This window comes from Anopheles coluzzii, chromosome X (assembly GCF_943734685.1).
Source record: "Anopheles coluzzii chromosome X, AcolN3, whole genome shotgun sequence".
Taxonomy (NCBI): domain Eukaryota; kingdom Metazoa; phylum Arthropoda; class Insecta; order Diptera; family Culicidae; genus Anopheles; species Anopheles coluzzii.
In genome coordinates, this window is record NC_064669.1 from 17,103,282 (window position 1) to 17,217,344 (window position 114,063).

Sequence of the window (114,063 nt, forward strand, 5' to 3'; positions counted from 1 at the left end):
GCCGATTCCGGGGCCGATTCCGGAGTCGATTCCGGAGTCGATTCCGGAGCCGATTCCGGAGCCGATTCCGGAGCCGATTCCGGAGCCAATTCTGGAGCCAATTCCGGAGAAGATTCTGGAGCCGATTCCGGAGCCGATACCGAAGTTGGCTCCAGAGCCGATTCCGGAGTTGGCTCCGGAGCCGATTCCGGTGCTGACTCCGGAGCGAAATCAGTCCGGGAATCTCCATGAGAATGGATCTTTTACAAGTAAATTTGGATTTTTGCGGTTATCAATAAGTAGTATGATTGGACCCAAACGCCTTTTTTTATGGCGATGCCGAAACTGACTCCATTTGGTAGCCGATTCTAATTTATGAGCCATTTCCGATTCGAGAGCCGACTTCGATTTCGAAACCGATTCCGGAGTCGATTCCGGAGTCGATTCCGGAACCGACTCCGATTCCGGAGTCGATTCCGGAACCGATTCCTATTCCGGAGCCGATTCCGAAGTTGATTCCGGAACCGATTCCTTTTCCGGAGCCGATTCCGGAGTCGATTCCGGAACCAATTCCGGAATCATCTCTGGAACCGATTCCGGAGTCGATTCCGATTCCGGAGTCGATTCCGGAATCGATTCCGGAAACTGATTCCGGACCTACTATCCGGAATCGATTCCAGAAAACTGCGGAGCTAGCCGGAATCGATTCCGACAAAAACTTCATTTTTCCCATCACTAGTGCTGATGTAGCGGAGGGATAAACCACAGCGCTCGAGGAAGAGCTTTCTGCGGACAACAACATCACCACGATACCCCTCGCAATCCACTGGTGTATGGTGGAACGAACTATCATCACGGCAGCCAAACAGAAGATCGGCCCACCTAGAGAGAAAAATGATTATTTTGTTTATTATTATAGAGACTTTGAGCCGATTGGCCTCATTCACCTCTTCAGAAAAAAGACTGGTGTGACGAAGAGTACAGACGAGCACTATCCGAAAAGAATGCAGCATTGTGGTACGAACCACCCTACATTACTGCAGTTAGCTAATAAGTACATGATAATATTAGTGTTAGGATTTAGTACAGGATAGGTCATAAAAATTTAGCGCACGCCCACCACAGCTGACCCGAACCACAAACAACGCCAAATAAAGACTTGTGAAACATAACAGCATGAAACCCGTCTGCTACGGTATGAAACGCGTATGCACGTCGAGAACTATAGACTGAGGAAACAGCAAACCCTGCTCTACCAGACCAAGCAGCGACGTTTTGAAGAGTCAGATGAACAGCTGCTGGAGCAGCTCTCCCAGTCGGAGGACACCTGCTTGCTTCACACGAGACTGAACAAAGCAAGGAGCGGGTTTGCTCCTAAAACTGCAATGTGCCGGGATACGGAAGGAAATATCCTGACAGACGAGCGGGAGGTGATTGAAAGTTGGAAGTGCTACTTCGAAGGACACCTGAATTGAACCTAGAAGAGAGAGGCTGGTGCAATTGCAAGAACCACCGGGCAACCACCACAGCAGCAGCACAGCAGTAATGATGCAGATGACGAGGTGCCCCCGCCATCTCTGGATGAGATTCCCAGTGCCATCAAGGAGCTTAAGAGCAATAAGTCTGCTGCCAGTCTGCTGGCGGTCCCAAGTAGAGCCATGAAGATCAATCATCAGCGTATCAGCGAAATATTGCCACAATACTGCCACCAGAACTATCATGAGAAGATATTGCATCAGTATCTCGCCAGTTCTTGTGGCAGCAACGTGATCTAGCAAATCGTTACCTCCGTTTAAAATATAACGGAATAATCCAACAGCGACGATGCTTTTGTGGTCGGTGACTATCTTGCTGAGCTTCAAAAGCCCCTAACGCTGTTTGAACTGCATTGACCCTTTATTTGCTCATTAGAAATGAGCCCATTTTTGCCTAAAGACTCTGCCGTTATTTTGATATACACACAATATAAGCTAAAACATCAATTTTGGCACGCATAATATCGCTGGTTGGATTCGCCTTTTGCAGTAGATAAACAACCTCAAGGCTTTATCATATGGGACAAATATTTTTCGATTTTGGAAACTGCCAGGGGTTGACAGATGCCAGTTAGAAAATCGAAATTTGGCTTACTCATTTTCGATTTGATACCACCAAGTGCAACAGATTAAACTTAAATACAGGAAAATAAAATATCCATAGAAAAAACAATGAAAGCTCCTTTGCTTTTATGGTACAGGCGGTCCCCGAGATACACGGTACCTCTTAAACGCGGATTCGGAGATATGCGGTTTTCTAAATTTGACAATTCTTTGAGCAAATTGTACTGATTTGACACATCAATTGCAAATTGCCAAATAATTTCCGTTTTGATCGAATGTTAAAAACTATGTAAAAAGGTTAAAAACAGTTATATTCAGTCATAATAATATCAAATAATTCATAAAGTGACTAAAACCACCCCTTACTTGCAAAATTACACGAAAATTAGTGATATTTTAACTAGAAATCACGAGATTCGACTTACGCGGAAATTCGAGATACGCGGTATTTTGCGGCCGTTTTCGGTCCCCATTAACCGTGTATCTCGGGGACCGCCTGTATATTATTATAATTATTATTATTATTATTATTATTATTATTATTATTATTATTATTATTATTATTATTATTATTATTATTATTATTATTATTATTATTATTATTATTATTATTATTATTATTATTATTATTATTATTATTATTATTATTATTATTATTATTATTATTATTATTATTATTATTATTATTATTATTATTATTATTATTATTATTATTATTATTATTATTATTATTATTATTATTATTATTATTATTATTATTACTATTATTATTTTTAATACAAATAAAGATTGCTCAATAGATGACGTCATAGCTCATAATTGTATAGTGGTCCTTTTACATGATATTTTTCTTTGCACCGTTTACTAAACGAAGTCTTTTTATATTCCTTTTCGGTTGAGAGCTTGAGCTGTTCATAACCCGTTTATTGCTCGTTTAGTGGATTTGTAGCACTTGTGCCAAGTACAATTTTTCTGTCCAAGTAGATAGAGCGAATTAAAATAATTGTTCATGATTGATGATATCAACAAAAATGATAAACGATGAATAATTGTATCAGATAAAACTGAAAAGACAATAAATTACATGATACAGTAGAACGTCGATTATCCGGGGGCGGATTAACCGGCGGGCGGCTTAAGCGTGCGCATAAATTTGACAGCTGTTCCAACGTACAGCGAACATTTGATACGATAGTCAAGTGGGCAACCAGATTTTTGTGCAGCTCTGAGGTGTCTAATGGTATTTTCGAAATTCATTTTTGTTCATGAACAGTTGTTAAACCTATAGTTATTAATTAAAATAATATTTTACTAATGATTAATCGATTTATTCAAGTTGGATTAATCATAAAACTAATAAAAAACTAGAACAGTCTGTTCCCGAGTTACACGGTTCTCGACTTACGCGGATTCGAAGATACGCGGATTTCTAAATTTGACAGATCACATGTCAAATCAGTACAATTTGCTTCAAGTTCGGTATTCATTGCATTTTTGCTAACAAATTGAAACCGCTTAAAAGCCAGAAATATTATAATTTTCTGCACGAATCATATCAAATAAATGATAAAGTGTATAAAACTACTTAATTAAATCAAAAACTCAGAGTAATCAATAGTATTTCAGTCAAAAACGTGAAATTCGACTTACGCGGATATTCGAGTTACGCGGATTCGTTGGGAACGCAGAAACCGCGTAACTCGGGAACAGACTGTTATAAAATAATTTTTATATGAAAATGGCATTTCTTGGACCATTATCCGTGCAAATCGATTAACCGGCAACCGTCCGGTCCCAAGCTGCCCGGATAATCGACGTTCTACTGTATATGTGAAAAGTGAAAGAACAATGCTCTCGCCACTCTACGCGTACGAGAGGTGATTTTGTGCCGATGCTTAATTTTGAAAGTAGCCTAAAGTATTTCCTCGATCCTCCGTGTTAAGGTATTAATGGTTAACGGTTTTCAAAATGACGTAAGGCTTCTGAAAAATGATAATCCTCTTCCCACACTCTCCAAAGGCCTTTTCCAACCACCTAGTCTTCTTAATACACCTTGGTTTCGTGTGATGGGTGTTTTACGAATACGCTGTGACGTACACACACTGCTACGAAACGGCAACCAGAGATGGCAAACCAATTAGAAAAGGTTAAATTATGGTGAACGTTAGCAGCTGGACAATAGAAATTAGATGAAAAAAAAATGCTAGTTGATTCAAGGGTAAAGTAAAGTTAGACTCCCTCATTAAAAAAAATCATACAATTATCGGAAAATAAAATCCGAAACATTATTTTATTGCAGTCCATTCACCACACGGACCGGGGTTTGCCATCTCTGATCTTTATGTTCCCAGCGATGACAGTCGGCACGTCGAGCCCGAGCTGCGTCCCCGAGAGTTCGATCCAACCGTCCGGGCCGTTCGAGTGTACACTCGCCTAAGTCGCGCTGCCGTGTGTGTTCGGGGAGTTTTTGTTTATTTGTATGTTGCTTCTGCCTGCCGTTCTGTGCGCGGAACTCTTGCCCTGTCCCATCGTAAAAGTGCATAGACGTGAGTGCGTGTAATTGTGTGCATGTGTGTGAGTCTAGTGAGACGGGATCTTCGATCAAACGATACAACACCGCTTCCAACCGGAGAAACACTGCACACAGCAGCAACTGTCATATCCCGGCCTGCAATCAACAACAGAATCGGACCTTCTGCTCTTGCTGCCCTTGCTGACATCCCGGCCAACGAACGAGCAAAAGCATCAAAGCGGTACGTAGCAAAAAGAAGTAAGGCTCATGATCAATGGAAATATCGCTCTCCAGTGCATTTGGAAGATGCAATCGAATGGTGGCACAATGGTTGCTTATAGCTCGTAAAAAAACTACAACTCAGAACCAAACTCATCGTTGACGACCAGCAGCAGCAGAAGTTGGCGAGTTTTGAAGAAAGAGATACACAGGGTATAGATACGAGGGTATAGATGCGAGCAGGGAAAGCGCGGCTGAAGCTGAAGATTAACTCTGGTGAAGGAATGCTTTCCAATGGGACGGAAGACGGGAGGTTTGATGTTTGCTTTACCCTAAGTCTCCCGGGGCAATCCACCGGGAAAAAGGACGGCCCAAGCTCCTCGTGCACTCCAAAACCGAACCGATGTCTTGTAATGTGGTGAATCTACATCAAATCTCCCCCACTCCCGAAACAGACTTTATCCATTCCTATGCGACACGGCGACGGATGTTACAAACGAGCGAGAGTCCCCGAGAATCGCATTTGCTAAACGGCACAGCTGGAATTGCCATCAGTAACGGAACTGCACCCGTCTACCTCCGCCCCTCCCCTCCAGCCAATGGCTTTAACGACGCATTGACATACACACCAAAGCGCTAACCGCCAAATTTAGGCCGGGGACTGTTAGGGTGCTTGACCTCCATTGGGAGACGTCACGCCGTCCGCTAATTGATCTTCCTCGGGTGCGAAAGGTTCTGAGCGCTTGTGGACTACCAGTTCGCTCCTCCGTACCACCAGTTTCTTCCACCAGTTTAGTAGTTGTTTTTTTTTTGTTTACCCCTTATCGCACCAGCATGGCAATTCTTGGGGGGCCTGTGTAACAAAGAAGCGTACGGCGCGCCAACGTCAGCAGCAGCAGCAGCAGCTAGAGTCGTCTGCCAGCCAGATCTCCTGCGCGGCGAGAGTTACTGTCATGTTTGTGTAAGAAACTCCTCTGGCAAGAAATAAGACAAGTACCTAAGCAACTCTATGTGTATGTGTGTGTGTGTGTGTGGGTCGTCAAAAAATGCAGAAGGGATTATAATACAAAAGATTATTCAAACGATTGGCTATTTACAGACATATAAGACATATTTACATTGCATTACGGTACCCTGTTCTGGTAAGCCCCAAGATGCCACAAAATGGCTTTCTCCTTTTACTTTGTTTTTGGATATCATTTAATCCTTAACACAAAGGTCTTATAGACGCTTCCTAATGAATTGTCAACCGTCGCGATTACTAACTGCGGCCTTCCGCCGGACCCCGGGGTCAATCGATCCAACTCGGATCTCGGATAGTGATACTGCCTACGCTGGGCCCTGTTTGCGAAATAAAACTTGGCAGCGTTTGTTTGTTTGTTTGCTTTCCCAACCGTCCAACCCGCCAGATTGTAGTGGTTGGGTCCGGCTGCGAACTACTCATGGCTTCATTTATGCGGTCTGCCCTCTGCAAGGTGGCAGTTCGAAAAAAAATGAACACACACACACACACAAGCGAAACGATGTGGGTGGCATTGACGGACATTGTGTTGAATGCGCCTGCGCTTCCGCTGGCCGATCCGCCAGCCTGCCCGTTGCCCTTGCATGGGTAAAGTATGCATAAAACCCGGCAGTCAACATAAACATAAGGGATGCTGATGTAGTTGTGATGAAGGGTGGGCAGGGGGGGGGGGGTCGTTGTGTTCGGGGAGCTGAAATTTCTCCCCGGTTACATATGCCCGCCCGAGCGTTGTGGCTGTGTGCACGATTTGCACGCTTTGTTTTCTACTTGCAAAATTCTGCTTCGATCGATTCACCCCCCCCCCCCCCCTGCCCCCTCCTCACACAGCTGTGCACGAACCGACACCGGATCCATTCATCATCTGCTTACACTGGCGCCCGTATTACACCACCTGCCTCGTTTGGAACGAAATTCGCGGAAATGAAGCTTAAGCACTGGCTGGCACCAAAACTTGCTAGCTATATGGGGACACGGAGCTAGATGGACATGCGTAAGAAGCGTTGCGTAGAAGAGCCAAAACGTTGTCACTAAATTGTGTCTCTTACTTGCCTACTTTTGTCTCTAGTGCATACATTTTTGAATGTAAGTCAATCGCTTTATTAACAAAATTTAATGTAATGCCTGAAACTGTTTGTTCCAAAATTATTGAATTTAAGTTAAGTAGTTAATAATTTCATTGATAGAATTTTCAATATCACCATTTTTATGCCAATGGGGGCTTTTCCGATATCAGCCAACTGTTTTGTATGGAGTTTGACAATTGGCGTCTGAAATAGTGTAAACACTCCATACAAAATCACGCGCAAAACAAGCCTCAGATTTTCAGCCTAGTTTATTCCATCCTGAAAACTATGGAAACAAACGCCGATTCGTCGCAGGCTCCATCAGGCTAGCTCATGAAGGAATGGATTATGGTTGGGTAAATCTGATTCAGATTCATGAATCTGAATGAATCTTTACAATGATGAAATGAATTTGAATCTCGATTGGAAAGATTCATGAATCTCGAAAGAATCTTGAATCTTGAAAGATTATCGTATCTCTTGGGATTCATGAATCTCTAGGGATGATTCATGCTTCTCAAGGGATTCATAAATCTATAAAAAAAATCATAAAGCTTGACCTTTTTATTTTTCATCTTCTTGGCGTAACAACCTACGTGTTCATGCCAGCCTATACAGGCTATCGAGACTTCTTATAAAGTACCACGTAGCCGGATAGTTTGTTTTGCTACGGGGAGGCGGTCCATGCGAGGCAAGAACCCACAACTGGCAAGTTGGAGGTGGGATTGGGCAAATTCAAAATTTTGGAAATCATACATCTCTAAAGATTCATGAATCCCTGGAGATATATGTATTTTAATGGACGTATGAAGCTTTTAGATTCATGAATCCTTGGATATTCATGAATATTTAGAGATTAATCAATCCTTGACGATTCGTGAATCTGTAGAGATTCGTGATTCTTTGAAGATTCATGAAACTTTAGAGAATTTCTCATCGCTGAAGATTCATATGAATGAATCTCAACAAAAGTTGGATTGAAAAAGAAAAGGCCTGAATGGATATTTTAATAAAGTGAAAAAAGATTGGCATTTATTTCTAGGTGTAAACAATGGCTTTAAAATTCAATAGATTTCCTTTTTTGTTTTAACAAAAATCAATGACACGGTTTTTGTGTTGAATTTGTGATATCAAATTACAGTTGTCAGAAATCTTCTCAAATACTTAGTAATTTTATCATAGTTCCTACAAGAGTAAAAAATTATTGACAAAGTTAGAGACATAATTCGGCACGTTAGAGTAAAAAATGTATGTCTTAGAGCCAAAATTTGGCGGCAACGACTGAAAAATATTTGTAAATTAAAGCTCAAGATTCGAATCGCAATTGGATCAGATATTTTCATCGAAAAGTCGCAGGAAATCATCTTGTTTAAACACATTGATAAACACTTCCCATGCCTATGCGAACACTTCCCTGTTAGAACCCGTCAAGTTGGGGATATTATACTTGATCACCGCACGTTCGAATAGTGCACCAAATTATTGCTCCGATCTGCTTTTTTTTTACTAATGAAGAGGGGCGCAAATTCTTCGCACGCTCAATTATGCAGTTCCAATTAATCGAGCAGCATTACAACGATTGATGAGGTCGGTGTGACTAAAAATAGCCGGGGATAATAAGCTTATTAAATTCGGCGCCTACCAAGAGATGTGCGTACTCCACAGAATTGTTTTCCTAGACTTTCTATCTTTCGGCACTCTTCGCCGTGCTCTACTGCATTGATCGATGCTTCAAAGCGAAACGAAAACAGAGATCGTCTCCGTCTCAATCTCGCACAACCACACCACCACATGTGTGTGTGTGTCTTGCGTACGGTGCTATATATTAGGCAAAAAAAACTGCAGAAGAAAATCCACAGCCTGACAATTCGTTGTGTTAATTTTAGAACCATCGCGTTGTTTTAGCTTCACTTGCCGCCTTCCTCTTCTCCTGTGTGCCATTTTGAAAATTAACAAACTTACCAGATGTAGCAGGTTTTTTTTGGCTCTGCTCCCCCCGCGAGGAGGACCTCGCTACCAGCGGAGGTCACATCTGAGGGGGGGGGAGCGTCTGCCAATGGTACTCGTTAAAGCTGTCTAGTTTTGATCGTTGCAGCGTAAATCTGCGCATCGCTCGACATCCGACGGTCGCTTGCATCTGCCGTTACGCACCGGCGGCTAGTCGCTGGGATGCCATGTCACCAGTTTGTTGGATGTAACAGCGCCCAGGCGCAATGAAGCGACACTTCGGCAAGCTTTGCTTACACAGCTGGACGGAAACAGACAGCGACGACGGCCGATCTAAGAATCACGCGGCGGGAGAATGCGCGCGTGTAATCCGAGCCAGGAAAACCCGTTAACGCGGCCGATCCGACACGCGGACCGCATTTGACGGTTAACGGATCTTTTTTTTTTTTTGTTTTCGGATACTTACTTGTACACACGCCCTCCTCTTTTCTGTCTGTTTGGGTATGTGCGTGTGGCTTTGAAGAAGTACATAGAACCGTTAAAAGTTGGCCTGTTCCCAACCATTATTTTGCGCCATTATCGTTCAAATCATCACGAACGCTGTTTGTGTTTGTGTGGATGTGTGTGTGTGAATCATAGGTCCGAAATTTTCCATTTTGAAGAAGGAATGCACCAACAGAATTGCATCGCGTGATGCACTTTTTCATGTCATTAGACAAACCAAAACACAAAACGGACGAAAGCTTGCTGCCGGAAGGAACTGATACATCGGAACTTTGTCTGATATATCGGCAAAACGCAACATGCCGGCTGGTTTGGTTTGATGTCTTTTTCCTTTCCTTTTCCTTTTACATTTCCTTTTTCTAGTGTACTGAGCAGCAATCTACACATTCCAGCAACACGATAACACAGTACTGCTCAATCAAAAATCTAATCTACATCTCTAGTATCACGAGAAACAGTTGTTTTTGTTTTTGCGCTCAAGTGTGCGATATGATGCATGATGGTGCGATAAGTGTGTGTCTGTGTGTAATTACGCTTTCTTCGCCGAATGCTGCGCACAGAGCGCTCATTTTAGAACATCTTCGCCGTAACCCGGAATTGATCAAAATGATACCAAAAGCAAGCGTCACGCTGTCCCTCGCTGGTTTGATCGAAGATGGGATCCTGCTTGCCGTATCCTGCCCGTTGCTGCAAAATGAACCAGCGCTGTACTGGTGGCACGTAAAAACTTAATTACATCCCGTCCGTCTGCTGATTATTGATTTGTCAATGTCTCACCCTCAACCATTAATCCCTTGCCTTGGATGGATGTAAATTACAAAACCTGCTCATCAATACAACAAACACATACACACATACCAAGTGTCTAGGAGGCTGCTGTGTGGCGGTACGGGAAGGAAATGCAATAGTTAATAACTCTCGGCTCAATGGTACGCCGCCAACGGCACGAGGCGTTTAAAACGATAGTTTGCCTGCCGAGAAAGACTGTGTGTGTGTGGGGTAGTGTTGGGTTTCATGAATCTTTCGTTGAGATTCATGCTTATCAATCTTCGGCGATGAGTGGTTCGAATCTCGAATCGAATCTCCAAAGAATGATGAATCTCCCTTGTCTGAGGATTTTTGTATCTGCGCAATCCCATGGTACAGTGGTTACATTGCACAACTTTACAACATGGCCGTCGTGGGTTCAAGCCTCGCATGCATCGTTGTTCCGTAGTAAAACAAACTTGTAGAAACAACAAGATTGTTACGCCAACAAGATGATTAATAAGAAGCTCACGGTCTATGAATCTTTGTAGGTTATGAACGCCCGTCGTGGGTTGAAGTCTCGCAGTGACCGTTGTCCCGTAGCAAAACAAACTTGTAGAAACAACAATACTGTTACACCAATAAGATGAATAATAAGAAATTCAAATTCTATGAATTTTTGGAGATATTCCTGAGAGATTCCTTAGAGAGCTTAGAGATTCCTGAATCTTTGTAATTCATGAATCTTGCTAATCGAGATTCAGATTCATTGGATCATTTTAAAGCTTCATTCAGATTCATGAATCTGAATCAGATTTACCCCACACTAGTGTGGAATTCATGAATCTGAATCAGATGTACCCAACACTAGTGTGGGATATGGGAGGGTGAGTTTAAGCCAAAACCGCGAAACTGTTTCCATGGGGATCTGCACCATCAATCCGAGGCGAAGTTGTTGGCAGTTGGTCGCGCACAAAGCACGGTTAATTTGTAACAGTTTATTACCTTCTCGTTTGCCATTGATTGAGTGCTGACCGGCGAGTGATGTTTTGAAGGTTTAGGTGATCATCCATAGATTTCGTAACGGTGTTATGAGTACATCTATTTATTTATTTAATTTTTTTGTATTTATTTAATTCATCGGATTTGTGAGCTACATGAATACTTAATTAATACTTATACGGACATACTGAGTCGATCCACACAAAGTGAGACAGAACGCGAAAAACATTAGATTTCAGGGAACGAATGAGAAGTTAATAAATAACATAAATATAAATAACGAAATCACAAACAAATTTTCAAGAATTTGGGGACTGCTGTTGCCTGAGTCTTTCTCTGATCGCCTCTTGGGAGTTAAATTTGAATTGATCGTAGTTTTATGTTGAATACGCGGCACATGGAGGTTAAAGGCTCTATTTCACTTTGGCACGGTAAAAGACTATGGAGAGTGCATCGCTCATTATCGCTACAATAAACAGGGGGAAGATGTAAAACCAATATCCTTGTCACGTTTCGTTATTTATGGATGATTCCTCAAGCAATATTGAGCAATTCCTCTATTAAAACCAAGAATTAAAACACGCTATTAGCTTTATTTCTGCAAGCAGCACTAGACCCCGGTTGATAACGATCGGTACAAACAATGTTCCAGTAGTAATAGTTATAACACAACACAGCGAAAACAACAAGATGTTGTAACGATTAATTGCCCTGCCACATTGGCGCTGGCTGACAGTCTGGCGAGAGGCAGGGTTCTAAAACGTGTTCTTAATTGTGTTTTGGAGCGCGCGCGCGCGCAAGCAACTTGCGGCGAGCGCCGCCTGGGGAATCGTTTTGTATTTGTTATGGTAAAACATGGCGAGTGGAATATTGAATTAGCTACGCAGCACCATTGAAATGTAAACTCAATTTTCTCAAGCAAAAATGTTTGCAAGATTATGCTGGGTACACGCTGTGCAAGACAAGGCTGCAGGTCATTATCAGGAGGTTGTTTTTTTTAATGCACAAAACAAGTCCAATTGGGGTACAGGTAGTGTGTGGTTGGGTCGATTTTTTAACCGCGACCAAATGGACCAAAAAGTCCCTTGTTTACCGGAAACATCCGGCCGGACATTTAAAACGCCATCAACTGTTCAACAGACGAGCTTCACGATCGGGAATCGTGTTCCAATTGGAACGACGATCCGATGTAATCAACAGAAATCGTTTACTTCTATTACCGCCCATTATCCATCCTTTCAGCCATAACCTCCCCCCGAAAATAAAGGTGCCATTTTCGTAATGCATTTTAAATTCCCATTCCCTGTGCCACGTGTTTTGAATGTTTTTGAATATTTTTTTTTAGGTTGAGTTGCGTTCGGGTGGGCTAATTTAATTCCAAAGCGAAACAGTAAACAAATGAGCGAAATCGAATTGGTAAAAATGTGTATGTGTGTGTGTGTGTGTTAGAAAAATTATTTTCCACTTTGGCACTTCATACACGCCCGCGTACTTTTCTCCATTCCTCCTCACGGCCCTTTGCTGTACGTTTCAGAAAACATAATTCCATTATTACCCTGACTGGCCCGGCTCCCCTCCTGTTTCACTGTTTCCGCTAGCCACCGGCAAAAAAGGGAACTTATCATTCATTCGTCGCGCCCTTCGATCCTCTCCATCACCACCAATAAAGCTCCCCAAGAAGAAGAGGAGAAAAAAAAATCATTATTATGCGTCAACCGTGTCCCTTAATCAAACGCGTTCGTCGCCAGGCCAGCGTGCACCCGACCGTGGCTGTCCCTTTCGCGTTAGTGTTGTTTCTCTAGTCAGACGACCCAGTCGGATCTGAGGGTCGGAGGGTTTCGAGCACGCATTTGCGTTGTATCCGGGTTTGCCTGTGGGCGCCACTCACACTGCGTTTGCTGATAGACAGTTTATCTTTCTGCAACTTGCAAGTGCAGCAAATCGGAAGTGTGGGTGTTCTTTGTACACAGATAAGAAAGCAGGGCAACGAGCGGGAAGGGGGAGTCTGCGTGCGATGCGTCAACACGGTGTTGTGCACCGAAGCGTAAGTGTGGTGACGGCATGCTAATAGTGCGTCACCATTAGTGATGGGAAAAATTAAGTTTTTGTCGGAATCGGTCGATATTGGTTCCAGAATTGGAATCGGCCCAGGAATCGGAATCGGCTTAGGAATCGGAATTGGCCCAGGAATCGTAATCGGCTCCGGAATTGGTTCCGGAATCGGAATCGGCTCCGAAATCAGAACCGGCTCCGGTATAGGAATTGGCTCCGAAATCAGAATCGGCTTCGAAACGGAATCGGTTTTAGCATCTCCATAAGAATAGACGTTTGGGTCCGTATTGATAGCCGCAAAAAATCCAATTTTATTTGTAAACGATCAATTCTCATGGAGATTCCCGGACTGATTTCGTCTGTGAAATTTCTTGTTTCAATTCAAGAACTGATTCTCATTCCGGTGCAAATTCTATTTCTGGAGTCAATCCTGATTCCGTTACCGGGGCAAATTGCGATTCCCAGGTCAATTCCGATTGCGAAGCCGATTCTGATCACGGCTACGGGGTCAACTCCGGAGTCAACTCCGGAATCGGAATTGACCTGGGAAACAAAATCGGTTGGGCCCGATTCCAAGCTCCCACCACTAGTCACCATAAACGCAAACGGGACGCGAGAGAGAGAAGGACCTTGGTAGGTGCCGTTTAAGGGAGAAGGAATAGAAGACCATACAGACCCATATGCTGCCAGTGCAAAGTGTAGCCACTTTGCCTCCGCAACAGATGGGCGCATGTTGGACGCAAACAGAAGTAACGTGAACCCCTCTGGTCACATTGTCCCCCGGGTTCGGGCTTGTATTGAGTGTCTTCCCGGTTTTGGAATGCAATAGCCGTCAACAGTGAGGGCTGCCAAGTGGTCTACACGTTTTAGAGCAGCATCTTCCCAGTTCCAAACGCAATGCTAACACATTTCGTCGTGTGTGTTTTTTTCTTCTTTTGCCCGTCTTTTCAATTCACAGCCACAGCGTAACCAGCATTCTCCAAACCACCCGGAAGGAGCATCGGCCGACGCGGGGCAGGCAACACCTGGCTGGTGGCAAGCGCTAGATACGCGGATTGCTGATTGATTGTACCAGCAGCTCGTCACGTTCGTCGCGCGCTTGATGAAATCGCGCACCGTTACACGCGGAACGATAAGCGTTACATGCTGACGCGGCGAGACCCATTTCGGATGAGCTGCGGATGCACGGCCGGGTTCTAGCGAGCTACTGCATCGGTTCCCTATTGCTCAGACGTGTCACATTCTTTTCCGTTGGCTCGTTGGAAAAAAAGAAAATAACGCGCTCGAACGCAACCCGTCACCGTGTGGTCACACGCCCGATTGGAGGGGTAGAAAGTTAGCACCCCTTAGCAGCGCAGTAGTAATTGATTGCGGTAACGGTAGAATGCGGTCACCGGTGGGGTGGTGCTAAACGGCGGAACAAACTCGCCAGACGACCCCCGTGCAACCCCTGCGAGAACCGATCGAGCCCCACAAGCACCAAGCAAACACAGACGAGCGGAGCGCTAGTTTTGCATGGTAGACACGTTCTACCGGGAGCAGGGGAACCGATGCCCGTGATAGCTAGTGACCGTAGCAATGGGCTCGGCACCTGACCCCGGGGGCCGACGGGACGACGGCGCACACCATTAGACTTCCCCATCCAGCGTCAACTTCTGCTGCTGTGCCCGGTTGTGCATTGTATCGCCTTTCCAGACCGAGAGCAACCATCAGCAACATCTCGCGAGCGAACCATATCGACGCTTTACCTCCTTCCCCCTTTTCTTCCTTCTCTTCTCTCCCTTCTACTCCCGCGGTCGCCAACGGAGCGCCGGCTACGTCAATTTTGCCAATATATCTTCCAACGCGCGGCGCTCATCACTGGAGCGCTCTGCACGTGCCGGGCGGACCGGGGGAACCGATACAGGCCGAATTAATTGCACAAACGCGTTCGTTCCTTTAGCTTTAACCTTTTAACTATCTTAACTAACAGCGCTGAACTGAAACAAACAAAAAACTGAAGAGAAAAAAAAACATATCGCCTGCGATCGCTTCCGGGACAAAAGCACGCTAAGGAAATATTCCGCAAGCAGTTGAAGAACGGTGAGTGATCATTCGTGCATTTACTGCCCTAGCATAGCATTTTATTAAAGCAAACATTCGTCTCATTTTAGCGGTCACAAAGAAAAGCGACTAATTAACGCCAAAACCCCGTTCGTTCGTTTGTTGACCGGGTAAGTGGCTAATCTTTTAAAGCTGATAAGCGCCAGAACGCCGCCGCTGTCACTATTGTTTCGGACGCTGGTCCGGGTGCACGTTGACGAAATCGGAACCCGCCGCTTGTCTACACACAAGCCCCGCGCACATACGCGAGAACGGCGTGTTGAATCTTAGCCTCCTAGGAGAAATCGAAGCAACCGAAGCGTACTAGAGAAGGTAGACATCATGCGGTTAGTGTTGCGCAACCGCAAGCTCCCGTTGGCCGCCGTCGGCTGCCTGGTCGGGCTGGTGTTGCTCTGGAAATGGGCGGACGTGCGATCGATGTGCTGGGGCGGCAGCAGCAGCAGTGCCCACAGTGCCGGTGTCATGGTGCGAGATGAACAGGTACAGGTTTCACTCCCCGCGGACAGTTGTCTATTGGGGCGACATGACCTATTAATTTTATGTTTTATTCGTTGTTCTCTTTCTCAGACGGCGGAAGGTGGAGGCAACTATCGGTACCATCGGAACATGCCGCTAATATTTATCGGCGGTGTGCCCCGTTCCGGTACCACGCTGATGCGCGCCATGCTAGATGCCCATCCGGAAGTACGGTAAGCGAGCCTGTTAGTGCGATAGAGTTGAGGCCGATCAGTTTAATCTAGTGCTGGACTTGTGGGTTTAATCTAGTGCTGGGAGCTCGGATCCGATGCTGGAATCGATTCCAATTCCGGAGCCGATGCCGGAGTTGATTCCGGAGTCGGAATTGGCTCCAAAATCGGATTCGGCTCCGGAATCGAAATCTGCTCCCGAACCAGGATCGGCACCGCGATCGGAATCGATCTAGGAATCGCAATTTGCTCCGATAACAGAATTAGAATTGACTCCATAATTGGAATCAGCTCCGGAATAAGAATCAGTTCTTGAATTGAAATAAGAAGTTTCAGAAGCGAAATCAGTCCCGGAATCTCCATGAGCATGAATCGTTTACAAGTAATTTTGGATTCTTTGCGGCTATCAATACATAGCATCATTGGACCCAAACGCCTATTCTTAAGGACATGCCGAAACCGACTCCGATTTCGAAGCCGATTCTGATTTTGGAGCCAATTCTGATTTCGGATTCAAATCCGATTCCAGTACCGATTTCGATTCCGGAGCCGATTCCGGAGCCGATTCTGGAGTCGGTTCCGCAAACAATTCCGGAGCCGATTCTGGAGTAGACTCCAAATCCATAATCGATTTCGAAATCGATCTGGGATTCGCAATGTGCTCCGGTAATGGAACAAGAATTTGACTCCAGAATTGGAATTAGCTCCGGAATGTGAATCAGTTATTTAATTGAAACAAGAAGTTTCAGAAGCGAAATCAGTCCGGTAATCTCCATGAGAATGGATCGTTTACAAATAATTTTGGATTCTTTGCGGCTATCAATACGTAGCATCATTGGACCCAAACGCTTATTCTTAGAAGATGAAGATACTGAAACCGACTCCGATTTCGAAGCCGATTCTGATTCTGGAGCCGATTTCGATTCCGATTATGATTTGATAGCCGATTTCGTTGCTGGAACCGATTCCGATTCCGGAGTCGATTCTGGATTCGATTCTGGAACCAATTCCGGAGCCGATTCTGGAGCAGACTCAAAATCCAGAGTCGATTCCGAAATCAGAATCGACATCGGAATCGATTCCAGAAAACTTCACAGCTAGCCGGCATCGATTCCGACGAAAACATCATTTTCCCACCACTAAGTTTAATCTGCTAATGTGCTGTTTTGTGTTTATTTCCACCAGCTGCGGTCAGGAAACGCGCGTCATACCACGCATCCTGCAGCTGCGCTCCCACTGGATGAAGTCGGAGAAGGAATCGGTCCGGCTGGTGGAGGCCGGCATCACGAAGGAGGTGCTGAACGGGGCGATCGCCCAGTTCTGTCTCGAGATCATTGCCAAGCACGGCGATCCGGCCCCGCGGCTCTGCAACAAGGATCCGCTCACGCTCAAGATGGGCTCGTACGTGATCGAGCTGTTCCCGGCGGCCAAGTTTCTGTTCATGGTGCGGGACGGGCGGGCCACCGTGCACTCGATCATCTCGCGCAAGGTTACGATCACCGGGTTCGATCTGACCAGCTACCGGCAGTGCCTGACCAAGTGGAACCAGGCGATCCAGACGATGCACGAGCAGTGCAAGGAGATTGGCAGCGACCGGTGCATGATGGTGTACTACGAGCAGCTGGTACTGCACCCGGAAGAGTGGATGCGCAAGATACTGCACTTTCTCGACATTCCCTGGAACGACTCCGTGCTGCACCACGAGGAGTTCATCAACAAGGAGAACGGGGTTGCACTGTCGAAGTAAGTTGCAACTGCGGTGCGCCGCCTCCAAATCTTTAGCACTCCTTTCACGCACCGGTTGTTGTCGTTTCGTTTCGCAGGGTGGAACGGTCCTCCGATCAGGTCATTAAGCCCGTCAATCTGGAGGCACTGTCCAAGTGGGTCGGCAAGATACCGAGCGACGTGATACGGGACATGGCAGACATTGCCCCGATGCTGTCCGTGCTGGGCTACGACCCGTACTCCAACCCACCCGACTACGGGAAGCCCGATTCGTACGTCCAGGAGAATACTTACAAGGTAGGCACTCTGCACACTCTGCTGCGCATCAGCCGACTGTGGCGGTGAGCTTTCCCGTTGAACTAATGTAATTCGTGCCGCTTGGTCTTCCACCAGGTCCGGTCCAATCCACAGATGTGGGAGCACCGGGCAAAGGAGTTGCTGAACCGGGACCCGCTCGCCGACAACGTGCCACCGAAGGCGAAGGATACCGACGAGGACGACTACGGCGCTGGCAGCAAGGATCGGAAATCGTGATGAAATCGCTGTCGATGCTGCTGCGATAGCAAGTGAACCGTTTTTAACCGATGTGCGGCGGCTCGAGTCGCTGCTAGCCGCTAAAACTCGGCCACAACAACAACAAAAACAGTGCAATAGCGCCGATGCGATCTACACAAAAAGACTTTGGTGGTTTATGTTTATAGTTTTAGTTGACTGTGGGTGTAAGCACTGCAATGTATCTATATTTTGCAGCTTTAACTAATTAGGGCCATAGCAATACAATGGAAAAACTGATAAAGCTGGCAACAGCAACACAAAATTCCCCCGCAAAATGATGCATTAGAAAACGCAACACCGACACGACTGTCGTTATACGGCGGCTTGCTAGACCTCTTTTTTGTTTCTTTATCCCACAACTGCGACCGTGCTCGATCGCGCTAGTATAATAGATACGTCCTGTGGAAGCCGGAGAGCCTACATCCAGTGCAGATTTGTATGCGTGGTTTGTTATGCATGAGGATGGACGTAAAGAAATAGTGTCGATCTAACCAGGGGAGTCATCGCGCGTCGTGCAATCGCAGGTGAAACCTTTTATAGTCAAAAAAATATCCCTCCGCCCACGCCCGTGAGCAATGGAAGTGACTGGTAGCGTAGCATAGAGCTCTGGGAGATGGGACAGCAACAACGAGTGTACTTGCGTACAGTAGTGTAGTTAATGTAAACAGGATTGACGGCATAGCCCGGCGGCCCAGCACGGCGTGCTCTGCTGTGAGCGGGCCAAAGAAGAAGGGAGGGAATTTATTATGATATGAAATATAGCTGTGCTCGTGGGGCGGTTTTGTAACAACTGCGAACACGTCGCAGTTTATCAACTAACTTTTAATAGCAAGCCAAGAACTGTAATAATGCTAGACAAGCTGATTTACTGCAGCACATTAGCCACGTAAGGTTAAGGGTAATTGGGACGATAGGACGAGGTATGTGAAAATTACAAGAGTAGCAAATATCGACGAATGCACTATGAATGGATGCATGAGTTCGTTTACCTAAAAAAAAAACAAACAAACAAACCCAGTTCCTTGTAAGACTCGGACGCTTCATCACAGAACACAGCGAGACAGCTTTTTCTCTGCCACCTTTTCCCCACCTCCCCCGGAAGTAAAAAAACACGCAATCGCAATATGCAAACGTACAACGCAAAACAATAACGATAACTACAGTTAGTAAATACGCACAAACACAACTTATATATCTTACTGAATATATACATCGTTCATGTACAAACTGCATGTAAAAAAATAGACATATACACATACATAACGCAGGAGAGACAAAAATTATGCGTACGGCGGTTGATCTTTGAGATGGGGCAGCCGATAGGTTTAAAGTAACACATACACATATATAAGATTTTTAGCGTACATCCCACAAACCAGGGACGGGGAGAGCCAATTCAACGCAACACATCAGAACATGCAATAGAAACTAGGGTAAATGCGACGGTATTAGTACGGTGCAGGTCGTTCAGGCCAGCTTCGGCCACAATCGGCTCCTAGCTGTAAGGACACCTTAATGTGCGCACATCCCTTACGGTACCGGGGGGAATAACGGATGCTGGGCGAATAGAAATCATTACAGCGCGACCCTCATAAACACAAACAAGCAAACAGAAAATGCTGTATGCGCAATCTTAATTACTGAACAGACATACAACAGAAAAGGAAGAAGAAGAAGAAAAAACGCTTAACGCCTTGGATGCGGCTAGACACTACTTTGTACATTACTACGTCTGTGTATGTGTGTATTTGTTAAATATTCTTTTAAACCCTCGATGTCAACCATGCGGCCATGGCGTTATGATCCATGGCCGTTGGCTAATGCAAACACAACAAACAAATAATAATACATTTTGAAAAGAAAAAAAAACACATGAAGTGTAACTATTTATTTGTGCAGTTTCTTTGCGGAAGTGTTATGGAACAGGATGAAACTTACTTTCAAAAAGATTTTGGTGCTTCGATTCTTCGACATTATCTAGAGAGCCAACAAAGCGATTCGTATGCAGTCACGTGCAGAATCCGTTTGAGAGCGTTTTGAGAGCTTTGTTTTGTTATGTTTCAGCTTCAATTAAGTCTATGAGTTACAAAGTAAAGAAGACCATTTAGTGATCGAGTAGAGGTGAATATTAATGTTTTAGTTCCTACTTATCATCCACATATTTTTTATCAAATTGTGGCGTCGTTCTATACATCAAAAGTAAGAATGCTGCATTTCTCAATTATTTATACTAACATCACATTTAATATCTATTTTGATGGGGAATGAATATGCTCAAAGTAAAATTTTGTAGAAACGTAACATAGGTCTCAAATGTATACGCGCGCGTACTAGAGGACAATCGGAATTTACTGTCTGCACATGGTTTGGGAAGTCACATCAGGATTTAATCATTGATGATTGTAAGTAGCCAATAAAGATAAATTAGGTTCACTTGCTTCGGAAGGCACTGTCCTGGAGCCAGGCGATGGTACCATTCATTAGTTAGTTCCTGGCGAGCTACGTAAAGCAGCAGTCGGCAAAGTCCGGCCCGCTGCAACATTAGATCTGGCCCGCGAAAGGATTTGCCTGATTTTTAACGATGGGAAAAAAACTACTCGTATACAAAATTACTGAGCATGAAATTTCATTCCGTCGTACTTGTCCATCGATTATCGTAAAATGGTCTAAAAGACTAATCATTACTGGGGTTTTCAGATGCTCTGATAATTTTGGGACACTTTCTTGACTCTTTCTTACGGGAATTGAACTTTATGCACCGAGAAGTGGACCTATGCCTTACTTTTTGGACAGGGTCATTTAAGATACAATAAATTATCGATCCAATGTTTTTTTTTTCTCTAGAAAAATATTGTATATAGTGACAATGTAAAATGATGCACTTTTTTATCTCATAAAAATCAAACCAAATTTTATGTGTCTGCGGAATCGATGTCTACAACATCTTTTAAAAGTAAAATTACATCGATCTTGACCGTCCGTAACAGCTTTTCAAAGTCATTGCAAGCCGCACGCACAACTTTGTTAAAACCTTATGGATTGGAGCTGAATCCTGTTGGAAGGAAAAACTGCCTTTTCCCAAAAGTATTTTAGCGCATGGCTTTAAATGGCTGTTGACAATGAAAAACAATGGCAATTCCTCTTTGGCCGATATACTTCCCCAAATCAACTCAGGTAATGAATTTTGATATCATTCGACTGCTTGTATATCATGAAGCCGATAAATGTTGGAACCTCAAGTTATGCTCCATAAATACGATAATTTTACTTGTTCAAAGCTACCTCCATAGCAATTATTTTTTTTATCCAAAAAAACAATGTTGTGACCAGCATGCGCTTTAAGTAGCAACTGATACTATTACAATTAGTTTTAATAATAGGAATTACCTATCTTTAACCATGTTTGGATGATATTATTATATAAAAACAACAATATCACCAATCTTATTGCTTGATATTATTATCAGGCAATACCATTGAATTCGATGGAGTATGACCCGATTTTTCATGATGAAACCATGTTGGTCGTCTTGGGCGTGTGTATGACTCGGTGAATTCAGCTGAGCATGTTCCGATGCCATTACTTACTTGTACAATTTATTTCACTATTTCTATAAGAGTAATATTATCTTAAAGATACGTACGTCCTTCTAAAGCCTGTGTCAGGGTAAGAGCGGGGACTTGTCATCATCATCTTTATATATAGTTTGAGGAATAGGATATCCTTTCATTTGGTTGTGCTTCATACTTTGATGAAAATATGGAGCGTTATCATCAAGTAAACCATGTTTCACGTTCATTTTCATTCGGATATCCATCGGCCAGCATATGTGAAGTACAGTGGAACCAAGCATTACGAGTTTAATCCGTTGCAGCTACTCACTAGTGATACGAAAAACGTTATGTTTTCCTTGCACATAACGGAGGCTCATTTCCTTATGTGTAATGCGGAAGGCAGCACCGAAAAAGTGCTGGTGTAATAGTATATATGCATCAAAAATATGAAAAATGTCTTCATAACAGTAATGTTTGGGAAGAAATTTGCAGCTCACTATTTCTTTGACGTGATTATTGATTTAATTGTAATCGTGGCCGAATGTTTTATTCCCTTTAATATTTCCCAAAACTGAATCCGAATTGTTTTGTACAACTAACATGCTTGTAGAGCCTCAGATTCGCCCAGTTGATGCTTACGGAAAGAAATGATAACAATTTATCAATTTTAAACGATATTTTATTGGGTTGTGTCTAGGTAGAGATTGTTGCTCAGCTGGTAGACATTTGTTTGTAGACTTTTTTAATACCAATTTAGAACTTGTGGTTAATATTTTTTAGCTCGATTAAAATTTTCAACGTTTACGATGAATTCATTACCATCAACTTTGAAACGGTGAATTCATTACTTGTACATCACTTATCCTGGCAATAGTTGTATATAAAACAATTCTTAATATCGAAACTCTAATTTGCATGTTTTTCTGCTTTAGGAGCAGAAGTACTCTACAACAGTGTTCTCCAACCTATAGTCTGTAGCGCGAATAGATGTGGTCCGCATAAGATTTTTTTTTAAAGAAATGCTTATTACAACACATATCGTTAGATGATTTTTCCACAATCAAGATTACATTTTCAACAGGCATGTCTAGAACAATATTAAACATTTTTTATGAAAACCATTAAAAATACAAAACTCATTTTTATTCAAGTAAAATTTTGCGGAACGAGCAACAAAATTTCAATTATTAATACATGATAATCTTATGGTTTGGCATGGTATAAGGCAGCGGTCGGCAAAATTTGCGACCGAAAGAGCAAAATTATACAAAAATCTTAAACCATGAGCAAAAATGTGTGAAAGTTCTTTGGAATATATGAACGGTTAAGACATTGTAATGTTGTAGGTATGAAACATAGAGTAGAAAAAGAGAATGATGGTGCGACAGATTTGATGTTTAGACTCGATTCTTCCGTGGCGACCGGCCGTAGAAATGCCGTGTGGTATTGTGCTGTTTTAGCATTGTTTTGGCTCTTGATTCTATTGTTTTACATTATATTATATGGAACATTGCATTTCGCCTAACGAGTTTTTCGAGTAACGAGTCAGTCACTGTAACGAATTAATCTTGACTTGAACGTTTGCATTCAAGGTTCGCATACAATACTAAATCCAAAAATCACGAAAAATATGGCATTCCATTTCAGATGCATTCTCATTACTGGCATTTGTCATTTTCAGCTGCAAGGAATCTTTCTTTCCATATCCAACGGGAAACGGATACGCTCCGGCAACGGTTTTATATATATACTTTTATTTGATTTATATTTTCGACAATCCTTGAAACGCGGGCGGGCTAAATATGTTGCAATCAAGGCGCGAACCAACAGGTATGATGATAAAGAGATAAAGGATAAAGCAGCAGACACGCTGCTGCTGCTCTCCATATGTATGTGCTAAGAGCTGTTTCACTCGGGTGCGCGAGCTCTGGATGGTGCTAAGCGATGAGAAATGTATGGCCATAGGTGCTGTGGCGCTTGCTGTCTCTGAGACCTGTGGGCAGTGTTTTCTGTTTTTTTTTTTTGTTTTTATGTTTTTCATGTTGAGATTTACCCCGTTATGGCTATGTGATGTTGTTTCCTGGACTGTTCATGAGTGCGAGTTTGGTCGTAGGTCATAGTGCTACGAGGGCAGTCGCTTGTGCCTCTGGGTTTTGTAATGGAAAGCAAACATAAAAAAAAACTGTGAACTTTACGATAAAACAATGCATTTGCTGATGAACAAGCACATCCCCGCGCGCGAGAATCGGAACGACCGCATTAAGGTTCTACACAGTTTAAATTTTCACTTTTACTTTCCTGCCAGGCGGCACTATGCAAAAATTATTGTCTTAGAGTTTCCCAATTGTGTTTTGCGTAAAATTTTGCTCGACAGTTTAATCTTTGCGTTTGTCTGTGTGTGTTATTAAATTTGGCCCTACCGTGTCTCACACACACACGGTTCGTTCGTTAAGACACTTGGCTAACTCTGCTTAACCCCGCAACGGGCAACTGCCAGCGACCCTTCCGCTTGTAAGCACCAGTGAACTCGACTAAAACGAGGAAAGCGTGTGCGTGTACGAGAAACCACCCCCAAAAACACCGAAACGCAACGCCGCAAAGCGTGAACATAATTTTCTTTATCATACTTTTCCAATTAGTTCTAGTAATGGCTTGTGCCAACGTCAGATGTGTTTTTATGCGCTCATCATTGCAATCTGGGAGTGTGCTACACTATTTTAAGTTTCGAATAAGTTTTTGCGCTTTTTTGCGCTTGTTTTTTTGATTAAACTTATTAGCATCACAAATTGTTTTTTTTCTTTTGTTTTGAATAATTTTCTCTATTTTTTTCGCTGCGTCCGGTTGTACCGGAAGCGAAATGTAATGTAAGGGAATTGGAAACACAGAACATTAAATGTTCTTACTTCCTTAACGCTTCAACAATCCAAAACACATCGTACACATTACCGCCTAACAATGCTGTGCTTATTATTTTTTTTGTTTTTGTAATACCTGTGTGTGTGCAGTGTCGATAGAGCAAACATTCTAACAAAGCTTAAACGTTATTGTTTCAACTTGGTGCGAATCAGAAGATATAACTGAGTGTTCCATGTGTATGCTGAACTGGTTACACTTTGTGGGGCTGGCATTACAAACACAAACGTGCATGGGTCACAGGGTTTTTTTTAAAGAGATAAAACGTTACGCGAGGACACAAGAACGTCGTACGAACAGGCTAAAAGAAAATTACATTAAAAAGCAAGAACAAATCGAGGAGTTTTTGTTATTTCGTGTAAGATCATTTCTTTATCGCTGCGTGAAATCCGTTTTGCCTGGGTGCTGGTGTTGCATCCACTGTTCGCTCTATCACCTACGGCTGTAAAGGTTTACCCTTTATTTGCATTGCACCCCAGTGCCGTTATTTTTCTAGAAGAAATTGCAATTAAATTGCTTCGTCTACACATAAGCGGTCTCCATTTTACTGCCTACTCGCTCGATCGATCTCTGCTCAATCGCTGCCGGCACGATATGTTTGCCCAATTCTTCCCCGATGCTGCTTAGCGACCAATGTGTGGCTGTGTGTGTGTGTGATGTGTGCCGGTCCTGCACGATCGCTCTTCTCGCTCTCCTTCTCCTACCTACTAAATATTGTGATCTGCTTTCTTCCGGCCTTCTCACAACCCACTTGGCGCTCGCGCTCATACAGCTTACTTGTACTTCTGCAGGAACTTCTCGTGGAAGGACTTGAACAGGCCGAGCATTTCCTTCAGCTTTTCCGGCTGGGGCAGGATGGTGGTGCGGAAATGGTAGGTACCGGGGCGCTGCCCGAAGCCGGAACCGGGCACGATGCAGATACCTGTTGCGGAAGAGATTGTCAAAAGGTCGCGTGTTAGTAGGCGTGAATGAACCTCCGGAGCGCGAATGCGAGAGCAGTGCTTACCTGTCTCCTCGAGCAGCTGGAATGCGTAGAATGTGTCCGCCGGCTTGCCATCCTTCTTGGCCGCCTCGAGCGCCTTCGCCGGCAGCCGGATCTGCGGGAATGCGTACATCGCCCCCTGCACCGGGTTGCACGAGAAGCCCTCGATCGAGTTGAACGTGCGCGCGACCAGCTCGGCCCGCTCGCGCAGCGACTCCAGCACGGACGCCTTCTCCTTCTCGAACTGCTCGTAGGACGGTTCGCCCTTGCGCGGCGGATTGACCACACAGTCCAGCACGGCCTGGCCGGCCGTGGTCGGGCAGAGCTGGGCGGAAATGCACTTCAGCAGCATCGTGCGCACGTCCGGGCAGAGGTTGACGATCTCGGCGTACCCGCCCCGGATGCCGCACTCGCCCATGTACCCCTTCGAGCAGGACATGAAGCTGCACAGCTCCATCTTGCTGTACGGTTCGCCCATCTCCATCATCACCTTCTTGAACGAGTGGAACTGCGAGCCGCTCTCGTACACGTTGTCCTGGTACACCTCGTCCGCGAACAGCACCAACCGCTCGCGCTGCGCAAACTTGATGATGTCCTCGATGTTCGACCGGGACAGCACCTGGCCGGTCGGGTTGCCCGGGTTGATCACGACGAGGATGCGCGGTGCCGACGTCTTGCGCGCCTCCTTCAGCGACCGCTCCAGCTCGGCAATGTCCAGGCCCCACTTGTTCGCCTCGTCCAGGTAGTAGCCGATCTGCTCCATGTCGAACTCGGCGATCGTCGCGGAGTACAGCGGGTACTGCGGGATCGGTATCATCACGCCCGGCTTCTTGCCGTCGATCGGGCAGCGCAGCAGCGCCATCAGCACCTTGATGCCGCCGGACGCGCCGGCGGACAGGATGATGTTTTGCCAGTCGGCCGGGATGCCGCCGTCGCGCCGCTGAATGTACTCGGCCGCATGCCGCCGGATCACCTCGATGCCGGCCGAGTCCGAGTACGAGCCGACCGAGCCGCCCTTGCAGCCGTCGAGGATGGCGCGGGCGCGCTGCTTCGCGTCCGTCGGGATCGACGGGTCGTTAAACAGCGGCGGGTACGACACGAGCCCCAGCACCTGAGCCAAGGGAAAACAGGGAGTACATATTAATAGACAGGCAACACACGGCAAGGGAACTGTCCGATAAGACGCTCTCTATTGACGCTAGCGGCTGGATGATAGTGAAGCTGTGATAAGAGGATGTCTCATGGCGCTTCTGTTACTGGCTTTGGGTAATTTACAACATGTCATTGTATGTGATAGTGTTTATCGTTGAATGTCTTGTCGGGCAGGCGCTGCTCGCTGCTGTCGCCATCGGCCATCGGCAGCAAACTACAGTGATACGGGCACATGTCTTATCGCAGAAGAAATAGATTTGAGCTGGTATGGTGCTTCCCCCATTCGGTCTAAGAATATCGGCTGCTGGACAGATAGATGCAACAGCAGGGAACATCTTTCGTATCATACAAAGCAGCATTTTCCAACAAAGAAGTACGTTTGGGGCAGTTCTGTAAAATGTCACTATCAATGTCATAAAAAATCTGACTGAAACAAAATCCATGTCAGCGTCACGTACTCAATTTTGATAATCAGAGGCGATGCTTAAAACAATTGGTGTGACCAATGCATGCTTCGTGGCATTTTTGCGACCAACGCTTGGTCAGTCACTATGTCATGACATTTTTTCATTGTGATCAGTTCTTCAAAATGTCACTGACATAGTCATGACAAATTCCGGCTGAAACAAAATAATGTTAGCTCTACTATGATGATCAGAGGTGAGACTCAAAGAGTTGGTGTGACCGTCACATGCTTGGTGACATTTTGTGCAAACATCTCTTTGCCAGTCACTTGGTCGTGACATTTTCTGTCGATGATAATCTCGATAGTCATAGGAGATAACAGTGCTTGCGAGTGGTTCCAAGAAACAAAATGAGCATGGTTTCTCGCTCTGTTTGACCCGGCAGACCATCAAGGCAGACAGAGCGAGAATGAATGCTCATTTTGTACTTGGGACCACATGCCAAATATATTCCAAGAATATCATGATTATCACCGACAGAAAATGTCGTGACCAAATGAGTGACCAAGAGTTGGGTGCTAAACAAAATGTCCCCAAGCATGTGATTGATCCACCAACTGTTTCAGTCTCACCTCTGATCATCTCAGTTGTGTACGTGAACTGATTTGAGCTTCGTTTCAGTTATTAGTGTTCAGTTAGTGTTGGTGACTGTAACAGTGGCATTGTTAAGTAGCAGTAGCACTGTTAACAGCCAGAAAAAATCATGATTATACTTGCGCCGACATTAAGCTCAGCTTGACAGTTCGTGTTTCGTGTTTGACTCAAGTGCTAGCATGTCATGTCATGACGCTCTTTCATTGAGTATCAGCAATGAGCATCAAGCTACCACGGATATGTTCATTATTTTCGTTGGTCATTTGCTTGTTGCATTGCATGTGTACGTTTGCTTCCGAGAATCTCATGACGCACTGATTGACAAATGTGTGGTTGGAATGGGTACAATTGTAATTAAAAATCATCAACATCAAGACCCCAAAAAACCCGAATGGGAAGGAAATGAGTCGACGACGGAAAGAAGATCAAAACAACAACAAAAAAAAAACAATTAAATGACGCCAATCGGAATCAACCACCTGCAGTATCACCCCAAACACCCTTTGCTGTATAAATAGTATGTTTGCAGCAGGGTTGCAAAAATTGCAAAACAAAAAATCAAAACAAAACAAACATCCGATGGAAGGAAGGCATTTGCTCCCCGCTGAACTGTGAATTTTCGAGATCTGTCGAGCGCGCGCACATTAAAAGAGCACACGCGTGAATGTGTATATATTCGCGCAATTCTTTGTACAACATCGTGCGTGGTATGGTAGTGTTTGCTTACAAAAATTAGCCGTGTGCTTGAGACAAAAGTTCGCCACCGGAGACGCAACAATGCTGCTAGTTCGGCTTGTTTGACCGATTATTTAGCGAGAGTGCACGCGCGTCAGAAACGGGGACCTGGCATCGATTTGTTGTGTGCGCTTAACCCGTCTCTGTTAGGTATCAAGTGACCGACAATGAGATCGTAGCCGACCGGTTTGAAAAAGAACGGTTTATTGGTCACACGACTTCACCAAACACCACACCACAGGCTTAGTGGGTCTTTGGGGGTGATATAAGAGGACGTTTAATTACTCGTCGCGAAACTACAACCGATCGGGTGGGGCGGATGTTTGTAAATAATACTTTTTTTATATAAACTTCTCTCCCTTTGCGTCAACGCTATTATGGAAGGGGGAGAGAACAAAGAAAGCAAGAACAGTTGAAGACGATTCTTCATCAGCAAATGATAGGCAAACAAAAGTCGTCCTTGCTGCTACTGCTACCAGAGTACAACAACGGTTCAGGTTGGGAATCGGACTTCCGGGATCTACAAAGAGCCGGCGCGTAACCATCCGAGCGCTCTAGCAAGCGTACAGCAATAGAGCTATTTAAAGCATGCAACGACGGACGATAATAAAATTGTAACCCAATAGCGTCCAGGTCAATCACTCCAATCAGTGCAAAAGGATGCCCTTAATATGAAGTTTAGAGTAAACAAAAAAAAGCCAACACAAAAGATTCTCACAAGAGAGCATCATGGCTGTTGCCTCGGTTGCGCAATCATGTGCAAATACGTGATACGGTTCCCACTATGGCACTTTGGGTGTGTTGTGGGGGGTAGGGAATAAGTGTGACATTGACGCCCCGTAGCCATGTCACCCCCGTCCTCCTCCGCAAGTGCGCTGTGAATCGATCGCAAACATTGGAGCGTGAGCCTGTCAATTCTAACCAACTCGGCGCTCTGACACCATAAATTGATTGAAGGTGCCGTTCGGCGGCGGTTTAGTTATCACGCAGATGCTGCTGCTGATGGCAACAGCCAATACAAAAAAAAGGTTTATCATTTCGCTTTCTGTTAACAGTTTGTTTGCTTTTTTTTTGCTTCTCTTCGTTTCAATCTGCAAATGCCAATTAAACCTTACGCGGCCGCAGAATCTATTGTCCCAATTGTTGCTAATCAAAAGCGTTTAGACACACACATGCACACCCAAACATAAATATATACCCCATTAGTTTGCTTTTTTTGGTTTGGGTGTTTTGCAAACGTATCACGCAAGGTTTGTTGGCAGGCACAAAGTTTGAAAAGAACCACCGGCATAGCGACGGGGCGATTTTTGAAGCACGACACGCGGCTGATGGTGTCATAATATGCTAATTTGACCAGAAACTGGTTCTAACGCGATCGCCAGAAAGCCGGGCACGTTATATGGTTGAAACTTCTTTTTTTAATGTTTTTCGGCAAAACCCCACGAAGAGAGACGTTTTTGCAGCGCTTTTCGCGCGGCAGCAGCCGCGGTCCGCTTGTAAACCGGTTGTGTTTTATAATCTTTTGCCTAATGCCACATTTTCCAGCGTGTGCAAGCAATAAAGAGCCATGGGCAGAAAAACTACATCGTTCATTACATGGAGTGTAGCTGATGTTTTCCAGCGATTTATTGTTTACATCGGCTGACGGGAGCTGGAGAATGACGCCTCGATGAAGCACACTCTGCACAGCAGGAAGTAATCAATTTCTAGCTGCAAGAGCAAAACTAGAGCCAGAGAGAGAGAGAGAGAGAGAAAGAGAACGAGAGTCACCGCTACACACCGGAAGCGCTGCTCGAGAGCCCTTTCCGTCGGAAAAGGGCGGCGTTATGTAACGCCGCGCGGCTCGTTAATATCAACAAACCACGCCGGCACGCATTTCGCAACCGCCGCCCGCACGCCGTGTGCTCCTTAATTTGGCTCGCTGGCTTACCTTTCGCTCGTGGCGGTGTATGAATATTTAATCTCCTTTGCGCGTGCCTACTTGCATCCCCCATTACCTACTGTTTGGAAACTGCCACGCCAGTATTGGTACGCGATAAGGTTCGGTTTCGCACACAACGGCGCAAGCCCTGTTCTGTTCGATAATGTTGGGCGCGCGTACCCATTACAGCGTGGACACTCCATCTCGTCCTCCCTGGATAGGGCACCCCATCGCCACAAACTACACACTTACCTGTCGAATGAAGGTAATCGGCGGCTGGCCCATCGCATGGCAATCGCCAATGTTGGCGCGGATCACTTCCTTGAAGGGTTTTTTCGCACCCTGTTTCGGTGGGGTCAGCGAGCGCCAGCGGCAATGGGTCGTCGTCCAGGGGAATGCCGGAGCAAGTGGGAGAACAAAACAAAAAATGCGCACCGCAAGGTGAGTAAATATTTACGACGCAACGTCGTCGTCGTCGTCGTCGTCTACGTACCTCCTCCAGCTCCTTCTCGATGACACCGGCGCGGATGACCAGCGGGCCGCGGACCGCGTACTCCATGCTTTTGATTGCCGGGTTGATGTTGTCGACGGACACGCATCGCTGCTGCTGCTGTACGCACGCCATCGTGAGGAACGTGCGGCTCTGCTGCTGGTTGATTGGCGACTCTGCTGCTACTGCTGCTGCTGCTGCTGGACCGTGCTGCTGCTGCTCTGGCACTGGGGCGGCCGCTAGTCGTACGTGCACACTGCCCGGGCGCAATAGCAGGCCTCGAGAGCTTACGGCGGCACTCCGCTGGCAGAGCGTTAGCATATGACTGAGCGCCATGGCTGCGGTGTGTATGTGTGTGCGCGCGCGTTAGCTTCACCTCTCCCTCCCTTTAGTTACACCACCCCGTTCGCGGTCACACCGAGCAAACACAAACACACACAGACGTACGAACGGATCGCGGTCTCTCGATTCCTTCCGGAAAGGCTGCCGCGAGAGCGATACAGTGCTGCGAATCAGCGCTGGTGTAATGCCGCCCCTCGCCTTCAAGGGTTTGCCCTCTGCAAAACACTGATAACTTTTCTCGCTCAAACTCTCTCCGTCTGTTCGGCTCTCTCGCAGGCGTGGGTTCTGTTCCCGCGTCGTTTCTCGCCGCGTGTGCACCACCAGCTGCCGCCAGATGGGAATGTGTGTATGGGGGGGGGGGGGATATGTAGCACATATTGGACCGGTTCGGAGTCGCGAAATGGTTCATGTTTAGAAAAAAAGAGAGGAGAAAAAACATTGATTTTTTTTTAAAACGGATCGTCACGGTTTGTGTGTGTGCGGAGTAATAAAAGCGACGGAATTAAGAGGCCCTCTCGTATCGCAAAAAAGTAACACACACACACATACAATCAGGCCTACATAGAACGGCGGTACACCACCGCTTAATGTAGTGCACAAAACACAATGGGCGGTTCTCATCGGAAAATAATAAATTCTTCCATGTTTTAACTATGATTTATTTATAATTATGAAAATTATTAAATTAAAAGAAGATGATTCAAAATGCGTGTCTTAAAAACGAGAAAAAATATATAATAAGCTCATGGTTTAATAATCCGGCATAATCTATTCTTATACTCTCGATTGCTTTTTAGAATATGCTTGTTAAAAATCTCCTAGGGAAAATAAATTGAGGCGAACAGTCGAAAAAATAGCTTCTTCTTCTTCTTCTTTGGCTCAACAACCGATGTCGGTCAAGGCCTGCCTGTACCCACTTGTGGGCTTGGCTTTCAGTGACTAATTGATTCTCCCCCATAGCAGGATAGTCAGTCCTACCTATGGTGGCGTGGTCTATTTGGGGATTGAACCCATGACGGGCATGTTGTTAAGTCGTACGAGTTGACAACTGTACTACGAGACCGGCTAAGCCGATATAGCAGTAGGCGTCAAATTGCCTGACAAACTGCCGGAGATGTTTTGAAAATATTCTTACAAAAATGGGAACTGAAGCAAAAAGATAAGAAATTCCCGAAAAGTTAATCAAAATAAACTTTTCTTACAGGGTTTAACAGGGGTTTACATACTTGTCGGACATTTCCTTGACTCTTTCTGATTGGAAGTGAACTGCATATGTTGGAAATTAGACTCTATGGTACGCTTTTTGGACAGGCTCCTTTTTTATATTGGTCCATTACATTTGGTTTTACAGGGTTTCCCACGATGTATTGGTCAGTTCCCATAATTTTTTGGTCTCGTCTCACGAATTATTCATCGTATCCCACTGATTTTTGGTTTGTTCCCATAATTTATTGGTATTTCCGATTGGATATCAATACAATTAGACCAAAAAATTCTGGGAAACGACCAAAAAATCGTGGGAACGCACCAAAAAAATATGGGAATCCACCAAAAATTTATGGGAACCAACCAATAAATCGTGAGAAACCCTTTATCAGCACTTAAATGATTTTCTGTGATTAATCTTAAAATATACCAGTACTTCATTTTTCTTCGAAGATAACTGCACACTGCCAAAATATCGCTTTCGATATTCAATTCCCTCTAGGTTTTTGATGTCGAGAACTGACTGGTTAGAATCGACTTTAGAATCGAAAGACACGTAGACGCTTACATGTACTACTTTGACACATTTCTATGGCAACCTCGAATCCGCTATTAAATGCGGTTCAAGTTTGGATAGTTTAGATTCAAAGTAAACCGTTATTCATTAACAAAAATTCAGCTCGACGTCGAAACATCTCGATTGCAAGAATAGAATAAGCCTAAATATACATCAAATAAATAAGTCGGGGATTTTTCGATTGCAATGCAGAAGTAATTTGTAAGAGGAAGTAGAGAGATGGATGGATTATTATTAACATTCCATTACTGGAGTTTAAGAGAGCAATATTAGTAGATTATTATTATATTAATCAATCCAAAAACAAAAGCCACAACCAACTCTTTCATACATACTCGCTTATTTGTGACATTTATTTTTACATCCTCATTAATTCTACCCCACATTTATGGCAAATCTTTCAACTGGTTTACTTGAAATTTCCTTAAGAAGTACTTTGCACTATTTTTTTTAGACTTGCGTCTACTATTTGTGGTACCCTTATGGCCTTGGGTCTAGGGGCTTGGGTTATTCGGTTCATTTTGATGAACGTGAACGTACTAGTTCTTTCATTAAGATGAACTGAACGTGAATCGCGATTCACTTTGTCCTTTTCATTTAAAGAAAATATGGTACAGTTCTGGTTCTTAGGGCACACCTCTATTTGGTTCCTTGTTTACTATACCATATTTGTTTGATTTTTTTTGTTCTAAGCTAAAAAGGTCCTCACATTCTTCAGAATTATAGTTTTCCATTTTTTCAATGACTTTGTACAAAATATCACATGGAGCAAAACCTTTGTTTCTAAAGTCACAAACGGAATGGTTTTTAATCGGGCACAATTACAATCTTTTTGGACTACATATTTTACACTACCTCTTAACTGCCTGTGTAGACAAATTCTGTGCTATATTTTAATCTGATTCTTTTAACATCTATTCATACGTGGATCAAATCTGCTTACGCCACTGACAACAGATTGGAGCTGCTGGCCTGTCGGACAATAGCACCGGTCTGGTTAAATTCTCCATACCTGGCACGTCTTCCCATAACAACAGAAAATCCCACATTAAGCGTATTATAACGAACATCTAATACCGCCCGGAAGAAAAGCATGTTCAGCGAAAAAAGGCGCTAATTGCAGTGCCAAACATACATGTGTGAAATGGTTTCTTTTTTGTGTCCTTTACCAGCATCAAAAGCTTCGCCATCCCAAAAGAATTTATTTATTTTCTTACTCATTGTACATGCTTCTTAACACAGCAAGTTTTAATGGAGGGCTTTCCATCCTACAAAGCTACACCGTGTCATTGCTGTGGGACGTCCACGAAAAGGATGAAAAAACAAGCATTACACTCACTCGCGTTATCTGCGTGCGCGCTCGCTTCAAACCCCCTGTTCAAACCGTTTATGATTGATTTAATCAATTCAAGTGGGGGCTCAGGGCGGAACACTGTGTCTTAAGGCGAGATAAGGCGTGGTGCGAGTTGAGAGCAAATACCGCACACGCCTTTCCAGGCCACACGATCCCTCCCCCAACCGGAACCAGCGTAAAAACGGTAACATTCCGGATCGGCGGTGCAAATCTGCTTGCATCGGCAGGCAAAACCTCGAGCGCCAACATTTTGCAAAAACAATGTCAAACGAAGGTGGCGTGGACGTTGCCGTACGCGCGCTGCAAACTGGATGAATTCAAAATAAAGCGCTACACAGCTTCCTGCGGGGCGGGCAGCGTTATCACCGTCCCACCGGGCGATAAGCATCATTCGCCCGGTACAATGTTCACCGCACTGCACACATTCACGGCATTATGCAAGAACTATCTTCCGAGTGTGTGTGTGTGTGCGGTATTGTGTCCCTAAGGTTAGAGTACCAACCCACAGGCAACCCTTTCTAGGGCAGGCTCAGAAACAAAACGTTGAAGCTTGGTTCGCCACGTCAACAGGCCGTCAAAACCGATCTCGCCAAGGAGCCAAGGACTGTCCGCCGCCTGTGCTCTTATTATCAATCTCGACCGGCTCATGCCATTTTGTAGTGCAATATTTCTGGTAGTGCTGGTCAGCGCGAGATAAGACGGTAACATCGTGTGTCCCTCCCGCGGTCGTGCTTCTAGTGTGTGTTCGTGTCTAATCGGCCAATTATCAACCTCGCAAACAATCATCGTCTTAGATATTCCAAATAAATGGTACACAATTGTGCGCAGAGGATACGATTTGGATCGAAGTACACGAATACATGAAACGGATGTTGTTCTGGTGCGCTGGTCTTAGCTTCCTAAACGTGTTGTTGACGCGCTCAGCCGGCGTGTTGTTTGTACATCTAAATTCTGGGTTGCGTGAAAATTAACACTTCTTATCGGGCACAGCGCAGACCAATCTTCCACCAGCTTAGCTTGGTGTTCGGTAGATCAAAACACAGCAAACATGCGTAGATGTGACAGAACCGATCAGCTGGCTGGCGATCGCGAACCGGAGACCGGCTGCTTTGGCGCTCGGTGCCGCTGGTTTTGCTGTCGAGCGCGAATAATTCCCGCGACGCTCTTACCATCTGGGCGGGCGGGCCGTCACTCACCGGGCCATGATCGGGCCCATCGGTTGAGGTACTATTTTTAGCACTGTCCCTTGCACGCGCGTGCTCGCGTGTGTTTGCTGTAGGACACGGCTAGCTCCAATGCTCCGCACCGCTGCGCCAAACCGTTCCAAGCCGTTCCAAGCAGGCGCAGTGGGACAGGATCGGGGGGACAGGTGCTTATCCGTCTCAAAAAGCGTATCCACCCACCCACCCGTTAAGGTGCGATTCACGATTTACGGGCTAAAATTAAACAAAAAGCCATATCATCTAAAATAAAAGACATTACTTTAGACGCGATCGAAGATGGCAGCGTGTGACAGATTGTGTACACATTGTGTGTGTCCTCCGATTTGATGTTTGTGGTTCGGTGGGTTGGTCCTCCCTTTCGGCCACTTTGGCAACCGTGCCCTTCAACATGCATTCATTTGGCGATGACCGAACACTGCCTGTCACCCCCTCGTGTGTGTGTGTGTGCAATTCTCACCCACAAATTGCATTCACGGCAATGACACGGTTGTTATGCAATGGTTGCAGCTCTAGTCGCCCCCTGTGAGATCGCTACGATTTGCCTATGCCGGAGGAGAAGGAGGCGGGGGATTACAACCCTTTTTCATTGTAGGGATACAAGTTCGTGTTACACAAGAAGTGCTTTTGCTTTCCCGTGCAAGTCCAAAAGGGCAAAAAAAACGGAGACTTTAAATTAAAATTAAAATTTGTTAATAAGCGATACTGACTAGGCGCTGCGGTGAAGCTTCTTAAGGACATGATCAATCCGGCTGCCTGGGCTCCGGGACTGCTGTCGGTTGCTTATCTTGATCTCATTCCAATCTTGGCCAGCAGCACTTTAGCACACTTTGCAAGTGAAGCAAGTTTGGAAGGGATTTTGATGATCACTTCGTGTGACCCTAGCTATTGTGCCAGGGGGATGAGGAGGAAAGATGCGGATGTGTAGATTATTTTACCAATCGCGTTTAGTATGTCACAACAAAAAATGCAACAGCATTAGCATACATTCGCAAGAGGAAGTAGCCATTCTACCACGGAGATATATTGGAAGATGAATGCAACTTCTTCAAGAATAACACACACACACCACACAAACCTGTTTGTAGATGCTGCTGTTTTTGTTACTCCTTTTTGGTAAGAACCGGCACTGGAGTGCGTTGAAGCGGGTTTTGAAGCGATGACACCTTGACCACCACACCACCAGCGAGGAAGTACGCACACTTGGGCTAATCTCGCGAGTCTCGAACCAACTGAAGCATCATCAGCAGCAGCGCTACGAAAATTCGTACGTTCGCAGTAGCTACACGCAGCAGCAACAACAACAACAACAAATAAGAAAAGAAACCTTCAGCACACGGGACAACGCGCCAGTGGTCTTGCCTCGCGCTCACTCGTGCCCTTTCTGCGGCACGTGCGCGAACGAGAGCGTACACGTTTGTTTACAATAGTAGCTGCCTTCGAAGTGGATCGTTTGACGTTTAGCTACGATGAAAAAAACAAAACAAAAAAACACTCGAAGTGGGAAAGAGAAACAGCTAGAGTGCGCAACATGGGCAACACGGGCGAAAAGGCCTTTTGCGCGTGTGTTTACAGGCAGCCCTGACGCTACAAGCGCAAGTATGGGCTTGTTTGTCGGGTTTTAGAATGACAGTTTGCATTTATTTGACTGCTATTTTTTTTTTTTTGTTTTAATATGTTTGTGATACACCTGAGACAACAACAAAAAAATAAATTAAAACCACACTTGTTCTCAAACAAAATAATAAAAATTCTCAAAAAAAAAAAACAATTTGAATGATATATATTCAATTCATGATGGATTCAGTTTTTCTAGCCCAATTTGACAGTTGATGGTACGCAAGTTCATTTTGGAGACGGTTCTTTGCTTTGCTGGCGCCACCAACACTGTCACACTCAGTTTCAATGTTAACCTTTAACTCTACGACTGGCTACCCGCGTATTATCTTCATTTTCAAACTGAAATAAATTTTTATTGAAGAATGATAACTACTTCGTTTTTTTCACGTATAGCTAGGAAAGTTGAATCATATAATAGGCACACTATGAACTTAAAAAAAATAAAATAACATTCTACATATTTAATTTTTATTTTTTCTCTTGATACACCTTATCTCTACGACCAGCATACCCGGATCACTTCCCATACATTTTATATGAGAAGATCCAAGCATCACAGATTAAGCTTAAACGACTGGAAAATCGAATATCTATACAGTCTGTTCCTGAGTTACGCGGTTTCTACGTTCCCAACGAATCTGCGTAACTCGAATATCCGCGTAAGTCGAATTTCATGTTTTTTTTACTAAAATACTATTGATTTCTCGGAGTTTTTTATTTGATGTAGTACTTTTATACACTTTATTATTTACAGTAGAACGTCGATTATCCGGGCAGTTTGGGACCGGACGGTTACCGGCTAATCGATTTGCACGGATAATGGTCCAAGAAATGTGAAATTCATATAAAAATTATAAAATTCACTAGTTTTATGATTAATTCACTTTGAATTAATCGATTAATCGTTTGTAGAATATTAGTTTATTCAATAACTATAATAACTATAATAATAACTATAATATATAGAGTTGCACAAAAAACTGTTTGCCCACTTGACTATCGCTGCAAATGTTCGCCGTACGTTTGAACAGCTGTCACATTTATGCGCACGGTTAAGCCGCCCACCGGTTAATCCGCCCCCGGATAATCGACGTTCTACTGTATTTCTGACTTTTAAGCGGTTTCCATTTGTTAACGAAAATTCAATTTTTACCGAACTTGAAGCAAATTGTATTGATTTGACATTTAATCTGTCAAATTTATAAAACCGCGTATCTAAGGATCCGCGTAAGTCGAGAAACGTGTTACTCGGGAACAGACTGTAGAAAAAAAAAACAAAAGCTTCATAGCTTCATTGATTTGCTCAATGGATGGCGTAATTACAACTCATCATTATATTGCTGTCCGTTTCTTGCAATATATTTCGACAAGTTTCATCTTATCATGACCTATTTGCCTTTCTGAACTTTCTGAACAAAAATCTTTATGAATGGTCGTGTGGTCAGATACGTGGGTATCAACACCAACGACTATTGCTCAAATCTCACTTGCTTCAGTGCTGGTGGCTACCGTTGGAGTTAAGTATTTAAACAATCGTATCGCCGTTCTAGTTCTAGCGATGCATAACTTCAATGCGAAACCATACAACAGTACAGAGGAAATGAGAAAACTCTCCTCCAAGCGATGAAGCTCAACTGGTTGGGGTATCCCACCAACAGAGAGCGCCACTAGCTTTTTCGCTATTTTTAGAATGCATGAGTCGTTTGCCATCTGCTAAACGAAGTCTTTCTATATTCCGTTTAGGTTGAGAGTTTGAGTCGTTTAGGACCCGTTAGTGGTCGTTTAGTGGATTTGTGGCACTTTAGAAAAGACACTTTCAATATATTTTACATAAAACAGCAGTAAAAACATTCATTTAAAAGGTGAGTTGTCATACTTTAAAAATAATATAAATCGTAAACGAGACTATAAAAATCCCATTTGTTCACTAAAGCAAATAAGATTAATGGCCGCTCCTTTGTACCGAATTTGAAATTTTAATTTTCAACGCAACAAAAGTTAATTAAGTTTTAATGTGAAAAACAATAACTTCCCACACAAAATGTATCGGATAACCCGGTTATTCCGGTCGTTGAGATGAAGGTGTAAATTTGGTTATTGAGATAACGGTTAATGGTTTAAAAAAAAACCTTGGTTTTGTGTTAGTTTTTTCCTTATTTTTATTTATTGCCTTCAATTCGGTATTTCAATTCAAATAAATAAAAATAATCCAGTCTGTTGCCCTCCAAAGCCTGTGCGCGCAGTCATCGAGCAATGGGCGTTCATTTTCATATTCATCCACCGTACACAACACACACACACACTTGTTCACTCGCTCGCTCTCGCTCGCGTAAATCTGTGCATCCTGCGTACGCGCGCAAGCATCGCACACAAGCAGCGTGGTAGCCGTGCAGCGCAGCTCCGTATCCGCTGCATCAAGTAGACACACACATACACACACGGATTATTCCAGCAGGTTTGCTCACGGTGCAGTTGGTTTTGGTGCGTGGTGGCGGTACGTTTCATGCGCTAATTAAAGGCGTTATTTATTGTGTAGTTTATGCTGCAAATTAGTCCCGTTATTCAGCAGTCTCTCGCCATTCGGTTTGTGTGTGTGCGTGTGTGTGCTGGGTGTGGGCGCGGGCTCTACATACGTATAAATCCGTCGCCGCAGAACGGTGTGGTGTGTATGCGCAGCAAGCTTAGAAATGCCAAATATGGAAACGCCATGTTTGGCACTGTGCTGGTGTGAGCATCGCATGCGCCTAGCCGCAGCATAATCGTTCCAGGCCAACCAGGCCAACCAGGCACAACGTTGCCTTCGGAGAAGTGCGGAGAAGGAGTGGAAAAGTAAGCATCGGTTCTAGGGATTTATTTCTGTTTTCTCTGAGCCAATCGCGCTCGGCATACTATGCTGATGTGGTGCGTCCCGTGTAGCGCAAACACCTGTTGGACGGGAGCAAGCCTTAATGTGGCCACCTGATTGCTTCAAGCGTTGCCTGTCGATGCCTATGCTTATGCAGGGCAAAAGGGCTGTGTGTGATGACAAAGTTGATGCCCAAATTGCTGAAGTTACCTTCGTCTCAACCAAATCATCAATCAATCGTGATCAGCCACCACTGTGCAGCCAACGAGCGGACCAATAAACCTTACCATACCATCAACATTCATCTGTGTGTGTGTATTTGCGTGCATCTGTGTGTGGGTGTATTGTGAGGGCTGACTGAGTGCCCTTATGTTTCTAATTTGGATATTTAAATCATTCGCTATGAAATATGTTTGAACGTTGCATTATTCTTCCTCTTTTCTTTGCAGATTCGCTCCATTGAGCCGTCGTATTGAGTGTATTTATGCGTGTGTAAAGGGCAGCTAGGAAACTGAACACACCGTGGCAGCAGTACAGACGGCCACTTCCATTAGTATTAACCCTGGGCAACGTTTTTTGGCACCACCATTTGCCCAGTCCAGCCCCGGCAGCTTGTAGGCAGCATGTTGCGAGAGTCGCATCTAGGATTAGCGTAGAGTTAAGCGTACAGAAAGCGGTTGCGGAAAAGTCACCTGAAGCCACTGAGCCGCCCAGAGGGCAAAAAACAAACGCGTACAAACGAACAAAACAATGTCAACCCCGGTGCACCGCGTGGTCGTGTGGGAGCATGAGCTGCCCGATCGGACCGCCTGGCTGCCGTACAGCCCGTCCGTGACGCAGCTGCTCGAGCGTGCGTACACGAAAAATCTGACGCGCGTCCTGCTGAAGGATGCCGATCCCGCCCTCGCCCTGTACGAGGTGGATCTGGTGCAGATGGTGCAGACGCAGCACGGCACGGCGAGCGGGCGCAACACGAGCGTCCGGCGCTGTCTCTACCCGCCGAACTCGCCCGCCGCGATGGGCATCAAGTGGGAGTGGTACGGGGCGAACCCGAAGATCGCCTGGCACCGGTACCCGCTCGACGTCCAGTCGCTGATCGAGCAGGCGTGGGCCAAGGGCGAAACGCTGCTTGACCTCAACCAGACCGCCCTGAAGCGCCCTTACCTGATCGATCTCGGCTGCATGAGCCAGACGCAGCTGGGCGGCCGGCGTAACCAGCCGGTCGTTTGTCCGATTCGGCGCAAAAATCAGGCCCCGTACCCGCTGCTGAAGGTGGCACTGCCGCCGGAAGTGGTGCCGCCGGGCGGCGGGCAGGGCCAGGGCAGCAACCAGGGAACTGCTAGGAACGGGGGCGCTGCCCAACACGGTGGCACGGCCGGGGCGGCACCACCGAGCGGAACGGCGACAAATCCGGGCAAACTGACGCAAATACTACACAACATTTTTGGCAACAAATCGCACACCCAAACCAATGACCAATGCCATCAGCAGCAGCAGCAACAGCAACAGCAGCAACAGCAGCAGCAGCAACAGCAGCAACAGCAGCATCAACAGCAGCAACAACAACATCAGCACCAGCAACAACAACAGCAACCACACGGGTCAAAGACAAATGCGGGCACCGCGTGCGTAAACCAGCTGTCCCAGCCAATGCACGGACCGAAGCTGCACTCCTCACAGCACGCAGCCACGCAGCGCAACCGGTACGCGTTCGCGTCCAGCCGCTCCTTTCAGCAGTGCATTGCGGCCGACCTGCCCGATACGGCGCGGATGCAGCAGGCGGACCACACGAAGCACGCCGCCCACCATCACCGTCAACAGTTCTCGCACGGCGGGGGCGGCAGCGATGCGGTCAGCAGCCACAAGGCGCGCCGCCCGAGCGTGGACACCGTCTCCACCTACCTGAGCCACGAGAGCCAAACGAGCAGCAGCCGGCACCATCTGGACTCGTGGGAGTTCGACATGCTCAACAGCTCGATCGGCAGCGACGAGGTGTTTATGCCGAGCACGAGCAGCACGTTCGGGGCCGGCGAGGTGGGCGGTCAGTCGCTCCGGCGGCACGCGATCGCAACGCCGCCGGACGAGGGCGGTCCGCCGCCCGACCAGCACGGCGATCTGCTGCTGCAGCACGGTACGCCCGAGGCCCGGTGCCGTCCGGCAACACCGGAACCGGTCTTCCCCGCGCTGCTCTCGCTGATGGATGCTACTGGTAGCGGGCAGCATGTGGTCGGCGTGACGCGCGAATCGAAGGCGATCGCGAAGTACGTGCAGGTGGCCGATCCGCCCCGCTGGCCCCGGGCCCAACCGTGTCCGATGTGCATGGAGGAGCTGCGGCCCGGCGGCCAGAAGGTGAACGTGGCGCTCGCCCGGTGCAAGCACCAGATGCATCTCGACTGTCTCAACCTGCTGCTGGTGAAGCAGCGGCGGACAGCAGCTTCCCAAAAGGTAAGTCCAGAGCTGTTACAGCTAGCGCGGATTTTTCGTTTGGCGCGGATTTCGTGGAAATGATAAAATAGCTTATAAAATCATCATGCTGGAATTTTTACTCTTGTGTTGACACAAGCGTGTGTTTGAACACACCAGAATCGAAATCGATAAACTGTTCATTCTAACCAGTGTTGGATTTTATGAATCTTTCGTTGAGATTCATTCATATGAATCTTCAGGAATGAGTGATTCCAATCTCGAATCGAAACTCCAAAGATTCATGAATCTCTAAATATCTGTGAATCTCCAAGGATTCATGAATCTCGTAAGATACATGAATCTTCCAAGATTTATGTATCCATCTCCAGGGATTCATGAATGTTTAGAAATGTATAATTTTAAAAATATTTAATCTGATAAATCCCATACTGTGGTAAAATGATTAACTTACACGACTTAATAACATGTCCGTGGTGGGTTCAAGCCTTGCATGGACCGTATCCTCGTAGCAAAACAAACTATCCGGCTGTGTTGTACATGCCAAGAAGTCTCGAAAGTCTGTGTAGGCTGGCATGACCACATATGTTATTACGCCAAGAAGAATAATAAGAAGCTCAAGCTCTATGAATCTCTGGAGATTCATAAATCTTTCGAGATTCATGAACCTTTCGAAATTATTGAAGCTTTCGCGATTCATGAATTAATTGAGATTGGTGAACATTTGAGATTCATCAATCTTTCCAACATAGATTCTGATTAATTGAATCATCTCAAATATTCATTCAGATTCATGATTCTGAATTAGAGTTACCCAACACTAGTTCAAACAATTGTTACATTAACACGTTGAACAAAACGTGTAATACCCATCTGAACGATGGGTTTAATGCATCTCCAGCTTTGTACCTGATACGCAATGTGATATAGGGTGGCAGTTAAAGTATTAATGAGCGAAATGAGGAAGCTGGTTTTGTTTGAAAGCAATACGAAGCAGAACATGATTAACTACAGAGCATTCAAAATCTGACGAAGCTCATGCTCTTCCATCTGTATTCCGCTTTTCTTGACATTGCGGTATCTGATTTTCCTCTGGGGAAAATGTTCAAAGGGCCAGTAGTTGCTAATCATTCCCAGCCCAGATCATACACAATACTATCAAGTTTGAAATACCTTGTAAGGGTTTGGCATTAAGGTGTCCGAGTTGTCGAAGGTAGTTTACTACTGCAGTGGAACTCATCGTAACGAATGTTTTTCGTATAGTCAGCAAATCTAAATAGTCAACAAATACCTCTCAGAACGAGAAAAACCTCGCATAACGAGTAAAATCATTGCAAGTGAGATCAAGATCATGATCGATAAACATTGAGCATTTCTTTTATTTTAATCATCGCTCAGGCAAATAAGAGCTTTGATACAGTAGATGACCGCTAATGTGTTTTAACTGGAGTGCTTTTCAACTGGAAGTTCGTTAACTGGCAAAATTCTCAGTAAAAAACACTCAAACGTCAAAACATGGAACATCCGAATCTCATGAAGGGAAATTCTTCACAAATGTCCGTTTTTCCAACAAATTTTGGGTCTTTTGTCTACTTTTGTTATTCTTTACGCCACACGAATTGCTATAGTGATATAAATTATATAAATGAAAAAAAAAAATATAATAACGTAATAAGTCAACGCCAATGAAAAATCCACCAAAACGTCACTTCAGTTACTGAATATTGTTCGCTAATTGGAGTTAGTTCACTTAGACACAAATCAAAATATATTGTTCATGAAACAATGTATTTGGAAAATATTAAAGAAAACACTGAACCAATCGATCATTGTTTCAATAACGACAACGATAGGGAACTACAAATATCTTCTTGATGCTAATACATTCAATCTTGTTCGTATATGCCGTTTGAAGCACCACATTTGTGGTCCTGGAGCCAATTATTTCACTTTTCATACCAAAAGTATGGAGGAAAAAAAATCCTCCCGCATAACGTGCTTTTGCATTGTGAGTGAATTACTGGAACGGATTAATCATTGGCTTGTATTATTGAATCCGTTCGTAGCGGGGACGTACGGCGCTCACAAGAAATTCTAGGGATGGCAACGCATTTCTTGAGCCCGCTCCTACAACGCCACGGTGAATAACTGTAGCAACCATCTAGTACGTTAGGAAAATGTGTGTCGGGACGTACGCCGTCGCTACGAACGGATTCAATAATACCAGCCATTATGAGGGGTTGTATTTTGATGTGGATGGCACAGGTAGAATGAATTTCAAAACAGTTGAGAGGAGAAATTTGTGGATTCGAGAAGTTAGCAGAATAGATATCCTTATGAATTCCATATTAAAACATACCAATTTATTGCACTAAAGGCAAATCAGTTATTCAAATATCAAATACAGTGAACCCTCTCTTATTTGAGAGGCGATGGGACTGTCGAATAAGAGGGGTTTACAAATTACAGAGGTGAAAAGTGAATGAAAGGTCCATACAAACAAGAAGGAGACAGAACATTTAGTATGCAGCCTTAACTGTTGCTATAGGAAACTGCGAACAGAATCGCCAATTTGAGCATACATCTTTCAATAACCATGGCACACCATACACAAATAAGAGGGACACAGATATCAGAGGTTTTCTAAATTAGAGGAACAAAAATGTACTGGAAATCAAGGGACTGTGCAAAATGTTCAAATAAGAGAGGTTTTTCAAATTGGAGAGGTGTCAAATAAGAGAGGGTTCACTGTATATATATATTTTTTTCTTCAAATGTTTACATTGTTATGAGTTTTCTAATAGCGCATAAAAATAAATTCATAGTTTTGGTTATAATATTTGTAAGAATTGGGGAAGAATAGTAGTATCCCAAGAAGAAGAGAACATATGTAAAGGGGGAAACTCGGACTGCAAAAGACAGTCGTTGATCAGATCGCGTTGCTTTCGTATTGGGGCGGGTTTGTAAATCGACACTTCTGTAGCAGCTCTGTCAATGACGATTGTCCCAGGCGCTGCACCACACACTAAACTGTCCCATCCCTTCCGCAGAACTATTACATCGAGTGCCCGACCTGCATGTCGGTGTACGGCGTGAAGATCGGCAACCAGCCGCCCGGCACGATGACCTACCAGCTGCTTTCCGGCGGGCTGCCCGGCTACCCACCCACCGGCATCTACGAAATCACGTACAAGTAAGTTGCCCCCACAACGCCCCTTTGCACCCGCTGATTCTGACTTCTTTTGTGTTTGGTTTTCCCCTCCGTGCTTTGCAGTATCACCTCCGGCATACAGGGACCGTACCATCCCAACCCGGGCGCCGCCTTCTTTGCGGTCGGCTTTCCGCGCCGCTGCTACCTGCCGAACACGCTGCTCGGCACCAAGATCCTGTACTATCTGGACGTCGCGTTCCGGCGCGGCCTGCTCTTCACGATCGGTCGCTCGGTGACGACCGGCGTCGAGGATGTGGTGATGTGGACGAGCGTCGAGCACAAGTCGCAGATATCGATGTATCCGGATCCGCTGTACCTGGACCGGTGCCTGCAGCAGCTGGTGCACCTTGGCGTGACCGACTGAGCACAGGCTCAGTGCTTTCGTTTCGTTTTTGTTTTAACTAAGTTTTGCGATCTGTGTCGACACAAAGTGACGCAAAGAGTGCTTGGCCATTTATCGCATTTTGATTACCCTTACTCGTGTGTGTGTTGGTTAGGTGGTAATCAGTGCAATCAGCATTTAAGCTAGCCATCTGTTTTTTTGTTTCTCTGTGTTTGCGCGTTCCCGTAGAAGAAAGGCTGCGTTTAATTGCAGCAACGTGGCGTGGAACCGATCGCAAACAAAAGGAACGAAAAGACAGGCAATCCGATTCGTTAAATGACTGTTTGTACAAATTGTATTGTGTATATTTCATATCGTACTGATTAGCTGAATCCACACATAGTTAGGAACTGTGAATTGTTTTAATTCAATCCCCTAGAGTGCATAGTAATGTTATTAGCTTTTTTGTTTGTTAAATTCAAAAAAAGCATTTTAAAGACAAGATTGTTCCATGTCACAATGTATGCACTCCATTTTACATATAACTAGACGATAAATCTGGTTCCCGGATAGATCTGGAGCATACAGAACAATGGCAGATAGTAGTTGCGACACAGATGTAACTGCAAACCAGTATTCTATAGTGAATGGATGTGATAACAGAGCAATTCCACCTGATCGGTTCGATCATTGTTGGAGGGGGGATTTTAGATAAAGCGTTCAAGCAGAGCGTGCTTTAGGGAATCTTGAAATGCCATCTAGTAGTAGAGTGTACGTAGAGCTAAGACAACTAATTCCCGCGTGCTTCCAAATGCCGCGTTTGTGGACCGGCCTTCCCACAGCAAAGTGTTTGCGACAATCCATATGCAATGTGCGTCTTCCTAGCCAATGTATCGAATTCAACATCCGCGTTTAATTTATGTTCCTTTTTTCTTTACTTATAAATTATACACTGCTCCCAGCGTAGAAGCCACGATACTCAGCTGTAATCTCACCATGACATCATATGCGAAAGTGGATCGAATGTAGGGAGAATTAGTACACAGTAGATCTCCACTCCATAACGGGGTGCCTTTCGCACCAGCTAGCAAACAGGAACCTCTCTAAACGACGGACAGTCTCGCATAGCGAGCGCTGAGCGTCTTGCATCAGCTTTATGTTGCTGCTCCGATGTGTGGGAAACAAATTAAACTAAAAAAGACATAACTTTTACGTTGCCTAAAAGCTGTACGAACGTTGGAAGCGAGCTCTAGCACAGATTGAGCACAGTTGTTTCCTAGCATGGACTGGGCTCAGTATGTGAGGATCCGCTTTTATGTGTTGACAGCGTTTGAGCTGTTTGGTGTTCAGAGAGGAGAGTTTATCGAGCGATCGTGTAATTCAATTATGAAATGCGCAGCTGAAGACATTAATTCATTCTTAGGCAGTTATATTTTTGTATGTTCGAGTATCATCGAAGAGCTAAGAATCAGTAGATAAAGCTAAATAATAAAAAATAACAGTAAAATTAAAGCGTTTTTTTTTGCTTTTTAAACCAATTGGCGTAGGCGTATTGACCAAATACGTGCGTAGAATGAAAATAGTCGGTTAAATGCTAGTATTTATTGGAGAGCCAATATCGATTCTGATCACTACTTGGTTGGCTTAGTGATACGTTTTAGAATCGCCCGCCCCTGTGCCAATGCGGGTGGAGAAAACACCAAGCCTTGGCTCAACACGGACTCTCTAAGGGACAATACTGTCCAACAGGCATTCAAAGCCGCTTTAGACGAGTATCTACTACCAGAAAACAGATATGAAACTACGAGCGAGAGGTAGAACGCTCTAAAAACAAGAATAATAAACTGTGCAAGAAATACACTCTCATCACGTCGTGGCAATACCAAATTTGGCTGATTCGACGAAGAATGCAGACAAATGACTGAACGTAATAATAATGCATACCGAGCAATGCAGCTACGGCACAGAACGCGGGCATGCGCAGAGGAATACACACGGCTCAGACGCGAAGAGCTCCACTCCAAGAAACACGCATGGGAAGAGTAAGACTTGGAGGAACTCGAGCAAACCAAGAGGCGTACACGAATGTTTAACCAAGACAACGTTGTACCTAAGGTAACCTACTGTTGCTAGAATGAAAGTACACGACTAGAAACTGAGGTGTGAGATAGCGAATCGATGCCTTGTGATTGGAATTTCGGCATCATCTACCCCATATACGAGAAGGGAGACAGGTTGGACTGCAACAACTACAGGAATATTACGGTGTTGTATACCGTCTATAAAATATTCTTCCAGATCCTTCAGGATCGCCTTGTCCCGCACGTCGAAGAGATAGTCGGAAACTATCAAAGAGGATTCCGAAACGGAAAAGCAACCTCTGATCAGATCTTCATCATGCGGTAGATCTTGGAGAAGATGGCAGAATATAGACACGACACATACTGTCTCTTCTTTAGCTTCAAAGCCGCTTATGATAGCATAGCCAGGGTAAAACTGTACGACGCTATGAGCTCTTTTGGAATCCCGGCTAAAATGATAAGGCTAGTTAGAATGACTATGACCAACGTTACTTTCCAGGTGAAGGTGGATGGAAAACTCTCAGGGCCTTTTGCTACCACCAAAGGTCTGCGCTAAGGGCTTGCTAATCAGTCTTTCTACAGCCTGGAAAATCAGTTCACCTTAAAGAACCTGTCGCGATGGACGAAGGTGGGACTATATAGTAACTATATAGTACAGGTACTCACATACGCCTCTGAGATCTGACCGAAACCCTGTTAGTCGCGTTCGAGAGGAAGATGCTTTGAAGGATTCGTGGCCGTATGTATGGAAGGACAATGGAGGAGCCGTTATAACGACGAGCTATACGATGTACGGCGACCTCACTGTCGTGCAGCGTATCAAGCTCGCCAGGCTCCGGTGGGCTGGTTATGTTGTACGCATCCCAGCGACCCAGCCCGTAAAGTCCTTTTAGGCCGTCCACTTCTCTTCTTCTTAAAGTTCATTTTATTTTTATGTTTACATTGCTGATATTGGGGGGTCCGCGAGTTACAGCAGTTTTGCTTTTCAACGCCTAATCTATTACAATTAGTCCTGAGACCGTTCAGTTTTTGCAAGTGGGAATGGTATGAATTCAATGTGGTATGATCTGTTTTATCTAATCCTAACTTATACTATTTTTTTTTCTTTTTTTTTATGCTAAAGATTATTTCTAACTGTACAACTTAACCTAATCTTACAAAGAAATGTTTCTTATAATATTATTTGATGAGTTCATACAAGATGTTCGCATTTTTTCTCAATTAGCTATGCTAATATCTTCTAAAGTTAGGGTTTTTGTAATTTCGTGGAGATAAGTTAGCCTAGTCCTTGGTGGTGCATTAGTTATCATTCTTAGAACATTGTTTAGAGTTACTTGTACTCTTTTTTATGCATCATGGCACACTTTTCCCAAATACATATCCCATAAGTAGCTGTTGGGACGAATACTTGTTTATAAATTAGCAGTCTATTTTTAATTGAAAGTTTGGATTTTCTATTTATAAGGCTGTAGAGATTCTTTGTAAGTATTGCACATTTCTTAACAATATTAAAGGTGTGAGATCTAAAAAGTAATTTTTTATCTATAATTAATCCTAGATACTTAAGTTCGTTCTCCCATGTAAGTGGGATACCGTCCATATTTATAGTTATGCTAGGGTTTAGCAGTTTTTCTTTCCACCTATGTGGGACAATCATCGCTTGAGTTTTACCTTCATTGAGTGCAATTTTCCAGGTTGTCATCCACTTATGAATGATATCCAGGCAACGCTGGGTGGTGTTGCGGATTTGTGATAAACACCTCCCCTTAACTGTCACTGCAGTGTCGTCAGCATATAAATACAGTTGGCAGGATCTTGGCAGCTCTGGCAGGTCAGCTATATACAATATATACAGCAGAGGGCCTAGTATGCTGCCTTGCGGGACGCCAGCCGGGATGTCTTTGGTAAGCGAATTGATCGAACCAAGTGAAACTTGATACGACCTTCCGCTAAGGTAGCTCTGCATCAGCTTTGTGAGATGGAGTGGGATGCCAAACCGCATCATTTTATGCAGCAGACCATCGTGCCACACATTATCGAAGGCCTTTTCGACATCGAGAACAACAATGGCTGTGGATTTGAACGCTCGTTTGTTACATTGTAGCGTGTTGTGAAACCGTAACAGCTGGTGAGTGGTAGAGTGACCCTCTCGGAATCCAAATTGCTCCGCTGGTAGGATATTAAGTTCATCGACTACTATCCTGAGCCTCCTGTACACAATCTTTTCGAACAGCTTCCCCAACGCTGAAAGAAGACTAATTGCTCTGTAGCTGGCCGGAGACGTTGGATCCTTCCCTGGCTTCAGTATGGGGATTACTTTAGCGTGCTTCCATGCGTCAGGGAAATAAGCTAGATTAAGACATCTAGTAAGAATGTTACTTACTAAGGTGAGAGCTTTGGCTTTGAGGTGTTTTAGCACGATGTTAAAAAGCTCATCGAACCCTGGTGCCTTAAAATTTTTTAGCCTTTTAAGAGTGCATGAAATTTCACTCACCGTTACAGGCGACATCTCCACGTCTGTTGGTAATGTTTGCTGTAGTTGACCAATACTGCTGCCTACTTCCGATTCCATTGGACTGCTAATACGGTCACCAAGAGAATGTGCGCTGGCAAACTGGAGCGAAATTGCATTTGCTTTTTGCTCGGCAGTTATCAGTGTCGTACCTGTGTTGGAAACCAAGGGAGGAATCGGTTAGGCCGTCCACAAGGACAGAGGAGGCGTGGTAGGTCCAAATTGAGATGGCAAGATGGCGTGGAGGCATCCGTCATTAAGGTCTGGATAACGGGCTGGCAGACGAAGGCGCGAAACCGTGAGCTGTTTCGGAAACTCCGGAGGCAGGTCAAGACCGCAAAGCGGTTGTAGCGCTGGATAAGTAAGTACGTAAGTAAAATACGTCCGGAATGTTGTTCAGCATTCAAGTCTCTGCAAAGAACGCAAACGGAAACGATCTGCAACAGTTGCTAGAGACTGAAGTGATCTATTATGTTGATTCGGGTCTGGAGCGCAGATCTAGTACACTGCATAGTCTGATAGCGAACGATGAAACGAGCACGCTGTTCATCGATGCGTCTGAGCTAAAACCCAACCTTTCGTGGCGCAGTATGCGGGCAGGTTGTGTGTAGGAGATGTATCGTTTGCAATTGACAGAAATTGGCAACGGATGCAGCTGTATATGGGCATCGGGGGAGCAGCACCATGGTGGAAAGTGAAGCTTACAGCAGACCCTAAGTCGTCTAGATGCCACCCTCGGATGTAACGAATAGTCGAACTCGGCAATGGGTGGTGGTTATGGGTGGGAGGATGGGAAAATAGGGTCGCCCTAACAGCATGATGAAACAAATAAATAGTGAGAACGAGAGAGAGCGAGTTTGACAGAGAGAAAAAGAATAATATAGAGGGAGAGAGAGAGAGAGAGAGAAAGAGAGAGAGAGAGAAAGAGAGAGAGGGAGAGAAAGGGCAAAAAGGGAGAGCGCGACAGAGAGCAAACGTAGAATTCAGCGGCGATGGGAAAGGAAATGATCGAGAGCAACGACGGACGTGCCTTTTATGCCTCGCGAACAACGGCGAACAAATAGAAGAAAGAAAAAAAAAACGCACACCGATCCGTCCTCAGCGTCGTTTGTTTCAAAGCCGCCTTTGCCGGGTGGGCCCCAGAGGCGTTCCACCCTCTATCAGTCGCGCGGCAGTCGTTTTCCATTGCTAAACAGGCAAGCAGGTCTATACAAGCACCCTTGGCGTTGGGCGCCCGAGCGCTGTTTCCGGTTTGTCACGAGGTATGGTGGGGGCAAGGAAGAGAACAAGAAAGAGCATGTGTTGTTGGTAGAGTTTTCCCGTACCTGGACGACGAATTGTTCGATAGTGGTGCAAGGATATTGGGGCACAAGGGCACAGGAAGAGGGTCTACGAGGACAGTGAAGCCTAGATCACGCACCGAATTTTACGCTGTGTAGCGCTATCAGAACTGCTGTGTGCATTTTTTCCAATGCTTCGTAGTACGTGCTTGGTAGGTAGTTTAAAGTTTATGATATCAAGTTATCAAGTGACATGTTAAATTAAGTGCCCGTACTACCAGTGATTCTAGACATTGTAGTTTTTTTTATTAGTGAAGAAGTGAAGAATGTATCCAATGCAGCCGTACATTGAAGTATATATGCAAGCTCAGCTCATCCATTGGTTTGAAACCGCTCAGCAATCAAACAGTGATAATTACCAAAAAAGGAATCTATGCTTTCAAGACTATGCTTACGGCGGGGTCATGTAGTTTCAGCAACGCATTCTTTCACCTCTGGTTTGGCAAAACGACTCCCTCAAGGGATGGTATGGTGAAGTTGAATGATTTGTGGTGAAAAAATTAAAATAATAAAACAACAAGCAGCTCTTCAGCAAAGTGTGTCCCCCCCGGATGGCCATGCTGACAGCCTTCTTCACGTGACGGTTCAAATTTCGGCCCGCTTGAAGGAAGCGAGCGAGATTTGTGTGCAGCACACAAACAAAAGTAGCTCGTCCGGGCACCAGCACAACCCCTCTCACCTCACCCCCACAAGTAAGGTTAATATGATACATTGTTCCGCGGGTGTAAGCTGATATCGGATCGCGCGCGCGCAAAGATCTGTTGTGGTCTCTTCTAGCTCTCAAACGCTTACGAAGGGGGTTGAAGCACACATACACGCAGACACTCGCACATTTAACGTTGGCATTGTAAGGGTGGGTAAAGGTAGCGTGCGCAGGTGAGTGTATACCAGGGAACTCCAAAAACCTTGCATTTAAAATCGTATCATCACCTTGGGGGGCAGCCGCCTCTCGATCAGACCGCGAGATCTGGAGAAGGAAACGGAGAAGATGCATGACGCGCGTTGCGCCGTCTTAGACGTTTTTTTTTGCTATGGTCGCCAGCATGGTGTGGTGCATATATATCATATACCCCTTCTAACACCGTCCTGGATGTGCGCGTAAAAGTGTCTACTAGGGGGATTAAATTACTTACCCTTAACTGTCACGACACACAGTTGCAAAGCAATGCCGCTAAACATGTTAGATCCCCAGAAGCAACGCGCACCTACACTTACACACAATATACTCACAGTTTGCTCACAAAGTAAATCTAGAACACGTTCCGTTGTTCTTCGCACGAAGAGCGTTGATATCGGAGAGGAGCAGCTATCGCATGATGATGACGTTAGAATGTAGCACACGCACACGCACGTTGATGCTGAAAAACTGGACGACAATATTTCTTAGTTGAGAATCGAACCACGTTCTACATTTACAGAGAGCCGGCGCATCTATCATTAGGCTACCGCTGCTGGTTAGGCTACAGGCGCTAGAAACGCAAGTTAAGCTGAAAGTTTTGCTAAGGTAAAGCTGCTCGAAATTATGCTGGTATCGATTTCACACTTCAACTGTTAGCTCACCTCGTGATAGATGCACTTATTGGCTGCACATAAAAAAACACAAAAACAAAAGTACAACACACAAAAAACAAAAATAATTATTTTGCAATCATTTTGCCTTGTTTGGCGCAGTCGAGTCGAGAGAAGTCGAGCTGTTTTGCACCGTATTTTGACAAACATGCATTATTCATGGGTCTACCGCGGCCCTGCTGGTGCTGGTGACACCAGCGACGACCACCCCTTTGGGCACGCGGCATCCTGGACGCATGCGCTGACGCGACCGCTCGGCACTCTGCCACCAGCAAGGTGATTCAGCTTTCCACCGCTGGCATAATATGTCTTATTGGTTGTGCTGGCTCGGTGAACCACCATAGGCACCATCGTCCCAACATGGATAGACCCTTGAAAGGCAGCACAACCCGTCACCCCGTCTTCCTACCAAGAGTCTGCTCGTGCTTTTTGCGCAATGTGCAAGCCGTTTTCTCATGGCTAGAGGTGGGAGAGAGAGAGTGCTGCAATATATATTAAATAGAATATAACCAGGACACTTTGCCGATGCCTTGCTGTGCACTATGCTAGATCCACTACTAATACACGTTTTTCCACTACTAATTTAGCTGCTTAAGCTAACAGGGTGCCCTTTCCCCATGCCGCTGTCTGTTGCATCCGATGCGCATCGTTTCAATATTTACCCAAAAGCAACAATGTCGGTCGCCCGTGCAGCTGGGGATGGGATACAGTGGGATCTGCTCACGGTCAGGCCGTGGTCAAGCAATACCGCAACACACTTGGGCACACGGTATTCCAGCTTCTCGCACGTGTTTGCCGTCGTACAGTGATGCCACTCCCCCATAGCCAATTGCTTGCGGTTGCGTGGCACTATTTGCATGGAAAACTTCGCCGACCGTAGGAGGTATTGTGTCTGTGGTTCGCTGTGTGTCGATTCTTGACAGATGTGCATACAGATGTTCTTTGTCGTTTGGAATCGATTTTCACTTCTCTCTTTTACAAGTGCCGTGGCGACAGTGACGAAACTGGAAAGCGCTGTAAAATGTAAACCTGATGTCGTGGAGACACGGTAATGTTTTGTACTTGTTTAAGCGCTATTAAATGAGATTCTATACGATTCATAAAAAAAGTTTGCACGTGCGTCCTAAGCACGTGTCTATGTCAGACTTCTGCCCTAGAATAGCATATTTGGGCCCGTTGCGTTCGGTTTGGTACAATATAATTAATGTGATGAATAATAATGCCACTTACAGGTAGAGCAGTGGGAACAAGTTCTGGCCAATAATGATAGAGGACTTCAAGGTTGGTCGTTTCGTTACAATGCGTTCAGCTCGCGATCAGGTTGGAGATGCTTGATTCTTGTGACCGGGATGAACCATTGCCAGGTTTGCCTTGATAATCCCGGCGGACGGAATAAACTTGCAGGCTCGCAGTTCAAGGTAACGATTTGCATAATCGATCTTTAGTGCGCGCGGTGCGCCAGTGCGCCATTAGTTGGTTCTTGGCGATCTATGTAAAGGATGCTAGTGAATACTACAATTATTGTATTTGATGGAGTTTTCATTTTAACTTTTTTCTTCAAAATTACCTTAGGCCAAAAATACACGGACCGGAATTTCGCGGCCGCGGAATTCCGCCTGCTGTCAAACCCATGCACAAACTGTCAACGGCAACTTTACCGAACTGTCAAATCCGTATATTTTTTCAGCGGGCGGAATTCCAGAGCCGCGAAATTCCGGTCCGTGTATTTTTGGCCTTATTATCACAGAGATATTTCCGTCCTTCTCAAACCTGTGCTAGGATAAGAGATGGGACTTGTCATCAACATCATCTTGTTTTTCAGTGAGTTGAGCAAATGTAGAAGAATGACTACAGGGATAAGAATCTTTCACTCATTCGTTTGTCATTCAGGTAAAAGATTTCGCTCTCTGTCCCGACTACTAACTCACTTGTTTTCTTACAATTTCGCTTGTTTCAGCAACGGGTTTACAGTGTCGGGGGCCCTAAGCAGTAAGAAGTGTTGAGGCCCCCTTATACATGATTACTGGGGGGTACTCGGCATCTGTCTTTGATTATGAAACATTTCAATTTAAATTTGGTTGCTGCCGGGGGGGGGGGGGGGGGGGGATGGTGCTTATGGTTCGTCTAGCGCGGGGCCCCAACGTCCATCACTCACGGGGCCCTCCTTGCTAATACAGTGAAATATTCTATCAACTGTTATGGATAATGAACTAAAGATTCCGGGGCCCCTCATTGACGGGGCCCCCCGCAATTGCTTACTTTGCTTACCGTTAAATACGCCACTGTATGTGCTAAATCTTACTCCGGATGAGCCGTGAGTCGATGCATAGAGTCACAAAAGAGTATGTCACCACTTGATAAGATTCACCTCAAGCAATCATTCTCACTCAAGCCGCATCTGTTGGTAAAGGTTCATCGATTAGGTCTTGCAGCTGAGGAATCGCTCTTTTGTAATACATCTTACTCCGGATGAGTCGCGAGTCATTTGAATCGGTCTCCTCTCTGATAAGATTCATCTCAAGCAACCACATTTGCTCAAGTCAGCACATCTCTATTTCAAGGTTAATCGATTAGGTCTTGCAGCTGAGCAACCACTCATTTGCAGTACACCTTACTCCGTATGAATCTCGAGTTATCATTTGAATCGTTCTCTGATAAGATTCATCTCAAGTAAACATTCTCACTCTTGGCGGTGCATCTGTAGTTAAAGGTTCCTCGATTAGATCCTGCAGCTACAAACAATATTGTAGCATGGAGTGAGAGGACACAACTGCTTTAATAGTCCATTTTTTCAACTGCTTTGGAAGTAAGCGCTGTGAGCTAAAGCGAAAGCAACGATGGGATACAAGCACTTGGTCGCAAGAGCGGCAAGCACTTGGTATTAAAATGTATTCCCGCAGCGTATCTGTTCGTGCTCTATTGACGCTTTGCCAAACATGGATGTAAAACCACATTGTATGACCCACTGTGTGGTACTGCGCAACCCGTGCGTTTACCTTGACATCTTACCCAAGCCCGGAGAAGCGGACACGGCTTAACAGAGGGAACACCACGAACGCGCGGAGGGGCGAATGCGAGGAAGATGCCAAATCCTCCCGCTCCAACAGGGCCAATCACTTCATTTAAATTTGCTGCTTAGTGCTTTTGCTTTTGCTGGAATGGTTGCGAGGGGAGACATGCTGGAGTATATCCCGGCTGTTTTTTTCACAGCATCCAGCACTTAAAGCAATGCGAAGCACGCGCACCAAGCTTTTCACGCGGCGCTAGGCACTGGGGCACTGTGGAAGGTCAGCCCCCCTCCCCCGTTCCACAGGACGTCCTTCGAGCGAGCAGTTCGGGGAGCGGATGGCGCGCGTGATGATACAATCTTCCGGCTTAATCTGGTCACTCTCTGGAAGCAGTTCAGGGCCGGCGAAGCCGATGGCGCCACAGCGAAGAAACAGGAGCATCGGCTGCAGCGTTGCACCGCCACCGTTGCAGCTGTCCTAATTATGCCTCCCTTCGACATTCCGGAAGCTTCCGGTTTTAAGGCCGACGGTGGACACAGGACCACAGATACAGAGTGAGTTAGCATCGGAACCATTCATCATCAGGCCACGGTTGGCCTCCGACAACAAGTGTCTTCGTGCAGCAGCGCGAGAATCGTGCGCTAGGTTCGCGTTGCGCGCCTTGGGCAAAGCCGCTCGAAAGCCGTCAGGCAAATCGGACAGTGCGACAGCCCCAGTGTCCCCCGAGTGCGGCGCAAACCTCATTTGCCCATGTATGGTGCGAATGCCTTAAAAGGGAAGTGGTTTGCCTGAATCGTAATCGCTCCAAAATTGGCGTTACTGCCCGATGCTGCCGCTGCAGCTCTGCTCGTGCGGTGATGTGTCTGTGTGTGGCGCTCTCTTGTGTGCTGCGTGCTCCTTCCTACCCTTTCGCTTGCTCTCGCTTTCACACACCCTCGCTCATAGGTCCTTCCTGGCCTTCTGTAGACCCTTCCCCTTTCCCAAGCCACTGTACAAGACACACACAGGGCCACCGCGGGCACCATATGGATGTGCCGAAGGTGTATCGTATGTCTGCGTTATGGCATCGGGTGGGAAAGAAAACCTTCTGGCAAACACCTCGCACACCGGTCCCCCTTCCCCTCCCCTTCCTCTGAGATGTTTCTTGCGCTCCTCTGGCGGCATCGTGCAGCGCGCAGAGTGATTCTGTGGCGCCCAGCCGGCACCAGCGCCCCCCTGATCAAGCCGCTGATGAACATTATCCACCCTGTCTGCGTGCGAATGTGTGTGTGTGTGTGTGTGCGCATGATTTGCCCTTCTTCGTTGCCTGTTAGCCAGTCAGCCAGCCAAGTGTTCCAGCATGCATTTTGTTTGCGCGAAATGTACTCGCGCTGCCTTGCGCACATACTGCACATCGCTGCGATCGCTCGTAAAAACGGGTGGCAGGGAGATGGCGTGTGGTTGGATGTACTTCCCAGTTTGGTGTTGCTTTTGAATGGTGCCCTTTTTATTTTCTTTGATTTTTTTTTTTTGCTCACTTGCGCTGCGATCCCATTAAGGAAACCGTCAGTCACCGAATCGGCACACGGTGACTTCGCCCGTTTTGCTCGCGGTTGAAGCTGCGGTCGCGAAAACATATTACACCGTGCGGGACCTTCCCTCCCAGATCCGGGACGGCCAGATCCAGCTCCAGAGATGTTGGACGCATTCCCAAGTAGGGTGGTGTCCACCCCTTTTGTGTAAAAGAGTTGGCGCGTGGAATGACCTTGTGCAATGATTGAAAAGATCTCTACCAGATGCAAGTATGTGCAAGTGAAAATGGAAATTTAAATGTTGTTTGAAATTTATATGTTTGCCAAATACCCGAATAAAAAAATACACAAATACACGCATATATATATATATATATATATATATATATATATATATATATATATATATATATATATATATATATATATATATATATATACATATTTCACACTTGAAAAAGAAGCCGCGCTTAAAACGTTCATTACGACCAGGCGCCAACGCTGGTGCATTTTTAAGGAGCACAGACACTTGGCTGCCCGTCGATTTGGCCGGTGCACTTCTCATCCTGGTCGGGGTCATTCCGACCCTTAACCAATTGTGTTTCCTTTGCTTCCCTTTCAACCGAACATTGCTTCCCCCACCTTTCTTCTTCGCCGTAATCTTTCGGTCCAATCGAACGTGTCGTTATTCGCTTTTTACTTCTTTTTTCCATCCCATCTGGCCCTTGTCCGCCGCTGAACCGTCCGTGTATAGTTGGGTCCATTTGTTTTTTTTTTTGTTTTTTGGGTAGCTCACATCGCCGAGGTCGACCTCTCTTGGTTCCGCCGCCGAAGGCTTCGGGCCGCGGCACTGCGAAGGCTCCGGCGCGAACGGGCGCAGGCTTTAGTCCGTCGATCGCACCGACCGTACCCGGTCAGTATCGTACGCGCAGCCTTATCCGACGGACGATGAGCCACGAGCAGCATCAGCAGCAATCCACTTTCGCTTTCGTTTGCGTCGGATGCGTCTGAAGAAGAGCCCCCAAAACAATCGCATCAGTCATCCTTCCCAACAGTGTTACGGCACGGAAGTAGGCAGAATCAGTGAGCAAACGTACTGTTTTGGACTAGCGTGAAGTCGAGGAAAGCTATTTTGGTATTGTTTTTGAGTGTACCGAGGGAACAACACAATTTTCCCTTCAAGTGTTTGTTTATTTAGTTAATTGAAGTGAATGCTGGCAAAGGTTGTTGGTTTTGTTTCGAACTCATTCGAACTAAATCTGTTAGTGGTGTGCTACTTTAGTTAATGCTGTGCATTGGTGTGTTTTATATTTATGCTCCAGCTGCTTGTAAATTTAAGTGACCAGGCAAAAGTTTTACTCATTGAGTGGACAAGTGTTTCGTGAATTTCCGCGGTGGCTTAGTCACAAGTAAGCTTCTTCGACTGTATATTTGAACTTCAGTGATTTTAATTGTTTTGTGTAAGAAATAATAATTTTGTCTGTAAAATCGCTGCATTTATTGTTAATATTTCACAACGCTACGAAGGTGATTATAGCATTTTTTATGACATTTTCAGTTGTTGGTTTATAATCGAGAATGCGATATTTCTTTAAAAAATAACATTCAAAAGAAAAGTCGCCAATGCTCCGCCAACTCAAACATGTCGTTATTATTAATTTGTAATTTTAACGCCACCGAGATCTTAATCACTCATGCCGAGCTTCTAACCTGCCTGCTTTTTACAGAGCGTAAGATTTACTGCCCGCGCAGCCGACGACGACGACGACAACGACGATCAATCGATAAACGATCAACAATCAACGGCAGTCACCCAACGGCTGGCGCCCGTTGACAGGAGGCGGTTTCGGTGCAAACGTGACTAATTGATCGGGCAACACCCGGGCCCAACCGGACGGCTTTGGCTTTGCGATCGTTTGACGACCGTACGCGCGGAGCGATATAGCCCGCCCGGCCAGCACCATGGAGGCACGGTTCGCCGATCTGTCGACGATTACCGATGAGGATCTGTTGCGAAAAATGGTAAGTACTGCAGCCAAAGTGGGGGAGAATGGGAAAGGGATGTAGATGTTTGTTTTAATTGTTATGAACAATTATTGAATATTATAAAACGAATTACAGGGTTTGCTTTTTTGAGATTCGGCAATTTAAACAATTTTTCACCTGATGTATGATATTTTCTGAATGAAATTATGTAATAATTTCACACAGAAACGATTAGACAGTTTGTCTTCTCGGATTTATTGTGTCAGAAAACTATGCAAAAAACTATATAGTGCTGAGCATGTTATTAATTGAATTTGTTCAATAAACTCTGTTACGAATGGTGAGAGTCTGTTTGAAATGAGGAATTTAGATGTAAAACCGACACATCAATAACAAGATATATTATGAGACTAGTGATGGGTATAATGAACGAGAGCGGTTTAGATTGTTCAGTTCTTACATATGAATTAATTTGAGTTGGTCCGTTAATCTGCGTGTATTGAAAAATGCCAATTCAAAATGACGGAATAACGCCCTAATTTGGTTCAGTTCTTTTAGAAGAATGAACTGATACGCTGACGGCTATAAAACGACCTTCTCAAGGCTAGTTAACATGCATCATTGTTTGTATAACACCTGTTGGTTGAACACGACAATCGCAACCCGACTAATGGTTGTTTTCCATGCGCAGAATTGTCACCTGACTAGTGATGCCCGTAATGACTCTTTTTAATAAGTGACTCACAGGTATTCACTTTTTTAAAAGAGTTGAATTTCTAATCGGTTTTTTAGCTCTTTCATTATCAAGTTATACGATATAGATCAGTTGAAACTTTGTAATTTTTAATAAATAAAATAAATTATATTATTTAAGGCATTTTAGCTTGAATGCATTCAATACACATAATGTTATAAATTGATAGTTTATAATATAACGCAAATATAATATCAAACTTTTTTTGTATATATATTCCCATCTTTTGAGAGAGAGAGAGAGAGAGAGAGAGAGAGAGAGAGAGAGAGAGAGAGAGAGAGAGAGAGAGAGAGAGAGAGACATTGAGAAAGAGGAGAGAGATAGAAAGAGAAAGAAGAGAGTGAGAAGGACCGAGAAAAAAGAGGAAACGTCTTCAGTTCAATCTGATTACAAAACTGACCCAGTTTAAGTTGTGTAAGAATTGTGAATTAATAGCAGTTCATGCAAATTAACATCCATAAACACAGGTAGTATTATTTTTATCTCATACGGTCCTCTTAGTTGTTGAGAGACAGCGGCACTTTGTACTCTTTTTGCTACAAAAGTCGTTTAATTTTTCTTTTACTTTCTGCCAGCATTTTTATATTTAGTTATTGTCTGTCTGTCATCACTGTTGTAGTGCTCTATTTACACTTAACTCGCTTAACTTACAACAATTGACTCCACTCTCTTGACGAGTATTACATCTTTCGACACCTTTACATTTAATTGTGGAATTGAATCATTTTACTCCTCTGTCTTCCTCTGGGATGTTGAATAATCTCTCCTTGTACAAGTAGTACTTAATTACACACAAGTAGTTCAAGGAGTAGTATAATTTCCTTTACACGTTTGTTCAAAAATGTACGTATATTTCATTCAGCTCAAAATACTTAAAAAACTATGTTATTTATTTTGACGTTTCCTGTAAGTGTTTTTATTTAAAATTAAAAGCTACGCTTGTTTGTTGAATTGATTTTCTTTTCTAGAGCCTCTATTAAGAGTGAACAGTTTCAAAAGAGTTGAGTTTGAATAGATGAAAAATTAACTCACTCACTCACTCAGTAAAATGGTTGACTCATATTACTGAATCAACTTCTTATGTCCATCACTACTAGAAACAGATGGAACGCAGACAATCAGACATGCGTATGAAATAAAGTGTGTATGCACCATAAACGTTGTTGTTTACAACTTCTATCACTTCTGTTAAATTCGTTAGACGAGTAGGTGAAGGAAACCCCTTTACACACATGCTCATAGACACAACAACAACAAAAGCAGCGTGCAAAAATCATTTCAATGACTTTTACCTCTCGCGTCGCACTTCATACAATAGCGATTCGTGAGATAAACGCAACGAGCAGAAAAAAAAGAAGCAAAACAACAGCAACCAAATAAGGCGTACGCGAGGTCACGCGAGGCGGTAGAAATTATGCTACAGCGAAGCCGTGTCCAAGCAGGCACCGCAGCAGCAGCTCACTTGCCTTCGGTTGCCGTTCGCGGCAGCTTCCCCGCCTGGCCCGGACCCGGTCAGCTCATACCGTCAGTTCAAAGGAATTGCAAAGCAGTCCGGCTAGTGCGCCCAGCTAACGCCCCATCCCTCATCCATCCCATCCGCTTTACGACGCGGGCACAGGCATGATGCGTCGCGCGCGGAAACTGTAACGCCAGACCGGTCAAGGTTGCGCCTTGCATCGATCGGATACAGATAGTCGTGCGGTACAGAAGGATAAATTAAAAAGGGATGAAAACAAAAATGTATAAAGTCAAAATTCTTTTCCCATTCCTTTTATAAGATTCTGCAACGATAAAGAGCACCAAATTCAAAAAGGGGGATCTTCACTGCTCCGGAAACAGATCACAGCTCGTCGCATCAAGAGGTGGGGTAACCGTAACATATCTTGCTCTCTTTCTCTTGGATGTTGTAGTTTTTTAGCATTTGAACAGAAGCAACAACAACTAAAAACTGGGTGCCTTTCGATCGCAAAACGAGACGGCCGTGAGGCCCGTAGGAAGCTCTGTCGGGGCAGTAGCATTTCCTTTTAGGGACACGAAGTTAACCTTCCAGTCAATTAATGCGACATACAAAAGGATGTTTGCATGCTGCGAGGGGACGGAGCGCAAAAAAAAAACAGGGGAGGAGGGGGGGGTGGTGCGGGAAATGTCGAAGGTCAAACTTTGCGATCGAGACAGTACCATATATTGCGTTAATCGATGACAGCAAGGCGAACAAAAAAAGGCCGAAATGAAAAAGAAACAGCACTCATTATAGATGCATGTGCGAGTCGATGCGATAGCAGTTGGGCTGTGATGCTCTGTGTCAGTGCGTTTGGCATTGGCCATCAAAACTGTATAACAAATCAGTGAATCACCCTTCGCTTGCTTTCTCTCTTTCCCTCCCGACCCGTTTCAATTGCCTGTCCTTAATTCATAGTTGTATTTTATAACCGTCGCGCGTTGAAACATTTACGAGCAAAAGTATCGATCCCGCCAAGAACCTACGATCGGTAAAAGAACGTTTTAGGAAGAGTTTGCCAACTGGATTCGCTACCAAATCATGCCATCCCAGACTTCCGTGGAGCGCGATTTGGACTTGAATTGAATGTTTGTATTTTGGTATTAACAGCCCACTCAAAATGGACGAAAAAAAATGGATTTGTTCTCCTCCCGCTGGCTGGATTTAAACGCAGTTTCGTTTCGGAGGAGGACTTGTTCCATTTTGGCTGGCGGCATGTGACTCCCGATGACGCGATGGGTAGGTAGGAGGAGCAATATAAGGCCGCACGGTCGTGAGTGGTGTGTTGTACTGCTCGACATTATGCAGTGATAAATGTGTTTGATAGACAAATAGGCAGGCGAAACTTCTCGAGCGGGGTTCATCGTTTGCCCAAATGTTGATGTCTTTCGTGTTTCCGCTCTAAAGTGGACGGGCTATTTATTTAATACGACCCAACGGTAACGTAATTATAGAAATGATATATTACATGGCTTTCCCCACCCGTTTTTTGCTACTATTGGGGGCGCGGGGGCACCTTACAAAAAATGCTAATAGATGTCACCGATGAATAATCCAACTCGCCATCTTGGGATCTTGCCTACGCCTACACCCGAGATCCGGACTCTCACCGGCGTGGCGTATCTTGGCACCCTCCGGAACTCCCCCCGGCCTACGGCGAGCGGCGGATGACTTCATCCTTCCAGTTCCGGGCGGGGAGGTGCCCAGCCGGCTGGCTGGCTGGCTGGCGAACGTCTGCAACTTGTACCTGTGCTCTACTATTGTGTTGCAGTGTTGCGTTTATTTTCAACTGCATGGCGTCATACGGCGTTTCTGTGTGTGTTTGTTTTTACTGTTGTTGTTGTTGTTGTTGTTGTGGACTGCAGGTTGCAGCACACGTGCCTACGCATGGCACACACATGGTCGCCGCTTGGCAATGCCGGTAGCGCACTGACGACATCAAACAAGAAAGCTGCAAACAATGTCTGAGCTCTGGTACATGCCAGTCGCACTTTCTCGTTCTGCGGGGGTTTACTTTTTGTTGCTGGTTTCGGAAAGTTTAGACTTCCTGTTTACAGGGTTTCACCACAGCTGTCCCTGGTGTGGGAAAGGAGCAGCGCTTGGAGCTTGTTCTTGCCACCAAATGGACAGAACGTTAAACAGGGCCTCGAAATGGATTATAACTGTAACCTGATTACGAATACCAGAGGGCGAGGAAATTAATGTTCCCTTAAAGCTTTCTTTGTTTAGGCGGACGATCATCACCATGCGATGATTCATGCTCCAACCACGCAGGATTATCGAAAACTGTTTGCTCGATTCCCGTGCCCGTGTAATATGGTTGTTTTACGCTGGCACAGAGTTAATTCCAAAATATGTGCCCAATTCCAAAGCCCGCTGCTGGCTGTTGTGCACTTCGGAGCGGAATCGGAGCGCAACGCAGCGAAGGGAGGAAGAGCAGAAATAGTGAGGATTACCGATAAAACGGAACCAGAAAGCATAAGGCAAGAAATTCTTTCCCTTGTCTCGACGTCGGATAATGTGTGCTCTTGGCCCGGTCGGCTGTTAGCTGCAACGGGATGGGTTTTGTTTTTTTTGTTTCTTTTCTTGCAACGATAACACAACATAAAACCAGTTTACATACTTCTGGACTGGACAGGGGACGGGGAACGTGTAATAGAATCCATAAAGAAAAGAGAGTGAAACCTGCAATATGCTGTTGTTGTTGCTGCAGGTACGGAATATTTCGAGTCCAGCAGTTGCATGGAGAGCTGTAAGAGAACATTCTTTTTTCAACGATACGATACACATGATGTGTTATCAATGATCAGGCTAGTTCTAACCTCTAATGTCGTTCCAGTAAGATTGCCAAAACTGGAGTGTATACATGGGATCAAACGGGGGCCAGTTGGTAGGGAAAGCAAGTGCAAAATTGCTGATCTGCACGAGAGGGGTGCTCGAGCGGTTGGCTGAAGGGCGAATGGGGCGGGCTGGTGGTCCGAAAACTACAAGACAAACCAATCAAAACCGTTCGGTTGCATTTATGGTCAGATGATCGAGCGAGCGGGTTTTTTTGTCGTAGGGTTTGTGCCGCACCGTGTGTGTGGGAGCGACCAGCCAGTCGATGACGGGTATCTGTTGTGACTCCGGGAGTGGAGGCGTTGTTGGTGTTTTTTTTTGCCTTATTTTTCTCCCCCGTTTCGTTCACTTCAAATGCCATCCTTCTCCATATTAATTACGCGGCAACGTTCAACACTCTGTTGCTTTTTAATCGAGCCAAAGCTCCGCTGCGCGTGCACAAACACACACACACGCACACGGGGAGCTAGGGGTGGCTGTTAAGCCCCGGACAGGCCGGGTGGTCGCCCACCGCATCGTCAGAACTCAACCGTCGGTGGCCGCAACCAACCCTACACCGCAGGAACACTCAACACAGGGACCCTTAAAGCAGAGCGGGCACTCATGCAATGGGTGTAGGACAGGGTTCGGCAACCGTGGATGCTCGCTTTGAAGCTAAGGGAGTTTTGTTGATTCTTTTGTATGTAAAATTACGTTAAATTAAAACACATGTACAACAGAAACATTTAATTTATATATTATTTTTGTCTTACTTTTTTATTGTAACTCTTTAACTCAATCCTGCAACAACAAGTAGTTTGAAATAATTTCCGTTATCATTCCTTATTTTCACCTAAAATATTGTTTAACGTCTTTATTTTGAAAATCGAAACAAATTGTTAAGTTGGAGTGTTTCATTGCTTAGTTTCTGTCCAATGCATCATTCAAGATATCTGTTCAATTTTTTTTACGACAATTAAAAAACAATACAAAAGAGTGTTCGTATCTACTAATTATCCTATCGAAGCTCTAAGTTCAAGTTTATCTGATATTCTATTGATTTATTCAACCCTACAGGTGGTTCCATATGCTGGGGCGACACTGTTTGTTGTTTTTTTTTTTTCATTTCGGCATCACCCTCAAATTAAACTGCAATAAGGAAAATGCATTTGAAAAATATTGATATTATTCTAAATATTAGTATGAATCTTACTGATCTCGCACATTTTATTGTTTAATTCAAAAGAAAACCTTGGCATTTAAGAAAAATAATTAGGCTTCTTTTCGGATTGCACCTAGTTATTTAACCGTATCGATTTGTTTTATGGTACAAAACTCGTCCCCGAAATGAAAAAAAGAGGGATGAGACCTTTCGATGAAATTGAGATCCAAACCAACCCAAATAGCCAGCTCGAACTCTATAGCTGATTTGAGGCTATTAAACGACAAGTCGTTCCGATGTCGTACTTTGTGGTGATTAAGTAATTATGAGATGAAGCGGTATTTTGCGGAACTATGGAGCTTTTTAACAAGCACGCCGTACTCTCTGGAACCTTGCAGCTGTTTAGCCTGATGTGTATGGTTCACGATGGATCTTGAAGGCTTTTTTTTAAGAAGGTGTGCCGAACTTGATGGAACTTTATAGCTTTTAAGTGCATGACATCGGTACAAGGTGAGCTGAAGATTGCTGCAAAAGGCGAATTCGAGCAGCGATCTTTAGCGTGCTAAAATGACATGACATCAGAGCGATTTTTGGTTAAACAGCCTCAAATCAGCTATAGAGTTCGAGCTGGCTATTGGGGAATCGTCTTAAGAAACCAGCAGTCGGGCTCGCAGGCCAAATGTAGCCCTCGAATTTTTACCTGATGTTGATGGGATTATGGTAGGAGCCTATTCGTATACCAATTACTTACTTACTTACTTATCCGGCGCTACAACCGTTTTGCGGTCTTGGCCTGCCTCAGGAGTGTCCGAACCCGCTCACGGTCTCGCGCCTTCGTCTGCCAGTCCGTTATCCCGGCCTTAATGGCGGACGCCTCCACGCCATATACCAATTATTGAACATTTTTATGTATACCATTGCATACAGTCGTCCTCTGTCATCTTTCGATATCGTGATATGCATTGGCGGGCTAATAATTATGGTCCAACTCGATGTTTAATTGCCCATATGTAGCACTAACATTGTTTCTACATGACAATGACATGAGCATTTGGAAACAGAAACATTTATTTAAAAAGCCTGTTTGTTGTCTTTACGAGTACGACGGTTATCGAAGAGCTGTTTCCTAAGGTATAAGTTATCAATTCACCCCGTAGCAAGGATTGACTATCCGATTTCGTGGTAATGAATTAAGTGTCGAAAGCCTGCGTAGGCCTGAATATCCTAGTAGAACGTTACGCCAAGCAGTTCCTTCTGAATAAAAAAATGGACGATTATGCCAGTGTGTTGTGCTCGAGTTTGGTGAAATTGGGCTTCCGATCAAGCAATATCAGCATTCAATCAACCCTACCCAGGGACCCGAACGAAGCTACGATCCACAACACATACACACAAAGCTACCCCTAAGTTAGGGCGCAAGACGACGAACGTCGAAGGCACCGGTTTCGGGTTGAGGGCCTCGAATAATGTTTAAACCTTTTAGGCTTCTGTGCCATCCTTAGAATATATCCAATAATTATAATATATCCAATAATAGTCATTCACTTTGCCCATTTAACTCTCGATCATTTTCTCAATTTTACTTAAATTTATTTACCTTAAAAGTTTGTCGACCGCTAATCTTAGCGATCGAACTTTGTCGAACCCTGGGATAAAGCGTATCCAGCAGTGCGGTAACTCAGCGCTAAATAATATGAACCAGCAAAAAACCCAGCTACAGCTCACAACCCTCCCATCACCCCCTAGATGACTGGATCTGGGGGAAGATGAGGACAGCAACAAGGCGATGCAAAGGCGCACCGGGTCTATTGCCGGTCGGCTTACTCTCTCTCTCTCTCACACACGCACACATGCACGTCCAAGGATGCCATATAGCATCCGACGCCTACACATGCCTCTCGGCTTCTCGCGCGATCGGTCGCGCGATGCTTTCCGATGCTCCCGCGGGGGTCTGCATCCGCGTATTCGCCTTCCATGTGTATGTGTGTACCGGACGGCTACAGCCAGGCAGCCACCCATGGTCATGCTGTGTGTCGGGCAGCCTGCGAAACGGGCAAAAGGCGTTGCGCCCCGATGCAAGAACTTTAGTTCAGCCGAAGACGCAACAAACGCTGAACGCGCGGCGCGTGTGATAGATCAGTTCTTTACCTCCGTTATTATTTGTTGTGTTTTGTGCGAGCACGATCACGAACCGTGAACACGACCGTGAAGCACTTGGTTGGTGATTATTTACCAGGTGTACACCGGTGGATTATTAGGTGATTTTGTTTGTGTTTTTTTTTTGAGTATTGTTGTGCGAACAGTTTTGCAGGGTGTAGCATCGAAACCCCGGATGGCATTTACCGACACGAGTGGCTAAGACAGAGGGAAAGTTTGTGCGTGTAGTTCATTTTTGCATTCATCCAGCGTTCCAAGCGATCGGGAGCTGCTGCCTGCCGGTGTGTTGTGCTCGAGTTTGGTGAAATTGGGCTTCCGATCAAGCAATATCAGCATTCAATCAACCCTACCCAGGGACCCGAACGAAGCTACGATCCACAACACATACATACAAAGCTACCCCCAAGTTAGGGCGCAAGACGACGAACGTCGAAGGCACCGGTTTCGGGTTGAGGGCCTAAAGCCCATAAAGCAAAATTGTATCAAAAGTGAAGTGAGTGCTGTGTTTCGAGGGTGAGTGACGGAGGTGGCGTTCCGAGCACAGAAAAGAAAGAGCAACCGAGCGAGTGAGAGAGAGAGAGAGAGAGAGAGAGAGACAGAGAGAGAGAGGGAGAGTGCTAGAGAAAGGGGAAGCAAATAGAACGGGGTAAGTTGTGGGACGGATTTCGGGCAGAGTGTAACCCCCGGACGAAGGGTTGAATGGAGCAGGAAGATGCGGGATTTTGTGACCGGTTTGTTGTTGTTTTTAGTTTTTTTTTGTCTTCAATGTTTGGTTCTTCTGTGTCAAGCGTTTTTTCTGTGCCTTGCAGTGTAAGAACAGAGCAGCCAATGCATTTCAACCTCTCCAAACAGATGATGTGAAGCTTTTTGGAGAGAGAATTGAAACAGCTGGGAATTAAAATTGACTGCTTATTTTATCGTGTAATTTTTAAAATTACAAGTAAAAAGATTTTTTAAAGCAGCATGAAATTGAATTTAAAACTTTGTGAGTGGGTGCAAAACGGCAGCATTTCTCTTTCTCCATACACAGCAGCTTTGTGCAAAATGGAGCATGTTGATGAAGGCATTCCTTTGGTATATCTACAATCTTTAGCTTCAGAGTACAACCACCATCTTTTGAGAAGGAGGTTCAGAGCGTTTTCTCTCTCCTTCTGCTCGCGTTTCTATTTGGCACGGTGGAACGCGGTAGCACCAGGAAAGCAGCTCCCCACCGCTTAATTACCAGCCTTCACTGCAAAGTGCTCATTGTTTGCAAACGGAAACGTCTGCGAAATAATAAAATCTTTTGGCAAAAACAATAAAAAAATCCCAATTCTGTGAGTGAATTTGAAAATTATAAAATAAAATCTACGTTTGGGGAAAGGAAATCCAAGTCACAGTAACAAAGCTTAATCGCTGGAGCGGCTGTTACAGGGCGAATTAAAACACAGTCCAACCGCATCATCTTCTGCCATTATGCTAGAGAGATTCTTGCGGCCTTTTTGCTCTCCCTTTCTCGCTGATGCCGAAGGCGGCAACATATTCCACGGAATGAAAGTTTAATGCTTTTTGTGTTTTTGTGGCTGTGGCTGCGCTGAGCGCATAACGGACAGAAAAGGGAAGCCGAGCGTGTGAGCCGCGCACAAGTAGCGCGAAATGGGCAGAAATGTTTGTTCGTACTCCGGCGTGTTTCACGGTGTACGGTGTGGAATTTATTGCCCCCCCCCCCCCCCCTTCCTGCTCGCTGTGGGGGAGTAGGCAATGATGCCAGGTGTCCAGCCAGGCAGCCGCCCCCTTCGAGAACAACTGCCGCGATGAGAGAGAGAGAGAAAAAACCGAACGAACGCAACATTACGCTACGAATCGTAGCATTAATCAACAATTATGTCGATTCAGCGCATCCCAGCCGGAACCCATTGATGCGGGGGCGCGGTACCGAGGGTTGCAGGGGGAATTTTCAATCTAACTGGCAGGCCCGGACGAAACTACTGCGGTGGTGTGATTACTTGTGCCTGTGTTTTAGGCTCGCTATCGCTCACACCGTAGCGCGGTGCGAAACGGCGCAAGCATGGCCCAGAACGCGCCACGGGTACGCTTCAGTGGGCGAAGCTCTGTGGGCCTGCTCACCTCATTGGCACCTAGCGCCAGCATTGGCCGGATGGTGGCCTATCCATCTGGAAAGTAAAAACCGCTCGCTTCCGGATCCTCCCGGGTGGGAAAGTTCGACGAACGGGGGAAACAAAACAGCACAGCGCGCGCGCACACACATTCGTTTGCGCACTGAGCGTGTTGTGTAGTTGTGAAAATATGTTTTTCAATCAGTGTTTAAAAATAGCCACCACTGCAAAGGGAAGGGTGTTGGAGGGAGGGATGCGATAATAATGCGCTCGTTTGTCTGTGGAGGAGAGCTCCCAACATGGTTGGGATTGTCTGGAGCAACAGCCGATCGTTAAATTAATAAATTCGAAATGTTTCGCCCCTACTCAGTTATGTTTTTCTTTTCTTGTTTTTTTGTTTTTGTCTGAATGCGCTTTTTACACGATGATCTCCTCCTCTAACACACTTCGCTGGTAGAGGGTTGGTAGTGCCGGAAAGCAACCGATGCTGAAAAAAGTCTGTCGCTGGAAGTCTTGAACCAACGCCCACCACTGCACAGCAATGATGCAAGCGCTGTACCGTGTTCGAGTACCGTCGATCGGGCTAGTCGTACACGTGATTGACGTATTTGTACGGACACACACATACGCGCTGGAGGATTCAAACCCTGGGGGCGAAACATGAACCTACCCGTGTTCAGGCTAGTCATGGGCGTACTGAGTCGAACTGTACGCCAGTGAGCTAAATTGTTGCAGTAGATGAGTTGAAAGAAATCAGCATGAAAAGTTTTGCTACCCATTCGTGACTGATGTCTTTACGGTGATTAGCACCGCTGACCTACCAATGTCCATTGGAGATTTCGTGAGTTAAAGAGTTATTTGGAGTGTTAGAATTCCCTGGGTGTTTTAACACTTCGCTCCCACTACTCACTCACTGGGAGTTAAATCATTCATGAGATCAATAGCTCTTTCACGACCTTGCTGAGTGAGTCAACTCTTTACTCTGAGCAGTAATTGATATAAAACATTCAAAAGCGGAATAATCCTTCCAAGCGAAAACAAATCGATTAGTGATTAACACTCCGGCTTAGAGTCTCTGTAATGACAGTAGTTGGTAATAAAATCCTTTGTCAGTTAATAGCACTTTTGAGGATTGAACATTGTAGAAATAATGCATTAAAAGGCCGACTAGAAACACAATTGCAGGGCTTTAACAGTGCAATAAAAAATTGTCTATATCTCTGTGACAATCATGTCTTTAAATTGACACCATAGTCCAGGGGTCTCCGAACTACGGCCCGCGAAGACTTTGCCAGAGTTAAAATAACTATTAAGTTATTTTGACTTTTACAAATAAAATTGTATTTATAACTTTTCTTAGACAAAAATCAAACTTTAGTAACACGAAGCTGTACAAGTATTGTTATTATATTGTTATAAAAACGAGATTTAAACGTTCACTCATCAGTTAAAGGTAGCGTCGTATGGCCCTCAACATAGTTATTTTTGAACCAATGCGGCCCGCGAGCTGAAAAGTTTGGAGGCCCCTGCCATAGTCTACGACTTGTTCACTCGTCACATGGTGCAAGCTACACTGTCTAATTGAACAATTAAATCGTCGATTGCTTTACTTTTACTTGAACATATACAGTATCATTTACATTTTGTTTGAAAAATGAGCAATAATTTGAATTTATATTGTTTCATCATTTCATCGATGTTTGGTCAATATAATCACCGCTTATTTCAATGTGTTTTACAATGTAAATTGTTGAGGAATAAAATATCCTTTTTCAGTGTAGGATAAGCCATGTTCGAATCAATATTTAATTAAATATAGCTGAAACTCCCGAAATTTTTCACTGGAACTGTAACCCAAGCTTAACGCGTGTGGTAGACTTTGATGTCGACTAAAAGAGAAGGTTGTTTTAAACATATGACCAGTTGTTTATCGGCCCAGCAAACCCAATACAATACAATTTACAATTTGTTAGCTGAATCGCTCTTTCCCGATTTAAAGTTTTCTAGCGATTTAACCCTCCTGGCCAACTAGTAGCTATCTAGCAGAGATTAACAACGTGCAAGAGTTTACAACCCTTTTCACAGTACAATCTCAGTGGGTGAGTAAACTATCCACGTCGACCAGTAGCTCCCTCACAGTAGTTTGTCGCTAAATCTGAGAGTATTATTTTACCTTATTATTTAATTTGTTAGCTTTTCAGAGATGTAAAATCAAAGATGTAAAAATTACTATAAACAAAAGCAACATCATGGTTTAGATAGCTCCTGCTTAAACATTCGAGGCAAGGCTGCTTTATAGTGTGAGAAAAAGATTTAATTCGCCATTTCAGCTTATCCACCAATCTGAAATGACTAACGCTTTTTGAGGGGTTATACCCATCGCCCAGACCTCCCATTTTCTCGTTTCTGATATGACCATATTGTCACATTGAACGACAAATAGCAGCTAGAATATTAATTTCAAAATTTGCCTTACCCACTGCTCGTCACCCGGCCACCGGCTCGAATGATGCTGTCCGGGCAGGGTGGGTCACCGAAGAAGTTTTGCCCATACGCGGCAAAACCAACCGGGCAGCGACCAATTGGTGCCATTTGGTGTGAATGCGTGTGTGTGTGTGTTTTGTTTTTTCGAAATGTATTCTCTATATAATATAGTGTGCGCACCATATTAGGCAGATGTGAAGTCTCGCACAGCCCCATTTTCGGTGTGCACCCCTTTTTCGGTACTGACGAAGGCGAGTGGATTGACCCACACCACAACAGTGGGGAGCAAGGGGGTAGTATATGTTTTTGGCTGTGCTGTTTGTTGCAAAAGCGCACACCTACGAGCAAAATACGTTTGCGTGTTGCTGTCACCCTTGGGTTGTCTGATTCAAAAAAAAAAAGCCACGATGGCGTCTTGTTACAATGTTTAGTTGCATGGCAGAGTTATGTGCAGTTATTAAACACTTTAGCTAAGCCAAAACCGTTTTTCTTTGCACCAAATAAAACCCGCGATCGTTTACACCAAATAAAAACCTCTTACCCCACTCCGGCACTGCAAGCAACAAATTAAAGCTAAATTGAGATATTTCAACTCGGCGATGCCTAATGAAGATACATCTGCAGCTGCTGGGTGAATTTAATGAAAGCGCGGGCGCTGCGCCTTAAAGTGGCCGGTGGTACAAATCACGTAGCGATTTATTCCCACCCCCACCCCCCTCCTCGCACCCACCCTATTCTCGTGCAACAACTGCTGCTGTCAAGCTTCTATTTGGAAACTTGAACGACGCGCCATAAAAGGCGCCCAAACACTTCGTTGAGTGTGTGTTGTGATCTTAAGATGGGGGGGGGGGGGGGGGTAAAAACCTAGCACAACTGAAACTCGCACAACCTCTCCGAGCTGATATTGAGCAGCGAAAATGAGGCAATAAATTCTGGCACACACACCCCAATTTGGCAGCGTGCGTGTATGTGCGAGCTCATCAAGAAAGAGAGCTCTTCTTGCGATAAGCAAGAATATCCTTCTCGGTGTGTTATTGGGGTTGATCCGATTTTGGAAGCAAATCCGAAGCGTACATGGGCGTAAAACGGACGTGGGCACTCTTCGGACGTCGGAAGGTAGGTGCCGGAGTGTGTGTGTGTTAATGCTAATGAACCAAATGGCCAAGATTCTTTAGACAACTGGTCCACGGTTACGTAGATGGTACGCATTTGCAGCAAGATTGCTTTAAGCCATACAAATGTAGCATGTAGAATGCTAAGAGCGACAGTTTTCATTAGCATATGAGTTGCAATTCGATTTATTCGACAGTGAGATGCAGTTTTAACAAATATGGTTAGCCAACCAAAGCCTGACCAGCTTGATACGCTGCACAACAGTGAGCTCGTCGTTATAACGGCTCTTCCACTGTCCTTCCACGTATACGGGGCGAAGTATCCTTCTGAGCATCTTCCTCTCGAATGCGGTCCAGAGGGTTTCGTCAGATTTGGACAGTATCCATGTCTCAGAGGCGTATGTGAGTACCGGTACTATAAAGGTGCTATATAGTCCCAGCTTCGTCCGTCGTGACAGGTGCTTTGAAGTGAACTGATTTCTCACCCTGTACAATGACCGGTTGGCAGACAACATCCTTGCGCGCAACTAAGCTACCATGCTATTGTTGTTGCTTTCCTTTGACCAGTGAGAGGTGAATTCTGGGACGACTTTAAAAGTGTGTTCACCTGTCGTAAGTTTAGATTTGCTATTGATAGAGTCGCTGAGGTTACTACAATCAGTTTGGTCTTTGCCTCGTTTATCAATGATGTCTACATCACCAGCGTATGTCAGGATCTGGGTTAACTTATAGAAGATGGTTCCGCAAGACTCCGCCCTCCAGTCCCGGATGGCCCTCTCTAGCGCCAAGTTAAATAGGAGACAGGCAAGCCCGTCGTCCTTACGCAGACCTTTGGCGGTAGCAAAAGGCCCTGAGAGTTTTCCATCCACCTTCACCTGGCAAAAGACGTTAGTCATAGACATTCTAACTAGCCTTATAAGTTGGGCCGGGATTACAAAAGAGCTCATAGCGTCGTACAATTTTACCCTGACTATGCTATCATATGCAGCTTTGAAGTCAATGAAGAGGTGGTACGTGTTGTGTCTGTATTCGGCCATCTTCTCCAAGATCTGCTGCATGGTGAAGATCTGATCAGAGGTTGCTTTTCCGTTTCGGAATCCTCTTTGATAGTTTCCGACTCTCTTCGACGTGCGGGACAAGGCGATCCTGAAGGATTAGGGAGAATATTTTAAAGCCGGTATTCAACACCGTAATACCCCTGTAGTTGTTGCAGTCCAACCTGTCTCCCTTCTCGTATATGGGGTAGATGATGCCGAGATTCCAATCACAAGGCATCGATTCGCTATCTCACACCTCAGTAATAATTTGATGAATTTCGTGCGCCTTCATTCTTGACCAGTTCAGCTGCGAGTCCGACGGTCCCGGGTGCCTTGTTATTTTTCAGTCGATTTCTAATGGAGCTTCAACTGAAACACCTCAACTTAAACGAATATTTAAACGAACAACTGGTCTTTGAATAGTACATACAACATACAGAGCCCTTTGCGAGAGGACCTCTTCTTCCCCTTCTTTGGCACAACAACCGCTGTCGGTCAATGCCTGGCTGTACCACTAATGAGCTTAGCTTTTAGTGACTTATTGATTACTATAGCAAGATAGTGAAGCCCTACTTATGGGAACACGGTCCATTCGGGGATTGAACCCATGACGGGCATGTTGTTAAGTCGTACGAGTTGACGACTGTACCACGAAACCGGACTGGACCGATTCGAGAGGACCTCTGGCTGGTTACTAACCAGAGCTCCATCCTTGTTGTGACAGCAGGTTACTTTAGGTATAACGTTGTTTCGATGACCTGCTATTACTTGCTTAAACTTTCGTGTTGATCCGTAAGCCTCTCTGGTTTGCTCGAGCTCCGCTTGCTTTGCGGATGTCTTCCCATGCGTGTTTCTTGGAGCGGTCACGCGGAGTTTAAATAATTAGTAATCTTTGTTTTGTTTTCAAACCCACATCTTTCTTTTCCTTTCCCCACTACCGGTCACAGTGGCAACAGGCGGAGGACTTTTCGCGCAAGAAAGAAATCCGGGCGTATATGTACAAGTTGCGCGAGCAGCGGTTGAAGGATTTTTACGCCAGCAACGACAGCAGTCCGCCCTACTTCCTGATGGATAATGCGAGCGCAACGTTCGGCCTGAAGAAGAGCACAGTGACGGGCAGCCATGGCGACTCGCTCGTCGACCAGAGCTTCGAGAGCTTCAAGACGAAGGAGATCCGCGACTCGGAAAGCCCAACCAGGTAAGCACTCACCGGCGGCGAGATGGTGCGGCCCACAATTGCTCACCGCATGTTTGTCGTCGCGGTTTACGTTGCAGATTCGGCAGCATGGCCCTGCCGGCAGACAACAGCGGCTGGCAGATCCGCACGTCGGAGGAGATGAGCGAGGACGGCAAGACGCACACGGTGCGGACGGCCGCCACCACCCAGGGCACGAAGGAGATCGACGGCGGCCGGACCGCGTTCGCGGGCCAAAACCTCGAGTCGCACAGCGAGCACTTTGACGGCGACGGCAGCAACTTTGTGCACAGCAAGGGCGACCAGTCCAGCACCGTGCTGGTGGAGGACAGTGTGGTCGAGGGCGAGCACGGGCAGCGCACCGTGTCCGGGTCGACCCGCTCGACCACCACCTCGGTCAGCTCGACGCGCTCGGTCGTCTACCAGCAGCAGAACGGTGGCGACACGGCTAGCCGGCCGGCCACCGACGGGGTGGACCGCGGCACGGACCGTCCGCTCGAGTTCAGCGCGGAGCATTTCAGCAACGCGACCGCCACCGCGGCCAGCAGCACAGAGTCGCGCACCGCCAGCGAGCAGCAGCGCGACGAGCGGGCCGCACCGAAGGAGCTGTCCAAGGATCCCGAGCGCGTGCGGGAAGCGTTCCGGCTGGCGCAGGGCTCCGGCCGGATAGTGGAGCGCGAGGAAACGATGGTAAACACGACCACCAAGATGATCACCGAGACGAAGCAGCTAGACGACGGGACGACCGTGACGACGCGCACGTACGAAAAGATCGCCCCGCCGGCCGAGGGAGTCCGCGCGAGCGAGAGCAGCGAGCGGGACCGCTTCACGTCCACCGCCAAGGTGGCGGTGGTGCAGCAGGAAGGCGTGGGCCGAGCCGTGGACCGCCCAACCGCCGCTGCGGCGAGCTCGAGCGAGCTCATACGGCAGGAGAAGGCCAACCAGTCGTCATCGTCGTCGTCGGTGACAAAGACCAGCACGCAGCAGCGAATCATCGTGGAGGTGGATGCGGCGCACGACTCGTTCGCCCGCTCGCTGCGGTCCGTGTCGCCGACGGGCAGCGTGCGCTCGATGCGCTCCAATGCGACGCTGACCGGGCGCTCGAGCACCAGCCCGGAAAAGGTTCAGCCGGCCCGACCCGAGCCCGACACCAAACCGGACTACATGCGCTCAACCTTCACCTCGGAGCGTAAGGTGTCCGGCTTTCAGGAGGAGCAGCAGCAGCAGCAGCAGCAGCAACGTTCACCGAGCCCACGCAAGATGTCGGGCAGTGTGCCGGCCAGCTCGCGCGCCACCTCGCCAACGAAAGGGTCCAGCGTGACGGCGGGCCGTGGACAGGAGCAGCCGGCCTGCGACCACCAGGAGGTGGATGGAGCGAAGGCACGCGGCGCACCGAAACCGCCGCTGGTGCGCAGCGAGACGTACGAGGAGCGGTGCCGCAAGATACTGGGCATGCCGAACCGCCCGGCCGAGGAGGACGGCCGCACCGAGGCGAAGAGCATTTTCAGCACCTACGACAACACGGTGACGGTGCAGCAGTCCCGCTCGGAGCTGCGCGAGCAGCGCAAAAAGATCGAGCAGGAGATCAAATCGATGGAGAGCAAAACGATGGGCGCGCTGGCGGACGAGCGGGACAGTGTAGTGGCGGAGGTGTCCGCTGGCAGCCGCAGGATGTCAATCGCCAAGGAACCGTCCCCCACGCGCAAAATGTCCGCCCAGCATGGCTCTCCGACGCGCAAACCGTCCGGTACGGCGAAGGACCCGAGCTCCAGCGAGCTGACCAAGGAACGGTCTCCGAGTCGTAAGGCTCCGTCCCGGGACATTTCGCCCATCGCGAAGGAGACCCCGGCGCCCGCAAAGCAGCCGTCGAAGGAAGTGTCTCCGGCGAGAAAATCACCAGCCAAGGATGCCTCCCCAGCACGGTCGACTGCCACGCCCAAGGATGGCTCACCGGTACGAGGCGCACCCCAGCCGGAGCAGCCGGCCGGGCGCAAGGAAGTGTCGCCCGCGCGCAAGGAACACTCCACCGAAACGACGCGCAGCAAGGCTACGATACTGGTGGAGCAAAAGCAGGAGGGGCGCAACATCTCCGTCGCCGAGATCACCATCCTGCCCGTGCTGGAGGTGTCGCACGAGGCCGTGCGCACCAAGACGACCGCGTCGCGCACCCACGAGAAGGTGCTCACCAAGCAGTCGTCCGACACGAAGTTTGATCGGCGCGCGACCTCGGTTACCAACAGCCGCGTCATCACCAACAAAAGCTCGTCCGACTTTGACATCAAGCGGCGCGTGGCCGATCTGGCCGCACCGGACAAGCGGCGGGCGCAGCCGGCCACGACCGCCAGCCCGGACAAGCGACGGGCGGCGCAACCGGCCCAGCAGAAGCCGAACCACATCACGGTGGCCAAGATCAAGATCGAGTCGCCGCGCAAACCGACCGCCGGCAAACCGCACCCGGCGGAGGAACCGAAGCCGACCGGCCGGCAGCCGCACCGAGCGCAGGCCGCCGAGCCGGAAACGGACCCCGAATCGAGCAAGGACACCGGCCTCTCGGACAACAGCGAGGTGGAGGAGACGGTGGAGAGCGTGATCGAGATGAGCGTCACCGGGACGGCGTGCTGCCGCCACACGGATCGCAAGGACTCGGCCCCGGTGTACCGCACGACGGGGGCGGCCCGGTCGGGCAAGAGCTACACCCGCTCGTCCAGTGACAACCATCTGCGGGCGACGAGCGCGTCAACGCACCGGCACCAGCCAGCGGTGGCACGCGACGGCAGCAACGTGTCCGCGGCCAGCGCGACGCTCAAATCGGCCGCCGGCGGGCGCAAGGTGGAGCGCCCGGTCAAGCACGTCGCCACCAAAACGATCAATCTCGCGACGAAACCGACCGCCGGCTCGGACAGCCTCGACAACGTGGTAATCGACATCCAGCTGGCGAAATCGTCCCGCGAGCCGACGCCCAACAAGCTCGTGCCGATACCGGTGTCGCCGGACACGGAGGACGCGGGCAAGCCGCGCTACCCGGACGCAGTGCAGGAGCCGGACGACGAGGCGGCCGGTGGTCGGCCGGCCCGCAACCAGCGCGTCAGCACGATCCCCATCTTCGAGGAGGCGACCAGCGAGTACGTGGGCTGCGAGATCACCGAGGTGGACGAGCAGCAGGAAGCGAGCGCGGCCCAGCAGGCCACCCGCATCACCAACCTGGACCGCGTCACCGAGGACGACGAGTCGCTGCTGAGCGTGACGGAGAAGGTGAACAAGTTTGCGCAGGAGGCGCGCCGCCTGCAGGCCGACACGAATGGGGAGAGTCAGCGCCCGCCGTCGATGGGGCGATTTGCCGCGCGCCCCGAATACGACGACCTCGACGACCATCTCAAGTCGGACGAGTGTCTGCTGAGCGTGTCGGACAAGGTGACGAAGTTCATCTCGACCGCCGAGGAGGTGAAGAAGATACGCACGTCCGGCCCGTTCGTGCCGGGCACGGACGATGGCCCGGTGAAGGTGGCCGACGGCGACGAGTGTCTGCTGAGCGTGAACGAGAAGGTCAGCCGGTTCGCGAGCCGCATGACGCGGGCGGTGGACGCGCGCGACGATGCGGAGGAGGATGAGTCCGACCAGCAGCAGCGAACCGCCGTACCCGGCGGGTTGGGCGAATCCGTGCCGGGCAAGTTTGTGCCGCAAAGGTCGCCGGAGCTGGTGAAGAACGCGATGCGCACCACGGCCCGGCACCTCGTGGAGGAGCACGCGCCCGGCGACGAGCTGGCCCAGTCGGTGGGCAGCATTGCCAGCCGGTACCGCACCGCGACCATGGCCAAGCCGTACGAGAAGGCGCCGGCTGGCGGGGCACCGGCCGCCAGCCCGATCACGCTGCGCAGCACCGAGGCCGTCAAGAAGGCGAAGGAGCTATTCGAGAAGGGACAGACGGACGGCGGACGGCAGCGCGACATCCTCAACAGGCCCTCGGTGTGGGAGGAGCGGCGCACCAGGGCGCAGCCGGCGGCCGAGCCGAAGCGGGCCGACGTCAAGCTGACGGATATCGGTGTGACGGAGCGAAAGGCCCAAACGGTGCGCGAGGAGCACGTGGTCGGGGAGGAATCGGCCCCGCGCAAGCCGTCCATCACGAAGGTGGAGCAGCAGCGGCCGGCCGAACCGGCGGAGGCAGCCAAACCGACAGGATCGGCCGGTGGCCGACGGGACAGCAGTGGCAGTGGCGTGCGTCCGCCCGCCTACATCCGCGATGTCGTGTCCACCAAGAAGGATCTGTTCGAAAAGCGCATCTCCTCGTCCAAGATGCAGGTGGAGTACACCAGCCAGACGTCGCAGGAAGCGACCGAAACGCAGGCCACCGCGACGCTTCGCAAGCAGTCGCTGAAGCAGGCAGGGGAAGCGGTGCCGTCTCCATCAACGCCGGCGAACCGGCCGTCTGCAGATCAGTCGAAACCGTCCTACATGAACCACACCGTCGCGTCGCTCGAGCACATCAACGCGAACCAGCGACGCGACTCGCTCGATCACGGCCCGGCCGCACATCACGAAACGACGACGACCTCGACGATGATGACGACGGCGACGACGACGACGGCGTCGGCTCGCAGTACGACCACGACCGGCAGCGCCAAGTTCGGCGTGGAGCTGAAACGCCTCGACACAAACGGTCGCATGGTGGCGACGAATGCTCCCGCGGTCAGTAGCGCAGGCTCGAAGCGCAAGCCAAGCACGGGCGAGGCACAGCCGACCGCCGGGTCGTCGCCCGCCATTGAGGAGATCTTTGATCTGGAGCTGCTCGAGCGTATGCTAGAGTCAGTGACGGGCTACGAGCAGCGGCGTCGCATACGCGCCCAGATTCGCGTGGTCAAGAAGCAGAAAGAGCAGCAGCAGCAGCAAACATCTGCCGGCAGCCAGACGCAGACCAAGCAGACGAGCGTAACAACCTCTAAGAGTGTCACCACGACGCGCGACACTGCGGCCGGCAAGCGAAAGGACTCGAGCCCAACGCGTGCCTCGGTGGTGCTGGGTGGCCGCAAGCAGTCGGAACCGGCCGATGCTACCGATGCGGCGGCACCCAAGCGGCAGGCTAGCATCGAAGCGGAAGGTGGCCGAAAAGCCACAGCAAACCTAACAGCGAAGACGATGACAACGGTGACAACGGAACGGTTTGCCAGCAAGGCTGGTACGGCCGATCGTGTACCACCCACCACAAAGGCCGATGACAGGCCCATCTGGGCGACGAGCAACATCCTGAAGAAGGCGTCTGAGAACACGCGCACCTTCAAGAGCGTGACGACGTCGGCGAGCAGTGCCGGATGCGCCACCGGCGGCCGCAAGGTCGTCAGCACCTCGTCCAGCTACCACCAGCAGCAGCAGCAGACGAAAACGGCGACCCAGGACCCGAAGACGACGACCGACTGCATCACCTCCAGCTACGGCGTCGGGCCGACGGACGAGAACGGGCTGCCCCTGTTCGGCATACGGGCGCTGAAGAAGAAGGCGGCACCGGCGCCGGCTGACGATACGGCCACCACCACGAAGATCAGCGGCACCGTCATCACCGAGACGCTGGTCGCCGAGAACGGGGGTCCGGCGGTAGGCAAGCGCAGCACCACGCACTACACGAGCGAGCCGAGCGCGTTCGGCGACGCTGATGGCGTCGGCAAGCTGACGGCCGTGCGCAAAACCGAAACGATCGATGCGGCCGGCACGCACGCGGAAGAGTTCGAGATGCTGGACGGGCTAGAGCTGGCGGGCCGCCGGGAAGCGAAGGTGGTGCGCAAGGGCTCGGTAAAGGAGCTGACCGAGCGCTTCATACACCGCGAGTCGTCCGGCTCGCTGACGCAGGACGCGACCCGCACCTACCCGAAGGCGGGCCTGATCCTGCGCTCCTCCGCCCAGCAAAGCCAGTCGAGCCGGGCCTCGACCCCGGCCACCGACGGGTGCTCCGTCCGGTCCGGCTCGGTCGACGGGTACGACCAGGAGGAGGAGGAGGCCCATAGCATGACGACGATGACGACGCGCCAGGTACGCTCCTTTCTGAACGACACGTCCAAGGTGGTCGACGTGCGGGACGTGCTGCAGCGAATGAGCAACGCGGACAATGGTGAGTATGGGTGGTCTCTGGGTTGGGTGTTTTTCTGTGGAACGACTTTGAGATTGACGTTGGTTGTCCATTATATTTTCCCTCCCTCAGTGACGGAGCAGGGTGATTCGGCCGAGGATCAGGAGGCAAGGGCACTGCTGAACAAGTTTCTCGGCGCCTCAGTGCTGATGAGCGGCGTCGAGTCGATGGTTTCCTCGCCCGGCACTATGCTGGGCGAAGCGTCTGCCCCGTCCGCCAGTGGTGGCACCAAAAAGGTAAGTCTGGTAGGCCGTCAGAATTAGCGATGTGCTCTATAGAGCGCACTCGCGACTCCGATTAAATTCCAACTATTGTTAGTCCGATTTCGACTCCAGCAAAATGGGAAACACTAGTTCTCCCCGGAGTCGGAGTCGTCCGGAGTCGTCCGGAATCGTCCGAAGTCGTCCGGAGTCATCCAGAGCCATCCGGAGTTGTCTGGAGCCGTCCAGAGTCGTCCGGAGCTGGCGTTACCCGGTGTCGTCCGGAGTCGTTCGGAGTTGGCCGGAGTTATCCGTAACCGTCCGGAGTTTTCCAGAGTCGTCCGGAATTATCCGGAGTCTGTTTTGAAAGTGTTTCCTTTGTTTTGAAAGTCGACTTCGAACGACTTCGGACGACTCCGGATAATGCTTGGCGGACCTATCTTCAGGAGTCGGTTCCTATATTATCGGAGTCAAATCGGAGTCAATTCCGGATATTTGGCAACTTTACCCATCACTAGCCAGGATGATTCTAAACGCACGCGTGCGGTAAACAAATTTGCCCAATGACCATGACCCTAACGGTTTCGCTCGAGTCTGCTGGATGGGTTGAGGCATCCCGCTAATTCCCAGAGGTTAGAGCGAGTGTGTGTGTGTGTGTACTTCAAATGATCAAAGTACTGCTTAATTACTCGCTGATGTTTACCCCTTGATGGGAGATAGCGAGATAAAGGGAGCTGGGGAGTTCACGGGGAATCGAAACAGTTTGCTGGTCTATTTATAGAACTCAGTTCCTGATGATGATGGCAGAAGTAGCAAACTCCTAGCCGTAGCAGATCGGTTCGATTGGAGTTGGTCAACGAAACCATTTTCCTACCAGCAAGATTTCCTAACCTTCGCAAGATTTCATGCGATCTGTGAGCCGCTTGTATCGTTCCGATCCCGCCTTTCGCCCACACTCTCGTGCGCGCCCTTTCGACAGCTGTCACCCATCGATCACCGTACAGTTTAATCTACGGCTCTGGGCATCAGCAACTATTCCCTCAAAACAGCATGGCCCTGTTGACCTAGCTGGAACACGAAGACGATCGCGTTGGTGAAAAGCCAAATGCGTACATTTGCTGCTAGCAGCAATCGACCGATTTCGCAGAAACACCCGGACGAACCAGTTTGTTTACCACCGATATGTTCGCCCGATCGTGTCAAACGCTCGCACGTTCGCGGCGTACTACTGCGCGTTTCTGTTGGTTTCGTTCTATTTTCGCGCGTCCCTGTTGCGCTCGTGGGTGGAGTGGTGGTCCGTTGCCCTGGTTCGGATGTGCAGGGTTGGCGGCGTGTGTGCTATATGGACAGGTCAAGAACAAAGATGGGGGGTTTTCCGCCTGACACGCAGGACCGGCTGTACTTTGACCATCCCTGGACGCATGTCATTGTTGTGCGCTTGTGGGGCGGACACGTGTCCAGGCCGAGAAAGAGGATAGGGTGGTCTGAGAACTGCCGGTACACTCGGCCAGAGCGTGATCTTCAAACCAACCCGGAAGTCATGTTCGAAAGTACGCAAATCGGAAACAGGTGTAGCAGCGCTCGACAGAAGTCAAGGAGAGAGGAATCCTTTTTTACATTCAAGATCAGACCAGAATAGATGGAAAGTGACTCCACAAGATCGTTCATCCGTTGCGGAAATTGAAGACCACGGCACGTGGTAGGACTCTGCAACGTGCTAGCGTTATTGTTTTTTTTTTTTGGTTGTCTGCGTACAAAATAAACATCGACCAACCCTTGCCCTGGAAGATTACCCCCCAACCATACATTTTGGCCGCGTACAGCCATGATGGACAGTTTCGCTCGATCGACGGAAACATTCTGGCTGTCGCCTCATCGGCTGTCCACATGCTAGTACGCCGAACCAGTGCGATGTAGTTGCCTGGCCATATATGGTTGTTTAGCGCGGAGGTTTTCGCGTTTGCGCGCCCGCTACCAAGCTCCCGTAGCGATCGTGTGCGCTGTCCAGCGCGGCCACGGCGTTGTCGGTGTAATGGCTAGTTTGGTGCTGCTGTAATAGTAACTTGGCGCACTGGGTTGGATCTGCACGTTCCATTGATTCGCAGGTTCGATTCGCGGACAGTGTGGGAGTGGGTCGTCCTTATAGCTGTACCTGCGCTGCATCTCTCCTCCGCTCCCCATCGATGCTAAGGTGCGAGAGAAACTGATGCTTGACGAACGACGAAAGAGCCGAACGTTCGGACGGCCATCAAAACATTATCAAAAACCCATGCCTAGACATGCACATGCGCAGTCGTGTTTGCTAACGACTGCATGGCGCATAACTCGTTCGCTTATGCTCCGAGGCAAATAATGGCAGTTTTGCATGTTTATCGGGCAGTAGATGCACCCGCCCTAGAGCACTGCAGTACAATTCCGCTCCGGTTGGATGGACGTGTGGGTCTCGCTGAACGGAAGTAAAAATCGCTTGCCCTCAGAACGAAACGACGAAAGTGAATCGACGCAACCGCGCGCGCCGAATGGTGGATGACCACCACTACGCGCGTGCGCACCCTGCTAGCAAGACCAGCCGGACGCGCGGCGAAGCAGGCGCAGTAATAGGCAGCCTGAGCCGGTACCCGACACAGCCAGCAGCCGTTGCGCCGAAACAGTCGGAGTTCAGCATCGTCCCGTCATTGATCGCAGATCGTGTACAGGCACCGTCGGTTCCGTGGGTGTCCCGACCAGAAACCATACGTACCAGGGCCACCAGCCGAACACCGGGCGTCGTAGGAAATCAGGAAAGTGAGCGTGTGAAGGGCTGTGTGTGAAAAGTGTACTGCTGCGGCTACTACTGCTGGTGTTGCTTTACTTTGCACCGCACAGTACAGTTGTCCTGAATGAGTGCAAAACCGAGGTGCATATGTACTTGAAATCATGAACATGAGGTACTGAGCGAGTGATGTTACATAGCGCATACCTTCCGCTCAGTTCGTGGTGTCTCCTCTGACGCGCTTCGCACAGGTACCGTGTGCTAGTTCTCCTGCACGTACGCACACAACGGCAGCAGTTGCGGCCCGCACGCTCCAATCAACGCATCCAGAAATAGGCGGAAATTGTGATCGCTCGTTTGAACGTTCCATGTGTGCTGTCGGACCGCCCAGCAACATTCGGTGGTAGGACTAGACCGCCGTGAACCGGAAGTGAGACAACGGGCTACAATCAACCTATACTGCGCCTGTTGTCACCAAAACCCTTGCTGTGCGTGTGTGTAAGAGAGAGAGCATCGAATCTGTGGCAAAAGTGTACACGATCGGACATCGATTACGGCGGGTCGATCGCTTCGACAAATCATCACCCAGGTCGTGTTGCTGGCTCCTACAAACAGTGTCAAGTGTCGCCATCTTACCCCTCTGCCGGGCCAACCGTGCTGTCGCTGTGCTGTAATCATCCTCGGTCAGCCAGGTCAGTGTGTGTGTGTGTGTGTGTGTGTGTGTGTGACTTGTGTCCGACTCCAAGTCCGGGCTGGAGACACAAAGACGGCCGAATGTTGTCTCCAGCCCTGTCCACGCTCTGTACGAATTTTCGCCCAAAGCTGAACTACTTCCCTCGTACACGTACGCAAGCTTTGCGCAAGCCGCCGGTATTCTGGGCAACTCTCACGCGTAACACAGTGACACAACACGGTCACTAGTTTATTTTCTGTTTCGTAAAAACACCACAAAAAATCCCGAACCTATATGTGTGTGTGTGTGTGTGCTTTGGCGGGTTGACTGTTGCCCTTCCTCGCCGCTTCTCTGGTCGCCTCGGTGTCACTGTGTTCGATAGAGCGAACGGTGGGACCAACCGGTGTGTATTTGGTCGAGTTTGTCTCGTCCCGTCGATGAGCAGCACTTGCGAAAAGGCACCCCGCGCGAGATTGGTGAGGTATTTTGAGCTCACGCCGGAGTTCTCGCCGCTCAAGTTGGAGTGTTCTTGTACTTTATGCCTGTCGTTCAGCTGAACAGCCCGAGCGACCATCATACTGTATCGATTGTTTCGAGTGCGTCTAGCGACGGCCGGTGCGTGCGAAGGAACGCCCAAAACATTGCGTAAATAAATACACCAGAAAGGGGAAGCAGGAGAACGAAATTTACATAATTTTCCCGCCCGCCGCTATGGCCGAGCCGTGCGCACAAGCCAGTGATGGTGGTTTGGGTGGGTCTATTAATTTCTTGTAATGACACACTTGCTCGACTCCCCCGTACCATCTTTGGTTCGATGGCGGGGAACAGCGGCTGCGTGCGCCCGAATGCACCCTGCGATGCAGTGCGTTACCAAAAATAAAAGTACATTAATATTTGTGAAAATGCTCCACAGGCAATTGGTCAGAGACAATGATTTTCACTTGAGACGCGAAGACACTGTTTACTTAGTGCTCTCGAGGCTGTACTATCTTTCGTGGCACTGTTGACTTGTCAGACCAATTGTCGGTAGCGACAACTGGAGCAGCTGAGCCATGCTGCATTGCACGCTGCCATTCCCGGCCATTTTTATAGTCGTAAAACGGCGCGTTACCGCCGCGAGTGATTTACTAACCTTGGTAGAGGTTATGCTCTCTCGTCTGCTGATCAAAAATATTTTCACCGGCGCGCTTCTCAACAGGCCGGATCGTCGCTTTCCATCCCGTATCGGTTGCTGTTTCGTGCACGGCTGGCCCGATCAATGAACGACTTCGATATTGGTCAAAATTAGGTGAATCGTACCGAGAAGCAGGGGAACCAGACGAAAAAAAGCATCACTTTTTAGGGTGGGTGGTATTCTCCGTAACAGAAAAAAACGGACACAAATCTAGCGTTTCGAGTAGCGCAAGGTTGACCCCGTTACGTTGCGTTACGTTACTAAATTTCTGTTACATTTGGATTCCACTACACCCGGCCCATGTTTTGCTGGAACAGTTATGTTACAATTTGTGTGCATATGTGTGGGTGTGTGCATTGGCCACACACATTGCCTTTCCGCTCCCACAAGGCATAGTTTCGTACCGGACCTGCATACGCGAAGTACGCTGCCGGTTCTTGAAAAATATGAGCGGTTTTACCCGCACGCCTGCATTCCTTCTCGCAAAGGTACCGAATACCGATGCGATGCGTTCCGGTCGCCCGAATAGCGCACGTCGCCCGAGCACATACCGCGGTTATGAAAATTCGTCGATCCTGGTACCTATTTTTACCTACCAAACATTTAACCACCTACTGACGGATTCGGTTTGACTCATCACCGCGATGGGCCGCTGTTAGGGTGTCTTTCGTGCCGGCGGATGGCTCGATGGCACCGTGCAAGGGGGGCACCCAAAAATATTGAAATTCACACACGACAACACACTTTCTGTCGTGTTGCAACATCGGTTTTGCGGAGTGAAAAAATAGGTCCCCTCATTGGTGATCCGTTTGAATTTCTAATACAAGCACGATTCTGCCTGTATCTGCCGCTTTAGGTTTATCAGTGAGGTTTTATTTTCTGGTGAGATCGTGTAACAACACCTCACTGCAGCAACATGTGGGGGTTCTAGAATAAACATTATTTAATCGGCCGAGATATATGTGTGTGCCTATATTTCTTCATCTCATTGACGGTACCCGACCTTGTGCACCATCATGCAGACGTATACATAATAACACGAAAAATTGAGCCTTTTAGCTGGGGGAATCGAAACCTTACTGGCCTTGTAGCAGCCAGCGCATCTATCCAATAGATCACCGAGTTGACTCTCCCGAAATGCTTAATATGAAACTTTAATCAACAATGGTGTAACATATTTTCCATCTATCTATAAGAGACGCCATGGACGAGAAACTATGAAGTTTCAGGTGTCTCGACCAGCAGATTCCGAATAAAGGAATACTGTGACAGCAAAAGAAAGAAACATTGATTACATTCGAGTCGGTTTACGATCCGACTGCAGCAGTCGAGTACAGATGTGTGATTTACGATGAGATTTACGTTGCTTCTTACCGCCTACGCAGCCGCATCTGACCCTGATTTATGCCCCGCACAACATTGTCAGTGCGAAAGAAGGGGGCGAGCGAGCGAGAGACACACACCGTGCGCGCCAATGACAGGTTTGAGGTTTGAGACAAAGTCCGCTCATGAAATCGGACCATCTAAGGACATTTGGACGCTATCCAAAAGTTTCCTACGCCCTGCCGGTTCTGAATGGTACATCTCAACCCACTCAAATTGCACATCTTGGTACGTTCTGTCTTGCTGTCGTACTGGTCATGTACACATGTTTGTTATTGTACGCTGCATTGATAAAATAAATTGCATACCAGTGAAACTGGAGTACAAAACCGATCAGCACGATTCGATTGGAATGTTAGGAAAATCCGGGGACGAAGCGTCAGAGAACGTGTCATAGCACATCTTATCAGCATACGCCGCAAAACAACACCCTGGGACATTGCTTTGCATCCGCAGTACGTCCCGGGATTCTGCATGCGATCGCTGAATCGTATCGTCACAATGGTGAGACTAACGTAACGTGAGTCCGTTGCAATTTTCGGCGATCAGTACGCCGTGCTAAGAATAGCCGCAACGAACAAACGTTCATACTAGAGGCGTATACGCAGGCGAACTCACCCTACGCTCGACCCATCCGCTCGAAACACACGCGTGCTTGTGCCGCAAGCGATTTGTGTAGGTAGTAGGGGCGGATAGCAAGAAGATCTTCTATTCATGCTCCCCTAGGCCTGCACGTTCTTCCCTCCTCTTCAAGTACAACCAAAGCCACTCCACGCGGGAAGGAAGGGCTAAAAATATCCCGCGTCAATGTAAATGCACCCTAGGCAGCATAGGTGTATCCGGTGCGTGCGGCTAGGGGGATAGGCGCGTGGTAGGATGGAGCAGAGCGATCGTCTGATTACGGGTCGGAAAGTATGTGAAGCTTTCGCTGACGTATCGTATTTAACCGATAAACGATTTGCTTTTTAAAAACATACACAGATAGGAAGAGCGCGCAGCAGATAGAGAAAATGTCCGAGCCTCTCTTTTCTGATAAGATGCTGTCACTTCGCAGTCGGTCGTCAAGCTAGCGTGTTGCGTGCCAGTGCCGTGTTCCGTGTTCCCTGTTGCTTAGTAGTAGAATCGAGTAGCGAAGTTCCATCTGCGGCTGTGTACTGATGCTCGCACCTTACTCCGCTCCACTTGCAGGTGTCCAAGGTATCTTCGACCTCGACCACCACAAAAACGGTCAAATCGTCGGGCGTCACTCCCAGTGCTGCCGGCTCAAAACAAGCCACCGTTGACACTCTCGAGGATAACTGGGACGAAGCTGTGCTGAAGCAGTTGGTAAGATAGCTTCACCTTCTCATCTACATTCTTGTATCTTCCACGCAGCAGCGAACTGTGCCCACTGTGCGCAGTTGTTCCAGTTGTTCCAGTTCCCAGCCACTAATCTGTTTCTTTTCGTACTTTTCAGCTGGAATCAACCACGAACTACGACGATCGACGCAAAATCCGTGCCCGTATCCGTCAAGTCATGGCTGAAAAAGAAGGTAGCATACATACGTAGACACCCTTTTCCCCAAACCACCCATGCAACACAACCGACTGTGTTTACACATCTTTCACGTATTCCCTGTTCACAAGAGTAGCCTGTGCAGGCAAGCACACTCGAAAACACTTCAAACGCGTATACGCTGTACGGTTACTTTGATGCGAAGCAAACGTTTGCCTTAAATGGAGGCGGCGTCGGCGGTGGCGGAAACATTTAGAGCAGCGTTACGCTTTCGCGTAACGCTCCGGACGGTAACACGCTCGGCACTAGTGTGGAGCGGGCGGCCCGTCATGCGTCATGCCAAACATCCTTCGCTTTCTTTGCGTTTTTGTTTTGTTATACCACCAAGTCACTATCGCCAGTTATGTTTCCTTAATGTGAGCGAAAGCTGATCGAAAACGTAACACCAAACGTGTGTTTTTTTCTCTTTCTTCTATTGTTCTATTTATTTATTTTTTAAAAAGCAACAGCATACGCGCCAACAAATTAAAGCCATTAAAAACCATACAAAACCATACAGAACAGTATATGGTTCGCTCTCTAGAAAAAAAAAAAACGTTATAAACAAAACAAAACAACAACAGACAACAAACCAAAGCAAAGACTTCCCTTCTGACGGATCGGTTCGAGCAAGGCTTGCCAGATAGTTGGATTGATATTTTACTTACTGTTTTGATGTGATGTTGTTTTTTTGGATTGCAATTTGAGGCCGTGCTCGCGTTTGATCGTTTACCTTCTACCTTCTTTTACTGTTACTGTCGTTTCCTACTTGTCGTTTTCCTGTACTTGCTCTTTTCGTTGTTTCTTTTTTCTTAGTTTGTTTTTGTTGCGCGAATGGTTTAGTTGTAATATCATTTTTCTTCACAGGGTTGCTGCGCCTACATATCTTATTGTATAAGTAAGAATAGTGCAACATCGTACTGTTCCCCTGTTTTTTTTTCAAAGTCTTCGGCACTTCATCCTGTTGTAATTATACTGATTCTTATTATTATTATTTTCATCCGAGCTGACCGAAACTTGTTGCGTAGTGTCACAATTGCTACTTCCTTTTTTCGTTGTTTTGCTCATCTTCGTGCAAGTTGTTCCAATAATTGCATGGATGAATTCATTTATTGATTTATTCATTAATTATGCTCTAGGACACAACGTTGAGGTGATTTCATTTACCGAGTCTTCATCGACACCAAATCACGCACCACGCCAGGCAAACGTTGCCATATGCCTTTTAGGCATTAAATCCTTTCTATCGAAATGATTGGCAATTGACGAACCACTGAGAAGCCATTTGAGGATATAGCTTGGTGAACATGTCTATCAACACTACAAAATCGCATAAACAATTAACATTAAACAACACACTGAGTGTCAGCCTATCGTCACGCTGACATTGCTTTAGGATTACGTCCTCTCGAATATTTTTCTCAACGGTTCTAATCGGATTGATTGCTCTCTTCTCTCCCACAACCCTCTACCCTCTTTATCCGCTTCCTTCAAACCGTTGTCCTCCCTGTGTGATCGGTGCTCCGTGTTGCGTCCACATGTCTGTGTTTTTATTTTCTAATGGAAACAACCAACTCCGGAACCAATCCACCCGCCGGTCGGAGAGTTTTTCTTTGCATCCCTGACCGATAAATCAACTCTCTCGTCCCTCGTTTTTGAGCAATGTGACATACCGCCGGTTTTAAATCAAACTGTATAATCCCGTCCTTCTACTTTTTCTCTATTTCTCGCTCTCTCTCTCCTCTTCCCTCCCACCAAATGTCGCAAAATGAACATTGTGCGCGAACATGTGCAACCGTTCGAATTTGCCACTCACGATCGAACACCTACCCTTTCCCCCCCCCCCTCCTCATCCGCTCCACTCTCGCGCTCCCCCAATCCTCACCCCTTAACCTCCCACCGCATCCGCATCCGTTCCGCATCAATGCAGCGTGCGCCGATATCGTCGCCATCGTGACAGCCGATCTGCAGCGCGAGCGCCATCTGCAGCAGCAACAGCCGTCGGGGACGATGGGGGCCGCTAGCGCTGGCAGTGGTGGCGCGGCCGACCGCCAAACCGCAGCGACGGCAGCCGCTGCCAACGGTCTTTCACAGGGTGAGTCACTGCTGCTGCCCTTGCTGCAGGGGCTGCTGCTGAACAATGCGGCCGCCTTCGGCTACAAGGGTACTGCCGCAGTAGTAGGCGCTAGTGGTAGCGGTGTTAGTGGTGGTAGCGAGGGTGCTGGTGGTAGCAGTAGTAGTAGTAGTAGCAATGGTTACGGTAGTGCTAGTGTGAAGGTGCCACCGGTCGAGGATTCGGGCACGGAGTCGGGCGAAGACTTGCGGCTGCTGGCAGCGGCCGGGCTGCACGACATCGGTACCGCGCACTCGGCCCCAGCGGCCACCACCAACGGGGTGGACAGCGGGCTGCCCACCATACTGGGCGAGGTGGCAGCGGCATTGCAGCGGCTGCAGCAGAGCCTGCAGGCCGACACTGCCGGCCCGGCGCCGAAGGTGCTGCAGATCGATGCGGAACAGCGGCGCGCCCTGCTGGCCCTGATCGCCCGCCTGCAGCAGGATCTGCAGCAGCCGGACAAGATTGCCGACCTGCGGCTCGCCGGTGCGCTCGACGGTCGGTGGGAGGCAGCGCGAGCGGCACCGCCCGATGGCACCGCGCACGACGCCGGCACTGCCGGGTTGGACGCGGGCCAAGCCGCCCGGGCCCGTGCTGCCAGTTCAAGGTTCACTGCGAAGCGGCGGACGAACCGCAACAGCCGGCACACGGTGGGCGTTAGTCGTGAGGAGCTTGCCGACGCGAGAAGATTCATCGAGGAGATGGTGAGGATGGACAGCCGCCACCAAGCGGACCAGTGCGTGACGTCACCGGACAAGGCGTACAGCCTGCAGAAGCAGCAGTCGCTCGGTGCGGTGCTGGGCCGGCCGGAACCAGACGTACCCCCGGCAGGGGATGGGGCAGCTGCTGCGGCACCGGTTCAGGTCACCGCCACGCCAGCGACCGCCTTCGCCATGAAGCGGCCCAGCCAGTTCGTGCCGAAGGAGATGCAGAACGGGCAGACGGCGCTCGACAAGCTGGTGCTGCCACAGGGGCGCACCAAGCCGGCCAAAGAGAAGCTGCTGCTCCGCCAGTCGGTAAGCGTTGATCAGGATCTGCCGTCCGCGGGCGGACACGGGACAGCGAGCGATCGGCCCGATGCGCCGAGCAGCAAACCGATCGATCTGCACAAGCACAAGCCGGCCGAAAGGCTTCCAAAGCAGCAGCAGCAGCAGCAGCAGCATCAGCAGCAGGTGGAGCTGCCGTTCAAAAAACCCACGCAAACCGTCGCCCAGCGGGCGCTGGTAAAGAAGTACTCCTTCAACGACGGCTCCAGCTCGGACGAGGATGTGGCGCGCCGGGGGGCCGCCCGCAAACCGCAGGACGAAGCGGGCAAGACGGCGGAACAGATGGTGCTGCGCAACAAAATCACGCCGGCCGAGCCGACGAGCGGGCCGGGCTCGATCGTGGTCAACACGGTGCAGAAAATAGTGAGCCGCGAGACGAAACCGGCCGCCGGCAGTCCGGCGGTGGCGCGCCGCCACCCCCTCCAGCACGGGTGCCGCACGCCCGACGCGCCCAAGGACGATGCGAGCGGGCGCCCGCTGAACAAGTACGCCAGCAAGAAGCTGCGCATGAAGCGGGCGAACACGATCGATCTGCCGAAGGTGCTGCCCTCGGCCCAGCTCGACGACGGCGAGGATGGCCGGGCTGACCCGGCGCGGGAACCGGCGCGGTCGCAGCAAGCTAACCAGCGGGCGGCGGGCAAGCTGGGACCGGCGACAGTGCCGACCGTCGACGTGCCCGACTTTAAGCCGCGCACCGAGAACGATCTCAAGTTTATGGCGTTTCTGCAGAAGCAAAACCAGCAGTCGCGCCAGGTCTGGAGCAAGCCGCTGCGCGAAAGCCACGGCTCGAACAACTGGACGCACAAGTTCGACCACCTGAAGAGCAACTTTGAGCAGGCGGAGCGGCGCGATCGGGGCGAGCTGCCGCCGAAGTACGGTGCCGCGCCGAAAACGTCCGCGATGAGCTTCTGGAAGCAGGCGGAAAGCAGCTCGTTCGACGAGACGCCGAGGGCCAGTGGGCGGCAGGCCAAATCCGTCACGCCGAACCAAACGACGGGCGTGAAGCCCGGCACGGGAAGGGTGGCAAGTGTGCCCACGCAGCTGGGTGGCAAGTACGCAGGGCCAACGGTGGCTGGGCAGGCGGCCAGTGCGGGTCCATCGCCCAGCAGCAACACCATCGTGGAAGGGAAGCTGGTGCTGCCGAAGGCGGTCGCTGCCAGTGCCGGCACCACGGTCAATCAGTTCTCGCACGCGCCCGCCTCCGCGTTCAAGCCGATCCCGCGCAAGCTGCCGCCGGCGAACCTCGAGTTCAAGCCGATCCTGGCCGAGCCGGACATTGTGAAGCCGATACCGGCGCGCATCTCCGCCACCGCCACCGGGCTGGTGAAACAAATCGTGGCGACCGGGTTCAAGGAGACGCCCGAGGTGAAGCCGGAACCGATGCATGTGCAGCTCGGGCTGGTGCGGTCGCTCGCCGCCCAGGGGTACCAGGAGACGCCGTACGTGCCGCTGCCGAAGCTCGAGCGCACGCCCACACATCACGTGCTCAACTACAAGCCGCGCCCGGACGGTGCGGCGAGCACGGGCGAGCCAGCCCCGCCCGCACCCTGGGTCGGCAAGCGGTCCAGCGAGCTCGCCGGGCCGGCCGGGAGCCGCGTCGCCAGCATTGCCGCGACCAAGTTCACCGCGAACTCGTTCGGGCACAACAAGCCGGCGCTGCCGGCGCAGCAACCGCTCGCCTACCACGGCTCGCTCAAGTACGCGGAAAAGCCCGCCCCGTACCAGCACTTCCAGGCGCCGTACGAGAAGCGGGCCTCCCTGCCGGACGTGTCCGGGGTGGGCCAGCACGGCACATTCACCTACACCGACTACACGCAGCCGGCGTCCGTCTCGACCTTCACGCTGAACCGTAGCGACTCGCTGACCAATCCGGAGAATGCGCCGCTCGTGCTGACCAGCACCAACTCCGTGTTTAGCCCGACAGCAGCGCCCTCTAGCCAGCCGCCGGCGCAACTGCAGCAGCAGCAAATCAGCTACCTCTCCGTCGCGGCAACGGATCAGCACTCATCGCCCCACTCGTCCGCCAACGCGGAAGAGGACGAGGACGAGGAGTTTGACGACCTGGAGTCGACCGATTCGCAGGAGATGCGCGTCGTCTCGAAGGTGATGCAGGCGCCCCAGGGCCAGCAGGCGACGTACACGGCCGCCCAGCGACCCACCCACCTGAACGGTGGCTACGATCCGACCGGCCGCGGTTCGCTCATCGCCCAAAGCTTGCAGTCGTCGCTGAAAAAGATCAAGGACAAAAGCCCAACACCACCCCGGGCGCGGCAGCAGCCGGCGCGCCAACCGCCGCAGCTCGAAATCACGCATCCCACGCCGGTACAGCCGGTCTCGCCGTACGCGATCTACAACAACGTGCAGCGGGTCAACGCGGCCGGCGGTGACCAGCTGCTGGCACGCACCAAATCGAGCCACTCGCTGGCCGTCCCGGTGCACCAGCAGTCCCGCCCGATCAGCGCCGAGAAGCAGCGCACCGTGGAGGCGTACTTCAGCGGGCAGCCGCTCGCCGGCCCTCCGGCGGGCTACGCGATGACCCGCGCCGCCTCCAACCACAACCTGGTGATGCGCGACAAGTCGGCCATGGTGGCGCCGCCCAGCGCAGTGCGGCCTGTTTCGTACGCGGCGGGCCACAACGCGGGCTACTACACCGGCGGCCAGCCGACAGTTCAGCGGCCCGGGTACGTGGCACACGTGGCGCCACCGCAGCGCCCGAGCTATCGGGACGAGCCCGTCCACTATCAGCCGATTGGCGGTGGACTGCTGAGAAGCCGCACCATGCCCCACATACCGCTCGGCAGCTTGGCCCTGCTCGACGAGAACAACGTGGAGGACGCGTTCGAGGAGCTGATGAACCAATCGTTCGCCGTTTAAGCCTTGACGAGACTCAAGTGCGTTGAAGATTGGACGCGAACAAACCGAATGTGTTTGTGTGGGTGCGTGTGTGTGTGTTAATGTTGTTATTGTTGCGGGCACTGGCACTGATTAAGCATTCCACAAACACTTCCGCATACGAAGAACACACACACACGCGCGCTGCGAGTATTAGTAAGGAGACCTTTGGTGTGGCGATGTGAAGGCCGCACGGTCAACAAATAGTTTTAGAACGAAAAAGCAAACCCAAGTGTAGATGCCAGGGCTGTGGCCTCGTGTTTGGCCTATGCGACCATGTTGCACGCCAACGACATACCCCTTTAGACGCTGTCAAACGTCGTCGTCATCGTGCTGTGCGTAGTGATATAGTGGATACTTCTCTAAGAGGATACTCGGATCGGATCGGATCGGATCGGATCGAACAGGAACGATGCGGTTCCTAACGCAACGGGACAACCCCGAACGTGACAGCCGTACATTGCAACAGACACGACCGAATCTCTGGGTAGCATTTGGAGCTCTCGCTCGTGTAGGACGCTCCGCGTTGGGTCCTTTTACGAAGGTCCACGTCAACTACGTCTCACTGAACGCTAGAGCATTTGTTGAATTCACTAGTCGTGATACCGCCCGTGTCTCGTATCCCTTATAGAGAGATATATAGAGATAGATATAGAGATAGATAGCAACCTGCTGCCACCACTAAGTACCTCGCGAACTAGCCCCAAGCTCGTTTGGGAAAACTTCCAAAGACCATCGTCCTGTCGTCTCGCTAAGTCAACCTTTGCCATCGAGATGTGTGCGTGCAGTTCCAGCAGGATGATGCAGCAACCGTTGAACAACAACAGCAAAACACGCAACCGCAACATTGAAACAACACCACTACTTCCACCTCGAACGAATGTACCGTGCACCTTACGTATCTCTCTCGCTCGCTCGCCCTCTTTCACATATACCAGTGCAATATTACACCCTCTTCCCCCACCCCCACTCAGTGAGTTTTCGATGCCATTTTTTCTGTCGTTTTTTCGTTTGTTTTTTCCTTTCTTTCTTTGCGTGTTTGTGGTTTTGTTTTACCCTTTTTTGTTATTGTTTTTTTATTTAATTGTTTTTCTCTAATGATTCATTCTGACTATTGTTCCCTTTCTATTTCACGCCATCTTTTTGACCCGTTGCTCATTCACCTCAAAGCGGGTTGACGTTTTAAACACACTCCGCTAATTGGTGCTCGGCAAAGAGGCTCCCCAGCAGAGTCCTCGGCGCAGCCCAAGTGTCCTGAATCACCCACACTCTAATAACTGCACCTTGTGTTTGTACTGCTGCGTGTACTACCTGGCACCGAGCAACATGTAACGCTGTATAGATGTGTAACAAACAGAAAGAAAGGCTAGTGCTTTTGTGTGCTGCACCTGGCAGGGATGGTTTTTTTTGTCCCGGCGTCAACGGCCTGCCAGCATACTGTGGCCTCTGTGTATGTGGTATATGCTCGTCTCGTACGCCACATCTGCTGCTTCTGAAAAAGCGCTCCCCTCTTTGTCCCTTAACCTGTGGAACAGTATCTGCAGGACGTGTGATGATCGTTCCAAGCGTACCAAGCTTGTGACGCAAACCAATACGATTGGTTCCCATTGGATAGATGTATAAAACAGAAAAAAGTTCTTTATCAAAAATCTCGAAATTATGCAGCGACCATCGGTCGGCTATCACACCGTACAGGTTCCGTTCATCTGTTCCATTACTAACCGCACAAACCGCCATTGAAATGAAATCCTCCATCTCCATTCGCTGTGCGCTGGCATTGTGTGGCATTTGTTGGCTGTTGCAAGCTGTCTCATCGATCCATCCTCCATTCATCTCCTGCCTGTATTGTCCTCGGCTGTTTGCTAGTATGTGTGTTTGCGCGTGCTTGTTCCTAGTGTGCTGTAGTAGCCTCTCTGTGAGAATGTGTAGGCCCGTTGGTCTTTCAGGTTGTCGTAAGGCACTGTTGCACGGCATCTTACAGGGTTTCTTCGCTCATCCGATGACAGGATGACATACTTTCTCCTGATTTGTTGGTAAAAATAAGTAATACACTCTGCCATTGGTATTGTCAGAGATGCGAACATCACTCCGTAAGATGCCCAAAACGGTGTACAAAAGCGATCAGGATCCGCTGAGAAACCCTGTAGGCTGGGGCTGTATGTTCCGTGTACCGGTGTACTGGTGTTTCGCACAAAGCTGATCACGTCCAGCTGCTGTTTTACTGTGTCGCTAACTAGTGTTACGTTTTGCTGTGCTTATTAGGTGCATCGTTGTACTTAGTGCTACTGCATTCCAAACATGTTCCCCGGTTGTATAGTGTATGTGTACGCAAGATGCGAGATAATGGATGTGCTTGATCTTGTGTAGTACCTACCATGATTGTTCTCCTTCCTTCTCAGATTTGAAAACTAGCAGGCATACTAACTACGGGCTAGCTACGGACTAGCCATACACACGTTGTTTTAATCGATCTTTAATTCCTTACGTACTCTTCTCTATGCGTTCTCTTTTCATCCCCTAAACTCATCCAACGCTACGCTAAGCAGTGCAGCAAACTACCACGCGCACTATCGCTAACACAAAAATGGAATCGCAGGATGGTTCTGCCGCCGTTACCACCAGAACTACAGGTACGTGACCGCATTGTTCAACGTTTGGCCGTACCGGCGTACTGATCTCTAGCGTGTTTCGTTGCAGTTACAACCAAGACCGTTGCCTCGAGTGCTCCCAAGCCGATGTCACCTTTCGCCAAGTTCCGGCAGCTCGACAAGCAAAACTCGCTCTCATCGCAATCACCTCCTAAGTAAGTTAGCACGATAACAGCTATCGGTAAAATACCGGCTATCGAAAAGACCGTCGCTACATATTTTTTTATTATAATGACCTTCCATCCCACATGCAGAAAAGATTATTTATGACAATGACAGTTAGAGCTAGGGAATACAGTGGAAGGCTGAGCATGATGATAAAGGGTTCTTACTCTTGATTTGATACAGTTGGCATGCTTACTTCCTCTATGCACTCTCTGCGACAACACGTCGCAAGGAGTGCAGAAAGCATGTCAAACGTACGTTGTTTTCGAACGTTCTAGTCGTGCTCAGATTTCAATTGCATCCCCGTACAGTCTAGAAAGCTCCCATTTACACAATCTCATATAGTAGTAACATCCTAATCGTATTCTTTCATTTCTCATCTCTTAAAAAAAAAAAACCTCGGTCGGTAGTATTAAACAACTTTGCGCTAATCATTTTACGACCGTGGCATTTACGAAATTTACGCCGAATGTCTTACAACTTTGGGAACAGAAAGAACTGTACCATCCTAACCGACGCACACGTTAACAGGCATGTTGGGTAATTCTTGGGATAGCAGCCTAAAACCCGTACTCGGTTGTAGACCGAGGAGTGTAGAACGTTAAGCCGTACAATCTCTAAGATATGATTAGAAAGTAGACCACAAGTGCCTTTAGTGCAGTCTGAAAATAGTAGAGTAGCGCGATAGTATCGTAAGTCCTAACCACGTAACCATTACACTTCTCAAAAGAGCTTCGTAATTAATCCGGGTTTTTTTCATATAACCATATCCTGAGTGAATTTTCCCCTAAAACAATCCCAGACTTATCTCTAACCTCCTCCCATACTCATTTACTCATGTAATATCTCATCAACGCCATCGATCGATCGAAATCAAACTGAAGAATCAAACCCCAAACAAGCAGGGCAAATATTTCTTTCCATGTATTTGATACCTGCTACGAATGTGTCATCATCGCGCAGGCTATCTACCTTGGAAGAAGATCTTCTGAATGCAATTGCAGAGGAAAAAGCCATTCCATCACGACACCCTCAATGGCTGTTGGTATTTCCATCCGCCCCTAGCTGCCCTCCTTTAGATCCATGCTAGGCTAAGACAGCGTCTCTGTCTTTTGTCCTCGAGCGCCCAAAGGCGTCGATTTTGAATTTCCGTTTTCAAAATTTCCCAATAGTCCAACATTTTCATTTTTTGGCTATATATAACATTCTTACAACCTGACGTCCCAATCTTTACCCGCTTGTTACCCAATCTCGTCCTTTCCCGTTTCGAGTTATCCCATTTTCGACTACATGCGGCCTGAAGACACCATGGTATTTGTTTTTCTTGTTGTCTATGACACTCTGATCATACACGAACACGCACACACACCGTGTCTGGCTGGGTGTTTTCGTTTTTTCTTCTTCTTATTCTTCTTCTTCTTGCTGCACACGCTCCCCGTCTATAGCTCCCCTAAGACACCGTCCACTCCGACGACTCCGTCCGGCGCGATGGGTGGTCCGATGTTTAAGTTTACCGATCCCGCATTGAATCGTCGCGCCGCAACTGTTAAGGATCAACTGTTGCAGTGGTGCCAGATGAAGACGAAGGAATACGAGGTACAGCACCCTTTTTTGCTAGCTCTCTACTCTACATTCCCATATTCCCATGCTCCATCCCGACCGACCCCAACCATTCCCGTTCTGCCGTTTTGCCCGCCGCCTATCCTGCCCCCCCCCCCCCCCCTGCCAAGCTTCTTCTTCTCTCGTTTGACCGGACTTGTGCCTCGGTGTTTGTTTTGTCGTGTGTGGCTCCTATTTTTCCTCCTTGCGACGTACCCGACGTACGAATTCCAGGTGGCGTTCGAGTTGACTACTGTAACTGATTTATTTTGTTTGGTGTAATTTTGTTTTGTTTTATATTGTTTTGGTCCCAGCTTGTCCGCTGAAGGATTGAAGCGCACAGCCTGCATTATTGCGTTGCAGCTGGCGACAGTGCATGGCTAGGCAAACTGTCTCGTAGTAGTCTTTGTGGATGTTTTGTGTTGTTTGCTAATGTCTGCTTTCTTCTTTCTTCCGCTACCGTTTTCCAACCACACCATCGCATGTACAGAGGGTGCCACCAAATACGCACTACCGATTAGGGGTGGAAAAGATTGCAAAGCGAAAGCATACTCTCACTACCCTCTGTTATGTTCCTCTCTTTTCCCTGTACACCACCCGGTACTCCCCTGTCACAAGCTTTGCAAATGGCTTATTGTAAATGTTTATCGCGCGAGCAAAGGGTCACAAAACAGTTGCACAAGCCACAAATAGGTGAATTCAACGCTCCAAGCGTCCGTTGTCCGTTGTTGGATAAGTTTATTTAACGAGTTGTTACCGATCGTACCATTTGGCGTGCTATTTATAAGGCATCATCATCAGGACACCAAACAAATTTAAGCAAGCGGAACACATTTAACACGGTAGATAGGAAGAAGTGCGATTTTGTTTTAATTTTCTTGAAATCCATTTTATAAATCACCAAAAGTAAAGACTTGTAGACCCAAGGGCCAGCGAAACACCCTTGAATAGCGTTTAAGTTGTCGACATTGACTTTGAGCATGAAAAGTATTGAAAAATTGCGCCAACAAATTTGACACTTTTAACTTTAAAAATAAAACTATTTTCTAAGAGAACGTTCCATAAAGTACATGAGCATTTACTTCGGCAACAACATGCTGTAGAAATAAACTCATATTTATTTTTCTGATTGCAAAGTTTCCCATTTTTTGTCCTCCCACACATTAGAGGAAACATAAATAAATTCACAACAGGGGGACAGTATAGAGGTACATTTCTGGTGCACAAATTATTCCACATAGTTTTTTTATTTGTATTGACCCAAGGAACCACGGACGTGATCACTCTGACCCTTATTACACAGCCTTGCTTAATTGTTGTAACCGGATAAAAGTCAGTCTCCTTCCGCTATAGGTCTAGTTCGAACCACGATCTGAGCTAGCGTGCTAACGACTGGACTGCGATACCCGTTTCGAGCAGCATCTCGATAGCCAATCTTGACCGCGTTTCGCTAAGCTTAACAATTATCCTCGCTTGCTTCTTGTGTGTGCATATTGTGAGCAGCACATTTCGTGTGGTGGTGTGAATTTTGAAAATTAATACTAACAGCTAAATTAGTTTGCAAATGGTGATAGAGCTGGGTGTGTTGGTGTAGATCCGTAATTTAGACATGTGTTTGTATTGGATGTTTTTTTAAGTTTAAGTTTTTTATGTTTAATGTTATTGCAACCTTACTACTACTAACAACCAGCATGTCGGTGAAAGTCGAACGATTCCAAGCACCTACTCCCATCGCCACCCCATTCGCTAATCCCATTTTCCCTTTTCCAGCCAGTGTTGAACGATTGATATCGGGTACTGTGCGCCGCACCGATACTCGCCTCATTACCCCGAAAATGTGTTGAAAATGTGTTCTAACTGTTTACCATTCACACTCTATTCCATGTGTTTATTTTGCCCTTCCTCCTGCCGCCCGACCATCGTCATCGATCCTTCGACATCCCAGAACGTTAAAATAGAAAACTTCTCCACCAGCTGGTCAGATGGAATGGCATTCTGTGCGCTGATTCACCATTTCCTGCCGGATGCTTTTGATTTTAGCAAACTAACACCACAGCAGCGTCGCCATAATTTCACCCTCGCCTTCCGAGTGGCTGAGTAAGTAATGAACGCTCCTCCAACCTTTATCCGATTTTCTGACTGACCTCTGTCCTCGTTTTCCTTACCTTCAGTGAAAAAGCCGGGATCGCGCCCCTACTGGATGTGGATGATATGGTTGCCATGCGAAAGCCTGACTGGAAATGTGTCTTCACTTACGTGCAGTCCATTTATCGACGTTTCAAAAACGAAATCTAAAGCGAACATACAAACACACAAGCACACTCTCAGACTAAAAGGATGCTGATTGAGCGGAGCATATTGCACATGAAAAAGATATTACTTTGAAGAAAATACCGCAACCTAATGCGACACGGGCAACACGGGCGTCAAACGGAAAGTGGTTGTGATTGTTAAAGGTTTTGTTTTTTTCTCCTGCTCTTATTTATTTAAATCTGTTTATTTTGTTTACTGTTTTTGTTTCACAACGTTTGCTTTGCCGCATTAGGCTGCCCGGGTTTTATTTCCGGAATTTGTTTTTAAATTTTCCGTTACTTAAAAAAACAACAACACGCAAAATGCAAAGTGCGCACATTTCCATCCTTCTACTTGCCCAACACAACCCCCTTTAATACACTGGGAGGATTCTGCGGGTGGTCATGAAAAGAAAAACCCGAAGTGGAGACTCCCGCACCCCGTATCTTTCGCTTGGAAGGGAAAATGTCGAACGTTTCCCATCATTTCGTAGCTAATTGTTTTGTGTTGCGGCCCTGAACAGAGGTCGATTCTTTTGCTTCCGTTCGTCGAAGTTAAACCGAATCAGACACACATATAGACACACACCGATCCATTAAAAGAGTGAAGATTCCATCTGAATCCACGGTTAGAAGTTTCTTATTGCTACTTGACATAATCACACAAAACACATATTTTACTCTCTAAAAGAGGTTTTATCGCAGGGTAATTGGGTTCGTTTTCGCTTTTGCTTAAATTTTGCCCCACGCACGTATATTTGCGTCCGAGTTCGTGAATCTGGACAGAGATGTTTATTTCGATCGAAGATTGACATAGCGAGTCGGGCGTACTAGCGCAGGTTAGTCGGCAATGGCGAGACAGGGCAGCACCTCTAATAAAGATATTGATTAGGTTGTTCATTCGCTCTAGTCCCAGAAACAACAAAAAAAAAAATTAAAAAAATGAAAACTTTGAGAGCGAGTTCTATGAACAAAAGGTAAAACTATGTAAAACACAGAAGCGAGACGAAAGAAGTTAGGATTGGTCGATAAAAGAGGAATGTGTTTTTTTGTATTTATTCTTACAAAAAGATGATATATATATATTTGTTTTTTCGTGTTTATCCTTATTATGCTCTCATGATTAATGTTAGTATGCATATATTAAACTTTTTTTGAAGAACCACTTATTAAGAGTCAAACGCGTTTGTTCGATGAAATCATCGTTATCGTTAAATACATGCCTTAAACACGCTTCATTGTTACAGCTACCGTGTTCTCCTAGTTGATCCCCTCTCTGAAACGGGAATCTTTTCTTCGGGAGGCACGATTCTTTCACATTCTCAGCGTTTATTGTACTGCTTCTTGCCCATTGTAAACCTGGATCAAGTGAAACAGGAAATTAAATTGTAAGATACACAAGTGAAGAATATTGCGAGTAAGGATAAATCCTGATTGATGATGAAACACAGAAACGGGAAATAGTGATACTGCAAATATTGTTGAGATAACGAAGGGGTCAAGAAATGGAAAGCAACCATCGTATCCTGGTTTTGGTTTTTATATCGCAAAATATTGAGATCGAGAGAACGGGATAGAAGACCGATGAAGAGCGATATGTAGTACTGAGATGATATTACTTTGAACATAATGCTTTCGCTGCGTATCACATACGTTCAACTAGTTTCTTCACTTGCTTCAACTGTGTCTGTGGCTTTTTTTTACATTTTAACTAAGCGCTGTCAAACGTTCAAACATGTTGACACTACAAAGGAAAATAAATGAAAACTAATTTTATTAATCTTATCAACCACGCGTCAGCGTATGTGTGTTTTGGACTCTGCTGTACTGTGTAAGGCCTTTTCAACGGTAAGTACCAGTTAATATTTTTGGCACCCAAGAAGTCGTAACATTTCTTTTGTTTCTACAATTCTTAATACTACTTGCTAACTATTTGGAGTCTAACTAAAGAATAATCACTATCTATTGATTTATTTATTTATTTATTGAAGATAATTGCGAGGCGCGCGCAGGGGCCTTTGCAATATTAAAAATAAAATAATACTTAACACTTTGACCGCCGGTCTGACGTCACAGTTTTTGAGTGAGCACGTAGCGCATGGCAAGAGAGCGATGAGAGCGACAGTTTCTCGTGCATTGGTAATCACTCTTTTGTTTAATGGCGATAACCCAAACGTCCAAAACACGATGAATGGGTAAAACTATGGACCTGAGATAGGGCCCTATCTCAGTACCCAAACTGGTACCCAAAGGCAGACAATTTTGGACTTATTTTTTGAGAGAGAGCTAAAAGCTGATTCCTCCCCTCTTCTTCACTTCTCTCTAGAAATCCATTTGTATGAGTTCAGTACAAACTTAAAGTAAGTGAATTTAAGTTGATGAGGAAGGGGAGGGACAGGGATTCTACAGCCTGAAAAAGCAGTTCACCTCAAAGAACCTGTCGCGACGGACGAAGCTGGGACTATATAGTACCTATATAGTACCAGTACTCACATACGCCTCTGAGACATGGACACTGTCCAAATCTGACGAAGCCCTCTTAGCCGCGTTCGAGAGGAAGATGCTCAGAAGGATACTTGGCCCCGTATGTGTGGAAGGACAATGGAGGAGCCGATATAATGACGAGCTATACGAGATGTACGGCGACCTCACTGTCGTACAGCGTATTAAGCTCGCCAGGCTCCGGTGGTCAGGCCATGTTGTACGCATGGAAACGGACGACCCAGCCCGTAAAGTTCTTTTAGGCCGTCCACAAGGACAAAGGAGGCGTGGTAGGCCCAAATTGAGGTGGCAAGATGGCGTGGAGGCGTCCGCCATTAAGGCCGGGATAACGGACTGGCAGACGAAGGCGCAAGACCGTGAGCGGTTTCGGACACTCCTGAGGCAGGCCAAGACCACAAAGCGGTTGTAGCGCCGGATAAGTAAGTAAGTAATTTTGTATACTATTTAATTGCTGACCATATCTAGGCCAGCTAACTATAACTAAGCCTATTTTGAAAACTGGATTTAATTTATGGTAAAGATTTCTTTGTTGTTTATGTTTTTGAAGAAAGCAAGTATGTTGGGGTGATCCGCAGTACAGTCGTCAACTCGTACGGCCTAATGATCATGGGTTCAAGCCTAGAATAAAAACCGTCCCCCCGTAGCAAGGACTGACTATCGGGCTGTGTGAAATAAGTCTCGAAAGCCTATACAGAGTTATGTGACCACACATGTAATGAGATACCCGCACGCGGGAACAACGGCGGGAGTCGCCGATGCAGTCGTTAGTCAACATCGACACTCTCAGCAGATTCCAGAATGCATCCCAGACACATCTAAGCATAGGAAATATCAACAGCTAGTTTAGTTTAGTGTCAGATTCACACCTCATCTGCGTCAGACCTGTTAGATGGATTAATGAAAATATTGTTTTTAATGGCACTTGAAATATCCCACGCATAACTATAGGTTGGCATGGTTGGCAGCATAGGACGTTACGCTAAATAGAATAGAATTCTGTGTTGTATTACTAGGCTTCATTCTATGTGGATATAGCGGGGCAAAATGTTAAGCAGTTTACTAAATATTCCTTTGAATATGCCACAAAACTCAATTATTCTTACATTATTGTATGCCTCCACCCTATCTATGGATTAAAATTGCCAAATGGAATGAAAACAACTTAAAATCATGAAAACAGTGTAAAATAAAAGTTGATGTTTTACGAGAAGCTATTTTGACACGCGGGGTAAAATGGGCATAGCCCATTTTGAGTGCCCATTTTGCCCCACATGCCCATTTTGCCCCGCTATGGAGGCATACAATAATGAAAGAAAAATGGTATTTTGTGGCATATTCAAAGGAATATTCAGTAAACTGCTTAACATGCTCATTTTGCTCCACTTTTCCCTATTTATTCTCCTCCTATCGATTCCTTCTTCCTTAGTATAGGAGCCATTATTGTTAATTAAACTTAATCGGATTTACCATCAAGGTTTGATATTTATTTACAATCCTTTGAAATAATGTTTTTTCGTAGCATAACAGTTTCTTGAATGAGGTAATGGAACATATTTCGTTTACTTTCATTTAAATTTTTACGGAGCTTAGCTACTCCCTCGCCTATCATCACCTTGACACTAATTTATCCCATTACTTTTTATGGCCCTTATTTGTATTATCTAACTTATCCGAAAGCTTAGATATTTTTGGATAACCTTTGAGCGGTGTTCGGCTATATTCACATAGTTTGTATTAAATGTGAAAAAAAAAATAGTTCCAGGGTCGCAAATATGCTGGTATAAGGCACATGTACATCTAAAAAATTGAAAAGGTCTTCATAATATTAATTATTTCAAAGGTATGTGTAATTCACTGTTCCTTTGTCGTTATTATTAAACTTTTTTCTTGAAAAAGTGGTCGAATGATTTAGTTTTTTCTTTCGAATTTCCTAAGCAGATTATTTTTAGAATGATCTTTTTATCTGTATGTGTGTATGAAAAATTAGTTGTTCCCTGTTAAACATTTCCGTTATTAAATGTTTAAAATTTTGTAGTTTTGTAGTTTAGCCGGTCTCGTAGTACAGTCGTCAACTCGTACGACTTAACAACATGCCCGTCATGGGTTCAATCCCCAAATAGACCGCGCCGCCATACGTAGGACTGACTATCCTGCTATGGGGGGGTATCAATTAGTCACTGATAGCCAAAGCCCACAAGTGGGTACAGGCAGGCCTTGACCGACATCGGTTGTTGAGCCAAAGAAGAAGAAGAAGAAATTTTGTAGTAGTTAATATTTGCTCAGAACGACGGGAATATAACATGCCTATAAATTCCTTGACATAATATCCAAAACATACTGGCGTAACACACATGTAGTCCAAGAGGCAGCAATTGGCAGGGGAAACTCTCGTCTTTATGAACCTGATTTTTATAAAGACTTTGAGCCGATTTACCTCATTAGCCTCTTTAAATCAAGATTGACATATAATCTAAAAATTTAGCATTCTTCTTTGCAAGCCATTGTGGCTTACAATTAGCTTATCCTGGGTAATCTGGGTAAACTTAATGGTATCAGTTGTTTTTATAAAAAAAAGTATATCTGGTTTATAAGTCGCGTTGGTTAAAGTTCGGGATAAAGGTTCTTTATAATTCGGAGAAATTCTAAAATATTTTGCTGGCAATCGGAGTCTCGTGAGATGAAAATGTCTATGATGGGATCCAATTTACAGGTGATGCGTACCCCAGTAAATCCAAGGTAATCGGTTAAGATGGGGCGGACGGCAATATTAACTCCACAGAAGCTGCATTGTGGGGTGCTGGATTTTTGCAATAAAAAGGTGGGGATGAGCCGGGTGTGTCCAATCCAAAGGTGTGGTAGCACTCTCTGATGAAAGGTATTATGAGGGGTTATTACGTCCTGCGTTGGTTAGTCGATCTGGTATTTCGTTTCCGTGAACATTGAAGTCTAATTTTGCACAATCTTTTGATATTGCACAGTCTTCTAATATTGTATAGTCTAATATACTGCTGCTTTTGGGATAATAATTTTCAAATAGTTCGTTAAATTCGGCAAAATATGTTGCAGTACCTTTCCTATTTCTAAATACGTGTTGATTGGTACTAAGGAGGTTGCAGTACTCGGAGAAGAAATATATATATATATATATATATATATATATATATATATATATATATATATATATATATATATATATATATATTACAAAACAAAAAAAACATAGATGCCCTCTTTTTGTAATAAATGATCAAAAAGAATAAGATAAACAATTAACGTCATCAATCATGTGGAAATTCTTCTCAATTGAAGAATTTGGAGTTAAATAAAAAATGCGCCAAAATTTTAACAGCAGCAGACAACCTTGGTATGTGAAGAAAACCGATATGAGATCAATTTACTATGGAAAAATACCACAGTTATCACACCAAAGGCTAGATAAACTAGAATGAATAGAGAGATGAAAGATAAACTAAAACTAGAATTAGATAAACATGCGAGATGTACTGGGTTCGGTGAAATGGTCATGTGCCACGCATGGAACTGGAATACCCAGCCTGTAAAATGGTTTTAGGCCGTCTACAAGGACAGAGGGGCATGGTAGGCTGAAATTGAGGTATACAGATGACGTGGAGGCGTCCGCCGGCCGGGATAACGGATTGGCAGACGAAAGTGCGAGCGGTTTTATTATACTCCTGAGGCAGGCCAAGACCGAAGCTCTGCAGCGTAAAAACACTCCGCCTTATTTGCAGGCGGTGCTGCGGAACTGCTTTATTGGTCGAACGCTCCACTATGAAGATGAAGGAGTAGTGTCGAGGACTGTATCTGCTGGCGTTCCTCAGGGTTCGGTTCTAGGACCAACACTGTGGAATGTCATGTATGACGACCTACTCCGCTTGCCGCTCGAAGGACTACGAGCTGACATCATCGGGTTCGCTGACGACGTGGCCTTCACATTTTTGGGAAGGACCTCGGAACAGGTCAGTGCATTAGCAACGGCTAACCTGGAGAGGATCGAGCGGTAGCTGCAAGGAGTCGGATTAAAACTTGCCCACCAAAAGACCGGGTTCATGATTGTTTGTACCCATCATGTCCCCCAGCTCGCAGAGCTACAAGCGGGCGGTCACTCGATCCAATCCCCGGAAACGCTGAAGTACCTGGGAGTGGACCTCTGTCGCAAACAGCCAGCCACACCACACCACAGCCGGCATCTGGAAAGAGTGGTCAATAAGGCTTCACGTATAACGAATGCCTTGACCTGCCTGATGCCGAATAAGCGTGGTCCCAAGAGCCGCAGTAGGAGACAGCTCGTGAACATCGGCAACAGTATCATCCGATACGGAGTTGCCACCTGGAGGCGATGGGTGCTCGATAAGGAGACCCATCGCAAATCGGTCCAAAGGGCGCATCGACCGGGGGCTCTCCGAGTCGCCAGCGCCTTCAGTTAACACGACATCACAGCACCGAAAGCAAAACACCAGAACCGAAACAATGCAACACCATTCATAGCGAAATATGCTATGATCAACAAAGTAATCATCGGAACCAGCACCACGCACCAACATCGTATCAACATCTGGCCAAATCAAACATGTAATAAATAACCGTAGCATAAACATAATAACCATAGCATAAACAATGAAAAGTAGGGAACCGAACATATATAACATGAAATCAGGAAAGGTTAGGCAGTTCTAATCAACATCTTGAACTCATAATATGTGCGCGATTTTATTACAATTCCAACGCATGTGTTCTTAACTGGCGCCCGAATAGGGACCCGATATTGTGGAGTTTTTATAAAATTGTTTTGTGAAGTGACTACGTAAGAGTAATGTTGCAACAGGACAGTTTGTTAAAAACGAGTGTTACCTATCGCCCCGCAAAAAAGTGACATTTTTCAGTGGCAGCAGTTCGTGTGATACCGTAGTATCAACAAGTGGTTAAAAGCTCATCTTGTTGAAAAAAGGAGCAATTAACTACGATTCGAGAAGTAGCGCAACATTATCGGGTCAACGCCACGACTGAATGACTTTCACCGTAAGAGGACAGGAGCAGCAGTCGTCATAAGAATTTCAGAAACATCGCCGTAAGAGGATAGATACTGATTTTCTTTGCAGAGAATTCCAGACCATCACCGTAAAAGGCACGAGGCGGAATTTTCATAATCGTTTTGAGGTATCCCCTAAAATGAAACTTATGTAAGTAAAAGTGAAATAAGCGTGAGTATATAAAAATCAAAAGCAAAGTGAATCGAAAATATAAAGTGAAAATAATAAGAGTTTCCAAATTGATTTTCAAAAATTTATATAAAAAAACATAAAATTAATAAATAATTAAATATATATCAATTAATAATAATCCTGGACGAATTAATAGAATCACTAAATAATTTTTCATTCGAAAAGTCTCAACAAGAAGTAGTGGATAGAATTCTAAGCAGACTAGCTGCTTTAGAAGCACAACAACAATCGATACCTGGAGTAATAGACTCGGATCTCCCATTACATTTTACGAAAACTGACGGAACAGCCGTAAGTCCTGAATCATTCGATAAAATACCTGATCTTATAAAAGATTTGCCTGTTTTCTCTGGTGAACCAAGTGAGTTAAATAGCTGGATTGATGATGTTGATGGTATAGTAAAACTATACCAAACCAACAGTACCAATACCGTGGAACAACAAAACAGAATCCACATGGTTTGTAAATTCATTCGAAGAAAAATTAGAGGTGAGGCTAACGATTCCTTAGTGGCCTCAAATGTTGGAATAAATTGGAATTTAAGCAAGAAAACCTTAATAACATATTACGGAGAGAAACGCGATCTTGAAACACTTGACTTCCAGATAATGAACGTACAACAAAAGGGTCGGTCGTTAGAAGTATATTATGACGAAGTCAATAGACTATTGTCATTAATAGCAAACCAAATTCATACTGATGATCGATTCTCTCATCCAGAAGCATCTAAAGCTCTCATTGAAACTTACAATAGGAAAGCCATTGATTCCTTCATTAGAGGACTTGATGGAGATGTGTACAAATTCATAAGAAATTATGAACCCACATCATTGGCCACTGCTTACAGTTATTGTATTTCATTCCAAAACATCGAGTGTCGGAAAATGCTTACCACACCAAAATCATACATACCACCTTCCGCACCCAGGAATCTTATCCCAATAGTACCAAGAATATCAACAAAACCAAATATGTACAGACCACCAACCACTCCAAACCACCCCAATTCACCAATTTATTACAAGCCTACCTACCTATCTAACTCCGCAAAATAGACCAAATCAAAACTTTTACAACCCACATTTACGCATTAGACCTCCTGTAATTCCACAGAGAAATCCGTTTAAACCACCAGTCGCACAAAACCCGCCACAACCAGAACCCATGGATGTTGATAGTTCCATCCGTTCTAAACAGGTAAATTACGGTAATCGTTCTAATTTTTGAGGAACATATAAACCACCATTAAAAAGAACAAGAGCATTTAATATAGAAACAAACACAGGAAACGAGCAAGTAGAATATGAAGAGGAAATGGCAAAAACATTAGAAGAATGTGACGATGATGTGCTCTCCGCCCATGATCGATACTTGGCATGCATTAACAGACAAGAAGAAGCCGAATTGATTTTTTTAGAATGAGTTCCACATTACCACATTTCCTTTACTATGGTAATGCAAAATAACCATTACGAATCTTAGTAGACACAGGATCTAACAAACACTATATACATCCAAAATATGCAAAAATTTCTCACGACTTAGAAAAACCATTTTTTATCTCAACTGTAGCAGGAGACGTCAAAATATCCAAATATTCACAAGCTAGATTACTTAAACCATACTCGGACAAGATGATAAATTTTTTTCATCTTGAACAACTGAAATCGTTTGATGCTATTTTAGGTTGGGTTCTTTAAAGGAAAATGGTTCATGGATAAATACAGTACAAGACACTTTAATAGTAAATGGAAAATATACTATTCCATTATTGCTATACAAGCTTCAAGAAGTTAATCAAATAAATATTCGCGATGAACATTTACAAACTCAAGAAAAAAAATATTTAAGAAATATGCTCCACGGTTTTTAAGATATATTTCAGCCTCCCGATAAAAAACTACCTTTTACAACAAAGGTTAAAGCTGAAATAAGAACTACCGATCAATCACCAGTTTACAGTAAAACATACCCATATCCATAAGCACTAAAATCGGAAGTGCATTCCCAGATAAACAAACTGTTAAACGATGGAATTATGCGACCATCTCGATCTCCATACAATTCACCTGTATGGATTGTCCCTAAAAAACTTGATGCTTCTAACGAAAAAAATTATAGACTTGTCATAGATTACAGAAAATTAAATTCAAAAACCATAAGTGATAGATACCCTATTCCAGATGCTGCATCCGTTTTGTCCAATTTAGGTTCAAATATATATTTTACTATATTAGACTTAGCTTCAGGATTTCATCAAATTCCTATGCATGAAAGAGACATAGAAAAAACTGCGTTTTCAATTAACAATGGCAAATACGAATTTGTACGAATGCCTTTTGGTTTAAAAAATGCACCATCGATTTTTCAAAGAGTAATGGATGACACATTACGTGAACATATTGGAAAAATTTGCTATGTTTACATAGATGACATAGTAGTCTTTGGAAAAACTGTTGAAGAACATTTAAGAAATTTAAAAACTGTGTTAGAAACACTTAGAGAAGCTAATTTTAAAATACAACCAGATAAATCAGAATTTCTCAAATCAGAAGTTGAATTTCTTGGCTTCATTATTTCTGTAGAAGGTCTTAAACCAAATATGAAAAAAGTAGAATGCATCCGAAAATATCCCGAACCGAAGACATTAAAAGATTTAAGAGCATTTCTAAGATAAGATCCACAGCACAGGTAACAATGAACAAAACACATATCATATATAGGGTAAATGTACCAATAGTGGTGCAATTTGTAGTGGTACCGATGTGTTTTAATGGATTTAAAGGGTCAGAAAGGACATTTTCTGAATATTTTAACACATAGCAATTGTAATATGTTTTATCTTCGCAATCACAACCATTTTTACCATGAAATACATCAAATTTTCAAAAAAATACAAATTTTTGTGACTGCTTCGTTGTACCTATAATGGTGGTATGGTTCCTATAGTCGTCTTATTGTGTTCCTATAGTGGTGGTAAACAAAGATGCATCAAAAATGGTGTATAATATCAATGAAACTTAGTTTAGAAGCTGTTTTTGTATGAATAGCAAGGATTACTGCCATAATATTGGTTTCTTCCGTAATTTGATCGTAAAAAAATGTATAAATTTGGTTGATGAAAATATCGACTAAAGTACTGCATCACACCTGTCGTCAACCTACACCCGGAAGAGTGTGCTTAATTTGAAGTCAATTTTTCATTCAGCCAGATAAGCGAATTTTGGCCTGTTTTTTGTAAATTACCTACAGAAAACTCATTTTTGTTGCTTATTTT

At 46.8% G+C, this 114,063-nt stretch overlaps 4 protein-coding genes across 6 annotated transcripts; 3 read left to right on the plus strand and 1 right to left on the minus strand.

Annotated features, from left to right (window-relative positions):
* The first annotated feature begins 4,430 nt into the window (after positions 1-4,430).
* On the plus strand, positions 4,431-23,889 carry LOC120957544 (protein-tyrosine sulfotransferase). Of its 3 annotated transcripts, none has more exons than XM_040379819.2 (7): positions 4,431-4,848; positions 14,105-15,228; positions 15,300-15,729; positions 15,817-15,938; positions 17,121-17,678; positions 17,759-17,957; positions 18,054-23,889. In XM_040379819.2, the coding sequence occupies exons 3-7, from the start codon at positions 15,571-15,573 to the stop codon at positions 18,192-18,194; spliced, it is 1,179 nt and encodes a 392-aa protein (XP_040235753.1). In that variant the 5' UTR covers positions 4,431-4,848; positions 14,105-15,228; positions 15,300-15,570; the 3' UTR covers positions 18,195-23,889. The 3 variants fall into 3 exon arrangements, with proteins under 3 accessions (XP_040235753.1, XP_040235735.1, XP_040235742.1); XM_040379801.2 differs by having other exon boundaries at positions 4,431-4,831; XM_040379808.2 differs by lacking the exon at positions 4,431-4,848 and adding an exon at positions 11,298-13,138.
* Positions 23,503-37,104, minus strand: LOC120957535 (alanine aminotransferase 1). Its single transcript, XM_040379791.2, has 5 exons — positions 36,799-37,104; positions 31,025-31,687; positions 30,784-30,873; positions 25,690-26,776; positions 23,503-25,605 (listed from the first exon to the last, which is right to left on the minus strand). The coding sequence occupies exons 2-5, from the start codon at positions 31,355-31,357 to the stop codon at positions 25,457-25,459; spliced, it is 1,659 nt and encodes a 552-aa protein (XP_040235725.2). The 5' UTR covers positions 31,358-31,687; positions 36,799-37,104; the 3' UTR covers positions 23,503-25,456.
* A 2,324-nt stretch (positions 37,105-39,428) lies between these two features.
* LOC120955439 (protein deltex) lies at positions 39,429-47,654 on the plus strand. Its single transcript, XM_040376318.2, has 4 exons — positions 39,429-40,169; positions 40,635-42,630; positions 45,660-45,802; positions 45,884-47,654. Exons 2-4 carry the CDS (start codon positions 40,936-40,938, stop codon positions 46,182-46,184), a joined length of 2,139 nt encoding a protein of 712 aa, XP_040232252.2. The 5' UTR covers positions 39,429-40,169; positions 40,635-40,935; the 3' UTR covers positions 46,185-47,654.
* An 11,400-nt stretch (positions 47,655-59,054) lies between these two features.
* On the plus strand, positions 59,055-104,828 carry LOC120961659 (uncharacterized). The gene is made up of 14 exons (XM_049611092.1): positions 59,055-59,690; positions 59,891-60,185; positions 76,214-76,464; positions 76,542-82,555; positions 82,646-82,809; positions 89,944-90,081; positions 90,212-90,287; positions 92,220-96,316; positions 96,950-97,313; positions 98,887-98,970; positions 99,038-99,143; positions 100,599-100,749; positions 102,698-102,849; positions 102,924-104,828. The coding sequence occupies exons 2-14, from the start codon at positions 60,126-60,128 to the stop codon at positions 103,045-103,047; spliced, it is 11,781 nt and encodes a 3,926-aa protein (XP_049467049.1). The 5' UTR covers positions 59,055-59,690; positions 59,891-60,125; the 3' UTR covers positions 103,048-104,828.
* Positions 104,829-114,063: the final 9,235 nt, after the last annotated feature.

What these genes read in the sequence shown, in the direction of transcription:
- LOC120957544 (XM_040379819.2), top strand. Translation starts at nt 15,571, where the DNA reads ATGCGGTTAGTGTTGCGCAACCGCAAGCTCCCGTTGGCCGCCGTCGGC. An exon ending in GATGCCCATCCGGAAGTACG is followed by an intron (nt 15,939 to 17,120) that starts GTAAGCGAGCCT and finishes TATTTCCACCAG; the next exon opens with CTGCGGTCAGGAAACGCGCG. An exon ending in AACGGGGTTGCACTGTCGAA is followed by an intron (nt 17,679 to 17,758) that starts GTAAGTTGCAAC and finishes TTCGTTTCGCAG; the next exon opens with GGTGGAACGGTCCTCCGATC.
- LOC120957535 (XM_040379791.2), bottom strand. Translation starts at nt 31,357, where the DNA reads ATGGCGCTCAGTCATATGCTAACGCTCTGCCAGCGGAGTGCCGCCGTA. An exon ending in CGATTACCTTCATTCGACAG is followed by an intron (nt 26,777 to 30,783) that starts GTAAGTGTGTAG and finishes CCCTTGGCTCAG; the next exon opens with GTGCTGGGGCTCGTGTCGTA. An exon ending in CCAGCTGCTCGAGGAGACAG is followed by an intron (nt 25,606 to 25,689) that starts GTAAGCACTGCT and finishes CTTCCGCAACAG; the next exon opens with GTATCTGCATCGTGCCCGGT.
- LOC120955439 (XM_040376318.2), top strand. Translation starts at nt 40,936, where the DNA reads ATGTCAACCCCGGTGCACCGCGTGGTCGTGTGGGAGCATGAGCTGCCC. An exon ending in GGACAGCAGCTTCCCAAAAG is followed by an intron (nt 42,631 to 45,659) that starts GTAAGTCCAGAG and finishes TCCCTTCCGCAG; the next exon opens with AACTATTACATCGAGTGCCC. An exon ending in ATCTACGAAATCACGTACAA is followed by an intron (nt 45,803 to 45,883) that starts GTAAGTTGCCCC and finishes CGTGCTTTGCAG; the next exon opens with TATCACCTCCGGCATACAGG.
- LOC120961659 (XM_049611092.1), top strand. Translation starts at nt 60,126, where the DNA reads ATGGAGGCACGGTTCGCCGATCTGTCGACGATTACCGATGAGGATCTG. An exon ending in AGTCATGGCTGAAAAAGAAG is followed by an intron (nt 90,288 to 92,219) that starts GTAGCATACATA and finishes GCATCAATGCAG; the next exon opens with CGTGCGCCGATATCGTCGCC. An exon ending in TCTTCCCCCACCCCCACTCA is followed by an intron (nt 97,314 to 98,886) that starts GTGAGTTTTCGA and finishes TACGCTAAGCAG; the next exon opens with TGCAGCAAACTACCACGCGC.